Source organism: Cricetulus griseus, chromosome 3 (genome assembly GCF_003668045.3).
Source record: "Cricetulus griseus strain 17A/GY chromosome 3, alternate assembly CriGri-PICRH-1.0, whole genome shotgun sequence".
NCBI lineage: Eukaryota > Metazoa > Chordata > Mammalia > Rodentia > Cricetidae > Cricetulus > Cricetulus griseus.
Genome location: NC_048596.1, coordinates 8,145,954 through 8,282,165, shown reverse-complemented (window position 1 = coordinate 8,282,165; position 136,212 = coordinate 8,145,954). Strand labels below are relative to the sequence as shown.

At 45.7% G+C, this 136,212-nt stretch overlaps 2 protein-coding genes and 1 long non-coding RNA gene across 6 annotated transcripts; 1 reads left to right on the top strand and 2 right to left on the bottom strand.

Moving 5' to 3' along the window:
* Positions 1-25,978: 25,978 nt before the first annotated feature.
* On the top strand, positions 25,979-90,155 carry Mxi1 (MAX interactor 1, dimerization protein). 3 transcript variants are annotated; one of them, XM_027407027.2, is made up of 6 exons: positions 25,979-26,441; positions 46,670-46,802; positions 63,034-63,063; positions 84,579-84,693; positions 85,327-85,498; positions 88,416-90,155. In XM_027407027.2, the coding sequence occupies exons 1-6, from the start codon at positions 26,168-26,170 to the stop codon at positions 88,577-88,579; spliced, it is 888 nt and encodes a 295-aa protein (XP_027262828.1). In that variant the 5' UTR covers positions 25,979-26,167; the 3' UTR covers positions 88,580-90,155. The 3 variants fall into 3 exon arrangements, with proteins under 3 accessions (XP_027262828.1, XP_027262829.1, XP_027262830.1); XM_027407028.2 differs by lacking the exon at positions 25,979-26,441 and adding an exon at positions 44,859-45,063; XM_027407029.2 differs by lacking the exon at positions 25,979-26,441 and adding an exon at positions 45,864-46,030.
* Positions 35,587-43,078, bottom strand: LOC113831032. The gene is made up of 2 exons (XR_003483644.2): positions 41,049-43,078; positions 35,587-36,844 (listed from the first exon to the last, which is right to left on the bottom strand). It is a non-coding gene; the product is annotated as an uncharacterized LOC113831032 (long non-coding RNA).
* A 6,461-nt stretch (positions 90,156-96,616) lies between the features above and the next one.
* Smndc1 (survival motor neuron domain containing 1) lies at positions 96,617-107,690 on the bottom strand. 2 transcript variants are annotated; one of them, XM_027407025.2, is made up of 6 exons: positions 107,495-107,690; positions 106,457-106,576; positions 101,566-101,708; positions 100,825-100,986; positions 98,769-98,922; positions 96,617-97,914 (listed from the first exon to the last, which is right to left on the bottom strand). In XM_027407025.2, exons 2-6 carry the CDS (start codon positions 106,574-106,576, stop codon positions 97,777-97,779), a joined length of 717 nt encoding a protein of 238 aa, XP_027262826.1. In that variant the 5' UTR covers positions 107,495-107,690; the 3' UTR covers positions 96,617-97,776. The 2 variants fall into 2 exon arrangements, with proteins under 2 accessions (XP_027262826.1, XP_027262827.1); XM_027407026.2 differs by lacking the exon at positions 107,495-107,690 and adding an exon at positions 103,505-103,692.
* Positions 107,691-136,212: the final 28,522 nt, after the last annotated feature.

The following is a 136,212-nucleotide window of genomic DNA, read 5'->3' as shown; positions in this document are numbered from 1 at the left end:
GATACCACATCTAAAGTGCCAGTTTCCATGGCAAAGGCCATCTGCCTAAGCCATCTCCTTGGTCACCAGAAACTGTCTGTCAGCACCTTGAAGACTGGAACAATGCCCACATGATGGAGACAGCGTGTGTATTGGGGTGTGTGAATAGGTTGGGAAATGGACACATCCCTACCCAGCTGCTGGGAACGAATAAACTGTAGGACAACTGAACAACCGCTGTCTAAAGATGGGCACCAGGCTATTCCCGCCTAGGAGTGTAAACTAAGGAAAGAACTGAGAATGTGGACAAAGATTTTACCACAGGAGTTTTACTGTGACATTGTTTACAACAGACATTTACATTGTTTGTAGCAAGAAAAGCTATTTGGGAGCATTTAGGTGTTTCTTCTTGAGCGGTAGGTTGAATGAGTTGTGCTGCAACAACACAATGGCAAATTATCCAGCCACTAGAGTATTGTGAAGGAACACTCATTGACCCGGAAGGATGCTCAGGATTGCTGTGGGGTGGTAGATAAGGTTGCACAGTATGATACATTTTAATTTAAAAAAAAAATCCCCTGCTTGCTTCTGCAGCACATATACTTAAAAAAAAAAATTCTTCACATTCAGGTATACCGTGGGCCAGGGAAGGCGTTCTTTGCAGCTGAACTCTGGTAGCGGATCTGTCAGGCTAACGCCCTGTTTGTGCGTTATGACAATAAGGTTTTTTTAGATTTTATTTTTATTTATGTATATATTCATGTCTGTGTGTGCGCGTCATGCATGCATAGGTGCCTGCTGAGGCCAGGAGAGGATGCATAAGAGCGACCGCAGCTGGAGTTCAGGCGGTCACGGGACATGAGTGCCAGGAACAGATATCAGGTCCTGTGGAAGAGAAGCCAGTGCTCTTTCCTCTAAGCCCTCACTAGCCCTGGCAGTGAGGTTTTGTTTTTTGTTTTGACATGTTTTAACTTTATCCTGAAAAAGTTAGGAAAATACAACTTAGGTGGGAAAAGAGCTGTGTTTTTTTGTGTTGTATCAACCAAAACTGGAACCAGTACTAATTGGACTGTGGGTGACAGAATCTTGCTGTGTAGCCCAGGCTGCCCTTGTGCTTGCCGTCTTGTTAGCTCCAGCCCCCAGGTACTAGGATCAACGTGTGTGTCACCATATCAGGCTTGGGTAATTTTCATTATGTCATTTTATTTTTTCATCTCTGTGTTTATATGATGATTACTTTGACAGTTTTTAAATTTATTGTTTTTGTTGTTGCGGTTTTCTGTTTGTTTTATTTTTGAGGACTATTGGCAAATCAAATTGGAAGCCACACAATTCTGAGACCTGGAAGGAGGAGGGGAGTGAGAGGGCTCCAAACTCCAAATGCTTCTGAAAGCTGGTGGCAGTCTCTCAGGGGCCACGGCCTCAGCAAAGTCCCTGAGCTTCCCGGCCCACTTCTTGGAGCACATGCCAAGCTGCCACAAATTGCCAAGTCCTCTTTCCTGTGGTCATATCTCCTTGGAGGGCGGTGGACATGGTCTACATTACATTACTGGGCAGACTTTGGCTCTGACACATGGCTACCTCATGTTTTGATGAGACTATGAGAGAGAGGAGGGGGGAGGAGGAGGAGGAGGAGGAGGAGGAGGAGGAGGAGGAGGAGGAAGAAGAAGAAGAAGAAGAAGAAGAAGAAGAAGAAGAAGAAGAAGAAGAAGAAGAAGAAGAAGAAGAAGAAGAAACAACCCAGGTTATTACTGCTCCAGAGAACCATAAGTGGGAAGCAGAGTTGCTGCTACTGATCCCAGGATGCAATGTGCATGTCTGTCTAGTCTGTTTCTAACAATGACTCAATTTACAATTTCTAAGCTCTATCATGGTAGAAAATTGATGCACATTCAGAAGAAACTGTCCTTCAGATTGTAAATTCTTCTCTTTTCCCAGGCTAGCAACATGCAGCAAGTCACCATGGTGGGCTGTGGCAAGAGCTGTAGGCCACAGCCACACTCTGACAGCCCACACACCAGTCCTCATGAACTGCATTGTAAACTGTTGAGGCTAGCTGTATTAGGCGTACAAACACAATTTAATGTATAATAATTTCAATTACAAAGGAGATTGTTAGGGTATAACCCCACTGTAACTCAAGCAAGCTGTGCACACACACACACTATGTAATAAAAATTAAACAAAATGCAGCTGCTTCTTTGGTGGCTGACCCTGGTGAAGAAAGAACTTTACAGAACTGCCTCCAACTGACTTCTGGGCGTGTCTGTGGGGCATTTTCTTAACTGTGGTTGGTAGAAGTGCCATCCCTGAGCAGGTATTCCTATGAAAGCTGACTGAATAGGAGCCCGAGCAAGACAGTAAGACTGTCAGCAGGACTCCTCCATAGTCCTGCCTTGCCTACCTGTCCACGCTCCATGGATATCATAACCTGTAAACTGAAATAAATAAAATAAACCTTTTCCTCCTTGGGGTGTTTTGAGTTGGTGGATTTTTTTTTTTTAAATCACAGCAACAAAAAGCAAACGAGCACACTTTTCCATAGTCAATTTTAGAAAAAAAGATTATTTATTGGTACATTTAAAAATCTTTCTAGGGCCATTGCTAGAACATTAAATGTATATCAGTGTGGGAGAGTTAGTGTGTGGGAGAGTTGGTGTGTAGGAGAGTCAGTCGTTGTGTGGGAGAGTCAGTCAGTGTGTGGGAGAGTCAGTGTGTGGGGGAGAGTTGGTGTGTGGGAGAGTTGGTCAGTGTGTGGGAGAGTCAGTGTGTGGGAGAGTTGGTGTGTGGGAGAGTTGGTCAGTGTGTGGGAGAGTCAGTGTGTGGGAGAGTCAGTGTGTGGGAGAGTTGGTCAGTGTGTGGGAGAGTTGGTGTGTGGGAGAGTCAGTCGGTGTGTGGGAGAGTCAGTGTGTGGGAGAGTCAGTCGGTGTGTGGGAGAGTCAGTGTGTGGGAGAGTCGGTGTGTGGGAGAGTCGGTGTGTGGGAGAGTTGGTCAGTGTGTGGGAGAGTTGGTGTGTGGGAGAGTCAGTCGGTGTGTGGGAGAGTCAGTGTGTGGGAGAGTCAGTCGGTGTGTGGGAGAGTCAGTGTGTGGGAGAGTCGGTGTGTGGGAGAGTCGGTGTGAGGGAGAGTCAGTCAGTGTGTGGGAGAGTTGGTGTGTGGGAGAGTTGGTGTGTGGGAGAGTGGGTCGGTGTGTGGGAGAGTGGGTCGGTGTGATCTCTACGTCCAGGCTTCCGGTCTATGGATGTGGATCTGTCACCTCTTACTTCATTTGTCACTGTCCTCTCTGATTTCTTCCATCAGTGTCTCACAAACACTGCACACGATGGCCGCAGTAGGCCGCAGTAGGTCTTTCACTGGGAACACGTTTTGCATCGTTGTAAATGGTTTTACGTTTTCCTTTTGGTGTTCCTGTATTCGTTGCTGGTGTATAGGACCATAATACAGGTCCCACGCCTCCATCTCATGCCCTGTGTCACCACTGGGCACACCTATTCATTCTGTGTTCTGTTGCTATTTTTTTTTAATGATTTCTTTTTTTTAAGATTTTATTTATTTATTATGTATACAACATTCTGCTTCCATGTATATCTGCACACCAGAAGAGAGCACCAGATCTCATGACAGATGGTTGTGAGCCACCATGTGGTTGCTGGGAATTGAACTCAGGACCTCTGGAAGAGCAGCCAGTGCTCTTAACCCCTGAGCCATCTCTCCAGCCCCTTTTGTTATTTTCTTTTCTTTTTTCTTTTTCAGTCAGTTCCTTGGGACTGTTTATATAAACAACTATGTAATCATGTTATGCGGAGATTGGCTTAAATTTATCTTGTCCTTTCTAGATATGCCCCTGTTGCTTCCTCTTCTTGCTTTCTTACTGCATCAGTGAGAACATCTAGCACAGCCTCAACCCAGTAGCGCGATGCTGGCTGTGTGTGGATTCTGGGAGATGCAGTTTGTCATCCGGTTGATGCAGTTCCTATTTTTCCAGGAGCTTTGTTTTGTTCTCGTCGCAAATGGGTACTGCATTTTACCAAATGTTTTTTTCCAAACGAGTTGATAGGACCATGTGGTCTTTTACTTAGCTTATTAGCATTGTGTATCACGAGTTTTCTAAGACCAAATTAGCATTGCATCTCTGGATAAACCGCTTGGTTAAGGTGTATGACTCACTTGACAGTGCTGAATTTTACTAACACTTCATAGAGGGCACTTGCATGTATGTTCATGACAGATATTGGGGTGCAGATTTCTTTTTATGTGCTGCCTTTCATTCGGGGGCCAGTACCACCTTCATAAATGACTTAAGAAGCATCCCTCTTCTGTTTCCTGGGATTGTTTTGAAATAGTGTTAATTCATGTATATATCTAATGAGTATGGGTATTTTGCTTTAGTGTCTGAGTGTGTATCATATGCATGCCTGGTATCATCAGAGCCAGAAGTGGGTATTTGATCCCCTAAACCTACAGATGGTTGAGAGCCTGTGTTGGGGGTGGGGGAGGGGTCCTCTGGAATAGTAGTCAGTATTCTTACTTATTGAGCCAACTCTCCAGCCCTGGTCTGCTTTATAAGTTTTGTTGAATTTTACAGCAAAACTTTATTTCTTAGAAATGATTTAATTAATTCATTTCACAATTCAATTTGCTTAATAGTTGATGGGATATTTAAATTATTGCATACTAAGTGGCTTGTGGTTCTTGTATAAATGTCACACAGTCCCTTTATCTTGTTGATGTCTTCAGGGCCTCAGTAATATTCTCCGTTTCATTCCTGATATTGATAATATGTGAGTCTCTTGCTTTTTTCATCTGTCAACGTTGCTGGAGATTTGTCAGTTTTATTGACCTCTTTGAAGAAACAGCTCTCTATTTCATTAAGTTTTTCTCTATATTTTTTGTTTTATGTTTTGTTGGTTTCTGGCTTCACCTTCCCCTCTTCTTGCTCTGAGTTTGTTTTGCCCTGCCTTTCCCAGGTTCTTGAAGAGTACACTTAGATTGCTGACTTAAGTTTTCTAAGTTTTTCATGAAATCTGCACAATCCATTCGCTGTTTCTTTAGCTCTTCTCCACAGATTTTGACACATTATATTTTAATTTAATTCAGCTCAATGCATTCTTAATTTTCCTTGTGGCTTCCTTCTTTAATCCTGGATTACCTGGGAGTGTGTTATTATTTAGTTTGTGAAGATATTTATTGTGTTTCTATTATTGACTTCTAGCTAGATTCTGTGATAGCTGAAGAATAGACTTTAAGATTTCAATAGTTTTATATTTGCTGAGGCCCTCAAAGAGACCTCAAAGAGACCACAATCTATATTGATATATTCCGTGACCACTTGAAAACAAAGAGCATTCTACTGTAGATGTTGGATTAATGTCAGTTAGATCATGTTGGTTGGTGGTGGGATTCATTATTCTCTATCCTGGTGATTTACTGTCTAGTTGTTCAGTCAGTTATTGAGGCCCGGTCATCAAAAACTTCAAAGTCTCCCAACTACAATTAAGGGTTTATGTATTTCTCTTCCCAGTTGGCTTCACACATTTTTCAGGTCTGCTGTTCAGAAAAATTCATTTAGAAACACTACATCTTCATCGTATTGGTCTTTTTATCATTGTATTACTTTACTTTTTCTCCAGTGGTTTCTTTTTATTGTTTGGATTTGGGATTTTTTTAAAAAATAGCTTATTGAGCACATTGGAAGGTGGCAGCTGTCTGGGTAATAGCTTTAAAACAGTCTAAAGGCCAGTCATGTTTTTAATCTACTTTAGCAATCTCAGTTAAAAGATTGATGAATTAGACCAAATATTGATACATCAGACCTAAGTCTCCTGTTTTAAGCTTTTGTCTAAGTTAGGGTTTCTAATGCTGTAAAGGGACACCATGACCACGGCAACTCTTAGAAATGAAGCATTTAATTGGTGCTGGCTGACACCTTCAAAGGTTCAGTTCATTCTCATCGTGGCAGGGCCCATGGCGGCATGCAGGGAGACATGGTGCCAGCTACATCTTGCTCAGAAGGCAATGGGAAAATGGACTGTCATACTAGGTGGTCTCTTGAGCGAAAGAGACCTCAAAGCCAGCCCCCACAATGACACACTTCCTCCAACAAGGTCACACCGACTTCAACGAGGCCACGCCTCCTGATAGTGCTGCTACCTATGGGATTATGGGGGCCAATTACACTCAAACTACCACAGCTTTGCTTTCTGTTTTTCCCTTTTTCCTCCTTCCCCATGGGTTACTTTACGGCTGTACTTTTTAGAACTATATTTCAATTTCTCTATATTATTTATATTATGAATATTTATTTATTGACTTTTTATTGGGAGCACATGTGCCATGGCGTGACTTGTAGGAGTTGATTCTTCTTCCACCATGGAGTGGGGTGGGTGGCTTCCAGGCACTCCAACTCTGGTCACCAGGCGTGGCAGCCAGCACTCACACTGACTGACAGCTGTCTTGCTAACCTGCCTCTGGTATTTTGATGGTATGTCTGTACAGATTCTTACAAGGTTTTAGGATTATTATATAAACATAACAGTCTACTGATATGATTTTATCAGTTTCTACATCAATGCTCTCACTCTTTCTTCCCTCTCTCTCTCTCTCTCTCATTCATAATTATCTCAGTCATTTATTTCTTCCTTTGTTTAGAGCCATGCCAGGTTGTTCACTGATACTTACTTTCACTGTGAAACATAATTTAGAAAGTTCTGGAAGAGACTTGTGTATCTACGTTATTGTTGCTCGCTGTGTTCTTTCTTCCTTTCTGAAGCTTCAAGTTTCCTTTGAAGTTTTTTTCCCCCTTTTCACATTTAGCAAACTATTAAAGCCATTCTTTGGGCGTGGCTGCTGGTGACAAAGTCTCTGAGTTTTCTTTATCTGGGAATATTTTGATGCCTTTCCTGAAGGATGTTTTCATGGGGATTAGAGTCTGGGGAAAACTTTCAGCACTTGAAGAAGTTTGTGTCCTTTCTTTCTGGCCTCCAGTGGGTTCGGGTGACAAGCAGATTGTCATTCAATTTGTTTTTGCATAGAGATGAAGCACCATTGCTTTCTGGCTGCTTTCTAGATATTTTTCTTTGAATTTAATCTTCAGAATGTTAATTCTGGTCAATGTTGGCACAGATCTCTTTGGATGAAGGCTGTGTGACTTTGCACTTGTTGCTATTCTCATCCCTGTGACTATCACCAGCACAGGGCAGGTTTTCAAGAGGAGAGCTCAATTTGGGCTGATGGTTTGAGTGACAGACCTCAGTGGTGCCCGGAAGGCACAGCGGTGGGCACCACTGTAGTGGTGGGAGTGTGTGGAGCGCACACCTCAGTGCACCAGGAAGGCCTTCCCCAAAGAGACCTACGTCTTCCAGTCAGGCCTCACCCCACAAAGTTGCATTACTTCCTAAAACAGCACACTAGCTGGAGACCAAATACTTAAACACATTATCTCGTGGGGGACATTTTACATTCAAAGTAGAGCGGGGTCCGCTGCTGCCACCGCCTCCTTTGCCTCTTCTTCTTCATATTAATTAATTAATTTTTTTTTTCCGAGACAGGGTTTCTCTGTGGCTTTGGAGGCTGTTCTGGAACTAGCTCTTGTAAACCAGGCTGCTTCTTCATATTTATTTTATCTTTTTAATTATGTGTGCCTGTGTGTGAGTGTGTGCACACTAATACAGACAGCCACAGAGTACAAAAGAAGGTGTCAGATGCCCGGGAGCTGGGGTTACAGACGGTTGTGAGCCCCCTGATGTGAAGGCTGGGAACTGAACTCAGGTCCTCTGGAGGAGCAACCAGCGTTCTAAACCACTGAGTCATCTTTCCAGCCACTTCCATCTTATTTTTTGATACTGGGTCTTTCACCAAACTTAAAGCTCACTGATTTGACAGGATTAGCAAACCCCCGGGATCCTCCTGTTTCTGTCTCCCGAGTGCAGCAGCTGGCAAACACTTCATCATTCAGGCCAACCCCTCCCCTCTTGTCCTTGTCTCTTCATCAGTTTTTAAGCCCCCCCCCCTTCTCTGTTACTGTGTCTATAAAGCTCTGATGATGTTTTTTCAGCCGTTTTCTCCCCCATTGTCCAGTTTAGGTGATTTTTCTTATTTCTATTCTCTGCTCACTGGTTCCTTCTCTGTACCTCTACCCCACTGTGCTTTTAGACCCATCCACAAAACTTTTTCTTTTAACTATTGTACTTTTTATTTAAAAAGTTTCCATTTGGCTCTTTGTATTGTCTACTTCTTTACTATTTTTTCATGTGTTTCCAACAGCGAAACACCTTTTTTTTTTGTGGCTATTGCCTTTTATCTGGGTACTGGCATCTGTTTTTTAAACTGACAAATAAAGATGCATGTACAGTGATAGGTTGAAACATGTATATTCTGCTAAATGACTAAATTAAGTGAAATGATACATGCGCCACTCATATACTTTTCTCCCGCAAACTCTCCTCTCAACAACTTTCAAATACACATTCCATTGTAATTCACTATAATTACTGTATTGTACAATAGATGTCTTGAATTCCTCCATTTTCGGTAAAATTTTGATTATTTGACCGACATCTTCCCTAATTCTCCCTTTCTCCACATGTATTGTCCATTGCCTCCTTACATCAAGACTTTCCTGGTTCTTGGGGTAATGAATGATTTACCCCAAGTACCCTGGTACTTGGGCATTTCCCTGTTATACTCTAAAGGCTTCATTCTTATTTAACACTCCTGTTTCAAATGGCTTTTTCTGATATCATTATGGCAGAGAATGGGGAAGAAATGTTACTACAAAAAGATCAGAGGTCAAGTTCCCTTCCTGGCTCTGTTGACATCTGGAGAAGACACTTGGTTCAACTGCAAAAGGACAGGAGGGCAGCCCCTGTGTGGGAGAGCAACCCCTGTGTGGGAGAGAGGACCCCTGTGTGAGAGAAAGGACCCCCTGTGTGAGATGACCCCCTGTGTGTGAGAGGACACCGTGTGAGAGAGAGGACTCCCTGTGTGACAGAGCACCCCCTGTGTGGGAGAGCACCCCCTGTGTGGGAGAGCACCCCCTGTGTGTGAGAGAGGACCCCTGTGTGAGAGAGGACCCCCTGTGTGGGAGAGCACCCCCTGTGTGTGAGAGAGGACCCCCTGTGTGAGAGAAGACCCCCTGTGTGAGAGAGGACCCCCTGTGTGAGAGAGGACCCCCTGTGTGAGAGAGCACCCCCTGTGTGGGAGAGAGGACCCCCTTGTGTGTGAGAGAGGACCCCCTGTGTGAGAGAGCACCCCCTGTGTGAGAGAGGACCCCTGTGTATGAGAGGACCCCCTGTGTGAGAGAAGACCCCCTGTGTGAGAGAGCACCCCCTGTGTGGGAGAGAGGACCCCTGTGTGGGAGAGAGGACCCCCTTGTGTGGGAGAGAAGACCCCCTGTGTGAGAGAGGACCCCCTGTGTGAGAGAAGACCCCCTGTGTGAGAGAGGACCCCCTGTGTGAGAGAGGACCCCTGTGTGGGAGAGGACCCCCTGTGTGAGAGAGGACCCCTGTGTGAGAGAGGACCCCCTGTGTGAGATGACCCCCTGTGTGTGAGAGAGGACCCCTATGTGTGAGAGAGGACCCCTGTGTGAGATGACCCCCTGTGTGTGAGAGGACCCCTGTGTGGGAGAGGACCCCCTTGTGTGTGAGAGAGGACCCCTATGTGTGAGAGAGGACCCCCTGTGTGAGAGAGCACCCCCTGTGTGAGAGAGGACCCCTGTGTGGGAGAGCACCCCCTGTGTGAGAGAGGACCCCTGTGTGAGAGAGCACCCCCTGTGTGAGAGAGAGGACCCCTGTGTGAGAGAGCACCCCCTGTGTGAGAGAGAGGACCCCTGTGTGAGAGAGGACCCCCTGTGTGGGAGAGAGCACCCCCTGTGTGAGATGACCACCTGTGTGTGAGAGGACCCCTGTGTGGGAGAGGACCCCCTTGTGTGTGAGAGAGAGGACACCATGTGAGAGAGAGGACTCCCTGTGTGACAGAGGACCCCTGTGTGGGAGAGCACCCCCTGTGTGTGAGAGAGGACCCCTGTGTGGGAGAGGACCCCCTATGTGACAGAGGACCCCTGTGTGTGAGAGAGGACCCCCTGTGTGAGAGAAGACCCCCTGTGTGAGAGAGCACCCCCTGTGTGGGAGAGAGGACCCCCTTGTGTGTGAGAGAGGACCCCTGTGTGTGAGAGAGGACCCCCTGTGTGAGAGAGGACCCCTGTGTATGAGAGGACCCCCTGTGTGAGAGAAGACCCCCTGTGTGAGAGAGCACCCCCTGTGTGGGAGAGAGGACCCCTGTGTGGGAGAGAGGACCCCCTTGTGTGTGAGAGAGGACCCCCTGTGTGAGAGAGGACCCCTGTGTATGAGAGGACCCCCTGTGTGAGAGAAGACCCCCTGTGTGAGAGAGCACCCCCTGTGTGGGAGAGAGGACCCCTGTGTGGGAGAGAGGACCCCCTTGTGTGTGAGAGAGGACCCCCTGTGTGAGAGAGGACCCCCTGTGTGAGAGAAGACCCCCTGTGTGAGAGAGCACCCCCTGTGTGGGAGAGAGGACCCCTGTGTGGGAGAGAGGACCCCCTTGTGTGTGAGAGAGGACCCCCTGTGTGAGAGAGGACCCCCTGTATGAGAGAGCACCCCCTGTGTGGGAGAGAGGACCCCTGTGTGGGAGAGAGGACCCCCTTGTGTGTGAGAGAGGACCCCCTGTGTGAGAGAGGACCCCTGTGTGGGAGAGGGCCCCCTGTGTGAGAGAGGACCCCTGTGTATGAGAGGACCCCCTGTGTGAGAGAGGACCCCCTGTGTGAGAGAGGACCCCCTGTGTGAGAGAGAGGACCCCTGTGTGAGAGAGGACCCCTGTGTGAGAGAGGACCCCTGTGTGAGAGAGGACCCCTGTGTGAGAGAGCACCCCCTGTGTGAGATGACCCCCTGTGTGTGAGAGGACCCCCTGTGTGAGAGAGGACCCCTGTGTGAGAGAGCACCCCCTGTGTGAGATGACTCCCTGTGTGTGAGAGAGGACCCCTATGTGTGAGAGAGGACCCCTGTGTGAGAGAGCACCCCCTGTGTGAGAGAGGACCCCTGTGTGAGAGAGCACCCCCTGTGTGAGAGAGAGGACCCCTGTGTGAGAGAGGACCCCCTGTGTGGGAGAGAGCACCCCCTGTGTGAGATGACCACCTGTGTGTGAGAGGACCCCTGTGTGGGAGAGGACCCCCTTGTGTGTGAGAGAGGACCCCTATGTGTGAGAGAGGACCCCCTGTGTGGGAGAGAGGACCCCTGTGTGAAGAGGACCCCTGTGTGAGAGACCACCTCCTGTGTGGGAGAGGACCCCCTTGTGTGTGAGAGAGGACCCCTATGTGTGAGAGAGGACCCCCTGTGTGGGAGAGAGCACCCCCTGTGTGAGATGACCCCCTGTGTGGGAGAGAGGACCCCTGTGTGGGAGAGGACCCCTGTGTGAGATGACCCCCTGTGTGAGAGAGCATCCCCTTATGTGAGAGAGGACCCCCTGTGTAAGAGAGGACCCCTGTGTGGGGAAAGGACCCCCTGTGTGAGAGAGCACCCCCTGTGTGGGAGAGGATCCCCATGACTTCTGGGAAAGGAAGTTCATTACTTAGGTTTGAAATGTCCTGTCTTGAAGGACAGTGGTGACACACACCTTTAATCCTAGCACCCAGGAGGCAGAAGCAGGCAGATCTATGAGTTTGAATTCAGCCTGGTCTAAGAGCGAGTTCCAGGACTGTCTTGAAAAACCAAATGGGGGAGGGGAGTCTTATCTCACTAGTGTGTGTGTGTGTGTGTGTGTGTGTGTGTGTGTGTGTGTGTGTATTCATTATGTGTGTGTGCATTTATGTGTGTGTGTATTCATGTATGTGAGTGTGTGTGTGCATTCATGTGTGTGAGTATGTGTGGGTATTCATGTATGTGTGTGCATTCATGTGTGTGTGTATTCATGTATGTGTGTGTGAATTCATATGTGTGAGTGTGTGTGAATTCATTTGTGTGAGTGTGTGTATTCATGTATGAGTGTGTGTGAATTCATAAGTGTGAGTGTGTATATTCATGTATGTGTGTGTGAATTCATGTGTGAGTGTGTGAATTCATGTGTGTGAGTGTGTGTGTATTCATGTGTGTGTGTGTGAATTCATGTGTAAGTGTGTGTGAGTTCATGTGTGTGAGTGTGTGTGTATTCATGTATGTGTGTGTGAATTCATGTGTAAGTGTGTGTGAGTTCATGTGTGTGAGTGTGTGTGTATTCATGTATGTGTGTGTGAATTCATGTGTGAGTGTGTGTGAATTCATGTGTGTGAGTGTGTGTGAGTTCATGTGTGTGAGTGTGTGTGTATTCATGTGTGTGTGTGTGAATTCATGTATGTGTGTGTGTATTCATGTATGTGTGTGTGAATTCATGTGTGAGTGTGTGAATTCATGTGTGTGAGTGTGTGTGTATTCATGTATGTGTGTGTGAATTCATGTGTGAGTGTGTGTGAATTCATGTGTGTGAGTGTGTGTATATTCATGTATGTGTGTGTGTGTGAATTAATGTGTGAGTGTGTGTGAGTTCATGTGTGTGAGTATGTGTGAATTCATGTATGTGTGTGTGAGTTCATGTGTGTGAGTGTGTGTGTATTCATGTATGTGTGTGTGTGAATTCATGTGTGAGTGTGTGTGAGTTCATGTGTGTGAGTGTGTGTATATTCATGTATGTGTGTGTGTGAATTCATGTGTGAGTGTGTGTGAGTTCATGTGTGTGAGTATGTGTGAATTCATGTATGTGTGTGTGAGTTCATGTGTGTGAGTGTGTGTGTGTATTCATGTGAGTGTGTGTGAGTTCATGTGTGTGAGTGTGTGTGAGTTCATGTGTGTGAGTGTGTGTGTATTCATGTATGTGTGTGTGTATTCATGTGTGTGTGTGTGAATTCATGTGTGAGTGTGTGTGAGTTCATGTGTGTGAGTGTGTGTGTATTCATGTATGTGTGTGTGAATTCATGTGTGTGAGTGTGTGTGTATTCATGTGTGAGTGTGTGTGAGTTCATGTGTGTGAGTGTGTGTATATTCATGAATGTGTGTGTATTCATGTGTGAGTGTGTGTGAGTTCATGTGTGTGTGTGTGTATTCATGTATGTGTGTGTGTATTCACGTGTGAGTGTGTGAATCCATGTGTGTGAGTGTGTGTGTTTTCATGTATGTGTGTGTGAATTCATGTGTGAGTGTGTGTGAGTTCATGTGTGTGAGTGTGTGTGTATTCATGTATGTGTGTGTGTATTCATGTATGTGTGTGTGAATTCATGTGTGAGTGTGTGTGAGTTCATGTGTGTGAGTGTGTGTGTGTTCATGTGTGTGTGTGTGTGTGTGTGTATTCATGTGTGAGTGTGTGTGAGTTCATGTGTGTGAGTGTGTGTGTGTTCATGTGTGTGTGTGTGTATTCATGTGTGAATGCAGGAATGTATGTGGAGTTCCCATCACAACCTCAGATACTGGCTCTTGATGGTCACTTTTGTTGGTTTTCATTGTGCATGCAGCCTAGCTGGCTCTAATGGGTCCTGGGGTCCTTCTGCTTCCATCTCTCTGTCCAGCTTTAGGAGGATTCTGGGGATTTGAACTTAGATCCCTACACTTGAACAGCAAATGCTTTACCCACGGAGCCGTCTCCCCAGCCCAAGCTTGAAGGTCCTGGCTCCGTTCTGTCTTCTTTGACATCGCTCTGGCGTAGGTGTTGTTAGCAGTCAGCGTTCTAAGTGGAGAATGGGTGGGATCACAGGTTTTTTGTGGTGTTTGGCTGGAGGAGAGTGGTCATTACAAAAAAGCTGTTTTGGTAGGCTGCTCCTGGTCATTTGGCCTTTTTTTTTTTTTTTTTTTTTTTTTTGTCTATAATTCTTGCTATGTCTGGGATGCTAGCTTCTTTAGACCCATGACTAGAACAGAGAAGGCAAAAAATAAACTCAGTGCTATAGTTCCCTCCTGAGCTCCCTGGCCAGCGCGCCCCATCCTCCCCTTTCTAGGACGTCTTACGTGTGTTTTGTATGTGGTGTCCACACAGGAAGTTTACCTTGTATTCCTCTCCATTCGTTTGCCTTTTAGCCATAGCACAGTCGCAATGGAATGTCAGCTTTTCCAGTTCTCAGTCTAAGTCACCAACATCTCTAAGTTCTAGAAGTCTCTTGCTAAGAGAATGTTTTCAGGAGATTATTTTGAGTCTGTCTTCCCAGGGAGATAATGAGGCCTAAATAGTTTGAGCACCCTTCTGGGTAAATCTGTTACCATTGTAAAATAAACCCCATGAAATGGTGTTATGTCTTGAAAGCTCACAGGGAGAAGACAGCCTCAAAAACTCCACCATGACCAGCTGCTGGGTCTTGCCAAACCCGTAACCAGTGCCTGATAATGTTCCCCAAATTAATTATCTCCAGCCCCCACTTCATGTTCTAGGTTTGATCTTCTGGAGATACAGCCTAAATTCCTACCGGATTTGTTTTACCAGAGTTCAATCAGAAATATTATCAATATAACCTGAATATTATAAATGAAGGAGGGGTGTCCTTGGTGTCCCTGGAACCACACTCTCTCAGAGATATCCTGTATAATACACTTCCAAGGGAACATAGAACCACTCCGGCTGGTTTTGTCTCCAGCCCTGATGGAGACAGGCTTTCTCTCAGAATAGCCATTAGGAAAGGTGTTAGCACATGTCTTCTTGTTAAGACAACAATAACATAACCCATCCATCCTAATAAAATGGTCTTCTTCAGCAGTGAGAAGCAGCTGTTTCTCTGGCTCTGAACTCTGTCGTTGGCGGGGACAGCGAACGTAGTGAGGGCTTTTCCGTTGGTTCCTAGTTTGTCCTTAAGTTCATCCTCATGTTGAACAAACATGGGCAAAATGTTGCCTGTTTCGATCAGACAAAATATGGTCTTTTATTGCACTATTGTTTCAGTCACTTGGGGATTTGGAGGAGGGTTGGGGGGGGGGCGGTTAATGGAGACAGATGGCCAATGCAATTATCACCAGAAAAACAGGTTTGTCCTTCAAAAATGACAGCAGCAGTGGACTCTCAATGGCAGGTGAAATTTGAAAAAGGATTAGGAAAGGATCACTAACAAAAAAGGACAGGTGCATCCAGGGTGCTGTGGTGATGGGGGAGGGGCTTCCACGTTTGAATGACACCTTCAAAGTGGCCCTTTCACACCTCAGTTCCCTTTGCACCCAGGGGATCTGACATTGGTCAGTACTGGTGGGCTTTGGGTCACAGTAAAAAATTAGGGGGGATGGAGGATGAGGATGAAAGTTTCTCCTCCATCCTTTGAATAGAAGAGGTAACCCTGAAGATGGTGTGCCAGCTGTGTTTAGTAAAACAGATGTCCTTATGTGTCTGAAGAGAAGGCAGGAAACCCACAACCCTCAAAGTGCTGGCCCTGTGTGAGCCCTGCTGTTCCATTTCAGAACCCTGGGATAGGTAGTAAAAAACACCTTAACTCTCTAGGGATGGCAGTGAAGGCGAGGCCAGAATTCCCACAGGTGAGTTGATTGCAGAATTGTGAATGGAATTGATTATCTGGCCCAACCTGGAGAGGTGCAATGACCCTCCCTAAGTCACAACCAGTTACTGCTAAGCTCACAGCTCATGCAGTTGGATCCAGCTGGGTCCCTTTGATTTGTGCCAGCCCTTTCCTTTATTCTGTTTTAACAGCTGGGGCCCATGATTTGGGCTTCTCCTCAAAGCCCTAAAGGTACGACCTAAGTCCTGTGTTCAGCAAAGGGACTTCCTAACAGGGTGTAGGCTGTGGCCACACTCAGAGGGAACTACAGCCCTGCTCTCCTTTTGCTACCGAGCCTGTAAGGGGCTTCGAGGAGTTAGGGATGAAATAGTAACAACTACTTACTAAACGCCTCATGTACAGTGAGCATTGTGCTAAGCACTTTACAGACGTAATCACATTTGATGAATCTGGGTCTAGACATGTTTTGGAGCTGCCTAGATGGTTCAGTGGATAAGTCACTTGCCATGCAAGCCCAAGGACCCCAGTTCAGATCCCCAGCACTCGAGGAAAACCAAGCAGATAGGCACTCAGCTGTGATCCTAGCACTTCTAGTGAAAAGGAAAATGGAGACAGGAGGATCCCCAAAAGCTTTGTGGTCTTCTCCTAACTTGGTATACATGGCATCAAACAAGAGACCCTCTCTCAATCAATATGGAAGGTGCAGATTGACACCTGAGGTTGTCCTCTGATTCCCAAGTGCATGCCATGGTATGTGCACATCTACACACACACACACACACACACACACACACACACACACACACACCTATACACACACCTACATACCTACACAAACACACAGACACACATCTACACACACACACCTACACACACAGACACACCCACACAGACACACATCTACACACACACACACACACACACACACACCTACATATCTACACAAACACACAGACACACATCTACACACACCTATACACACTCACCAACATACACACATACACACACACATCCCAACACATACCTACACACACACATCTATATGCACACCTACACATACATCTACACATACACCTACACACACACACACACACACACACACACACACACGTACAGAGACACAAAGATATTTTTTAAAAGAAAATGAAATCTATATTTATTCAATATCCATTTCTTCATCTATAGGAGTAATATTTATAACTCATGAAACAATTTTAAGAGCGAAACAAACTGTGCATGAGAATAGGGCCTGGAATAGCTTAAGCATTACATGAAAATCACCTTTTATAAGTATGGGTCTCCCCTTCTCAAGCCCCAGGCTTCACATATGCTAGACAGCTACACCACCACTAGCCTGAATTACAGCATCTTTAGGTCCAGAGTGGTGGTGTAGGCCTGTACTAGGTAATCCCAGTACTAGGAAGGCAGGAGGATTAAGAATTTGATACCAGTCTGAGATACATAGTGAGAACCTATTTCAAAAACAAAACAGTGTAAGACCACATGGCATGCATTTATTCTGCACTCAAAGGTGTTCGAGCACAAAAGATGTTGTGGAATATTATTTTCAGGTGTGTTACATTTGTTTATGCTGTAGAACATTTGTTTTAATGATGCAAAGATGTGCTGCATTCTTTTATGTTGTATTTGTTTAACTCTGTGAAGCGGTGTTACTTTGCCTGTCTAAAACACCCGATTGGTCTCATAAAGAGCTGAACAGCCAATAGTGAGTCAGGAGAAAGGATAGGGGCTGACAGCCAGAGAGAATAAATAGAAGGAGAAATTTGGGAGAGGGAAGAGAAAAGGAGGGGAGAGGACATCAGGGGCCAGTCACCCAGCTACACAGCAAGCTACAGAATAAGAAGTAAAGGAAGGTATACAGAATAGAGAAAGATACAAAGCCCAGAGGCAAAAGGTAGACAGGATAATTTAAATTAAGAAAAGTTGGCTGGAAATAAGCCAAGCTAAGGCCAGGCATTCATAAGAAAGAATAAGCCTCCGTGTATTTATTTGGGAGCTGGGTATCGGGCCCTCCAAAGAGCCAAAGAGTTAAAAACAAAAAACAACCAGCTACAGACATTTTTCTTTCATCAGTTCAACACAATGTCTAATACAGCTTAGGTCTCGAAGGACATTGAAGAGGGACCTGGTACATGAGGAAGACGTCAACCCTAGCCTCTCCCTTTGAAGCTTTCTCCTTAGTTTGTCTGTGGTAACGATGAGGTTAAATGTCACAGACTGGAGCGGGCTCCTGCATCTGTGTGCTAACATGCTATTGTCATGTGCCTGCCTGTCTGGGGTGTTTTTAGAGTGTATTATATGGAAACAGCCTCTGATTATGCTCCTGGCTTTTGCAGGCACGTTATAATTTCTGGCAGTTGTTTTGACGTGACTCTTGGGCACTTGGGCCTTTGTGCATTGGGTGAATCATGACTTTCCTTAATTTATTCTGAGGCTGGGGGTGTGGCTCAGCAGTACAGGACTTTCTTACCGTGCGTGAGACCCTGAGTTCAATCACCAACTCAGGGAAAAAAAAAAAAACAAAAACAAAAAAAAAACTGTTTTTTTTTTCTTTTCTTTTCTTTTTTTTTTTTTAGCTTCTCTGACATATCATGTATTATGTCTTTGTAATGCGGAGGTAAACGTGATACATAATGTAACATGCCTTGCTACAATGGAGGTATTCAAATGGCCAGTTAAAAACAAGAAGAGGAATCGGGAAAATGTGGAGAAACCCTTCCCCATTCTCTTTTGTGACTGACTATTCCTGTGATATGTGAGAGAATGCGGTAGCCAGTCTGTGTAAATCCTACTTTAGACCCCCACTTGGAGTTTTTATGTCAGTTGTCTGAGGGACACAGGCAACAAGGGACCTGTCTTTAGTGTCTCGTGTGTCATGTATGTACTCCGTGTGTGTGGCTGAGGAATGAGTCCTGTGGGGGCAGGAGATCTCCTCTGCTCACTGTGTGTCCCTATTCCCAAACTGAGCCTGGCCCACAGCAGACTCACACTGTCTGATGGCATGAATTAACATGTGTGCAGAATGTACGCTGATGAATCTGGTTTCCTAGATAAACACGCTGACTTTAGAACTCACTGGTTTTGTTACCCATGAGCACTGTGGCTTTGGGTCAGGAAAGGGAGGCCCAGAACAATTTGTAAAACTTCAGGGCCTTAGGAAAAAGAAACCAGAGGAAGGGGGCGGGGAGGAGAGGGAGAAAAGGGGAGAGGATGGGGAGAAGGAGGTAGCTATGACTTCTTACACAGGAACATGGTGGCTAATGCCTGTAGTCCCAGCATTTGGGAAGCTGAGACAGGAGGATTATGACAAGGCCAGACTGGGCTGTATAGTGAGTTCCAAGCCATTCTGGACTACAAATTAAGACCCTGTTTAAAAACCATATAATAATGTAAGCTGAGTGGTGGCGCACACCTTTATCCCAGTGCTCAGAGTCGGAGGCAGGTGGATCTCTGCGAGTTTGAGGCCAGCCTGGTCTCCAGTGAGTCCCCACGCCTGTGGTTCATGGCCTCAGGTCCTGAGCGTCCACATCTGGAAGGCTTCTTCTCCCACTGTTCTGTCTTTCAGAAAACAACCAATGATCCGGGCCTGTAACTCAGCTATTCTGGAGAACATGACAGGACGCTCACAAGTCCAGTACGAGGCTGTACAGTGAGCGTGAGGCCAGCCTGGGCAGCTCACAGAGAGCCTCTCAGATGAAAAAGTAAAATGGAGAGAGCATTTTCTTAGCATGCATGACTCTCTAGGTCCAGTTCCCTGGACAGAACCAAACAAAAGCAAGTGAGAGACAGGCTTTTCCAGAGATAAGGCAGACTAGAGCTAAGATGCCAGTCTCTTGTGCTCTGTCTAGAACTTTACCAGTTTTGTGTGGTGGTGCTGTTCTGCTCACGCTGGTCCAAGGCCTGTTGGGCAGTGGCATTCCAAGCTGTAATTACCCGACGTGGGGAATGTGGGGCGTGGAGGAGGACGTTGTCTAATGAAACCCTGCTACCTCAAGTGAGGACAGTGAGACCCCAGGGGGCAGCATTGTCCGAAACCACACCTGGTGCCCTGGAGGAAATGGCTCCCTGCCCTGGCCCCCCTGCTCCCATCTTTCCATCACTTTTGTTTATGTTTTCCCTAAAACCCTTCTAGGGCTCTCAGCCTGATACTATCCTGACACGTCAGCTTCCAAGCTCCCCTTTTACAAGGCAAGCATGGTTCTTCCCATTTTATAGATGGACACACAGAGGCTCCAGAAGTTAGATGACTTATGCAAGGTCACATAGCTGGTGACTAGGAAGAAGACCCCATCCTACTCGACAGCTTCCACTCCTGTCACCTACGGGTACATATCATTAGATCTTTGCTATCTCGGTGTGCAGCATAGGCCATCTTTTATCACAAGTATCTATAGAAAGAACCACGTTTAAGCTATGTCAATTGTTGATACCTCACCGAAGAAACATAGACCCCTTGGCTGAATTCATTTTTTACGTGCATGTCTGTGCGTGTCCAAGCATGTGCAGATGCATGTATGGTACATGTAAGAGCATGTGTGCAGGCCGGAAGACAAACTTGCGTGTCATCTTCAGGAGTGCCATCCACCTTCTTGGAAACAGATCCCTGTTAGCTTGGAGCTCACCAGCGAGGTTGGACAAGCTGGCAAGAGAGGGTTTACTCTCCTCTCCACCTCCCCACGCAGATGACAAGTGCACACACCACAGCTGGCACCTGTGTGTGCAGGCTGCGGCTCACACTCAGGCTCTCATGCTTCCAAAGCAAGCTCTTTACTAACTAAGCTATGTTCCTCAATCTTTAGTTCATCTCCCCGCCAGCCCACTGTGTCTATGTGAGTGTTGGGTGGATGTGTGGGCATGTGTGTATAGGCACGTGTGTTGATCTCAGGAACCATACTCAGTCTTCTACAGTATTCGGTATTCGTTAAGGTGGAGACTCTCAAACAAGCCCAGAGCTTGCTATTAGGGCTAGTCTCACTAGCCAGTTTGCTCTGGGAATCCTTTGCCCCTGCCTGGAATTGCCCATGGGCCATCATACCCATCTGACATGTCACATGGGTTCTAGGGATCTGAACTCCTGTCACTGAGCCCCTTCTCCAGGCCCTGAATATGGAAATATTAATAGCCAGGCATGGTAGCACATACCTTTAATCCCAGCACTCAGGAGGATCTCTGAGAGTTCAAGGCCAACACGGTCTACACAGCAGGGTCTCTAGAGAGCCCCTGTCTCAAATGGTCCCCAACATATAAGTGTTAAAGAATTTGAGAGACCATCCAGAACATGTCCATGGAGAAAGGCTCCATGGGTTTCCCGGTTTTGCCCTAGGCCTCATCTTGATTGCCTGGTAATTAGAAGAAAACAAACAAACAAACAAACAAAAACAAAAACCAACCTTCTACACCAGGCATCTTATTACAGAGGAATCCCATCTCGTCCCCAGATCTGTTATATAGCAGTCAAGACAAAGGACAGCAGAGCCTCTGCATTTTTTGGTAAGGGAACCTCAACCATCTGGCTTCAATGGGTTTCTGGCTTCTCCACAAAGACAACATTTAAGTATTTAAACTTTAATGTGAGTGGTACAGACTGTCAAATGCCTCTTCTTGCCACACTGGAGCTGCAAACCCACTCTGGCCAGGCGGGAAAGCACATCCATCTCTTTGAGTACCGTGACCAAGCAAGGCCCTGCTTTGTGTCATTCATGCTCTGTAATTAAGGGCAGGGGCCAGAGGACAAAGTGCACTTCTTGCCCTTTGGTGAGCTCATGCCCAATGATTCCTGTAAGTGTTGGGCATTGGGTAGAAGGAGCTTGGAGCTTGGCTGAGCCAGGTCGGAAGACAGAGAACAGATGTAACCCTAGGAGCAGGGACACCCAGTGAGCTTTCATATAGGCTACACCCAGGTCTTGACTGGGTGAGTGTGTCTGTGTGCTGGGGTTGAGGGGTGAGCATGGGGAACATGCTACAGGAGAGACCAGTTGGAGATGGCCAGTTACCCCATCTAAGCCAGTAGAGGGTGCAGAGACTCCTGGTTGTTCTTGTTCCTATCATTTTGCAAGAGTATCAGGGTCCCTAGCCCTCTATTCCACAGACTCCTCCTGACAGTCAAAGGCAAGATTAAGACTGCCAAGGAGGAGAAGCTCGCTCAGTTCACTGCCAGGTGGTTAATTTTCAAAGGCAGATATACTCTGAGTATGAAAAGCATGGCTAGGGAAGTTCTTTGGATTATGACTCAGGTAACAGAGCAAGGGGCAGAAGATCTCTTGACAGTGTTTATGAAGAATGGGTACAAAGACCACAGGGCAAAGAGCAGGGAGGGACCTGACTGAGACATTCTGTCCAGGTACAAGGAAAAGCCAGGGGCTAGAGTGACAGCCTTAGGCAGAAAGGGCTAGGGAGGGGAGAAAGCATGAGGGAGGAAAAACAGGGTCAAAGAGTCCAGGAGAGTCCAAGTGGTCCACGAGGTAGAGCATCCCTCTAGTGCAAGATGGGGAGTCTGAGTGGCATCTCTCCCATTGCCTTCTCAGTAGCTTACCAGCCTCTGTGTACGTGAAGGCATAATTACAGGCAAAACAGCTCCTTTGAAGTAAGCGTGTAGAATGTCTGGGGGAAGAGGGATAAATAGAGAACAATCTCGCTTTAATATGTAAACGAGCTTGATTAAAAAAAATACTGCTAAACAAATAAATAAGCCCAATGAACAGGAGGTTGGGAAAACAAGAGCCAGGCTGAGTAGGCAGCCCACCATCCTGGGCCAACCAGAGTGTGCTAGCTGCCTTCCTCAGGCGTTGCTGCCTTTCTTCCCCAGCTCACACACCTTCCTTTCAGGGTGGCTGCACCCACAAACCCTACCTGTTCTCTGCAGATATTCATGGTAGCAAGTTTCCAAAGAGGCCTGTTTACTTCTGGAATCAAAGCCCCAGAGAGAGGAGGGGTTCCAAAGGGCCTGAATGGTTCCTCCTGGGAAGCAAAGCTAATCGGGAATGGAGCTGAGCTTGCAACCCCGAATTCTGGATGCCTGTCCTGTGATATAACCCCTGAAATACCACTCTTTCTGCAGGGGCCAAACTTTATTAGAGAATCTGTTAATTGGGGGGTAGCAGGGGGATGAGAGTGAGAGAGAGCAAGGCGATGCTAATATGATTTAACACTTGATGGGCTCTGAAAAAAAAATAAGGAAGGGGCTTCAGGCTTTAGCTTGGCACATTCATTGTTCCACACACATGCCACCAAAAAGAATATATGCAACTAAACTTTATGCAAGACTCTGGGGGCACAATTGCAGAAAGACTTTGTGAAACAAAGAGGCATTTCTCCTGCCTCCACTGTGTCTCTTGTGTGGCATTGCCTGCTGCTAAGAACTCACATAATAACAAAAAACAATGCCCTCCGACGGGGGAAAACCTGATTTGGCACCAGCAGTGGTGTTTTCCATGGGAATGACGTTGGGGGCTGTGGCTGACTGTGGGAATAGTGCAAATCAGCACTTTTTTGTAGATTTTCTTCAAGCCATTGTTTATTTTGGCTTTGGTCAGATCCCTAGCCCAGCTTGAAGATTCCCACTGGGTTTTCTAAAGCCCACGGACCTGTAAGAGATGGAATAGGAATAAATAATTACAAAACACCCTTCCCCGCCCCCAGCACTCATGTGTGGGGTGTGTCTGTCGCAGTGGGTGTATACTTACACACATGTGGTTTGCAGTACCATATATATGCAACCCGTTCCACCACCAAGGAATTAAAGAGAAACTCTGGATTAGCTGGTTCATTGTCTCACCGTCATCTTTCATCTGGGGCAAAGAAGACCAGAGCTGTCTTTAAAAAGTAACAGATTTTGCAAAATGGCATTGAATAAAACTTGTTCGAAATTGCACCTGTACAAGGCTCTCCTAAAGTTCCTAGATGCTGGTGGCCGTTTAGACGTGGACAGTTCAGAATCAGAAGATTCTTTGAGAAGCCAGAGTTAGTGATTGAGCTGGTGATGGAATATGAACAGTTAGCTCACAAGGGTACAGAATTCAACCATGCAAAATCTGTCAGGAGATGAAATTCTCATAAAGAATACATGGACAAGTGCTCTATTATGATACAAAAGGTGAATGCATTTATTTCTAAATGCCAGATACTGCCTGTTCCTGACATAGAAGCAGGTTGGTGCATATTTAAGTCTTTATTTTTTAAAGTGTGTGTATGTGTGTGTGTATGTATATTTTAAATTTATTTCATTTTATGTGTGTGTGAATGTGTACATGAATGTATATGTGCACCACATGTTGCAGATACCCGAGGAAGCCATGTTGGATCGCTTGGCACTGGAGTACCAAGGAATTGCCAGATGCCAGATGAGGGTGCTGGGAACTGAACTTGGGTAGCTGCTGAGCTCTCTCTCCAGCCCCTGGCCTATATTTCAAAAATTCATTCACTAAATTTTTTCTGTATATGCTTGGGTGTTTTGCCCGCATGCATGTCTGTGTACCACATGCATGCCTGGTGTCTGCAGAGGCCAGAAGAGGATCCCCTGGAACGTAAGTTACAGATGGTTGTGAGCCACCATGTGGGTGCTGAGAATCAAACCTGGGCCTTCTGAAAGAGCAACTAGTGCTCTTAACTGCTGAACTACCTCTTCCTGATTTATTTATTTATTTGTTTATTTATTTATTTATTTATTTATTTTTGAGACAGGGTTTCTCTGTGTAGCTTTGGAGGCTGTCCTGGAACTCACTCTGTAGACCAGGCTGGCCTCAAACTCACAGAGATCCACCTTTGTCTTTGCCTCCCAAGTGCTGGGATTAAAGGCATGCGCCACCACCACCCAGCTATTTATTTATTTTTAATATGTGTATCTGTTCCTGGGGTTGAAACCCAGGGCTTTGTGCAAAACTAGGTAGTTAAGTTGCTTTAACACTGAGTTATATCTACAGCCCAGTTTATAACATTTTTTAGAGTACACAAAGACCTTCTTGCAGGCTGTGTGTGAGGGATGTATATACAGCCTCTGTAAAGTTAAAGAATTTTTTACAAAAAAAATCTTTATTTACAAAGTTACCATTTTCAGTCTTTGTGACAAATGTATACGGAAGTGTTTGGGACAGGTGATGACAAGACACAACTCCAGGGGGCAGCATTCTCTGTGTGGGTGACTCCCTTTAGAGAACAAGACCAGGTCCTCTTAGGAGGTGAAAGTCTTTGGATGGATTTGTTTTGAGATGTTTTCCAGTGAAGTGCAGAAAAGTCTTGTTTACCTGACTTAGATTCAAGTTACATCAGCAAAGGGGACCTAGGATCCAGCTGAAAAGGGTCTCACAAAGGGGCCCCCTTGTAGCCCAGCGTGAGAACACTTGCCCAGCATGCACAGGGCTTTGATCTTAAGCTACAAAACAAAACAAAACAAACTTCTTAATGTGACCTAGGATGTGCCAGGTGTAGTTTTAACTTAGTCCACCCAAGCATCTTATCGCAGGTTGCAGGGATGTGGAAATTTGGCCCAAGATGGCTTAGAGGATTTGCCCAGTCTGCATGTAACAAACCTAGAACTCTACTGCTTCTTTACCCGGCTCCAGAATACTCCTCAGCTCTCCCGGTGTCTCCCACACACCTGTCAGGCCTGGCGGCTCACACAGCCTTGAAACGGGGTAGGGATAAGGGTACAGGGGTGTGGGAGTGGAGGTGTGTCCGGCTGCTCTGAGGTGGTTCCCAGCCGACCACTTCTGTCTTCGGGCCACTCTGTCACATAAAAGGGAGCCAGCTGTGGAGATACCCTGCTGTGAGCTTTGCACAGCTGGACGGAGGAGTGTGGCGAGGCGCTCACGTCTCCTCCCCCTTCCTGGAAAATAACTTTGCATTTGAAGGGGTTGCAAAGGAGTGGGTAATCTGTAACCGGGAAAGGGCAGATTTCATCGGGCTGTGCGAAGGTATACACAGGTGTGCGAGCGTGTGTGGGTGCGCGCGCGTGTGTGTGTGTGCGCGCGCGCGGGCGCGCGTTCGTGTGTGACATGTTTGTGTTGGGAGGAGTTTCTAGTTACAGGTGCTGTTTCGATTCTCCCACTCAGAACTGGGCTTTTATTGTTTGATTTTGAAACAAAGTGTTAATATTCAGCTCAGGCTAGCCTTGATCTTCCTGTCTCAACCTATCGAGAATTGAGCTTTTATTTAATAATGGTAATTTTTTTAAAAAAAAGCCCTAGCAGCTGTCCTTTACTGGGGACCTCCGATGTGCCAAGCATTGTGCCGAATTATTTTCCTGTGAAGAAAATTGTTTTTGTGCGGGTGCACCCAGAGACACCCGTGTTTTTTTTTTTTTTTCTCCATCCGTGTTAAAAGTGCGGTGCTCTCCACGCTGCTAGGATTTGGGGAGAGGCCGGGCAGGGTGCTGGGCTCGGCAGGGGGCGGGCCCTGCCTCCCTAGACGCCTCTATTTATTTTGACCGGTCAGATGGCGACAGACTCGCGCTAGGACCCAGGCGGCACAGCGCCTCCGTCTGTCCTGTAGGTTCATTCAATCTCCCATACACACAGACCCACACGGCGAGAGCGACACACACTCACACACACAACTGCACGCAGCGAGGCTCGCCTTTGAGTCAGGCCCGCTCCCTGCCTGCCCAGGCGCTTCCTCGCCTCGGCTCCAGCAGGCCGGCTCTCCCCGGGGGCCCGCAGCTCGGCCGGCCGAGCCGCCCCGGACCAGGACCAGCTCGCCGGACCCCCGCGCCTCCATGGGCAAACGCGGGCGGCCGCGCAAGGAGCCGCGCTGCGAGGGCTCGGGGCTGGTCCCCGTCGCGCCCCCGGCCATGCCCCCGGCCGCGGCCGCGCCCCAGCCCCCGGCGCAGCCCGAGGAGCCGGCGGGGGCCAAGCCCCGGTGCCCCTTCTCGGACATTTTCAACACGAGCGAGAACTCGATGGAGAAGCACATCAACACTTTTCTGCAGAACGTGCAGATTCTGCTCGAGGCAGCCAGCTACCTGGAGCAGATCGAGAAAGAAAACAAAAGTAAGTTTGGGGGCCCCCGGCTGCTCGCCGGAGCCCAGCTCTTTCTTTCTCGCCCCCCCCCCGGGCGACCCCTGTCGCCTGCTCGGCTCGCCCCCCCCAACACACACGCGCACACACACACGCGCGCGCGCGCACACACACACACACACACACACACACACACACACACACACTCACACACGAACCCTCGGCAGTAAAGCCGATGACACCGGAGAAAGGACACGCACGCACGCACAAAGCTGCTAAAGATGTAACAAAGACAGCGAGGGGGAGAGGGGGCCTGCCGGCCGGTGCCTGGGTCTGCGGGTCTCGAGCAGGCCCGGAGGACGGCCTGGCCGAGGAGTGGGGAGTGTTGTTGTTTGCTGACAACTGAGCTGCCAGGCTGCGAGCTTGTCTCTCAGAGGTCGCCTTTCTTCCCTTTTTTTTTTTTTTTTTTCCTTTTTCTTTCCGGAGCCTTCTCGTGCAGACAAGTGTGTGTGTGGTTTTTTTTGTTGTTGTTATTGTTGTTGTTTTTTTCGCTCGTTTCCAGGGTTGGGTGGGATTAGCAGCTGAAAGTTGGAAACGGTAAGCAGAGCTCGGGGCTTCCAGAAAGAAAACACAGACACACATCACAACAATAACAACCACCACCACCACACAGCTCTCCGCGCCGTGGGCCCTGGCTCCGGCTCTTCCTCCTGCCTACTCCCGTTTTTCCTTCCTTCCCGCAGCAGGACTGGGCTCTGGCCGTCGTGTCTAGGGACACAGTTCCCCTGTGCCTCTTTGGCCCTGGGATGCCACGGCCTCTGGTCCCCTCAGAGACACAGGCCGGTGGAACCCGGCAGCGCCGGCGGCTCTGCCTGGACCTGCGGTCCAGAGCGCGCTGGGTGTGGGGGAGACTTGGCGAGGGGGATGTGCCTAAAAGCAAACTTTAGGATGCCACAGAAACAATAGTTGGGGAAGGAGGTGTAGGCTGTTGTGTGCGTTTTCTTTATTTTCTGAGAGACGCACAGGGCGAGCAAGGCAAACGCCTTATTGGGTACCGTGCCCCCCCCCCCAGGTGGAGACCGATGCTCGGAACCCCACCCGGGCCCGGGCTTCCTTTCTGTATTTGTTTCATTTTTGTCCCTGCCAGTCGGGGCCCCAGCTCTCGCCAGGCATTCGACTTAGCACCCTAAGGGGGGCACGCGTGTGCTGTGCTGCGTCTCCAGCACCGTCCTCAGAATAATAGCTGTGAGAAGGAAGACCGGGCCGAGGGGGGGAAAGACTCACAGAGAGGAGAAAACCGAGATGTGTAATCTGCCAGAACAAGTAGGAAGATCAATGAAAAAGCGAGAGAGCTGATTGCAACGTGTCAGATCTTGCAAGACCCCACCACCACCACCACCACAACCACCATCAAAACACAAAAACACCTTCGCCAAATACACCGGGGCCTTTAAGGTTAAAGCAACCGAGTGCTGGCAGCGCAAACGTGGGGACTGGGTACGACCAAAACCAGGATCTGTGTCGGGAGGTCGGTGGTGCGATCTTTTCTTTCTCTTGTCGCCTCTTTGCTCCGAGTGCCTGCCTGGTTTGCGAGAGGCACATCGCAGGCAGGCTGTGTAGCCGAGTCGCTGAGCGATTATTCATTGGGGTGTGTGTGTCGGGGGGGGGGGTTGCATTCGTCTGGAGAATAGTTTCTGAAAAGCCCTGGCTAGTGGGGAGCTGGGTGAAGAGGTGGTTTTGTTTGGTGTGTTTGCTTTTGTTGCAGGGGGAGGGGCGAGATTTCTTTAGTCGTCCCCCTCCCGGATCCCCTTCCTCTGGAGTCTGTCCCGTGGCGCCGACTCCAGCTGGGGGAGTGCCCCCAAAGAGGGCACCTTGGCAATGCTCAGCGAACCTCGTCGTTCCCCCCCTCCCCGAGCGCAATGAGATCTATCAGGGGGTGGCCAGAGATTCCCCAGCGTCTCGTGCCCCCCCATTTCATACCCGCAAACAATCGGAGACCTACCCCCCCCTGCGCGCCCTGGCCGCCTCCACCCCCTTGTTTACCCCGTGTCGGGGCTCCGGCGTGGCCACCAGTCACGTAAGCAGAGAGCCGGGCGCGCCCGGCTGGGCTGCCCCGCGCGGGGCGGGCCCGTGGTGGCCGAGCCAGGGCTCCAGAGGCTGGCACAGTGGAGGGGCTTCCTCCCCGCCCCTCTCCCGGGGTGTCCGCTCTGCGAGCCCAGCGGCCCTGGAGAGGGTCTTCAGAGCCTCTGCACTCCAGTCAAAGTCAACTTCGTGTGCGTAATCAGGCCCTCGGCCCGCAGGCAGCCCCCCTCCTCCGGCCGGCTCCCCGCGGGAGTATTTTTAGCACTCTCGCGTCTTTTCGCCGCTGCTGTTTGGCTCGAAATGACGTGATGCCAACAGCCCCCAGATTTCCCCGAGAGCGTGGGGCGCTGCGCCGTGCCTGGCTCGGCCGCAGGGATTGGGCTCCAGGCCCTCGCTCCCTTCCGCGACAGCTCTCGTAGGCGGGGGTGGGTGACCCTCCCGCAAACTCGCGGGGACCACCCGTGGGACCCCCAGGCCCTTGCCACAGGAACGGCCCACTCTGCCCACTCGCCTCCTCCTCCGCCTCCCCCGCGCGGCCAGGGTCCCCCCAGCACGGCCACCGCCGGGCCCTGCATCTGCCTCGCTTTATTGGGGGCGCTTCTTGGCGCAGCCGGCGCTCGCCGTTGTTTTCTGCTCGCTGCACACAATGCCCGCGCGTCACGGCGGTCCGCGTGTGCACAGCAATAACGCGAGTCGGGGGGCGGGTCGTGCGTGCGCCGGGCTCGGGCACTGCGGGTCGCTCCGCGCGCGCGGGGCTTGTTTTGCTCCCGAGCTCCGCTTTCCGAAACGCTTACATCATTCGGTTGTTGGGGGGGTGGGGGGGGAGGAGAATCTGGGCGTTCCGATAGGATTCCAGCATTTCCCTGGCCCCTGGGCTTTTAGAGGAAGTACAGACCCTCCCCACCTGTGCTTTGCAGTTATTATGATGGGGGTGGCTGCCCAGATTTTGTTTGTTGTGAGTCCTCTTTTTCTTTTTTCTTTTTCTTTCTCTTTTTTTTTTTTAGGTCACTACTGCAAAGGGCATGGCTGGCGGGTTCAGGTGCACAACCTCCCCGCCTTCATTTCAGCGAGTTCCCCTGTAATCACTTGATCTCAGTTTCTCCGCCTCCTCCTCCTCCCCCTCCCAGCACTAGACACATGGTTTCCACATGGAGACAAACTTCTTTCCTCCGACTGGACTTGACCTAGCTGCTTCGCCCAGCCAATCGGCGGCGTTCTCTTCTCGTGACGTCACGCGTTGCTGAGGCCGGAGGCTGCGGGGCGGGGCCAGGACGTGAGCCAGGAAATCACTAGGTGCTGTAGTGCAGCCAGCTGGTCCAGTCTTTTCTTGAAGGGACTCTTTTCTCAGAGATTAGCCGGCCCTTTTGACTCCATTTCGGGCTCCCTGAGCTCTTCTTGAGATGCGCCGATAGCGTCTGATTACGCATTCGCACGTTTGGTTTTCAGTGTTTGCAAAGTCCTCCTTTGGCTTATTTTCCACTGTAGCCAGAACTACTTTTTATTGCCTTTTTGAGGTTTCCGCACTGGGAGTGTTCACCAAGTTTTGGCAGCAGTGATGAATTATTTCCATTCGATGGGGTGATTTTCTTGAGGGAGGAGTTCAGAGAGTTACTTAGCGTTGACCATGCACTATGTTCAAGGGAAGCGGTTCCCTAGCAGGTACCGTCTCCTGAAATGTCACTTGCTATGAATCTGAATCTCAAAAGCTTCCAGAAATATATTTCATGTAGGCAGTGACCCTATTATCACAGACACAGAAAGAGCCTGTGGCATCATCACTTACACACCTGTGGGATCCCTTGGAAGGGTAGCGACTACTTACAAAAAGGTTTATCTCTACTTACAAAATAATTGTTATCTGAATAAAAACTGAAAGTTGGGGCTGGAGAGTTGGCTCAGCAGTTGAGTGCGGACTGCTCTTGCAGAGGACCTAAGTTGTGTCCTCTGTACCCATGTTGGGCATCTCACGGCCCAACTGTGTGTAACTCCAGTTCCAACTCCAAAGAGATCCAACACCTCTGGCCTTCATGGGCTTTTCCACAGACGTACACATACATATGCATACAAATCCTAAAAACAAGAAAACACCTGTAAGCCAGAGAAAGGTTATGGTGGTAGCTAAGGCCTGGAGGAGAAAGAATGACAGCTTCCAGTATCTGGGGCAAGTGCTTCGGAGTGCATGAGACAGGGGAGTGTGGCTAGATGAGAACACAAGCCTAGTGTGCTCTCTGGCATGGACTGCTTGGGTTTGAGGTCGGGTGTGTTCCTAGGGGCATGGACAGGCCCTGAAGCAGCTTCCTTCTATTGGTGTAGGAAGCTTCTGCTGGAAGTTGCTGCTGTGTGGTGTTATTTGGCCCCACCCTGCCTTCCTGACTTAATCTCCTTTGCCTGGCCATGAAACCTCAACTCCTGTCCAGCAGGTCCACCAGCAATCAGGCTTTACAGTCATGCCCCTGTGCTGGACTCAGTGAGTGACAACCTTACTCTACTCCCTAGGGTTTCTGTGCCCTGCCCTTCTCTCCTGACTTAGGCTGATTCCTGCCTCCTCCTGGAAGCCTGTGGGCTGTTCCAGCTCACTGGGTGTTAATTCTCAAGTCATATTAGTTGAGAGTCTGAAATGCTGTGCACTCAGAAAGAGCAGAGGTCCAAATTCCTACTCTGTTGTTTGGACACGAGTTACTTAGACTCTCGGAGGCTGCATTTCGTAAGTAGGGCATTCGAACATAATGATACCAGGCTCCTTACATCATCGAAGAGCAACTGAATCACCGGTTCTAAGCATTTCAAGCACTCCAGGTACAGTGCATGCTCACTAAATAGTAGCTTATGGGGCTGGAGAGATGGCTCAGCAGTTATAAGGGCTCGTTGCTCTTGCAGAGGATCTGAGTTCTGTTTCTAGCACACATCACAGCTGCCTTGACTCCAGCTCCTGGGGATACAAAGCCCTCTTTTGGCCTCCTTGGGCACCTACCTGAACTTGGTACACACACACACACACACACACACACACACACACACACACACACCATTTTTAATAACTTACCTGAGCTTGACAATCTTCTATTTGTTTCTTGTGTGTTAGCTTTATCTTTGCAGGGAGAATAACAGCACCTTATACAGTATGAATGTAGTATGTGCATACATTCAGTTGGATATTGGATGTGTGTGTGTGTGTGTGTGTTTGTTTCTTTCATGTATGCACTGTACAGGCCAGAGGTATTTTTTGAGACAGTCCCTTAATGAACTTGGAGCTCACCTATTGTCTAGAATGGCTGTCCAGTGAACTCCTGGTATTTGCCTGTCTGCCTGCCCCCAGCACTGGGGTCACCGATACCTGGCTTGTACATGGGTGTTGGGGATCCAAACTCAGGTTCTCATGCTTGAGTGGCAAATGCTTTACTCACTGAGCCACCTCCCAAGCCCATTTATTAAGGTCTTACAGGATCAGACTGGCTACAGTATTTCCCTATATGTCATCTGTACGGTAGGCACTTGGTGTAGATTTCATGATGGGTTGCATTTGCCATTTCTTGGCTATGGCATATGATCAGATTTGGAGGTCAGAGGCGAGACCAAACCTGGGAAATTCTGAGTCCTGATTGTTTGCAGGCAGTAAGTCCAGGACCTGCAAGGAGATGATGGGTCAGGCCTGGACAGCTGAAGCTAGGTTCTGTCAACAGCAGTATTCGAAGGACGAATAAGTCCTTGCTTAGAAAGTAGGGGACCAGAGTGACTTGTGCTAAAATGGAGGGCACTGATGTTCAAACCAGTCCTATCTCTGCAGAGGACGCATCTTGGATGGATCCATTGATTCCATAATAAGCACCGAGTGTCTACTCTGTGAGATAGCCTTTCTTCCCTGCAACACTGTGGGCTGTTGATTCACAGTGGGGTAAAGCGGTAGGGGGTTTGTTTTCAGAAGAGTTGTGTGAAGATCACTGCTAAACCAGGCCCCCTTTCCTCCACACTTTAGACTGTGTTCTGGGATTTGATGTAGGTTTAAACTGTGGTGGATGCCAGAGGTAGTCTGTTGAGATACCATTATGGCTTTCTGAACTCCACAACTTCCAAGTACTGGGTACCCTGTGAAGGGACCCAGGAGATGAAGACCGGACTGTAGGAAGTTAGAGAAGTTGAATGGAGCTGTTGCTGCTATGAAGGGTTTCGGGAGGAGTGAAGTAGTAATGGCTCAAACATCTCAGGCTTTAGCGCAAACATTCGCTCACTGGCACACCCAGGTATGGGGTCGTCCTTTGGAGATGGCTGAGCCAAAGTCTAGAGGTGAAACAGGGAAATAGAGGGTGCCAGCCAGCACACAGCAGCTGTGGCAGCTAATCGCATTGCATATGTGCTGACTACCATTTATGGGGTACTGAAAGTGGCTAGCATGAGACTAGCCTGCTCTTATCTTTTCCAGTCCACAACCACCTTACCTACAGCACGCACACTTTTATTACCTCTACTTTGCAGTGGGGGTTGAGGGACTGAGGAGCAGGGATGCTGGGTAACTTCCCCAAAGGTCATGTGGCTAGTAGGTGACAGAGCTGAACGTGCCATCCAGGCCTCCAGCTCCGGATCCCATATACCTTGCCCATATACACGTGTACTCGTTTTACAGCCAAGGAATGAAGTCCAGACAGGTGACATGACTTGCCTAAGGTCGCCCAACAACACAAAGTGGAGCTGGCATCTGGAATAGCCTGTTGGTTTTCCAAAGTCTTCCTGTACACACCTTGTTTAGAAAAGAGAGACTTGAAGCTGAGGAGCCAATCAGAGAGGGTTTTTGTTTTTTGTTTTTTTCTTCCTCCAATTCTTAGTTATTTAACTATCCTGGCCTTACCTCAAGTTCAGGGCTCCTAGGAAACACTACCCCCTCCTGCTGCCTGTCCCAAGTCTGTCCTCTGGGCATATTAGAGGACTTAGGGCTGTTGCTATGGTACTGAGGCCGACTGCAGGTTCATCAAATGCTAAATCTTTTGCCCCCCCCCAAAAAAATTAAAAATTAAAAAAGGGGGGAGGAGCAGCCCCTAAAGAAGCAAATTGGCCACAAAGATTAAGATTTGCATCAGTCATTGTGGCTTTTTTTGTTTTGTTTTAGACCCCACTCCCTATTCCTACCACCACCACTTTCTATAAATACAGTTGGATAAATATTGATTTAAACTGGGTTTCTGGACGAGAAACACATGCTTGTCTTGGCTTGGTCTTCACTTAGATTCCTCCCAGCGCTGCGGGCCTGACCCACCTAGCCCCACATAGCCCTGGCTTCCAAGTGACCCGTTTTTTTTTGGGGGGGTGAGTTGTGGTTTTGTGGCCTTTCAGTTTCTTTTTCTTTAAGGGAGACTGAGTAAGAAATGAGACATTCTGTGGAGCGAGAACGAAGCAAGTAGGTTTCAGGGGGCAGGAATCCCACTCTTTCTTCTCCTCCATTTTCCAGAGGTTTTGTGTTTAAAGGAGGCAGGTGGTAAAAGAGCCTCTTGGTCACCCCAGCAGCCACAGAACACTCAAAACAAGGAGGCAGAGGCCCAGAGAGGGACAGCGATTGCCCACAGTGACGCAGCAGAGGCAGAGCGAAACTTTCTGTGCCATGATCTTGTCTGTGTGATAGGAGAATGGGTCATAGATAGAGCCCCAAACAACTTTTGTTTTACAGGTCAGGCGCTTGTAAAACCAGCACTTCTCAGGCCTGGCTTGCTGAGCCCAGGGCGTGTCTGGTTATTGCAAAGGTCATTGCAACATTCTCAGTAGTCTTTCAAAATGAAGCTAATTTGACTTTGCTGTACTAAGAAAAATATTTTCCCTCGGAGATGGAGGGTGGGGAAGGAGACAAGAGGGTGGTGACAGTGATGGCCATCTTCCCGAGGGGAATGGGGGGGGTGGGGGGAGAGAAAGAAGTGAGGAAGAGAGAAGAGAGACATGGCTCAGACCACCGGGGGCACCTGCCACTGCCATCCTGAGTGACAGGCTGCCTTTGCTTCCTCATCATGGCAGGATGCTGAGATGGGCCCCTCATTTGTGAAATATTTTGAAAGTTCAGGTGACTCTTTCTTTAAGTAACCAGTCTCCAGGAAACACATACAAACAGAATCTCTTCCCAAATACTTCAGGCCAGAAGAAATTGCCTCTTAAAGGGTTTCATTTTATTTGTACTCACTCTGTAGGCCAGGCTGGCCTCGATCTCACAGATCTACCTGCCTCTCCCTCCAGAGTGCTGGGATTAAAGGATGGTGCCACCACTGCTTCAAGGCTTTTGGAATAAGACACTGAGTTACACGGTGGACCAGGCATCTCCCTAAATCAGTTATGTGCATTAGTTCATTTGCTTGTTAAACTGTTACTTGGTGCTAGGTTATCAGTGCAGTTGTTACCTTCACGTAGTATGTGCTCTACTTCTGATAAGCATGTACCACCATGTCTGGTGTAATGGGTGCTGGGGTTCAAACACAGGCTTCGTGCATGGTAGACAAGCACTCCACCAACTGAGCCACATATCTGTTCAGAAATCCAGCTGTCTCAGAGTGAATCCCAGCAGTGGGTACAGTATCTGATTTGATAGTTGTGCATTTGGTCCTATTCCCCTTTATGGACAGAATAAAAACTCATCCTGAGTTTCTAAAGGTGTCTCAGCCAGGTGTGGTGGCATACAACTTTTATCCCAGCATTTGGGAGGCAGAAGCAATCGGATCTCTGAGTTTGAGGGTAGCCTGGTTTACAGAGAGAGTTCCAGGACAGCCAGGGCTGTTACACAGAGAAACCCTGTCAAGAGGTGGGGGGGGGTTCCTTCCTACCTGCTGCCCACCCCTCCACACAGCTGCACCCTAGCCCCCAATTTAACATTTAAAAAGCTTTATGTATTTGTGTTTATACTTCTAACTTCAACAGATCTAATGGGCACCTCTGCACTTGGAGGATGGCTTTCACCAGGTCACAACACCCAGCCCACTGCCCAGATAACATGCCCTTGGCCACACAGCTCCCAGTGTCTCCCAAGGAACTAAAGCACAGCAAAATTAAGAAGATAAACACAGTGTCCTGAGGGAGGGCACGATTAGGAGAGTCTAATTGAAACCACAGCGGAGAGATCTGGACTATCGAGTATTTGAAATGTTTTACTTTGTATATTTATTGTCGTTACAGGGTCACAGGAATGAAGATGGCTTGGGAGTTCTAATAGACAGGCTATTGTATTGAAGTAGAGGGCAGGCCCAGGCTATGTAACTTCCAGCCATGGGTGGCAAACAGGAGCCAGTGTTGTCCTTGGTTTTATCTCTACAGGGGCCAGAGCTACAGAATGGCTCCCACAGCAGCCTGATCGTCCCTTCCATGTTTCCTAGTCCCTTAAGTTCTGAGTGCCTTGGATACAACTTTCCTTCATCCTTTTGGACAGCCATGAAATTTAGCATCATGCAGAAAGAAATACATAAGGTGGCCAGGAGCCAAACTCTGTGTTTGATGCTCTGATCTCTAGGTCAGGTGCATATTCCAGTTCAAATATCAGCCAAATAGAAACCAATACCCAATTCTAGTCTGTCTCCTGGGAGTCTGATACCCAGTCCCCAAGAGAGCTGTTGACAAGTGTGGTCTCCTCCCTGTTCTCTGGAGGAATGGTGGTAATGCCTCCCTTTACTGGCGTTTACTGTGTGCCAGCACAATGCTAGGCACTCTGTAGTAAATCCCCGAAAACCTCCAGTGAGCGGGCACTGTAATTACCTTCATTTTTGTAGTTCCAGCTCTTCCAAGCCCACATGCTAACAGTAGTGGGTCTGGCACTTAAACCCACTGTTCTTCCTTAGGGGTTTGTGAGGAACCTCAGGGAGCTCGGAGTTAACAAGTGTCAAGAAATGGAGTCTGGAATGTTTGCAGTACAGGTTGAAGGCTCCGGGAAGAGATTTCCCTTGAGTGACTTCCTTTTCTCCCCATTCATCCTAGAATGGAGAGAAGCAGCCAGAAGCTTCCAGGTTTTTTCCCAGCATTGACACAGAAGCCATTCCCTGGAGACTCACAGTCTGGGGTAGTTTTGCTTGCTTGCTTATGCCACCTTGCTGGCACCCTCTGAGAAACTCACCCGACCAGTAGGGCACCTGTGGTGCTACAGGCTGCTGTCAGGGATGTGCATCCACACCCTGTCAGACTCCAAGACTTCCTGGGACGTCCCAGCTTGTAAGACAACTGGGCTGGCTGGTGCTAGGCGCCAAGGCTTGCTCTTCTCCACAGAGAAGGCGAAGGAGAAAGGCAGGGTGAATTTCTGAGATGAGCTTCAAGTCCCAGTTGCCTCCGGACAGTGGGACAGTGAGGGCCACCTGGTTCCTGTCGGACATGGTAGGCCCAACCTCCTACTGTCCCGAGTAGAGCTCCTGAAACAGGAGTGGTGTTAAATGTAACTGGGTTCATGTCACTCACTTGTTGAAAGTCCTTCCACAGTTTACTTCCTGCCTTACTTAGGATAAACTCCAAACTCCTTGTGGAAAGTTTCATCCTTGCTTTTCTGAGTATAGTGATCTCCAGGACAGGTGGTCTTGCCTCCTACACGGCTTAGCTTCCCAGGCTCCATCCCATCTGCTAAGTCAGAATCTGCCTTTTCCATGGTTCTTTGTCGTCTAATCCTTAACCCACTTACCGTGATTTACAGTTTTACCTGCTTATTCTCAGTCTGTATGGCTAGACTGTACACACCCTGAGGAGACTGAGCAAGCTTCCTTTTGCTCATCAGTGCTTAGCATGCAGTGGCTATCCAGGGCATATTTGATGAATGAATGATGAATTTTCTGAGCTGGCTTTGAACAAGAACATTATTGCATCAGCTGCTATAATCCCAGCACTGGGGAGGCTGAGACAGGAGAATTTTAGATTTAAGGATAGCCTGGGATACATAGCAACTTTTAGGGTAGCCTTGGCCATAGAGTGAGACCTTGTCTCAAGAAAAAGCCACAAAACAAACCAAAAGCAAAAACTGAGAACTATTGTTTAGACAGAAGTGCAGAATAGTCTAGAATACTGCAGGATTTAGCATCCTTGGTTCCCGCCACTAAATACCATGGAAATCCCATTCTGACACATCCCCAATGCTACCTAGAGGAATAAATTGAGACCTAATTCAACTTCCTTAGGTTGAGACCATAGACCTAGCCAATTTTGCCTGGCCAAATGTGTGTGTGTGTGTGTGTGTGTGTGTGTGTGTGTGTGTGTGTGTGTGTTGGGGTTGGGGGGCTGGTCCAGGAGATCCAGCCACAGGAATCTCAGAGATGTGCTGAGGGTTAAATGAGCTGACTGGAGAAGCGCCGTGGTGTATGCACTTTGTGATGGTGGGATGAAAATGGCCCCCACCGGCTCTTAGACAGTGCAATTATTTGAAAAGATTAGGACATTTGGCTTTGTTGGAGGAAGTCTGTCACTGGGGGTGGGCTTTGAGGTTTCAAATGGTCAAGCCAAGCCCCGTGTCCCTGACTCTTCCTGCTGCCTTAGGATGTAGCTGTAGAACTCTGGCCTACCTCTTCAGCATCATATCTGCTCACACACAGCCATGCGTCTTGCCATGACGATAATGGACTAAACCTCTGAAACAATGCTAACTCCCATCAAATGCTTTCCTATATAAGAGTTGCCGTGGTCTCCACACATCAGTAAACAGTGACTAAGACACAGTTACATGGCAGCAAGTTGGTAAATGGATTCATTTTGTTCTAGGCTCTATCGAGACTCCTAACATTCTAGAATCAAGGTTGGAGCTTAAAGTGGGGTGAGGTGATGTCATCCATATCTTCAGATGAGCAAGAGCCTGTTTTTTTATTTTATTTTATTTATTTATTATGTGTACAACATTCTGCTTCCATGTATATCTGCACACCAGAAGAGGGCACCAGATCTCATAAAGGATGGTTGTGAGCCACCATGTGGTTGCTGGGAATGGAACTCAGGACCTCTGGAAGAGCAGTCAGTGCTCTTAACCTCTAAGCCATCTCTCCAGCCTGAGCCTGTGGTTTTTTTTTTTGTTTTTTGTAAACGCTGCACCTGAGGTTGAGCCTAAAGTCCTGAAGCAGAAGGGGTAGCCGTGTGCCTTAGTGCCCAGGGCCTGCTGGGAATTGTTAGGTCTCTTCACCAGTCTGTGCCATCGGGAAGGGGTGGTGCTGCCACCAGAGGGCAGGGGGAAGGGCCACTCCAGGCTAGCCTCCTTAAAGAGAAAAGCAGGATGACTGGACCTGGGGCCATGGCAAGAACTCAAGACCCAGTTTTAGCAGTGGGGTTGGCCTCTGGCAGATTTTCAGTGTTTAGTTTTAGTTAGTTTGTTTGTTTTTGTTTGAGACAGGGCCTCACTACATAGTCCTCCTGGCCTGGAACTGCTATGTAGACCAGGCTGGCTTCAGGTTCATAGAGATATGCCTGCTTCTGCCTTCCGGAATTAATTGTGGAATTGAAAGTGTGTCCCAAGATAGTCAGCTCTTTTTATTGTTTTACTTCATTTATTTATTGTTTTTAGAGGCTTTTTAAAATCAAGTGCTTCTAATTGGGGTAGGTATAGTCAGTAGGTAAGGCCTGCTGCAGAAGCTTAGAACCAGGGTTCCTTGGGATCCCCAACACTCATGAAGAGTCTACATGGTTGTAACTCCAGCACGGGGCAACTCCAGGAAGAGACAGGAGGACTGCTGGTTTTGTTGGCCATTCAGCTTGGCTGAAAAACAGCAAGCTCCAGGTTCTCATCTCAAGAAGAGACAGCAGAGAGTGACAGGGCAGGGCATGCAAAGTCCTCATCTGACCTCTAAATGGTCGTGCATCCACATGCATGTGAGTGGGCACACACACACACACACCACACCACGCACGCACGCACCACACCACACACACACACACACACACACACACACACACACACACACACACCACATACATAAATTAGTAGGAAGTTAAATTTAAAAAACAAATGGGGGAAAAATGGTCTTTGTACTAGCAAAACCTGAAAAATGAGTTAGCCTGGTATGGTGGCACATGCCTGCAGTCCCAGAATTTGGGGAGGTGGCGGCAGGAGCATCAAGGAGTTCAAGGTCACCCTTGGATACATAACGAGTTTGAGGCTAATCTGGACTATATTAGACCCTGTCTTAAAACAAAACAAAAAACCCCACTATTAATTAATTAATTTATTTATTTATTTTCCTGGTGTTGGGGATTGACACAGGATCTTGACAAGGCTAGGTTAGCTTTCATCACTGAGCCACACCCCAGCCTTTTCTAGTTTATTCCTGTTCTTGTATATAAATGAAACATTCTAAATAAAACATAAATTACAGGTTTGAGCAAGGCTCTGAAAAGAAATAACATCCCATGGGTTGACCAGGTCATTTGCACAGGCATCGGTGACATCATGAGATCCACCAGCCTAAATGACTACAAAAACAAATTACAGTAGGTTATGTGGCACTGGCAACAAAGATGAGCTTCTGAGGAAAGGACTCGGGAGGCATTGCAAAGGAAGCCAGCTGCATCACGCAGCAGGGACCTGGGGGTAGGAACTGCATTGTTAGAGTGGGACCCTGAGGTTGGGGCTGAAGCTTGACTGTCATCACCATCATCACTGGTGAGAAGCACCTGAGGGGAGGCCTTTCTTCAGGGAAAAATGAACCCTGAGCAGAAAGACAATGCAGATTTGGGATGCTTCCGGATCCTTTAAGAATGTAACTTAATCGTGACATCTAAAGGTTGAGGCTTCACAGGGCTAAAAGATATGAAAACAGAGAGAGAGAGAGAGAGAGAGAGAGAGAGAGAGAGAGAGAGAGAGAGAGAGAGAGAGAATCCCTTTTCCTTTCCTTGAAACATGAGTCAATCAGAAAAGAAAATTCTAGAGATGAGAAGGGAGCACACAGCTTAAGGTCTAGGTCTCAACTCTTTCTCCATCAGTATGTCAGCTGTGTGGCTTTTGGCATGTTGGCATACTTCTCTGAGCCTGGATGTGTTGAACTGAAAAAATGGACCCTTGGGCTGAGAAGTCAGTTTAGTGACAGAAGCTTCCAGGACACAAACTATGAAACATTTTGCAGGGATATTCACTTGGCATCAATCTACCAAAACCCTTTTGAATTCCTTAGCACCGCCCCCATGGTGGCCCCCACTAGGGTCCTGTTTCAGGTGTGTTCTCTGGTTGAACAAACTTAGAGGTGCTCATTAACTGAATCCTGCAATGCAGACTTCTTGAATCCAAGTTCATGCGGGGAGGGGGGGAGAGGGAGGGGGAGAGGAGAGAGAGAGAGAGAGAGAGAGAGAGAGAGAGAGAGAGAGAGAGAGAGAGAGAGATTTGAGAGACTAGTGCACCGTTATAATCACCGACCTAGGCAGCCGTAATAAGGGCCGTTTAAGAAAATGCAAAAAGCCCCTTTCTAAGGCAAGAGAAGGGTCAGGGTGGAAGTCAAGTGCAGCTGTTTGAGCCTTTGCCAGTGAGTGGTCTGATCTCACCAGAAAAACTGGAGTTAAAAACAACAAACTTCCAGATTCAGCGATCTGGGATTAACCACCACCTCCTCTGCCACCACCCGCCTCCCCGTCCTCTCCCTTTCTCCCCAGCCTGGGCACCTGGGTCGCCTGGTGCGTTTCCATGTGGTTGGGAAGTCAGCCGGCAGCCCTGGCGACTGGAGCCCTGGGAGACGGCAGCCACCTCTCGGGTTTAGCATTACGTCATTCCTCCAGACCCAAATTTATCTCTGCTGCACACAGCCCCGCTGCTCCGAGCTGTCGAGCTGTCGCTGACTCGAGAGCTTACGCACCACCGAGTTAGACAAGGCTGACTCACTGGGCAGAGCCAAGGTTTTCTGTAGCTCTTCACGTTTCTGGAGCCCCGAGGAAGAGGAGGCTGCTGCTGCCTTCGTGTGTTTGTGTGTGGGGAAAGGGGTAACTGTTAATGCAGTCGATTTCCAGGACCTCGGAAATCATGCTCCCCTGTCCAGACCTTGGTTATTGCTGAAAACTGTGCCTACACAAGTAAGCATTTTACATATTTGGAACCGAACCCCAGTGTCCCCAGCAACAATGACGACGGACTTGTAACTGAACTCCATGGACTTTTCCTCCGTTCTCCATCTCACCTGTCTGCAGAGACTATGCTAATCAGCCTCCATGTATGAGTTTGCATGTATCACTTGGGAATTGGCATCTACTAAACTGTACTGGGGGTGAGGAGGGGCAGGAAAGAGCCTAAAAGTGGAGAGCTTGGCCTGCTCCTTCAGAGGCAGATTGGCCCCCATCCATCCTTCTGTGTGGGTGATCTGGGAGACTTTGGCTGTCTGCAAATGGAGAGGGAGGGCAAGAGAAAGAGACAGAGAGAGGGGAGGAAAAACAAAGACGGACAGACTGGCTTTCTTTAGTAAAAGAGTGAACATCTCAGTTCTTGTGTCTGTAGACATGGAACCCTCCCTTTCCTGTTTCCCCAACTGTATTTGTAGTGCAAATTGGCTTCCTCTGAGGGAAGGCAGAGCCATGGCTGTCCAGGGCTCCCCTGGCTAACACGGAGCTGAGGGTGAGGAGGAATGGGGGCTTGGATAGCAGCCTCTCTAATTGCAAATGGCAAAGGCTAGAGGTTTCTGTACACGAGTCAGCCCACTGTGGCCATTGCCTGTGTTCCTCCACATGTGCGGGTGGCCTTTGGTGACTCTTGTGTGGCTTTCCATCTCTTCATCAGCCTCTTGGCCAGCACTCTAGGCTAGTTCATGTGGGGTCAACGGTGACAGCCATCCAGCCTATTTTCACTAACCTTCCCTTGGCTTTATAATTTAATACACGGAATCCAAGCCTTTCTCCGCTTATGGATATTTTCAGGGTTCACCGCATTCTTGACTGCATGCTTCCCGGGCTCACCTGTCACTGGGTACAGTAGACCACTACTTAATTTGGAGTTGAAACTTTAAGGGTAAAACTTTAAGTTGAAAACTACAAGTGGTAAAAGTGAACTTTTAAACTCGTAATCTTTCTTTTCTCTACCTCCACCCCAGAGAGGCTCTCACGGTATAACCCTGGTTGACCTGGAACTCACGAACTCACTGTGTAGATCAGGCTAGTCTTAACCCATCTGCCTCTGCCGCCCTAGAGGCTGGAGCTACAGGCTTCAGGCTTGCACCACTTCACCTGCTCATTAGCCTTATGTTTTTTTTTTTTTTTTTCAACCGACAGGTGTTCTGAGTGAACGACATCTGTTTGTTTTTGAGGCAGGTTCTCTCTGTGTAATCCTGGCTGCCTGGAACTTACTCTGGAGACTAGGCTGGCCTCCGACTCATAGAAATCTGCCTGCCTCTGCCTCCTGAGTGCTGGGATTAAAAAGTGTGTGCTGCCCCATCTGGCAGAGTGAATTTCTTCCTAGTGTATCCAGGAATGTCCTTGGCTGGGGATGAAGGACGGTTGTTACCAGTATGCAATGGGAAAATCTGTATGACTTATCCGACAGCTGAAAAAGCACAGGCCCTTCTTTAAAGTCTAGAAAAGTCCCTCTGCCCCACTGTGGCTTCTGAACGCTTTTGGGCCTCCCTGAATTTGATGAACATCTATTTCTTAAATGTTGTGCCAAGCGTAATATTTAAAAGGGCCTGTGGCCTCACTGGAAATACTGCTCATGAAGAAGAAAGGGGGGGGAGGAGGAGGAGGAGGAGGAGGAGGAGGAGGAGGAGGGAGGAGAAGGCATTAAAACACAGCACAAAACCCACAATGTTTTTGAGCGGGCACGTGATCCATCCCAAGACGTATTTTTTGAAGTAGCTATAACATGACCACAAGGAAAGGGACAGTGTCTCCCCAGGAGAGGAGCAGGTGAACCTAACTAGAGGGAGACAGGTTATGACTGGTTTCCACAGCTCTCCGAGTGCTCCTGGAGCACGCAGCACTTCCGCCATCTTGTCCTTCTTTCCTTTCCCCAGAGAGTTCTCAGCTGGCATGGTTCTGTGTCTCGGGGGACTGTAGCAATATCGGGAGGCATTTTTGGTTGTCATGCCCGAGGAGTGCTGGTGTGCTGGCCTCTAGTGGGTAAGGGCTAGGGACGCTGCTGGGTATCCAGCAAAGCACAGAGCACACCTGGGCTCCCAGGAGGAACCATCAGGTCCAAAGTGTCAGTGATGCCAAGGAGAAACGTCCCTTAGACGAGGGACTTGGAAAAGAGCCTGGTGGCTAAGAGCAGCGAGTGGCTGCTTTTCAGGGTGATTCCCTGCTTTTTATTCTTTTTCTTTTTGGGTTTTTAGAGACAGGGTTTCTCTGTGCATCCCTGGCTGTTCTGAAGCTAGCTCTGTAGAGCAGGCTGGCCTCCTGAGTGCTGGGATTAAAGTTGCGCACCACCACCGCCCACCCGGCTCTCCTGCTTTTTAAAGTCCCTGTTGTCAGTTACCTTTCAAGAGAGGAGAGCATGGGAGGAGCAATCCTCATCACAGCTTCCATCCACTGAGCGCCTAGAATGCACCGCATGATGGAACTGTTCCATGTAGACTTACTTCCACCACGAAGCTCACTAAGTGTGCATGTTTCCTGGGAACAAACTCCATGTCTGTTTCTCTCAGGACCGTGTACATAAACTCTGGTTCAGTGCCTGGCACGCTTTTTGGCCTCAATGCCGTGCATAAATGGACGAATTAAACCCATTTTATATAGGAGGAAAAGGAAGCTTGGAGCGTCCACACAGCCAGAGCTCCGATCAGAGCTGAGATCGGTATGATTCCAACACCACATCTTTATGTCCTTTCTTTGCAGCATCAGAGCAGGTTTTTCTGTCTAAAAACACTAATGAGACGCTGAGGAGGAATGGAATCCAAAAAGAAAAGAGGTTAGAGAACCTTTTTGTCCGTGTCGCAGCTGAGCGCATGGACGTTCCCTCTAGCTCTCATGAAATGACCTCATGTTTTTGCTTCTCATGTGCATCTGTGACGCAGGCCTTTCAGACACGCCACTTTCCTCTCCGTGGGTGAGGAGACCGGGGCACTGGAGTTGCACGGGAAAGCAGTAGATAGAGGACAGATTTAGTTCAATAATGAAAGCTCTAGGCCCCGAGCACCAGCTAAGAAATGAGCCTCCTTGGGAGCGGACCCAAAGCTCAACCAACTCTTTTCCTCAGAAGCAAAGTCACGTTAAGTTCTTAGTCTTTTCCATCCTGGAACGAGAAAACGAAAGCCAGAGAGGGACTACATCTCCCAGAGGCCATCGCGGAGCCCTCCATGCGCAGGCGCACTGAGGCGACCCGTGTCCCTAGACTCCTGACGTGCGGTGGCCGGGGCTGGACTACATTTCCCAGGGGGCATCGGAAGGGGCGGGCGGGGGCGGGCCTCGCCGCCGCTCGGGTCCCTCCCCCGTGCTCGCGCGGAGAAGTAAACAAACCGCGCGCGGGCTGCAGGCTGCGCGGCGGGCGCGGCGGGCACGGCTGGGGCGGCGGAGAGCGCGCCGAGCCGGGGCCGAGCTGGCCCGCCCGCCCGCCGCACATGTCCCGGGGCGTCGTGGGACTGTAGCCGTCTGTTGCGCCTCCTGTCGGCCGGGGGCGGGAGCGCGGAGCCCATGGAGCGGGTGCGGATGATCAACGTGCAGCGCCTGCTGGAGGCCGCCGAGTTTTTGGAGCGCAGGGAGCGAGGTAACGGCTGGGCGCCGCCGCTTCGACAGCCGCCTCGGGCCCCGCGCGGGGAGTGCTGCGCGGCTGGGGAGGGCAGATGCGCGCGTGTGTGGAAGTGCGTGCGTGCGTGCACCGGTGAGAGGGGCACGCGCGTGCGGGAAGAAGTGTGCGTGTGTGTGTGTGCGTGTGTGTGTGTGTGTGTGTGTGTGTGTGGTGCGCGCGTGCGCGCGCGTGGAAGTCCGCGCGGGCGGGTGGAGAGGTGGGCGCGCCGGGAAGGAGGTTCGCTCAGGAGTGCAGGTGAGTTCCCGAGTGGAGGCGTGTGGGAAGCGGGCGGGCGGGCGGGCGAGCGAGGGCCAGCAGGTGTGCATGCATGCGTGCGTGCATGTGTGTGTATGAGTGCGTGCATGCTTGTGTGCGTGTGTGAGTGCGTGCATGAGTGCGTACACGTGTGTACACGAGTATGTATATGTGTGTGTGCATGCGTGCATGAGTGTGTACACGAGTGCGCGCATGAGTGCGCACATGTGTGTGCGTGCATGAGTGTGTCCTGGAGCTTGGGCAGAGGAGAGGGGGCTTTAGGGGAGGACCTGCGACTCTGGGCTGAGGGAAGGACCCGAGAGCTGCGCTGGGGCGGCGGCTGAGCGGACCCGAGCATAGGGTGGAGGGCGCTGGACGAGAGCTCTTGCAACTTGAGACCAGTGGGTGGGAGCTGGGGAGGTGTGGGTGCAGGAGGCGGGGCCTGTGCCAGCCCCGGGCGGAAAATGTCCCCTGAAGAGAGAGCATCGGGAGGGACGGGAGGGACCGGCGTTCGGCGTGCTGTGAGATGGGATTGCGTTGGAGGTGGAGATCGGAGGAGACATGGAGAGCCTGGGGTATTGGGGTGTGGAGAGCAGCAATTGGGGTGTCAAGAGACGGGGTGTTCTTCCCAAGACTTTGTGATCGAAAGAGTTGAGGCACACAGTGCGGGGCCTACAGAGGCTCTGAAGAGGTGAGAGTCATAAGGAGGGTGTTTTTGTTGTTGTTATAAGGCAAGTGAAATCTTTTAGGGTTTTTAAGAATCCCTGGTGCTGGAGAGATGGCTCAGTTGCTGAGAATCCTTGTTGTTGCACTGGGAATCCAGCTTCGGTTCCCAGCACCCAGGTTGGGCCACTCTCAGCTGCCTGTCGCTCCAGTTCCAGGAGGCCCTTCCTTTCTTTGGGTTTCCGAGAAAACATGCATACATATGGTGCACATACATAGACTCCTACACACTTAGGTACACATAAAATTTAGATCTTTTCTTTTTAAAAGAATTCTTGGCTAAAAGGGTTTGGGAGAGGAGGGGGATTTGATTTAGAAGCCGGATTGCTTTGTTTCTTGGCTGTGGGTTGGAATGGGATGCTTACACAAGACCCTACCCTCGGCCTTGGACGAAGGATCTTCCTGTGTCAGCCACCTGGGACTAAAGGGGTGTACCGACCTTGGCTAAACACTGGGATTTATCTTCTAATCAGAAAGAGTAGAAACATTTTACTTTTCCTGCTTTCAAAAAAAAAAATGTGTTATCACAGGACCTTGGATTTGCAGATCCATGGATTTGGCTGTCTGTATTCTTCTTAGACTTTTTTTTTTTTTTTTATGTTTTTAGAGTGTGAACATGGCTACGCCTCATCGTTCCCCTCCATGCCGAGCCCCCGGCTACAGCATTCAAAGCCCCCACGGAGGTTGAGCCGGACTCAGAAACACAGCAGTGGGAGCAGCACTACGAGCACTGCCAACAGGTAGCGATTTGGGGAGGTCAGGGAATCAGACTGAAGGAGTACAGACTCAGAGCTAGTACTGTTGACCTGTTTTCCCCTAATGCCAACTCCAGAGCACCACTGCTCTGGGGGTTTTCTCTTTAAAAATGAAATACAGAAACCATACCCTGGCTTTGTGTGTGTGTGTGGGGCGGGGTAGGAGGAGAGTATTAAAAGAGGCAATTAAAATGCTCCTGCAGGTATTGTTACAGTGTCCTATCTTCAACCTAGAGGACAGTAAATTGAGATTTGGTAGGCTGTGCCCCTGCTTGTAGCCACATGCTAAGAGTAATCTTGGACCAGCTTTCATTTTTCTCTCCAAGTTTATGGTAGCCCAAGAATAGTTTGTAAAAAATCAGAAGCAGCCTTTAACAGGCTTTGTTAAAGAAGTAAAAATATCTAGATATGTTAATGTACCTAGTCCATTTGTTAAGGGGGGGGACACCAAGTGGTAGAACATTTGAATCTTATTAAATGGAAACTGGTTGGTTTAAAGCAAAAACAAGGAAGATTTCTGCCCTCTCAGACGGATTACTTTTCCAGAGCATGCTTGCCTAGAGGTGCCGAGACATAATTGACTTCCCCTTTTGGTTAGCGTCTGGCTGACTCTTCAGTATTTTGCTTCCAGAAAGCCAGTAAATCCCAAGGATTTATGTGGATAGCAGTTTTCAAGAAACCTTTCTTTAGAGAAGGGTATTTTTCCATTGATAGGAGGAAGTTAAATGAGACCTTTCTTTCTTATCCTGTAAACATTGTCTAGCGTATAAAAAGAATGATTCATTTGGCTGGCTAACTACAGATCCCTGAAGGCTGTGGGGAGCTCCAGCCAGGTGGCTCTGGTTGAGGTGGTTGACAGAGTAGCATCCAAGCTGTCAACACAGAAAACCCTAGGTTCCTAGGTTCCTGTAGCTAACAGTCGCAAGTCACGAGGTTGAATCTTTCCATTTCTACATTTCGACATCCTCAAGACAAAGTTGAATTTATTTTCCTCCCTTAATCATACCCTTAGAGCTTGGTATTTTCTCAAGGCTGATAGTTTTTAAAATTAATTTTTTAATTAAATTAACCTTATGTCTAATATGCTATATTTATTTGTGAATCTGTGTGATCTCTTATGGTATGATATGTGCATGTGTGTGTATATCTACATTTAAATATACATTGAGAACACATATTTGCTTGTCGTTGTAATTTTTCTGGTTACATTGTTAGGAATTGAGATGCATCCAGGAATTTATCTTTTAATCCATACGTAGATTTGTCATAATTACTTTTCTATTCCTGTGCCAAATGCCACAGCCAAGACAATTTGCAGAAGAGTTGATTGGGGGCTTCCTTACTGTTTGAGCGGGTGAGCCCATGAGCCTCATGGTAGGGAACAGAGTAGCAGGCAGGCAGACATGGCTCTGGAACAATAACTGAGAGCTTACATCTAATCCATAAGTACAAGGTAGGGAGAGAGAGCGAGTGAGAGAGAGAGAGAGAGAGAGACAGAGACAGAGACAGAGACAGACAGCCCCTAATTGGGATGGTATGGTCTTTTGAAACCTTCAGGTCTACCCCCAGTGACACACCACCTCCAATAAAGCCACACCTCCTAATCCTTCCCAAATAGTTCCACCAACTGGGACCAAGTATTCAAATGTCTATGTTTATGGGGGTCATTCTCATTCAGACCACCACAGGATTTAAATAAAACAGTAAAAGGATTTTTGGATTTTTTTCTTTCTTTTTTTAACATTATGGGAAGAGTGCTGTTTCAGAAACTGAATCTGGGTTCTGTCATATTATAAGTGTTTGGATCCTCGTCTTCCAGAAATCACATCTATGAGCTCATTACCCTTCTTTCCCTTCCTGGTTTCATAAAATAAGGTGTTTTAGATACTCACCAGGTTCTCCCTTCCCCCCAGGTGCTGATTGACAGTTTCAGACCTTAGGTAATTACATGTATCACCTCATCATTACACATGGGGCATTTTACTAACAGCTCATGGGCAGCAGAGACATTCATAAGACATGCACTTTTAGATTTTACTAATTACACTTCATTAATTTGAAGGTTTTGGTGCCTTGGTTATTATTATTTTTTTTTTACACATAGCACTGGGCTAACTTGGGGTTTTGACTAAGATTTTGATTCATGCTACTGTTTCTAGGATTCTTTTTTATTATATGGAGCCACTGTGTTAATTGTTGTGTCTGAACATAACATGTCAGATACATTGCAAAACTATAAGCATTTTAGGGTTCTGATAATATCCAAGGAAAAAATGTATGTACCCTGGACCACTTAAAACTGAAAAAGGTTTTGTTTTGTTTGGTTTCTCTTTTGGTTTTTCAAGACAGAATTTCTCTGTGTGTCCCTGGCTGTCCTGGAACTCACTTTGTAGACCAGGCTGGTTTCAAATTCACAAGAGATCTGCCTGCCTCTGCCTCCCGAGGGCTGGGATTAAATTAACAAGCAAACAAGAAAAAGAAATTGATTTTACAGTATATTATCCTAATGTAGGCCTAAGCAGGTTAGGTGGAGGCCTGTGATGGATAAGTAGTTTATTAAAGCAAAACACTAGAAATTATTTCTTCTTAGTTATTTATATAAATTTTCTGCTCCATGGAAATAAGGGAACTGAATATAAAAGTCTAATACCAGGTATTTTGGACATGGTCCGTTTGTCAGGGGCTACTGTACTCTTCCTATCATCTTCAAGCTTACCATTAGATTGAATAGATTTTTTTATTCACACTGGTTAAATAAAACAGAAAGATGACGTGTAGAGATTTCAGTTTATTTGTCACCTCAAATGAGAGAACAGAGCATGTATGAAACTCTTTCCTGTTCAGTTGTCTGTGTAGAAGTTGTTCCTTTTTATATCTTAAACATTGATGAGCTTTTGTTTTTTTTTTTATCGTGTGTTTGGCATTGGGGATCAAACCCATCACTTCGTGCATGCTGGCTAGGTACCCTGCCCCTGAGCTGTACCCCCAGCCCAGCACTGATGTTTTTATGTTACCATACTATATATCAGTATTGTTTTCTGATATTGTAGTATGTTAAAGATACAGTGGCTGCCTTTCCCCCTAATAGTCTCAGGTATACTGTGATATTTCTGATACAAAATGTTACTTTGTAAATTTATGTTTGGAGTTATTTGACTCATAATATAAATTCCCTCTTCCCCCTGAGTCTTAAAATCTTATTTTTACAGAATTACAAAGGAAAGAAAATGAATGATATAATGTAATATTATAAATATGTACCTTGCAAATGCTAGTAATTTTATCTGGCAGTTGGGAGGTAGGACCTATAATATATAATTATTTTTTAAATACATGCTTGATTTTACTGTAATCTTGGCCATACCTTTTTGGCACAGGTCCTAAAGTTGAGCTTGCTAAGATGTTACTGACTGCCGTTAGAGAAACTTGTTGCAATAGATGTCTGTCTCCTTGGGAACAGCAAAGCTCGGCATCTCAGCATTGCTGTTTTGTGTCACAACTGAGAAAAATCTTCAAGATTTGTATCTTTAAAACTCTACTAAATGAGCCACGGCTTTAGTGTCTTGATGATTTATTCCTAAGTATTTCTACAATATGTCTACTTTTCTCTTGACTTCACTAGAAGTCTCCTAGTCTCAGCCATAGTCCCAACTGAACAGGTATGACAACCTCCTCCCCGGTGGACTTGCAACTCTGATCCTCATGAATTACGTTGTCTGGCTTTCTTTCAGTGCCTTTTACATACCTTCTACTCCAAGGTCTTGTATAAGCTCTGTTCCCTGTGGGCAATCATTTTCCTTCCCTCCTTGACAGATTATCTCTGTCCACTAACAGTTTTCCTTCAGTGTAGTCATAATTCCCCCAGGGAAGCTGTTCTTCACCTGCTATAATAGATCAGGTCTCTTTGAGACAGGGTTTCCTGTTATGTCAGCTGGCACCAAACTTGCTTTGAGACCAAGGCTGTCCTCCGGGTCTCCCCGAGTGCTGAGATTGCAGGCATGGGCCAGCATGCTCAGCAGGAGATCAGATCTCTATATATTCCATAGCACCCTGTTTTCTTTTATAATACCCACTGTACTTATAGAAATAGCGTCATCTAATGGTTTCTAATATTTGTGGCCCATTTGTTGGGCTAAAACATTCCATAAGGACAAGGTCCGAGTGTTCTCTGCTGTTTTCTTTTTTCCTCTTACGTGAAATAGGTCTCATGTAACCCAAGATGGCCTCAGTTTTCTGATATTCCTGCCTGCACCTCCCACGTGCTGCTGAGATTATAATGTGCACTATTTGCCTGACTTTTGCTGTAATATTTATCTCTACTGTGTATCAACAGTGTTCTGCACATAGTAGGTGATACTCAAAGTATGGAAGATTGTTAAACTCCAGGTGGACACAGCTTATAAGGAAACTGAGTGTTTGGGGGCCGAGTATCATATTAGACTGGAAGGAAAAACAATTTTAGAGTGTGTGACTCCTGCTTTGGCAAATTCTTTTATGATTGTGTTGTCAGAAATGTTCAGGGTACTCCATTTAGAAAGGTAAATGGTATGTAGGATGTGAGGATGAAAAGTCTTCACATTTGACACAGGTGTGTTGTTGCTCTAAACAAGTGTGTTATTGTAGACCACAGAGTGTTAACATTTAATTTTAAAGAGCACTCACTCATTGTCATCCTGTGTCATGAAAATGCTACCAGAAGAACTGTCAGTATTGGCAGAAACGTTGGCGTGACCTGTGATGCATGCGTGGTCATTGCCTTGTCACTGTTTTGGGGTGAGTTGGAAAGAAGTGATTAGCCAGTTCCTGCTTGAACTTCAAGTTGATGTATGATCTCTCTATTATTGTGTGGATATTCGAGAATGCCAAGACACCAGTAGTATTCCAGCTGCAATTACTAAAATAAAGGTTTTCTTGTGCTCATAAGGTTTGGCTTAGTATTCTTGAAACACAAACATTTTTTAATCTTAGTTTAGAAGGAATGATTGTATTTCCTATTTTCAGGATTATCTCCCTTGTGATTGATTGTCTTCAAGAGTTTGTAGTGGTGTATTTTTTTTTATTTGTCTTGTTTGTTTGTTTTTTTGAGACAGAGTTTCTGTGTGTGACAGCCCTAGCTGTCCTGAAACTCACTCTGTAGGCCAGGCTGGCCTTGAACTCACAGCGATCCTCCTGCATCTGCCTCCTGAGTGCTGGGATTAAAGGTGTGTGCCATTATGCCCAGTACTTTTTTTTAAAAGATTATTTTAATGTGTATTTTTTTTAAGTGCAGGTGTTTTGCCTGCTTGTAAGTCTGCACCACATGTGTGCAGTGTCTGTGGAGGCCAGATGAAGATGTCAGATCATCTGGAACTGGATTAAAAACAGAGTGAGCCACCACATGGGCCAGAACTTATTTTAACGGACTGTTATAGAGGATTTTTGTCAGTGGTAGTAACTTGAGTGTTTTATCTTTAAGAATGTTTCTGATGTTTGGAGAATTGCATGGAGACTTATTTTATGAAAATTCTTTTCTAGTTTTTAAATTTTTCATATTAAAAATAGTTTCTGGGTCTTTGTGCTGTAGAAAACTCACAAAGTTTTAGGACAAAAATGCAGATTATTAGCAGTTAAATTCTTAGTGATATTAACCATTGTCTTCAGTACTTTCTGCACGTTGAATAACAAACAGACTCTGAAATATGTTTTGTGATTCTGTCTTCCATCAAAACAGACTTAAATGAAAGATTCTCAAGAATTGTATATCTTACACTAAATGAACTTAGGGTTTCCATTGAGTGCTTCACTTAAGCCCAAGTTTGCTCTTAGGTTTCGAAGACTTGAAAGATTCCTTGTAGGTCAGTAGACAACTGCTTCTCCCTATTTCAAGAGATAACTTCTTTTTGTCCAAATAGGACATGGAAGATCACATCTTAAAAAGGTAACTCCAGGTTTTATCTAATCCAGTTCTCTGCTTTAAATCCATGTGGCCAAGACATGCTGTGGGTGACTTCCTTAGGACTCAGTGATGGCCCAGGCAGTGATTCATGTTAATAATGGGAACAGTGACTTCTTTCTGGAGTTGCTGTTCAGTGAGGTTCATAGATCCCCAGGATTGCAAGCTGTTGCCATCACTCTTGGTTTCCCTTCAGAACTTGAAGGTTAGACCTGACTGCTGAAGACACCACAAACTTGAGATGTAGGACATGGAGAAATCAGGCAGGGACTGACCTAACAGCTCCTTCTCTGCTGGCTACAGGGTCCAACAAATGCTACCAGAGAAGAGTGACCAGCAGTCTGACCCGGCTGCGAATCTTGAGAGCTATAGTAATGGCTGGCCTAGTACAATACACCCACCACGGGTAGTAGTGGCACAGATGTTATGGAAGTAACCAACCCCTTTTCCATGGAGAGTAAAGCCCACTCCACAAGAGAGCATGCCTGTACTGTGTCTGGGTATGTCATAGACCACAGGAGAGAGCCGAGTGCTGCTATTCTGCTAAATAGTAAACTGCACTCTAAGATTAATTCATCTTTCAACCATCATCAGAGATGCTTCTTTTTGTAGTAGATGGCAATTAATATAGAGACCCACAGCTGGCTAATTAATATACAGAGATTAAAGAGATTGGAGTTCTCAGCTGTATGACATCTCTTCCTCTGAGGCTCAGGAGCTATCACAGAAGGGTGGGAACAGAGATCTTTTTTTCTTTTTTCTTTTTTTTTTTTTTGCAGATTTTTTTTATTTGAATTAGAAACAAGATTGTTTTACATGTCAATCCCAGTTCCCTCTCCCCCCCCTCCTCCCCTGCCACCCCTCTCCCCCAACTAAACCCTACCTATCCCATACCCTTTCTGCTCCCCCTGGATGGTGAGGCCTTCCATAGGGTGTCATCAGAATCTGCCCTATCCTTTGGGATAGGGCCTAGGCCCACCCCCCTGTGTCTTGACTCAGGGAGTATCCCTCTATGTAGAATGGGCTCCCGAAGTCCACACCTGTGCTAAGGATAAGGACTGAAATACTACAGCAGGTCCCATAGATTTCTGAGGTCTCCTCATTGAAACTCATGTTCCTGGGGTCTGGATCAGTCCCATGCTGGTGTCCCAGCTATCAGTCTGGGGAGCCAGAGGTAGCAGATGCCTGCAGGGAAATAGCATGTGAATCCACACGGGCTGGGGCTGCATACATAGGGCCAGCACAGGATCAAGCCGGCGAAATCCCAGCCTGGATTGAAGAGGGGATGGGGAAGTCATCCCACCCTTCCTCTTGAGGAGGTGTTGACAACTGATGCCTGCTCGTCGAGAAAGTCAGTTTTCTTCAGGGAGTCTGGCTCTGAGGGACCACCGATATGCTAGTAGAGGGACCCATACCTGTGCACATACTCTGTAGCAATAGATGGATTTAGCGGTCATGCAGTTTAAAAGGTAAAAGCACGGAGAGTTGTGAGGGGATGGGGTGAAATTGGAGAGGAGGCGATAGAGAACATACCATATGCATGCAGCAATATGAAAACTCTTTAATAGCAAGCTGGGTTTCAAGACGCATCCACCATTGTAACCTAGTAGAGTAGACTGTGATCTGAAGAAAGCTTTTCTCACCTTGTTTCTTCTTAGAAATGAGGCAGCATTGTCACCTTCATTTATGGCACACTTCTTTGTCATTTTTATCTGACAAGGATAATTTTCCAAATACTAATCTAACCAAAGAGATTTGAGAGTATGGCTGACAAACTGTATTTCCAGATTGTTATGAGCTCATGTAATTTAAGCATGCGTTACAGAATGTCTCTCTCCTCTATCTTATTTTTTATTTTGATTTCCTATTGCCGTAGTTGGCTTTCTGTTACTGTAATAAAACACCATGACCAAAAGCAACATGGAAACTTAGAAGTTATAGTCCATGATCAGGAGAAGTCAAGACAGGAACCTGGGTGCAGGAACTGAAGCAGAGACCATGGAGGATGCTGCTGACTGGCTTGCTCAGTTCCCTTTCGTATACAGCCCTGGATGACCTGCCCAGGGTTGGCACTAGTTACAGTGGGCTGGGCACGTCCACATCAATCGTGTTGCCCACAGGCCAGTCTGATGGAGGCATTGTCTCAACCGAAGTACCCTCTTCCCACATGACCCCAGTCTATGTCACCTTGGGGGAAAAAATACTAACCAGCACATCTAAAAAATGTTGGCACAGGGCCAGGCAGTGGTGGCACATGCCTTTAATCTCAGCACTCTGGAGGCAGAGGCAGAGGACCTCTGTGAGTTCGAGACCAGCCTGGTCTAAAGAGCTAGTTCCAGGACAGCCTCCAAAGCTACAGAGAAACCCTATCTCGAAAAACCAAAAAACAAACAAAAAAACAAACCAAAAACAAAAAAGTGTTGGCACATCCTTCCTATCCTTCCAAGGCATATGTAAGTGTATTTGTGTATTTACATAGACACTGTATTTCTGTTCTCATGAAACTTAGTATCTGATGAAAGAAATACTCATGTGAGAATATATTATTTCAAAGTATGATGAGCTTCATCTAGGAAGTGCAGCATCCAGAGAGGCACACAACAGAGGGCCTGGTTGCCTGATTCCTGAGGGAGAGCTTCATGGCACTGAAACTGTTATAATAACCTTGCTCTTGCTTATCCCAAGTATAAAAAACTTTTACTCTTCTTAAAGTGTCATTCAAGGGTATGGTGTGTGTCGAGTTCCTTCCCCTGTTTCTTCCCACTCTCCCTTTGCTCCTCCACCCTTAGTACCCTTTGTTTTCCCAGATAGCCTCACCTTGTGCTCATGTCATACGTAATGATTTTATATGTATATATGTGTGGACATACACACAGTGGCTAGCAACCACACAAAGGAAAACATGCTTGTTTTTCTGAAACTAATCAATTAATATGATATCTAGTGTTGCATCCATTTTCCCTGTAAGACTTTTTTTCGTGGCTGGAAAAGTCCTATTGTTTAAACTTTTTATTTCGTGTTTATGTATCTGTGACATCATAAGTTGTCATAGGTTCTACTTTGTGCTTAGGAGTTTATTAAGCCCCTTGTCTTTTGATGACATTCTGATAATCTGAGGTAGTTTTTTTTTTTTGTTGTTTGTTTGTTTGTTTTTTTTTGTCATTCTAAGAAGGGCTGAATTGTGCTGAACCTTTGTTTTTTGTAAACATGGAGATTTAGACTTGCGTGTCAAAGGCTGCACTCCTGTAGGCACAGAGGTGCATGTCTGTATTCCCAGCACCTGGAGGTTTGAGGCAGGAGGATTCTGAATTTTAGATCAGCTTTGGCAATATTGCAAGACCCCCATCTCAGAAAGAAAAAGAAAAAAAAGGAGGCTCCATCTTCTAAAACTAGTAATACCTTATCACTTGCCTGTGATATGCTGGTTGTGTGTTTGTAAAGTCCATAACATACATTATCATTTCATTTTGATGTCAGAAAATTGTATGCAATTTGTATGGAATTACTTCTTCTGGATTTTTTTTGATAAGGATTATATTTGGATTGTATTTCAGGCAACATCCTAGGTGGAACTGGAGTACGAGTTAAAGACCTAGGCTGGTTTCTCTAGGTTTTGCAAAGACTTTTTATTTAACAATTTACTTGGAAAGTAAGACTCAAGCCTAGACTTTATGTGCCACTGTTTGCCTTTCTATCAGATGGCCAAATCATGTATGACCCCTTTGTAGTTTCTCTTTCTCATTAACTATTGAAGCTGCTAAATTTGATAAAGCCATGGATTATTCTGAATTTAATCAACCAATGTAGTAAATTTCTGGCTAATAAATGAAAGAAAATACAAGATAGTACACAATACTACTATTGCCTTGCTAGTAAGAAGAAATGTGAATTTCCAGGTGTTTGGGTCTGACCCCCTCCATAGTTCTGCCATCACATAGAATGAAGTGATCTCTGCCCTTTACAGAAACTGACCAATGTGTGCTCATCATACTGAATGTGCTAATCTCAGTTTCTGTGTTTGATCTTACTGGGTGGCCCAGGCTGTTCTTGAACCTTGAAGTGATTGCCCAGCTCCATTGTCCCACAGGCTGGGATGACAGGCACACGTCACCACACCTGGAAGCAGTATCGTGTCTTTAATGTCTGCATATTTCCCTGTTAGTTGTCCTCTGAAGGCAGTGACTTAGTTTTGTTTTTGTTCTGTGATGAAATGCTTGGGAGACAAGGTTTAGCCTGGCTCATGGTTCCGAGTTACGGTCTGTCAGTGCGTGAAAGGGACTGCAGGGGCTTCAGACAGCTGAACCCATTGTGCCTGTTGTCAAGAAGTAGTGCAGAATGACCGCATGCCTGTACCCTAGTGCATAGGTCTCCATTCTTACACAGTTCAGAATCACCTTCCTAGGGAACGATGCCTTCCACTTTGGGGATGGGACTCCCCCCTGCCTCAGTGTTCTTAACCACCCAGCTGTGTCTCCAGACCTCACGACTGGTCCCTTTTCCTTTCCTCCTCTTGCCTTTCCCTTTTCTCTTTTTCCCCCTGAGACGGGCTGTGGTTGGTTTCATAGTGAGTCCTGCCTTATTTGCTGTTTAGCAGAGGTTAGTGTGAAGTCTGATAGGAGCACTCCATTATTTTAGAGTACTTATATTCCCAGGGTAGACACTCAGTAAACATGAGATGGCTGTACGCAGGAGCAAGCTCATGGAAATTGGAATTTCTTGAGAGATGTTGTACGTCTTTGAAGACTTCTGGAGGATCTTAGGCTGGTTGACTGCTTTAAGTGAAAGAAATCTAGAAGTGTCTAAAAATATTCATTCTAATTTTTGTTTTATTTTTAGTATATATACTCATTGGTGATAATTTTTTGTTTTGTTTTGTTTTCCTTTTTTAAACATTTGATATCTGAGGCAGAGGCAGGAGGATTTTTGGGCCTTGCTGGCAAACCAGTATGGCCAAATCACCAAGGTCCATGTTCAGTGAGAGACCTTATCTCAAAAAGAAGTTGACGAGTGATTGTGACAGCTACCTCTGGTCTCCATATGCATATGTACACAAATGTCCCCGTTCCCTCTCAGGCACGCACTCGTACACGCACGCGCACACGCACGCACGCGTGCGCGCGCGCGCACACACACGCGCACACACACACACACACACACACACACACACACACACACACACACACACACACACACACACACACACAGAAAACCCCAACCACACAGATTGGTAACATACTTTCAGGATGTGTCCGTGTCAATAACCTAGTCTAGGTAACCCCTCATAGACATGCCTGGGGATTTATCCTCAAGGTGATTCTAGATCCTGTGAAGTTGACAGTAGACATAAACCATCACATTAACATGCTAGCTTGACTCTTTCAACAAAACATTGACCTACTAAAAAGTACCAGTATGTGTCTCATATTGTTGGCCATTTGCACACATAAAACTTAATGATCACGTGTAAGAAGAAGAAAGCACAGGCAATAAAGATGAAGATCTCTTCACTGAGAGTAGTTCTGTGTGTTGTTCAGAGTCACCAAAGAGTTGTAAGCAGTTGGTATGTCCACCAGCCAATGGCTGGGCCAGTGTGGGGTCATCACACAGTGAGCAGTTGGTATATCCACCAGCTAATGGGTACAGGGGTCATCACACCTTGTGGGTTAATTACTGTGCTGGTTCTGGGTTTTCTTACTAAGGAAAAACATTATGGGATCTTTCCCCCCAAATGTTTACAAAATTTTCCATCTTTAATGGCTTTTACTGCCTTTTTCTAAAAAATAAATAAATACATAAAATAAAGTAGATACATCTTTAGTGGAAACATGGACAAAAATACTCTTTTTAAAAAAGTAAAAACTGGGTGTGGTACATTAAAAAATAAGTAGTACTAATATAATAACTATACTTTGGAGTTTTGCTCCACTTATTCCCATCCTTTTCTTGTCAACCCTTTTTGGATGTAGACTTCAGAGACCGCCTTCACCCTGCTATAGCTGCAGTTTTCTGGTTTTCGAATATGTAAATATGGGTTACTGACTTTTAAGTTATGAGAAGATACTCATTTAGCTTCATAGATGATGTTTACTTCATTGCCTGAGAGCTACATTCATTAGGTACTGGAAAGTTTCAAAAGCAAATGAAACAAAAAAAGTGAAAGATTGAAGGTTGGCTCATTCATTAACCAGGATGTGTCTTCTCTGGTAACGGAGGGTTTTGTTTTCCTTGCTTAGCAGTGGTACTCTTGAGTCAATTGTGAGCATTTTATGTAGGTTCAGTTCTCTCCTCAGTCCTTTAACTGCACCCCAGACACTGAAAAGTTTACGTGTTCAAGTGTTGTCAGAGACAACACGAGGACCTACTGGAGGTGACGGTGCCTATTCAGATACGGGCTACACAGAATGTCTCCCTTAAAGTGATGTTCTCGATAAACATCACTTGTTTACCTGTGACTTGGCGCTACATCAAAGATGTTTTGCTGTCCTTGGAAGTTTGTTAAGCGGTGTTTGCTCCCAGCTGCATCTTATTGCAAGGAGAACACCATCTGACCAGGCGGCTTTTCAGAACACCTGAACCTTGTGGAGAACTTGTAGTTGAATGTTTCATGGTGACGTTGGAAGGGCTTGGTTGAACACATAAGTTGTCAAAGAAGAAAAAGGGTTGTTTGGAGGTGTGTTGCTTTGCAGCGAATTAATTTGCTCATTTGTCACTAGCATCATCTGAGCTGCTGTTTCCTGTGTGTACGTAATCAGGCATCTTTCTCTGCCTCATACTGTGAACCTTGTGTCATCCACCTGGTTGGCTAAACAACCAAGTGGCTTTAATCACTTGTCATTCAGTTTCTCTTTCCCTTGTTAGGATTATATATTTATCTCCAGGAAGATTTCATGGGTCACTGAACACCCGCCAATTTGTCTTATGCAGTCTTTTTAGCAGTGTTTAGATTATTATGGTTTTTTTTACTTTTTTTATTAGTTCAAATTAGGAACAAGCTTGTTTCACATATCAATCCCTTCTCCCTCTCCCTCTCCCTCCCCCTCCTCCCCCACCCCCGACCTACCCCCCACCCCATCCACCCTCCACTCCCCAGGCAGGGTAGGGCCCTCAACGGGGGGCTCTGCAAAGTCCACCAAATCTTCCTGGGCCGGCCTTAGTCCCTTCTCCATGTGTCCAGGCCAAGAGTGCATCCCTTCACGTGGTATGGGATCTCAAAGTCCCTTCTTACACCAGGGAAAAATACTAATCCACTACCAGGGGCCCCCTAGAGTGCAGACAGAGGCCTCCTCATTGACATCCATGTTCAGGGGTCTGGATCAGTCCTGTACTGGCCTCCCAGACAGCATCTGGGGTCAATGTGCTCCCCTTTGTTCAGGCCAGCTGTTTCTGTGGGCTTCACCAGCCTGGTACCGACCCCTTCGATCTTCATTTTTCCCTCTCTGCAACTGGTTCCAGAGTTCAGTTCAGTGTGTATCTGTGAATGTCTGCCTCTGCTTCCATCAGCCACTGGATGACGGCTCTGAGGCTCGGGCACCCGTTGCAGGACCTAGATTAATGTTTTTAGTTTTGTTAAAAAATAAAATTACTGGGGCTGAGAAGTGGTTCAGGGGTTCAGAGTGTCAGCTGTTTTTCCAGGGCACCAGGGCTGGAGTTGAAGTACCCATGTGGTGGTTTACAACTGTTTGTAACTTTAGTTCCTGAGGATCTAATGCCATTTTCTGGCCTCAGAGGGCACCAGTCACATGGGTGGTACACAGGCATACATGTAGGCAGAACACTCATACACATATTTTTTTTTTTTTTTTTTTTTTTTATACCTAGACAGGGTGGTATGGCCTGTAATTGTAGCATTTAGGGAGTGCTGAGGCAGGCGGAGTTTCAGGTCAGGCCAGGCTACATTGTGAGATCATGCCTCAAAACAATGAGGAGCTAATATTTCCTGAATACTTAACTATGTTCCAGATGTTTTTTACATGTTCTTTTTTTTTTTTTTCTTTTCTCTAGTTGTCACTATAACCTAGCCATAACCTAGCCGAGGCGTGATGATATTTGAGTTTTACAAATTAGGAAATTGAGCCAAGTTAAGTAATCTTTCCCAAGATTACACAGCTAGCGAGTGACCGTTAATTAATACTAAGTGCAAGGCTTTTGTTGTCTGACAGTGTGGATCTATGTAACTTAAGCACGTTACTGTCCCTGGTGTCGCTTTGGACTTCCGCACTCTGCTTGTTTTCCTATTCTTTCTAGTTGAAATAACCTCAAGTAGGTTCCAAACCTTACTGATAACAAATACACCCAGCATTTAAGCCCCAAACCAAATGCCTCCTTCCCCCAGGTTTTCTCAGTAGCCGCATGTGGAAGTCACCTGGCTGTCTTTGCACTCCTGTGACAGTTTTATCTTTCTTTGTGAACTTATTTTACCTTTAGATACAGTGACTCCTGCACACGTGTGTGTGGATTTGCCAGCCAGAAACTTTTCATTCTTTGTTGTCTAAGTCAGTGTTGAACACTGAAAGCAAATCAGCATTTGCTGACTTAATATTATATGTAAAAGCTAAACAAAACGGAGGTAAACATTGGAAGAACAAGGTGGTATGGAAGTCATGAGTGTGTTTGTGATCTTGTTCTGTTTCTTGTTATTTGGAATCAGGTTAAATTCTGTGGTGGTATAGCTAGATGTGTCATGGGTTTCCTACTTCAGTGAAAAGGTTCAGATTCTTAGCGTGCTTTTTTTTTTTTTTTAATAAGACAAATAATAAGGCTGTTGAGGAGAGGCAGAAGGGACCTGCTGTTTTAATTTTGTTCACAGCAGGGGGTCCGATTATGCTCTTTTGGTCCTAGCTTTTTATAATAGGCTCAATATAGTGTTGAGTTCCACCACTGGTTATCATGGAATGTATTCTCCTTTGCGTTCATGGCTATCAGTAGGATTGCCAGATGGTTTAGAGTAAGTTTATAGTAAACTGGCATCTACTTTTCCATAAATATAACATGGCTGTTGATGGTATACTACAGAATTTTATAGAGTTATCTCTTATTCTTGTTTTACTTGTTATCAGTTTTATTTTTAGAGAAAAGCAGCTAAACTCAGACTTTCCTTGCCAAGAGGGCACAGGAAGTCTCACCATTGATTTTGAAGGATTTTTAAAAAGTTAAATTTCTAAAAGATGCCTTTGGGGTATTGCTGAGATGGCTTTTGCTATACAAGTCCACCAACCTGAGTTCTGTTCCTGGAACCCACGTAAAGGTGGACGGAGAAAACTTACTCCACAAAGTTGTTCTCGGACTTCCATGTTTACCATGGCACACACATATACACATGTAGAGTAGTTATAGTGGGTAAATAATTGTATACGCCACTTTTCTTTTTAAAGTAAATAGTGGTAGAAGCTTTGTTGTAATTTACTGAGCTATAAGCTCTGAGTTGCTTAGGTACAAGTTATATGCTTTTATAGTTTGTTCTGCCTGAATTGTACATGTATTTGCTGCTGCTCATTTGACTGAGATATCCTAAGATTCCCCCCCCCCTTTTTTTTGAGGGAGAAGTGCTTTTATTAAGATAATGTCTTTGAAATGAGTGTTTTATCTTTTTCATCTTGTGGAACTTTATGAAATTGACAATAAAGCCAAAAGTAGACAGACAGACAGACAGTAACTCAGTCCTCTGGCTGATGAACTCAAAACAGTAGGTAAAGTCTCACAAATTGTGAGGCTCACAAATAGTTATTTGTTAAGATGTATGAATCTAGCATTAACTATCCCTAGGGGAGGGGGGATAAAATTAAAGTACTCAGTAATGTAATATTTTGAAAGCATTTGACATTAACAAGGGTATGTAAAATGATAGGGTCTTTGTATAATGGTACATGCTTGTAATCCCAGCACTTGGGAGGTTCTCTGTTACACGGTGAGAGGTCCTGGACTGTATGAAACACACGCATGCAACTCACACAATGTAAAGTGATCAAAGTTTTAGTTCTAATAATAAAAACTTGGATTCTCCTTTATGAAAATTCTGGATTATTACAATAGTAGCATACCTACTTAAGGGAACTGATGTAACATAATTCTGATACTTGCTAACATTTAGTATAGATGTGTGTTAGCCCTTGTAACAGTCATTTGAGGCAGTGTAACCAGTCATGTCAGGCGAGTAGCAGTTGTAGAATTCTGTATGTTGTATTGTTAAACTGACTGCTTGTGACATACTACTGATAAAGCTGAGGTGCCTTTCTGTAGCCTTATTCACAAGCCTGGCTAATGCTCTCTGTTTTTTTCTTCTTTTAGATCCACACACAATGAGTTGGAAAAGAACCGGTAAGTCAGTGATGAGGTACAGCTTTCATTTGTTTGAAAGTAAACTTACTGTTTTACCTGATAAATTAAAGTGATTGATAGTGTGTATATGGCTGCTACTTTATTTTTAAGATGTGTAGATTATTGGTTGTGATGCATTGTGTTTTCTGGAAAAATTAACAAGCAAACATGTTAATAAGCTCATTTGAATTCAAGTTTATGGGATGGCTTCCTTTCTGTCTTTGAGAACAGGTTAACTGTGATAGATTCATGGCTTTTAAAACATGGTCTTGCTAAAGGATTAGGTAATAAATGTGACAGACTCGAGTGTATTGAATCTTTGTATTTTACTCGTTTCTTCGTTCATATTCATTCATTCATTCATTCATTCATTCAACAAATGCCCATCAGTCATGAACTATAGCACCTCACTGTCAAGACACACCGAGTAACTTGCATAGAAAGTGGACTGCTTAAGGTCAGTTTTTGTTCTTAAGGAACTCAGGTTTTGTGGGTGAGAGAGAAAGTATTAGGTATGGTAATAGAGAAACAGAGGGTACTTACCAAAAGATCGTTTTGGAAGGTCACTTCATTCTCATGTAGAGAGAGTCTTAGAAGGCTCTACATGAGATAGTGAGTGAGCCCTGAACAGTTGGAAAGCTGCAAGAGGTTGATGTGAGCGTGAGATTGTAGCCTGCCTGAGGCACTGGGGTCTACCAGCAGCACTGCAGTAAAACGAAATAATAAAAACTTAAGAGTACAGTGTACCAGGCACAGTGGGTTACATCAGGAAATCCCAGTGTTTGGGAATCCAGAGCATAGGAGGATCTTGAGTTCAAGGTTAACCTGGGCTACATAATAAATTCAAGACCAACCTGACCTATTTCAAAGCAAGATCCTGTCTCAAAAACAAAATGGGATTGGACAGATGGCTCAGCAGTTAAGAGTATTTGCTATCCTTTTTTTTTTCTATTTATTTGTTTGTTTTTATTTATTGATTTGTGTTTTTTTAAGGCAGGGTTTCCTCTATGTAGCTTTGGAGCCTTTCCTAGCACTCACTCTCTAGACCAGGTTGCCCTCGAACTCACAGAGGCCTTTGCCATCCCAGTTCTGGAATTAAAGGTGTGTGCCCCCACTGCCCAGGGAGTACTAGCTATTCTTACAGAGGGTCTAGGTTCCGTTCCCAGCATCCACACAGTGACTCACAACCACCTGTCACTCCAGTTTCAGGGGGTCTGATGCCCTCTTCTGACCTACCTGGGTTCCAGATACATACATAATGCCCATGTATACATGCAGGCAAACACTCAAACATAAACACAAAACAAAATGATACAAAAACAACAAAACAATAAGAACTTAGAGTATATCTTGGGTCACATGGGTTAAATACTGATGATAAACAAGTGGATTTGGTCATGTTTTTTTTTTTTTTTTTTTTTTTTTTTTTTTTTGTCATTATGAATGTGGCTCTCCCATGTTAGGCCTCCATCAGAAACCTGGGAAACAAGCTTTTAACAGGAGTAAAGAGAGTCTTTAGTAACTGTGTGGGTAAGAACTTTCAGAGTCTTGGGTAAATTTAATCTATGGTTGTGTGCCATCGCTGACTTCATCACAGCATGTGACTGTGAAGACGCTGTTGAGCCCTTGCCGTGCTGCTTGGCTACGCCCTGTGAGGTGTTGGATCCGGCGTCCTGCTGTGCCTCGGCTGTGGCATTGCAAAAGCCTCATGCTCGGACCTTCCTTACGGCAGGCAGGCGTGCTCCACGGTCTTCTGCTGATGGTCTCGCAGGAGCTCACAGACAGCCTTTGTCTCTTTCTTCTCTGATTACTTTTCCCCTTTCACGTTGTCTGCTTGTTGTATTCTCTTCCCCCATTTCCTGGGGCACCACTGAAAGGTGCACAATCTTAAAGGGTTCTGACCATTAGAAATGAAATTGTAATTTAGCAGCATGTATAAGAGGGCCAGTGTCAAGAGAAAAACCAAATTTAATAACTTAGGCCCTACTTCTGGAAAGCTGTGGCCAAGCTCAGGACATGGGAAGACCGAGGGGATGAGGGATGTTTTCCAGGGATGTAACACGTGAACATTTAAAAGTTCAGCCTGCATTTTGCTAGGTTTTCACCCCTCTACTAAGTATTATTTAATAGTTGTTATTTCCAAGACACAGTTCTTATTTACACTGTTAATTTAAAATCATGGTCAACCTGGGTTTTGAGTCTTTGGAGGTAAGTAAATTCTGGCTTGTCGTCATCCTTGGAGGGTGCTCCTCAACAAGGAAAGTGACTCAGAGTCAGAGCAGCAGGTGGGCTTGTGTTCATCCTGAGAAGGCAGTCATTCTTGGAATGATTTGTATTCCTGAAATTTTGCACGCATGCACGCGCGCGCGCACGCATGCACGCGCGCGCGCACACACATACACACACACACACATACATACATATTTTATGTCAGAAAAAAATGTTTCCTTTTTAGTTCATTCTAAAATCTTGACATAAAGCTCCTTGAGTTGGTGGCTTTTTTTTTTTTTTTTTTTTTTTAACTGAAGCCAGTGCAGGGAGAGTAATAGTAGGTGGTGTATGGTAGAGACATTTCAGATGGTTTTCTTAAAGCCCTGAGATTGCTGAAGCCTGGGTTCTGGCCTTGAAGAGATAATAGCTAATAAATGTTGAGGGTCTCGAGTCCAGATCTCAAAGCCTAACAGCGGAGACTTGGTGCCAGCGACACCCATAGTACTTGGTTCAAATCTACCATTGCCCGATGCCTGGAGCTGGTTTTCTCCCAGCATCCCCTTGGATGTGCTGAGCTGGTGCAGAGCGCATGACTTGTCATAGGCTCCACACAGGCCCTACCTGACAGGTCCAGCAAGGGCACACTCAGTGGCTCTGTGTTCCTCGGGAACCTGTGTGAATTATCTCATGGTATACTTCATGAGTCTTCCAGCCCCAGGTGTTAGGATTTCCATTGTCCGTTGGCTTATCTTAATGAGTTTGGTCCTTTGGCAGAGAAGAAACTCTTCAGTGCAAATTCAGATGCCATGTCATTGTTTTCTCATTTTCTTAATTCAGACTACTGGTGATGTTTTCAACAGAGCCAACGGATTTAGCAGGCCTTTAATGGTCACGAACCTTAGTGCTGACTGCAGGGGAGGCCATTCAACCTTAGGAGCTGCCACTCAACTGAAACACAAGGCTCACCCTCATTACAGCTTTGGCAAAGCTGGGATGCCAAATGAGGACACTGGACTAAGAATTCTTTGCTAGGCAGACAGGGAATGGCTGTGATAAAAGAGGATTAAGTCCAATGGGTGGTGATAGGTTTCCTCCATACATAAAGAAGTTTCCTGCGGGAAGGGTGATGTAAAAATGTATGGAGTGCCTGCTGTATTTCCCATCACACAAGGCTGTTTTGTGATTCCAGAAGCTGGGAAAACAGAAACTGGGCCATAGTGTCATTGAAAACTGGCCATGCTGGCCACCACGATTATAATTTGAAACAAGACGGATGTGATCATAAAGCAATCCTGACCATGACTCTGTGTAATCATAAACATGATGGCTATGTTTATTACTAATTTTTTCTTTAGCGATGATTAATAAATACTTGGCACCATGATACATAAAATGAAGACTATGATTCAGGCTTTCTCCTATATCCTTAAGGTTAAAGTCATCATGGCTTAGTATTCACAGTTTTATCTTCTGATGATGTGGTCTAGTGTAGGGACCAGTTAATGTCTGGAAAAGTGCACTGACAGGTGTTTTCTAACTGAAAACTGAAACCCATTAGTAGCGTGTGGTTTAGTGAGCCACAGTAAAGAGAAGATAGAGTGGAAAAGCCCAGAGTACATTTCATTAAATAAATGTAGAATTGTAAAACCCGTTTAGACTCAGTCATGATGTTAAAATGCTGTATGTTGTAATAAAAGATACTGCTGGATCACCAAGTAGAAGGTGTATTGACCTGTGAAGCCTTAGGAAAATGGTCAGTGTGAACAGACCCACAGGAGCAGGACGCTGGCATGATAAGCTATGTCCGTAGGACAGTGAGATGGCTCAGTGGGTACAAGGGCCTCCCACAAACAAATCTGGCAGTGTGTACTCCAACCCGGGATCCCACTGTGGAAGGACAGAACTTTCTCTCACAGACCACCCTCTGACCTTCACATGTGTGCTATGAGACATGTGCCCATGCCTCTCTCACACACACACATCATATACACAGATGTACCCCATAAAAGTTATGTCCAGAAAAGAACAGACCACAATGAGTGGTGTAATAGCAGAGTCTATCGCATCAGTAATGGGAGCTAAGACTAGAAAGGCAGTTGAGGATTTCCCTGTGGAATGGTATTTGTACTTCATTTTGTTGGCAGTGATATTTGAGGCTTTTGTTTGTTTTTTGTAGTGTTGGGAATTGAACCCCAGGGCCCCAGGCTAGGTAAGTGTGCCACTGACATAATTACCCAACCAACAGGATTTGAGGTTTTGTAGGAAAGATGAAGGTGTGATTAGAGCAGTGGCAGAGAGGAGGGGCCCTTGCGGCTGGTGTAGCGGGCCTGAAATACCTGCACACTGAAGGTAGATCAGGATGGGAAGGCCAGCCTTGGGTGCACGAGACCGGTTAGGAATAAATGGTGAAATAAAATGTAGCGGTAGAAAATGGGAGACAGGTTTGGGTGCTTTTGAGGTAGTTCACGAAGTAAAAGGAAGAAAGAGCCAGCATTCGGTGGTCTGGGGACAGAAGGCGACAGGCTGAGAAATACTTAGGGAGAGAAGTCTTCTTTTCCTTCGCAGAGCGAGCGTGAGTGTCGTCTTCCCGAGGATACCGAGATCGTGGTGGGGCCTGCTCTGTGTCCCACCGCTCTGTGTGCCCCATGGTAGAGTTCCCATCTGCCGTGCTCCGCCTGCACCCCACCCCACAAAAGCGCCGTGCTTGCCTCTGTCCAGCACGGTGTGTTTGTTGTTTCTTCTGTGGTGAAGCTTTCCCCTCTAGTTCTTAATCATGACATAGTTCAAGCCTTAGGTCATCATCTCAGTGGTGGATGTTTATATGTCACCTGTGAAGAAGCTGTGGGTTCAAACACACAGGTGCACTCTGTCTATCTACCTAGTCACGATGTCAAATAATAGTTATTAATGAGAACTGAGGAATGTACAAAATACTCCTGAGATCTCATCAGGAGTAGTAATTTCATAGAGGAGAATGGAAAATTGGATGAATTCTTGAAATGCATACAAATTATATGATCTAAGTTTGTAAGTGGGAACATTTTAAGGGATTTTTACCTGGCAAGGAAATAAGTCACTTGTTTTTAGGTCCTTGGTGCCTCTTTTTGTGCACTGTGGTATTGTGGACTACACAAATAAGTACCAAGTATAAATGAAAGGAACCAATGTCCTTGATAAAGTTTAGACTTTGCGAGATCTTACTCATTTTTTATTCTATTTGTAAATGGTTAAGTATTTATATGGAGAAAACTTGCAAATGTATATTAAAAGGATTAAAAATCCCAGAAATAATTTCAACTTTTATCTTAAAATTTTGTTTTTTATTTTTATCTTTTTTGAGATGGTCTCACTCTGTACTCCTGGCTGGCCTGGAACTTGGAGATCCACTTGCCTCTACCTCCCAATGTTAAGATTTTTGATCTGTTCTGTCTATCACAAATGTTTGGTCATGATAATAAGTAAGTTTTTTTTTCTGGACTCATGTCCCATGGAAATTTTGATAAACTTGATTTTTCTGTTGGCATTGGCCCTCTTTCTGCATGCTGCTAAATTAGAATTTTCTTTCTAGAGCCCATGGATACAGACATTTCGACAAAGTGATTGTTTTGGTCTGCCTTCATCATCTGACTGTTGAGGATTCCTTGGTGGGAACAGCATTTCTTAATTGGTTTTAGCTACAGGTTCTGTGCGTTTTTGTGACATTTGTTTAAGGGGAAAAAAAGACTGTACACTTTTATGCACAGCAAACACATTCTGGAAAAATGAGCACTTGTTTTATTAGGAGGAAACCCAAAAACTGGCTAGGCAGAACTTTCAGTAATGCCTCAACTAACAGTATTTAAAGCAAAATTAAAGAGGGTGCCTCACAAAGCAAAATTATGTATTTGTATGCATTTGTGTATTTAAATGTCTGAGGAAGGTACAAAAAAAGATATTTGTCTTATTGGAACTCCTGTTAATGGAAAATATCATGTTGACTTTATTTTCGGTTGGAGTCCTTGCAGCAAGGGTACCCTTAGTTGTAAACATGCGTGCGTGTGTGTGTGTGTGTGTGTGTGTGTGTGTGTGTGTGTGTGTTTATGTTTTTTTTTTTTTTTAAAGGCATCAGTAGTGCACCCATCCATACATCTCCATGATCATCAAGCTGAAAGGGGTGTTAGAAAACCATCTGACTTGGCCTAGTCCTCAAAGCCTTATTCCCCCTCTTGACCGTGTGCCCCACCAAGCTGGTGAGCGACAAAGCTAGAGTTGGAGCCTGAATTTCCTAATCCCCAAGCTAGAGTTTACTCATGCTGCCTTCCAGGCATACATGAAAATGCATATTTTCCAGAAAGCTTTTCCTGATGATACATAGGGGCCTCTGAACTCTTGAAAGTCACCCGTTGTGTCAGTTCTTTGACTCCTAATCTGCACTATTTATCTCCTAGAGACCACATATCTCCCTTCTAGACTGGGCACACCCCAGGTGATCGAGCACAGGCTTCTGTAACAACACACAGTACCTTGCACATGGGGCCTTGACAACAGGTACCCAGTGAATTAGTAACTGTAGCAGGTTGCATCTTTTGTTAGGCTAAGAGGAAGAAGTTAAATGTCAAGTCAAATTTAACTGTGCCTCCTCCTCCTCCTCTTCCTCTTCCTTTTCTTGGTCCTCCTCTTTGTGAATGCTGACACTTCAAGCAGAAAATATTTTAGAAAGACACAAAGCAAGATATTTCCAACCCTGCAAACATCTTCCCCTTCCAAAAAAGAAAAAAAATAGTTTTGTTCTCCACTCCTGTTTCCAAGAGAACATTTTGTCCCCATAGGATATTCTAGGTAATGTGACCCACTTAGGGAATACGTGGTGCCTGTGTTTCATAATGGGACCTCCACTGAAGCCGATGTATCATGGGACAGTGCCTCTTGAGTGGGATGGTTTTACAGATGCCATGGTACATTTCTTTCCTGTTTCAATTGGTAGAGCTGACCAAGTACTCACTTAGAATTCGACTTTTACTATAAGTGGCATAAAAACCAAGACCCACCCTTTTTTGCTATGAAAAAAATACACATATGCATTTATTCACATTATTTTTTTTTGAGCTGAGTCCAGTTATATAGCATAGGTTTGCCTTAAAGTCCTTATTTAGCCTAACAGCAGTTAAGTGTTTGGTGCATTTTAAGAACTGATTAGTTTGTTTAAGATGAATTGATGGGTTGGGGAGATGGCTTAGTGGTTAAGATTGTGTGCTGCTCTTCCAGAGGACCTGAGTTCTGTTCCGAGCACACAGATAGGTGACTCAGAATTGCCTGTGACTCCAGCTTTAGAGGGATCAGGTGCTCCTGGTCTCTTTGGGCGCCAGCACTCATGTGCACATATAGTCCCACAATGCATAATTAGAATATTTTTAAATGAATTGGCATTTACGTTTCATTTTAAAATTTTTAATTGGACACTGGAGGATGGCTCTGTATGGGATCACGTGGCAGGAGTTCAATCCCCGGGATCCACATGGCGGAGAAAGAGTCCACTCCCCAAGTTGTCCTCTGACCTCCACATGCACGGCACACGTGTGCCACACACACTCACAAATCAGTGCAACAAAATCCATTTTAATCGGTCTTAGAATTAAACACAATGAAATAGTGAGATCCCTTTTGTTTAAAAGTTGTAAGTGGGGTAGCAAAATGGCTAAGCAGCTAACAGCACTTGCTGGTGTCTGTCTAAACTGAGGTCTTCATGGTTATGCAACAGGAGCTCTTAAGCTGAGTAGTGTGCACGTGTGCCGTGAGCTTCAGGTATCCTCGTCTCTGCCCACCTTTTTAGCAAGGCTGCAGTTAGGCGTCTGCCACTGTGCCCAACTCTTACGTGGGTTCTGGGGATCTGCATTCAGTGCCTTGTGCTCAAGCATCCGGCATTGAAGCTAAGCCATCTCCCAGCCACCCCGAAGCATAGAGTGTTCTTGTTATTGTGTGTGTGCCTGCATGTCACGGTGGACGTGTGGAGAACAACTTTCAGGAGTTGGTTCTCTTCTTCCACCATGGACTTTGGAGGTGAGACTCGGTCATCAAAGGAATGAGGCAGAAGATGATAGAGAACACCTGGTACCTCCCTGGCCTCCACATGTGCACAGGCATGTGCACACACAGCAGTATTGCATTCCATCGCATTTGAGGGAAATAGACATTTTTTTTAAAGATTTTATTTATTTATTAAGTATACAATATTCTGCCTCCATGCCAGAAGAGGGCACCAGATCTCATTACAGATGGTTGTGAGCCACCATGTGGTTGCTGGGAATTGAACTCAGGACCTCTGGAAGAACAGCCAGTGCTCTTAACCTCTGAGCCATCTCTCCAGCCCGAAATAGACATGTTTTTAAACACGGGCTTGAGAACAGAGCCCCTTAGCATTTTAGTTTTAAAATACTGTTTTCCAGAGGACAGCTTTTTAATTGAAGAAACTTCTGGAAGTGGTGTAAAGAACTATATTCTACTTCTGTCTAGGATTTTTTTAGTTTAAATTTGGGAAACCTGGATGGCAAACATGTCTGGATTTTGCTTTGCAAAAGTAAACCCATTGTTTCTTGTGAAGTGAAGCTGACTCCCCATGTTTTCTCCGCACTCTTGATGCAGTTGGGGTACAGAGGGGCTGGGTGTTACTGCAGGTCCAGCAGTGGGGAGCAGGGAAACAGCGACTCTTCTAGTCCCGGTATAATACAGTTGGCCTCTGTACCCCATTCCTTCCGCCTTCACATTCACAGGTGAAATAAGTAGAAAATACTCAACGCAGGTTTAAGACTTTTCTCAAACTTCTTGGGTTTGTTTTGAACTCCCTTTGAACATTTAATCTGTGACAACTAATAATAGGTAGCTGTCAGATATCTGTGCAAGTGTCTCCTGTATACCATTAACCTGAAGATGGTGTTTTCTGATTGGAAATCTTTGGTGGAAAGAGGATTTCATTTGAAGTGGCTTGGTTCCCGGCACTGACAGACTCCTCAAGGTAATTACAAATCAGCCGACAAGCACTTATTAGGCATTGGACTCTGCTAGTTACTAGAGAGAGTAAAACTAGAAATCCTGGGTCCTCCTCTTGATTATAACCTAACTGGGTGGAAGACGGATATTATTACAAAGCCCCTATAAAGAATATAATTAAGTGCTGGGTTGTGTGTGTGGCAGATGGGATTTAAGGTAAAGTCATTGTGGGGGGCTATTGTGGGCTAAAGCTGATGTGAACAGCCTGGTCATGCACACTTATTTCTGTTATCTGCACAGTATTCTTGTAGTTTGCCAAAACTGGTCTTATGTTTTCAGTATGTTTGTTTGAATTTAAGTGTTGTTGTCGCTTGCTCTGAGGTAAAGTCAAACCATTCAGCACAGATAAGACAGACAGGTGCCTGAGTATTTTCCAGGGAAATAGGAAATAGCCTTCTTATTCATTTGGTTGATAGTTTCTTCCTGCTGTGTCTGTGGCAGCTAAAATATAGTCTTCTGTTTTTCTGAGACAGAGTCTTACTGTATAGCCAGCAGTGGCCTTGAACTTGTCATCTTCAGGCCTCAGTTCTCCAAGTGCTGGGATTTTAATTTTAATTAATTTATTTTATTTTATGCACATTGTTGTTGTGCCTGCGTGTGTCTGTATGAGGATTTTGGATCCCCTGGAACAGGAGTTGCAGACGGTGGTGAGCTGCTATGTGGGTGCTGGGAATTGAACACAGGTTCTCTCGAAGAGCAGCCAGTACTCTTAACCACTGAGCCATCTCTCCAGGTCCCCAAGTGCTAGAATTAAAGATGCCATCATCACACCAAGTTTATACAATATCATTTTTTAATTGAAAATAAAGCAATTTCCATACAACGTTTTTCGGTCATGGTTTCTCCTCTCTCATCTCCTCCCAGATCTTGCCCATCCTTCCAACTCCACGTCTTCTTTCTCTTTCTGTTAAGGAAACAGACAAGTCATTTAAAAAGATAAAAAGAAAAAAGAACAGCACAGAAATTCGGCAACACATACATCAACACACATGCACACACACACTCAAAACATACACAGACACACACAAACAAAACCTATCAAAACACATACAGAATTTATCAACACACAGAAAGTTAAGTCAAGAGACCATGATATAGAGGCAAAAGAAAGTAAGGTAGGTAGGGGTGTGTGTGTGTGTGCCTGTGCACGCTCTGGTGGGGGTGAGAGGGGGTGTGCCCAGATAAAGCAATATGAGGGAAAAAAAAGGTTCAGAAATACTGTTGAGTTTGTTTTGTGCTCAGCATGGGGCCTGTCCTTAGTGTGGTTTGTATCTCTAGTAAAATTCCCTTGCAAGTGGTCACAGAGTCATTTTTGATGGTTACGGTTTCCTGTGAAGAGTTCACCCCCTTTGTAGTAGAAAGTTGATGCAGGCCCAAGTGTCTTGTGAAAATAAACAAAAACTTGAGATTGCTACACTCCACTTGAAGATTTCAGTTGTTTGGAGCTTACTGGAATAAAATTAATATTTACAACAGTACTCGGAAACAGTGATATTTAAGAGAGTGTGGAGAACCAAGGAAGAGGGTAAACGTGTAGTGGGGACTTGCTTCGGCCCCTGAGTCTCTTAAGCACCGTTCTGTTTCAGATGAGAGGTGAAGGTGTTCATTTGAGTCTCTCTAGCAAGCTCTACAAGATGCAGGCTTTGTAACTTTTTTTTTGTTTTGTTTTTTTGAGACAGGGTTTCTCTGTGTAGCTTTGGAGCCTATCCTGGCTCTCACACGAGAACAGGCTGGCCTAGAACTCACAGAGATTCGCCTGCCTCTGCCTTCTGAGTGCTGGGATTAAAGGCGTGCGACAGCAACGCCTGGCAGACTTTGTAACTTAACAACATGTCCAAACCTCTCTCTTAAGCTTGCCTAAGAACTGATGCTAGCATGAGATGTAATGTTAGACACACACACACACACACACTCTCTCTCTCTCTCTCTCTCTCTCTCTCTCTCTCTCTCTCTCTCTCACACACACACACACACACACACACACACACTACAAATACACACATACACACACACTTCACAGAATGCCCTATTTCTCAATGCTTTGATCCAGAAGTGATTAGAGCAAGTGTGGCTCATTTAAAAGATCCCAAAACTATGTGAGAAAGATTTCTTTTTTATTTTTTTAATATTCCTTTTTTTAAGATTTTATTTATTATGTATACAATGTTCTGCTTGCACATTGCCTGCACATCAGAATAGGAAAAGGGCACCAGATGTCATTACAAATGGTTGTGAGCCACCATGTGGTTGCTGGGAATTGAGCTCAGGTCCTCTGGAAGAGCAGCCATCTCTCCAGCCTCCACAACTATCCCTTTATAGAACACCTTGTAGTTTGCAAAGCTAAGGGAAAAAAATACGATCCTCTTCCAAGTAAGTTTCTTTTTTGATTAGAAATTGTACCTTTGCAGTCAAGCATAACATGGGTTATGTAGAACAAGTGGCTAATGGGTTAGGTAGAGTGAGTGACTTATAAGGAAAAGGTTCCTCCTAGAGCAGTTGGATGTTGAATTCCTATAAATCTCTTGAAAGCATTTTTTTTTTATTGCTGTATGTTGAGTCATATGAGAAGGGAACGTGGTTTTCTTGGCTTGCAATGTTAAATTCTGGTGTTTTTCTTTTTTTAAAAGAAAAAATCAAATAAATATTGAGTATTGCCTTTCACCATTTGAAAGGATTCTACACATATCTTTTGAGAATGACAGATGTTGGTGACCCTGGATGCTGCTTCATGACTTTGATCCTGCATTATTTGAAAGGAAATCCAGACAGGCTTGGGAAACATAACCTCCAGACTCTGTTGGCTTCTTTGGTTGGAACGGTAGTTTTTATTTCTTATCATAGTGCAGTGTGTAGACCCGATTGCCGTCTCATCTCCTGGGATGAATATCGAGGGCTTTCGCTGGCAGTGGTAACAGAATGGGACAGCTTTCCCTCCACTGGGCTCCCTTTTTCTTAAATCAATGGCATAACATGAATCTCTGTGCTGTTCTCCAGCCATGGTGTCGTCAGAGTGTACAACTAGAAGTTGTACCAAGCTAGAAGTAAACCAAGGAAAGTCTTACTCACAAAGCAAACCGAGTATGGAAAATTAACATTGAGCTAAGAATGAAGTAACACCGATTAACACCAGGATTCCCACCCCCACTCTCCTTTCATGTCCCTCGAGCTTTTCCACAAGAGTCAAGTGAAGATTCAGACATATGTCACTGGAAGCCCACTGTCATAACTGTGTATTCTGACTTGATTTTAGTTACATTTGACTCAAGCCTTTTAGGGAATCGTTAATTCATTGAACACCTTCCTCTTTTTAGAAAAAAGTTCTTAAAAATAGTTTTTAAAAACACATTTTTTTTTTTTGGTTGGTGGGGGATGGTGTTTTGAGACAGGGTTTCTCTGTGGCTTTGGAGGCTGTCCTGGAACTAGGTCTTGTAGACCAGGCTGGTCTCGAGCTCACAGAGATCCTCCTGCCTCTGCCTCTGCCTCTGCCTCTGCGCCTCTGCCCGCCTCTGCCCCCCTTTGCCCCCCTCTGCCCTGCCTCTGCCCCCCTCTCTGCCCCCTCTGCCCCTGCCCCCTGCGCCTCTGCGCCTCTGCCCGTCTCTGCCCCTTTGCCCCCCTCTGCCCCCCTCTGCCCCCCTGCCCCTCTGCCTCTGCCTCTGGGATTAAAGGCATGCGCCACCACTGCCCGGCTAAAAACACAATTCTTAAGACACATTCCGTTCTACTTGCTTTAGAAGGACTTGTTGGTCAGTCCCTAATACAGCTTGTCAAAGGGGTGCTCCTGATTGGTACCTGGTGTTCTGCTATGCTAGGCTGCCTCCCAAAGAAACTGTTCTTCATTTGGGCTCTCTGTTGTCAGGGGACACATGTGGGCATGTGCCTGAGTGTACATACACACACCACATGGGGTAATGAAAAACAAAACTGGGACAATTTAGAAATAAGACAATACATCAGAACATAAATTCTACGTCTTTACCAAGACTGTGGGATATCTTACATCCTATGAATTTTATTTCCTCAGAGGTTCCAAATGGCCAATTGATGCTTTAAGTTTGTGAAGCAAAACACATTGGCCAACATTTGTTGTGTTGTCCTTTTCCTGCCCCAAATTTCATCACCTCTCATCTCCCCCAAACAAAACCACAACATTTTGATTTGGGGGAAATTACGATAAAATGGGACTTAAAAAGTCCTCCCTAGCTAGCTTGGCTGCATTGGCCGATGTCCAGCAATGTCAAGCCACTTGCCATCTGCTAGGAGTGAGCGCGGTTCCCACTGTTGCACTCGCCCGGCTCTCCATCTCAGGTTACCCTTTCTCCATGCAAACGGAGCGTCCCCATTGTGGGGATGCATTAGCTCCTAGGCTTTCTCTTGACCATTTAGTAAGTCGTGTCTGTCTTCCTACATTTATGCACACCTTTAAAATGAGTTGTCACACCAACACATCTGAGAAAGTGGGGCCGTTTTAAAGGACACAGGCTTCCGTTGTCACTTCTGTCTGAACAGTTAAATTATAAAGTAGCCTTGAAGGTTGCTTGAGCTGTGTAAGGCCACCACTTCATTGAGATCTGTAGCAGAACTTCATTTCTCTGTCATCCTGAACAGTAATTTCCTTACAATAAAACAGTTGTGCCCGGCTCTATCTTGGGGTGGTGTTATGAGAGTTAGATCTAAACTTATGTTGAAGAGATTTAATTCTTGTCTGCATTCTTGTGTAAGAAAATAAGACAGTGTCTCACGGCAGCTTATCACTGTGTCTCACCGTTGATTTGCCAGCACGTAGGAAGTTTGTTTTGGTTTCCAAATGTACTTTACCCCATGGTTGCTGGCAGGGTTCAATGCTATTGACATCACTGTGTTTCAAATAGAAAATTAACAAGTAGCTACTGTTGTGATTGCAGATTGCTCTCCCAGTCCCTGTGAGAGAATGCTTTTTCCTCTGGACAGTAATACTTCTCAGCCCCTTGGTACCATTAAATCAGCCAATGGGGGCTGCCAGGAAAGGGATGAACACCCACAAAAGACCAAAGAATAGAAAACTGTTAATAAGGAGAAGTCTTTAATCTGTTTCCAAACTGATGTGAAAGATAATTAAAAAAAAAAAAAATTCTCTCCCACCCACAGCTAAGTTTTGACAGTAGTCCAGGCCCAGAACCCGATCCCTCCAGAGAGTAGTATCCTTTCCCTCCACTGAAACCCTGGAGAGCTGCCAAAAGAAAATAAGCTATTTTGTATTTAGAACAAATTGCCACTGTTTTCTCCAGCGATGTAGCCCTATTTCCCAGACCTTGAAACCTGGAATACAGAAAGTTCTTGTGTGACTGAAGAAATATGCTGAATGAATGATGAAGCTAGTTTTTGTTTTTGTTTAAAGAAAAAAAGAAGGAAAAAAAAAAAAGCAACAACCCCAAATCCTTGTAGACAGGTAGAGAGAGACTACCTGCATAGACACCAGGTTTAGCACAGAATACACACCAGCTAGCGTAGCTGCTCCTGTTGGGTCTTAGGTTCTGGAGGCTCCTGGTGGGCGGTCCAGTGAGGAGAGTTTGCTTCTAGAACGAGGTCTTCGTGATTATTTTTTTCAGATGAGGCAGGCTGTCTAAAGTGAGGTCTTGAGCCAGGCGTGATGGCTCAAGCCTGCAGACTGAGCTGGTGTGAGACAGTGGTGAAAATGGTGAGTTCCAGGCCCACCTACGTAATGAAGATCCCCAGTTTTTTATTTTTTAAAGTTAATTTTTCTTTAGAGATGAATACAGAACATTAGAAAAGAATCATTTACCTGTTCTCCCTACTAGTCTTGTAAACCCATGTCCTCTGCAAGAGCAGCCAATGCTCCTTAAGAGCTGGGCTATCTCTCCAGCCCCCGAACTTAAAATTTTAAAGTTAAAACACACTTTCTGCTTTCTAGAAAACAGAAAGTCAGAAACTTGAAATTGACCCCAAAATGGACTTGAACAAATTTTAATTTCTAAATTTCAGGTGGCATTGTTATATTAGCCTCTTACCATTGTAAATACTCTTGATAACGACATTCATGGGTGCAGTTTTAAAAATGTATGGGGGCCGAGTTAAGGGCATTCATGAACTACCCTGGGATCTGAACTCCTGATCCCATAGTAGAGCAGAAAGCCCTCCTAACTGCTGAACATCTCTCCAGCCCCTGTCAGGAGTCCTAGTCCTAAACCCTCTACTATTTATTAAGAGAGATATCAACTCTAATCAGGAGTCAGGTTGAAGATTTCAGTTCCTCATTTCTTTGGTAGGTCACACCTTTACATACATGGTGATTGTAATTGCATCAAAAATAACACGGGTGTCTAGGGTTTGGGCATTCAGAAGCAAATCTCACAAATGCTGGCCTAAAATCTAATTATACTGTTTATAGACTCTAGAATTGGTTATTAGGTCAACTTTAGTGAGATAGAGAGTTCCAGATACATGTACTAGAAATTTTATTTCTTTTCCCTTCTATATGCTCATTCTGTTTAAATGTTGGAAAAATTGGAGTAAATAAAAGTATAAATTCAATCTCAACCAGAATATAAGATTGGGGCTGGAAGGATGGCTCAGTGGTTAAGAGCACTTAATACTCTTGCAGAGGACTGGGATTTGGTTCCCAGCATCCACAGGGTCTGTATAACAATGGTCTGTAACCAGGAAATCTGTTGCTGTCTTCTGGCCTCTGGGGATTGCACAGACATGGTGGTGCACTCACAGACATTCAGCCCGAGTGTACACCACACACACACACACACACACACACACACACACACACACACCATATCTTAAAAAACCAGTGTAATATAAAACCCTAGCACTAGTTATTGAAGTCACATGTAAAAGAAAGTCCCATGAAGGAAACAGTACTTGGACTGTGGGTTGAAAATGGTAGCAGATGGCTGGGTGTGGCGGCAGTTTCTTTTTGAAAAGTATGAAGAGGGTCCCACCCAGCTCTTCCGTTTTTATTTCTGTTGCCATTGAGCCCCATGGCTACCATAGTCAAGCCTCACACTGGAGAGAGGCCACTTGCCAGGTTACTACCTGGGTGTGAGCAGAGCTGTGAGCTGTAGGCGGAGCATAGTCACCAGATACTGGTTTATGGGAGCAGCTTGTCGAGCATCCTTGTTTCATAAACAGAATAAGGTGAACAGAATATGATCATATATGTTTTCATAAATAAAATTCATGAGCGGAAAGCAGTATGCTTGATTTATCTGGATCCATTTTTAATGCTGTTTTTTTTTTAAATAAGCAGACAGATTTTTGTCTATCCTTAGAGATCCTCAATTCATTAAATTGTAGAGAAACTTTGAATATAGAACGTGTAGGATAGCAGCTAACTGCTGCTGCATGCAGGAGTGTGTGTAGAGTGAGAACCTGGCCCCTAGCCAGTGCAGCTTGAAGAAAGTGGCTCACGGGAGGACTCCCAGCCCATTGCATAACGTTCAGCAGAGAGGAAAATACAAGCGCAGGCCCTGTCACTTCACTTGTTTTCCATTTTGATGTAGTCACTGGGCAAAGTCTTGGCATCCTTTCCCCGTAGTGGAAGAATGAAGGACTGTGCCTCCCAGGGCACCGACCAGTGCTGTTTGTGGGGCCAGGCAGGATTAGGTTTCTCATTGTAGGGCAGGAGGATTAGACGTTCCAGAGAGGACTCAGAAAACTCCAGAATCGAAGAACAATACAGTGTGACGTTTGGGGTTTTTGGTGGTTTTGTTTTTGTTTTTGTTTTTTTCTGAGAGGGGATTTTTTTTGCCCCAACTGTATGTGTTGCTTTTAGCCGATGCACTACCCTTTAAAGAGCCCTGCTTTGTAGAAAGTCTCATCCATGTTTTGTGATAGATACCCTGTTCAACACTGATATTTATGCAAGGCTTGAAATAAAGAAAAAAAAACCTTTAGTTCCTTTGGGGGAAAAATAATCACACCCGACCAAAATAAAGACAGATAGATGACAACTGGTATTTTGTTATTGTTGTTGGTTTTGGTTTTTTCCTGTAGGGGCTTGTCCATTTGAAGGATGTGGGCAATTTTGATAGGAATTGCTACTTGAAAAAATCTCACTTTAAGACAGACTTCAAAGGGTCTTTGAGAATAAGAGCACATTTGTATTTCTCTGTTCTTCAGTCCTCTTCCTCTTAGCAAGCAGACTGGATTTCCCTGGAACTCAGCCCCTTGTTGCAGGGTTCATCTCTGTCACCTGTGCTCACTTACAAGACATTTTAAGTGTTATAGTTTGGGGCTAACTATGTGTTAACAGAATTTCCACGTGTTAAATAAAAGTTAAGTGAATGCTAACCAGGAAGTTTACCAAAAAAAAAAAAAAACAAAAAAACAAAACCAACCAAACAAACAACCCCCCAAAAACAACCTAACAAAAAACAAAACATTGTCTATCAAGTCTAATTCTATCGGTTTTATAATGTGACGCGTAGGACCACCCCTTTTATAAAACCTTATTCTGGATATCAGTTCTTCTGAGACACTTTGAAAAACATCAGTAGTATATATTTGGTTTCCTCAGTGATTGTAAATTTTCAAATCAAACCAGACCTCCTGTGTCTCCTGTGGCCCACGATTTGGCAACCCCTAACAGGAGGTTTCTGAGCCACCACCAGTCACATGGGAATGGAGGCAAAAAGAAAGAAAGAAAGAAAAAAGACCAGATGGCATCAAAAGATAGGCTTGTCTGGGTCATTGGTGGCTAAGCTTATGGTCTGGTTACCGACAGACACGGGATAAAGGGGACAGAGAGGCAGCGTGGTGAGCAGAAGGACTGGCCATGAGGTGGTGGTTCTTGGAATTTGCTGTACAGAGAAAACTCACACAGCAAAGCAGGGGTGACTCACCTTCCATTTCTCATCAGGGTACCCACCACTCTTAGATAGCATTTAACACGTGCAATTCTGAAAAGCAGGGCTCCTGCCCGCTTTGCTCAGCTGCTGGCCCTCAGCTGCCACTAAACCTTCCTTCCTTCCTTTCCAAAGACCTGTTTGACTTTTAAGTACAGAAACTGGAGGAGGTGATACTTAGCTCCCACAGATACGCCTCTTCCCTTAGGAATGAGCGTGACTCACTGATCTCGCTTTGGAGAACTGTGTTCACCAGGTGTGGAGAGTGGCATCCCTGGCCTGTGGACATGGCACCTCTGGGTAGGCTGGGAATTCGCCTGCTGACCTTGGAGTGTATTTATGATGACTTGACTGAAGAAATGATGGCTATGAAAAAACCTTCTTCAGGATGGAATTTTGCCTTCCCTGTTCATTTTGGGCATCAAAGTTTGACTTGTTTTTTGTTTTTTGTTTTTCTTGATAAATTTAAGGAATTTGTTAAGACTCCGAGATTATTGAACATAGTTGGCCCTTTCTTATAGAACGCCACCTCAGCTGTTTTCTCTTGTGCAGGTTTTTTGTTGCTGTTTAGCTGTTTTCTGCCCTGGGGATTGGACCAGGGTCTGGAGCATAGTTGGTGGTCATCTTATCAGACTCTTGTCTCCAGCCTGTAATCTTAGCCTGCACATACTCAGGTCCTTTTTTCACTTAATTACCTGGAAAATCCTTGCTTCTTCAATATCCTTAAAGTTCCAAAGCCAAGTGTCAACTTCTTTTATAGGTCTACCACGTCCTCCAGTAAATTCAGATTGTTTGCTTGGTATTTGTGTAACTCTTTCGGTATGAGCTAAGTGGAACACTCTGGAGTCAGGACTGAAAGCCCTTCAATGTTTTCATTTCATTTTAAATTATCATTTATGATTCTTGTTATTTTGCTTTCCTCTACTAAAGAAATGTCTGAAGTGGTGCCGAGTACACAAGAGTAACACTGTAAATAAACTATTGAATAAATTCTAAAAAGAGGCAAAGATGGAAGTGCCTTTAAACTCTTCATTTCAGTATGTTAATATTAGCCCTTTTCCTAGTTTCCCCCTTCAAATTTTGATGTTCTGGGACTGACACAGGCCCTTGCTAGTTAAGCACTCCACTGCCGAGTTACACCCTCAGTTTTGTTATTTTCAATGTAGGTCTTAGCAAGACAAAACAGGAATGTGACTTGCCCTTTTTTATTCAGTATAAAACTAGCTTTAAAAGCTAAAATGTTAAAAGATAATTGACTGCATGCACAGATTGCTGGAGTTGAGTACTTTGAACAAAGCCAGCAGAGCTGTCCCCTGACATGTTCCCTTCATTTCACCAGTTGCTTCGTTTACTTTTGTAAAAGGCTGAATTTAGAGCAAGCCTCTAATTATGAAAGCCACCATCGCACCTTGAGCCAGGTCATATGAAGATACTGCTAGGAGTCCACCACAGCCATCCTAGTGACCTGTTTAAAGGCACTTTCGCCTTGTGTGTATTTTTGATCTAGATTTTAGTCTGTTTAGTAAGACAAGTCTGATCATGTACAGTTCCACACCTGAGAGACTTAGGTAGTTAGCGCAGTGGGGCAGCTTTAAAATAGTTAAACACAGGAATATAGATGTTCCTTTATCTACAGTGAGCATATCCAGTTGCAGCCTAGAGTCAAGTAGTAGACTTCCCAGGGTGAGTCCAGGAAAAGGATTTGGAATTCTGTTCAGATTGTTGGGTAATTGCAGCTGGGTCTATGGGTGCTGAGACCATCCTGGCAGTTCCTCAGTCCAGCCTCGGACCTCACAACCCTCAATCTTCCTGCTCTCAGGGACACCATGGCCACCCATCACTTTTTCCTACCCCTCTTTCTAATTGCTGCATTTGAAATTGTCACTTGACATTATTTCTTGTGTATTAAGACCCCGTGAACTAATGGAACTATTTTAGTCCCCTTTGAGAGGAAAATGGAGGGCTCATCTTATTCCCGGTATGGAGACTGTTGCAGAAGGTTCAGTTCCAGCCTCCCAGCCTCCTCCAGAGGAGTCCACACCCTGAACACTGCCGCACCACTGTTAGGCTTGCTAGAGCACAGACTTAGACATGGAGGACAGCAGCCTTTTAACATCTCCGTTAAGTACATGCTCTAGTTCCAGAAGGCAAATCCATGAGGCTCTCTGGTGGCATTTCCAGGAAAAATTGCCTCGTGATTTTCCCAGAGAATGCTTTTTCAGAAAATTCAGGACTTCATAAACAATTTTGCCGCCTCTTTTCCTTGTGTAGAAAACTTAGGGTAAGTCCTGAGAATGGAAGAGAAAGAAAGTTCGACTGTTGGAGTCCACTGAAAAGATGGGAAGCGGAGGACTCCAGTGTGGGCGTGGGAAGCCCATTCACCCCATCCTACCTCTTCACACGATTTTGTTGTCTCAGTTATGCCGAATCATATGACATTACCGTTTTTTAGAAGTATTGAAATGTTTGATGATCAGCAAGTGTTCATGTGGCTCTGCCTACTACATGAACTTCAACCCCATAGGATGGCGGCAATTACTGAGGTGTGTGTGTGTGTGTGTGTGTGTGTGTGTGTGTGTGTGTGTGTCTGTGTGTCTGTGTGTCTGTGTGTCTGTGTGTGTGTGTGTGCATGTGTGTGTGTCTGTGTGTGCATGTGTGTGTGTGTGCATGTGTGTGTGTGTGCATGTGTCTCTGTGTGTGTGTCTGTGTGTGCATGTGTGTGTATCTGTGTGTGTGCATGTGTGTGTGTGTCTGTGTGACACTGTCTATGTGTGTGTGTCTGTGTGTGCATGTGTGCATGTGCGTCTGTGTGCATGTGTCTCTCTGTGTGTCTGTGTGACACTGTGTGTCTGTGTGTGTGTGTGTGTGCATGTGTGTGTGTCTTGTGTGTGTGTGTGCATGTGTGTGTGTCTGTCTGTGTGTGTGCATGTGTGTGTGTGTCTGTGTGACACTGTCTATGTGTGTGTGTGTGTGTCTGTGTATGCATGTGTGTGTATGTCTGTGTGACACTGTGTGTGCATGTGTGTGTGTGTGTGTGTGTGTGTGTAATTAAAAGGGGGAAGGAAATGGAAACCTGGGTACGTTTTATATCTCCTTGAGGTACCAGAGCTGGAACCCCCACTCCAGCCTGTGCTTTGAGGCATTCAGACACCAAGTTCAACCGCTTCACTCGCCTTTTTCGCTGTAACAGCACAGTAAGGAGTTTAGGGGTAGACTAGAGAAGAAACTTCCTAGGGAGTGATGATGTAAAGTAGCGGTGTCCGCAGAGGCCGAAGTGGCAGCGATGGACTCAGGCACCCTGCTCGTGCAGACACTTTGAATAATGAGGAGTGAGATGGGGTTGCTGGATGCATAGCTGAGAATGACTGTCTTTAGACTGAGTGTCTGCTGGAGTACCAGGCTGTGCTAATTTGATGATGTCTTTCTTAGACGAGCTCACCTGCGCCTGTGTTTAGAACGCTTGAAAGTTCTGATCCCGCTGGGCCCAGACTGCACCAGGCACACAACACTCGGTTTGCTCAACAAAGCCAAAGCACACATCAAGGTGAGAATCCCCACTTCCAGCCCTGTGCCAGACTCCGGGTCCTGGGTTAATTATTGGCAGCAATTCCCGTTCGTGCTGTGCTCCGCTTCCTAGACCGTCCTCTTTGCTCATTGACCTCCAGGGACACTTTCATAAATGTCTTATCAGCTGACGCGATGGAGCAGCGTAACATGATTAAATTAAGTTACTTTTTTTTTTTTTTTTTGACAGTGTGGCCATTTAGACCTGAGAACGCCAGAGCAATGATAATTACCTTTCTGATGCCCAGAAGGAAGGCCGTTGTGCCCTCTTGTGGGGATGACGTTATTTGGCTGTATCCCTCAGTATTTTTCCATCAAGTACCACACTGCGGGAGGCTTCTCTTTTGTGGAGATTACCTCATAGACTTTTATAGGTCCATCTTGTTCAAGAAGTGTATGCAGCATCCATACACACAAAAGACAACATTTTGTGTTTAAAAAATACAAGTGCTTATCCATATTTATGTATACAAGGGCACATAAATAGCCATATATATGTGTGTGTGTGTATAGCATTCATATTTTCTCTGCCAAAGAAAAATGTTAAGCAGAAATCAGTTGTAATTGCTTTAAACTGGACTATATACAAATAAATAAAATATCATCATTTTAGAAACTTGAAGAAGCCGAAAGGAAAAGCCAGCACCAGCTTGAGAACTTGGAACGAGAACAGAGATTTCTAAAGCGGCGTCTGGAGCAGCTGCAAGGTCCTCAGGAGATGGAGCGGATACGGATGGACAGCATTGGGTCAACTATCTCTTCAGACCGCTCTGATTCAGAGCGAGGTAGGCAGTGTCTCTTCCCTAAGGACTGGAGAAGCAGGGAGGAGGACCAGCCGGCGCTGTGCACGCTGTCCTGTCCACCAGCACCATCATGTTCTAGCTTTCGCTGTTTTGGTGCTGGAGACCGGTGACCGACACCGGCGTGTAGCATGTGTGAGGTCGGTAGGCGTGGACTCTACCATAGCAACACTGCTGACTCCAGACTGTAGGATTATGCACCAGACACTGTCTGCTGCAGATTCGGCCTGCGTATATATCTGCACTGCCTTCTTAAAGAGAATTCTAGACTTAAAGAAAATGCAGAGTTCTTATCTACCCTTCATTCGGTTCCCCTTATATCACAGTCACTGAAACCAAGATGTTAACATTGATAAAATGCTAGCCTTTTTCAGATTTTATTAGTTTTGCCACCAGTGTCTTTAGAAGTATTTTAAATACTGGCCAGTCACTTTATAGCATTTTTCAATTTGAATTTTTTTTGGGGGGGGTTGTTTCATTTTTTATGTGCATCTGTGTTTTGCCAGGGATGTTGGGTCCCCTGGAACTGGAGACAATTGTGAGCTGCCATGTGGGTGCTGGGAATTGAACCTGGGTCCTCTGGAAGAGCAGTCAGGGTTTCTCTGTGACTTTGGAGGCTGTCCTGGCACTCACTCTGTAGACCAGGCTGGTCTCGAACTCACAGAGATTTGACTGCCTCTGCCTCCCAAGTGCTGGGATTAAAGGCGTGTGCCACCACCACCCTGCAGTCAGTGGTCTTAACCACTGAGCCATCTCTCCAGCCCCTGAAATTGTTTTTAACATTTTCAAATTATTACATTCAGGGCAGGAAGCATCACCGAAATGACACTGTGCCCTTTAATTATTGTCAGGAAGAGACATCAGTGTTCTATTGTCCGTGATGCTAACTTCTATCTGTATATTCTAGAGTATCACACCATTTCTTTCCCTGTGAATTCTAGAATATTTGTCTTTGACAAAACTAAGAGCAGAAATCACCCAAAAAAGGTTTGAATTTTAGTGATCTACTTATACCTTCAGCCACCTCAGCCCTATATCACTGATGATTTGTTTTGTTTTTTGAGACAGGGTTTCTCTGTGTAACTTTCCTGGCTGTCCTAAAACTTTCTCTATAGACCAGACTGGCCTTGAATAAGGAGATGCTCCTGTCTCTGCCTCCTGGGTGCAGGGATTAAAGGGGTGTGCCACCACTGCCCAGTTCGATACTGACAATTTTTAACCTAACATTTGGGAAAGTAGAGCTCATGAGATCTTGAGAACTTTTAAATATTAGATAGGTAAATTTTTTAAAGGTTGATTGTTTTTCTCTTTTTAATGGGAACCTCCACACATACTCAGGATAGACAATGGTCAGCTCCATCGAGTGTACCCATTCGCTGATGGTAATAGACGCCAGCACTCTGCGTTCTTGTTCTGTGACTGAATGGGAAACATCAGGGGTTGAGAAATAGAAATGTGTACTGCTGTATATTATCATGAGCATGGTCAGGTCATGCTCCATGTGTTTCAGGTTGTAGTTGAGGGCTATGCACTTGATTGTCTTGAGGCATTTGATTCAGCTCCAAGCATCACACAGAGACACACAGACATATACATGCCACACAAAGACAGACAGATAGACACACACAGAGACACACAGACATATACATGCCACACAAAGACAGACAGACAGACACACACAGAGACACACAGACATATACATGCCACACAAAGACAGACAGACAGACAGACACACACAGAGACACACAGACATATACATGCCACACAAAGACAGACAGACACACACACAGAGACACACAGACATATACATGCCACACAAAGACAGACAGACACACACACAGAGACACACAGACATATACATGCCACACAAAGACAGACAGACACACACACAGAGACACACAGACATACATACCACACAAAGACAGACAGACAGACACAGAGACACACAGACATATACATACCACACAAAGACAGACAGACAGACAGACACACACACACAGAGAGACACACAGACATATACATGCCACACAAAGACAGACAGACAGACAGACATACACACACACAGACACACAGACATACATACCACACAAAGACAGACAGACAGATACACACACAGAGACACAAGACATATACATACCACACAAAGACAGACAGACAGACAGACAGACAGACACAGAGACACACAGACATATACATACCACACAAAGACAGACAGACAGACACACACAGAGCCATACATATACACACCACATAAACACACACATCACACAAAGACACAGAGAGACAGACAGACACACACACACACACACACACACACATACAGAAGGAAATGCTTGAAGCTATATTTGATGCAAGAAAATCAGTAGCAAATCTCTCAAACTTAATGGTTGGCTTATTTTAGTTACCAAATATATAAATTCCTCATGATGGATTGTGGAAATCTACAGATCATCTGTAGATACCACCAAAACTTTGGATGCATAAGCATAAATTTTCCATCTTTAATTTTATTTCTCCCCACCCCAGCTCCCTCTTTAAGGCAACCCTGATTAATAAACAACACTGTGAATTAGTTCTTGGTTTAATGCAAAACAGATGTTGTTAAACCACTTGGGTTGGGATCTTTTAATATTAAGTACTAATTCTCAAATAGGCCAAGTGCTTTCAGTGGGAGGTCCAGACGGACTGGCGTCAAAGGGTTTTAGTAAACTTGCTGCCTAAATTAGGACCACCTCTGTATACTAACTTCCCATTGCAGAGGAGCCAATTGCCAGAGAGCTCTGATAACCTCACTCAACAACCCTTTAACTTTGGAAGTGCACATACAAGACTATTGATGTTCCCCCCCCCCCCGTTCCCCCTCCCTCTTTCCCTCCCCCCTCCCTCCTCTCTCTCTCTACAGAGGAGATTGAAGTGGATGTGGAAAGCACAGAGTTCTCCCATGGAGACGTGGACACTATCAGCACCACCAGCATCAGTGACATCGATGACCACAGCAGCCTGCAGAGTATTGGGAGTGACGAAGGTTACTCCAGTGCCAGTGTCAAACTTCCCTTCACTTCCTAGAGCCCAGCATGACCACAGTGCAGGGCGAAACACCCACTGGGCCAATTCAGTACCGTCTCTTCAATGGGGTTCATGATGCAGTCTCCTTCAAAACTAAACAAAACTATACTTGAACAAAAGGGTCAGAAGACCTGTATTTAAGCAAATACTTAACAAAAAGTGGGGTAGAGCCTCCCCAGTAGAACAAATACTCATACAGTGGCAAGAGTACAGTTTCTCGCAGCAGCTGAAAACTTGTGGGAATTAATCTTGAGTTGACTTAGTTGACTTAAAGAGGACAATGGAGATTCCTTTCTCCTTTTCTAGTTTGCTCATGCTATGTTGAGTAGACATTTTAAGGGTGGGGTTATAAACCCTTCCTGAGCTTCTTGGCCGTAGAAACAAAATCAGACTTAGAGTAAGGAAAAGACAGGATAATCAGGCATTAATCTTGGATAGCTAAAGAGCTATTAAAACTCAGCCTCAGTTTATCATGAAGCCTGTGGATGATCAATTCTTTTAAAAAATGAATTTTTAAAAAGCTCATTTCGTGCTCTACAGAAGGAGAGATTCCCATGAAGCCTTTCGAAAGAGGTCATCACGCAGCTCAGCTTTCTGTTGGATTCCATGCTAAGCCAGCTAACCTTACCTGCATTGTTAGCACCAGGGCACCTGACCGCCCGCTCACTTGCAGCCCTTCGGCAACATAGGGGCAGCCCATGCATGTCAGCCTGTATCACAGAAGGAAAAGCGCCAGGTGCCTGTGTCTGCGCCGATCTGAAGAGCTGTGCATGCAGTATAGCAGGCCAAGGTCTGAGCCACAGCAGCATTTTTATTTGAGATTTTGATAACTGTTTATATGTGTTGAAAACCAAAATGACATCTTTTTAAAGCTTGTCCATAAGTAAACATAGATGTCTTTTATAGTGGAAAAAACACGTGGGGAAAAAAATCATCTATTTTGATGCAGCGTTTGATAAATGATAAAACACCCGACACCTCACTCTTTATACTGCACAGAATGAATGAGGAGGTCTGGGCTGGGGAGACGAAGGTCAATGCTGTTTTTGTTTTCTTTTAGGATCATTCCCTTTTACCAGCTTTTAACCGTCTGATACCCATAGCAGGCAAACTCTCCTAGTTAACATAGTTAAGTTCAGCACTTGTCTCGTTTAATGTCAAGGTTTGCATTTTCTACGGGCAGTCTCCTTCCTCACAAACCCACTGTGCAGGTGCTATTGTTGCTCTTAGAAATATTTTCAGAAATGTTATCTTCTAAGTGAAATTTCTAGCCTGCACTTTGATGTCATGTGTTCCCCTTGTCTTTCAAACTCTGAGGTTTCCCTCTGGGCCTCTGCTTTGCCCTGGGAAGCCTTTCTGGAGACCTCCCCCTCCCAATGCCCCCAGCTGTTTGGACTTTGTATTCTTTAAATAATTTAACTACCCTTAATTACTTTTAAAAAAAAAAGCTTTATGATTTTCATAACTTATTGCTGATTTTAATGGGTTGTTAATTTCAGTCCTGTAGTTTTATTTTATGTTTAGATAGGGCTGGGCAAGGAAAAAGAAAATAAAAACAACCATATTTAGCAGCGCAGTGGAGTTGTGTGTTAATGTCAGGGCTACCCTCTCATGAATAGCATGTTTCCATACACGAAGTGCACCATCTTGGTCTCTTAAGGCCTCAGCATCCACAGTACTTGTACTTTCTGTGCCTCCAAAAGTACTTCTCCTGGGTTGTGCTGTCGGGTGAAATGCCGCACGCCCCTAGATACTCTGCATGAAACTTGCTGCATTTCGGTGCGAAGGTTCCCTTACAGGCAATCCCAGCCTGTGGATTTGCCACCTTTGGATTTTCTCGTAGTTGAAGTTTGTCCTTACCATGGAAAGTAAGTGGAAGCCATTGAGTAGCTTCATTTTAATTTTATTTTGGTTTTTGAGACAGGATTTCTCTGTGTAGCTCTGTCTGTCTTGGAACTTGCTGTGTAGACCAGGCTGGCCTTGAACTGGCAGAGAGGCACAAGTGCTGGGATTAAAGGTGTGCACCCTCACACCCAGCTATAGCTTCATCCTTCTGTTCCCATGGTGATGACTGACATCATCTTGGCCCAGGACTAGAATTTGGAACATCCCTCAGGCAAACTTTATGGGCTGCCATTTTGTGTCTATAGAGGACAGTGGGCTGTGTAGCCTTTGTTACCAACCTGGTACACGCACATCAACTGGATGTCCAGCACTGCTCCTTCCCCAGGGTTGCTCTTGTTGGGGAGGGAGGGTGCAGCCAGATTGTGTGGTTAAATAATAATTTTTTAAAAGACAAAGTTATGCAAGAAATAAATAATGAGTACAGGAATTAGTTTTGTTAATGCCCTTCTCTGTGAAGGCAAAATGACTGGAGTGCTCACATCTTTAGGTGATGCATTTTGGTTTTATATCGGGAATTGAGAGGCAATAGCAGTATGTATTACAACTCCTGTTCCTGTTGTGGTTTAACAAGCGTCTCTCCCTGGCTGGCTGCAGTACTTCCCTGGTGTGGTAAGAGCTTCCAAGCATCACAAAGATGTCCTCTGGAGAAAGAATCTCTTTGGCTGCCATATTTAACTGAAGCCTACCAGATCTCCCTGCCTCAGCAACCTTATTCAGGGTATTCTAATGCCTGTAAATTTTTATTTTTTTGAGACTGGCTGGCATCAGAGAAATGTCTGCCTCTGCCTGTGTTCTTATATGAAGAGGTGCAGGTAATTCCCATACATGTTACTATACCAAAAGAGCCTGACAAAATACTTTTGACTCATTTTCTGGTTAGCAGAGATAAAGGAACTCCACGGGGGAAAAGATCGTCTTTTCTCAAGGTCTTCATGACAATTGTGCCATCACCACCCAGCTAGAATTACAAGGATTTTTAAAAGCTAAGAATCGAGGCAGATCCATGTTTCCTGGTTTAAATATCCTGAAGAATGGTTTAGCCTAAAATACTCCAATAGTTTTGTTTCTCTCACTTAAAGCCACTGCTTTCCCTTTACAGTACCACCTAAAAAATCCCAGGACAAAACCAAAGAAATACTCCTACATACCTACCAAAAACCAGCCTAACATGAAAAGTGTTTTACATTTTACTCTCAGTTCCAACATGTGATGACTTATTTCTCCATGGAGCCCATTTCCTGCTACATAGTAATTTACTGTTTTGGTCTTGAAATGCCGGCATTTAAACCAATACATGTAAGTTACTTCCATCCCCTTTAGAAGCTGTAGTGCTGAAAGGGAACCGAGATGATCATGTACATATGTGTGTGAGTATGTGTAGCTTGTGCATGAGCAAACAACTTGGGACATCACTCTTTAGGCACCACACACCTTTATTTGCTGAGACTCTGCTGGTCACTGGCTTCAAACTTAACAGAAAAGACTAGCTAGGTAGGAAGCCCCAGGGTCTAGTCTCTGACTCGTGGTGCCTGGATTACTAACACCCCCATGCATGCATTTTTTTTTAAATCTGTGTTTCCTTGCATGTATTTCTGTACATGTGTATCTGGTATCCACAAGGGCCAGAAAAGGGCATCAGATGATTGGGAACCACTATGTGGATGCTGAGAATTGAACTCCAGTCCTCTGAAAGAACATCCAAGTACCCTTAACAGCTGAGCCATTGTCTCCAGCCTACTGGCTTTTTTGGGGGGGTGGGGAGGAGGGTGTCGAGAGAGGGTTTCTTTGTGTAACAGTTCTGGCTGTCCTGGAACTCGCTTCATAGACCAGGCTGGCCTGGAACTCAGGGATCCACCTGCCTCTGCCTCCCAAGTGGTGGGATTAAATGTGTGTGTGTTACCACCTCTGCCCGGCCTAATTGGCTTTTTAAAATTTTTAATAAAATTGTTTTTGAGACAGGGTCTCATTATTGGTTGTCCTGGAACTTGCTTTGTAAACCAGGCTGGTCCAGAATGCAGAGATCTGCCTGCCTCCACTTCCCAGAGTACCGGGATTAAAGATGTGTGCCACCATGTCTGTCTCCCTGGCTTTTTGAAATATATGGGATTTAGGGCCTGAACTTTAGTCCTGGTGCTTCAAGGGAAATAGTTGACCAACTGAGCTATCTTGAATGCAACCTCTATTTTCTCCATTCCTAATAGCGAATTTTAGTTGTTTTGACTTGTTTTCTAGAAAAAAAATCCCATTTCTTGGGTTCATACACATAAAACTTGAACTTGTATTAGTTCTAACGATCCACCTCAACCTCCCCAAGTATATATGACTAAAACTATACCCCACCTAACTTATTTTTTCATCTTAAATACTTTTTAAGAAAGGCTATGTAAGATAAAATTACCACATTTTAGTGGTAATTTTTTTTTTTCAAAACCCAACCCAAGGTGACTGAATCTACTTTACACTGATAATGACCACTGCATAACTGAATGTTTTCTTGGCCTTTGCACTAGAGATCTAACAGTAAACTGCTTTTCTGTCTTAAGATGCTAGGGGTTGAACCTGGGGCTTTAACATATACTACATAAATGGTCTTCCACTGAATACACTGTAGTTACACCGTTCCAAGGATATTTACTACCAGACAATTGTACCTGGTTGTTTATTCCCCCAAACCCCCCCCCCCCAAGATTTATCGTAAACAATAGCACAAGTGAAACACTATACTTTTATAAACACTGCCAACTGGACTGGTAAAGTGCTTACCTAGTATATACAGTCTGCTGGGCTTGGTCCCCAGCCTCCCATAAACCGGGTGGAGGATGCTGACCTGTAATCCCAGCATGAGAGGAGATGGCAGGATAAGCAAGTTTAGTCGTTTTCTGTGATAAAGTGCATTTGAGACCAGCCTGGGCTACATAGTACTGTCTCAATAAAGCAATTGGCAGACAGACTTAATTTTAGAGTCTCTTCTGTTTCTTTACCATGGAAAATACTTAGAAATCCCACTGCTAAGGCAGTAATTAGGATACTTTTGGTGTTCACAACTGGCACAAAAAAGCAGCATTGTTTTAGAAATGTTGCGTAAGCCATAAGGGGTTTCTAAGAGATTAAAAGATGACTGAGTAGTGGCTGGTTTGTAAGGAACAGACAAGCGTCTCACACTTGGATCAAACAAACCTGACTGCTTCTGGAGGAGCAAGTAACAGGCAGAACCAAAGGGAACTCTGCTCCTCCTGCCACTTGTGACTGACGAGAACCTGGACAGTTACCACCTATTAAAGACTAGCCTAGCTACAGAGTTCAGGATTTAACTCCTGATTTCCAGGATATAGGAGTGAGTCACATCTTTTCTCCGCCCAAATCCTTGTTCTTGGGTCAGAAATCAACTGTGTCTTAGGCTGGGCATGGTGGTGCAGGGCCCTAACCCCAGCACTGGGAGGCAGAGGCAGGCAGATCCTGAGGCTAGCCTGGTCTACAGAGTGAGTTCCTAGAGCACCAGAGAACAGACTACAGAGAGACCTTGTCTCAAACAAAACAAAAACCTGCTTAAAGTAAATACAGGTTTAGAAGAAAGTGAGGTGACAAGCACTCAGTCCCACCAAGAAAGGGGACGTCAACCAGCAAAGTGGCATGACTTTGGGCCCCAAGCTGGAAAAGCCAACCTTTCTAATGAGTTTAACCACAATTCATTTAGTTATGTTCTTGGGCATTCCAGTGTGTTCATCAAATGAACTGTTAAGTGAACAGTAGAAGCTAGCTTCCGGTGTTTACTGTGGGAACTAAATGACTAAGGTCCAAGATTTGGTTTTGTTAGCCATTGTAAGTTGTCAACTGTACTTGGCCACACGAGAGCAACCTTTGGGTAAGCTGAGAAGCAACTGCAAAACCTCACAGAAGTGAAACCTTGTCTTTATTGAACACTATGGCTAGACAAGTATTTAAAATGTCCCATCTGCAGTTTTGTTTCAGAACCACTTTCATCTATACCTACACACGTGTATTTGACAAGGAACAAGGTTACTATGTTTCTTGTTTGTTAAAACTACTAAATTGTCTGTTATGCTCTCCCTCTCCACCCAAGTAAAAATTTGCAACTCAAAAACCCTAGATATAATGCTGGGCGTTGGTGGCACAAGCCTTTGATCTCAGCACTAGGGAGGTAAAGGCAGGTGGATCTCTGTGAGTTCCAGGACAGGCTCCAAAGCAATACAAAGAAACACTGTCTCGAAAAAAACCAACCAACCAACCAACCAAAATCCCTAGTTTTAATGTTTAAACTTACTGTTATGGAGCTGACAGCTCCATAGTACAAATAATACAATTGGGCAGACACTTGCTGAACCTCTGTAAGGATTTTAAACAAATACAAAACCTTGTTGGTTTAAATATCTTTTTAATATTTCAGTTATCATCCACACTAGGCAAAAAGCCAAATCAAACTCTGAATAAATCTTTGGCTGATTTACAACATATTATTAGCCTCTGAAAGGTCTGGTTGTAAATTATAAAATCCTAATCCAAGTCACAATAAAGTCATCTGTCCTGTTACTTAGAGGTATCCCTTGGTATTTTCAAGGGAAATAAACCCAGCACTCAACATTACCACCATACTACACTGGATGGACACACACCCTTCACTACAAGTACCTAAAAATTTGAGTTAGAATAATTTGATGCCTTTTTGTTTGGTGCCTAGACTTCATAATTAGACTAATAAAGATGCCATAAAGTTATTATATATTAAGGATGCACACCAGGATCACCTAGTGTTTGTAAAGTCTTGAGCATGGGTATGTCTGGGATAGTACCCAGGCAGGAATTCTTCAGTTTTTGTTATAAACGTCACCCCCTTCCCCTGAGTATGATCTAGTGTGAAAATAAGTCAGGATCTACTTCATATTTCAGTAGCAGTATTATGCACTACTGCTTAAGTAAAGGAAACCAGACTCTCATTCCACAGTAAATGGCAAACATCCTAATAGTGTCTGCCACATGTATGTCAGAGACTGTCCCTCTTATATGTTATAGTAATGTTGATTCTTGAAAATGAGAAGTTACAGACAACTAAAGTGCTGAGTCGGGATTTTAACAACAGTCTGGTTCTGGAGACTTTGCTCTACTAGTGTGCTCTACAGTCTTGCTACATGTCAATTACAACAGCATTTGTGAATTGTGATCACTGTTAAATTTTTGGTTACTAATGTTTGGACTTTTAGGTCAACTTCAAAAGTCAATCAAGCTTTGAGAAGATACTTCTCCTACTTAAGAGTTACAAATTAGTATTGAATTTCAGATTGTCGGTTTCAGCTTTAAATACATTAAATTTTGTAACTAAACATGGCATACCCAGGGTTCCTACGTAATTTTAGAATATAGAGAGCTTAACCACTTTCATTTGGAAAATTGCCTTAGTCTTATCTTTCCAACTTTAGCACTTAACGGTCAGGTCCTCATCAATGCAACATTAGGATATACCAAAGGGCCACATTTGATCTCTTGACACAGGCGCTGTTGATTTTATACTGTACATCTATTACAAACTACAATCACTTCTATTCCTTTTCTAAGACAAAGCCCTTAAGGAAAAAAAATACACAGATTTTTGTTTCAGGCAGAATGGTCCCGTTACAACAAAACTGCCAATGTAAGCACCAAGTACTATTCTAACATACCAAGGCAGTATCAAACCATTTTGGGGCCACACAATCATACCATGTGACTTACTACTGTGTCTTCAAGGGATTTCCTTGCAAATGTTATGACACCATTGAAGATTAATTTAGTTTTTTATTTAGGAATCCTCAGGCTTTAATACCCTCTTCCCAGCAAGGCCCTAAAGAAAATCCTGACCTTCTTGGTTGGGGAGGAAAAGAATTCTACTTTACCAGTTAACTGTCCTACAAATTTCAATTTACCAAGACAAAATTCGTGAAATCATTTAATTTACAAGTAGTCTCATACACACCCATTAGTCCTTTAGGATTCAATTTCTTATACCCAATGAAGGAATTCTTAAGGATTTATGAACCATTTCTCAGACTCAGCATTCTCTATGGTAGTTCTATGTACAAGTCTAAGGCTTACTACACCAAGACTGGCAGCTACAGACTCCACCCCTTTGTTAACACACTGGAGAGTTTAAAAACACTTTATTTATTAAAGTTAAACATACAAAACTGAAATTAGCACACACCCAAAAAGTGTCTTCTTCCAATAACAGGAAGACCCTTTTTCTATCCATGTTTTTGGCTTAAACTCAACTTGGAATAACTGTGGTGCTCACTTAGGCCAACAAATGCTGGCAACTTGATCTAGTTAATAAAAATTACAAACTCAGCTACATGAACATAATATACAGGGAAATTATGGGCAGATTAATGCACAAGAAATACAGAAAAAATTTAATTGTGAAACATTTAGTACTCTTGTTCATTAATTTAGCCTTGGGTTTGTTTTGTTTTGGTTTTTTGTTTTTTACAAAAATAGTATCTACACTGTATACAGGGCTATACATCAGCTTTTTGTTTTCCCATATAAACATCACACATCCCAAAAATGGTACCACTGCCACAAGTGAAAAATCAACAAAGGGAAAAAAACAATACAAAACACCAAATAAACACCAGAGAAGGGGAGCACATCCTAAACATGGTTTGCTTGTTTTTTAATATAAAATTCAAACTCAATGACAAAAAAAATACAAAGTGAGTCAATTGTAGAGGTGACCTAACAGGCCCGAGAAACAAGTAATTCAAGGAGAAACCTCAAACCAAACTTTGCTGTTTATAAATTAACCCATACTCGGGCTTGTCTGCACAATGGCCAGGTTATCAAACTGAAGATGTCTTTAGCAGGCTGGCATTTTGCGGTGATGTTCCAATGAACTGTTGGGATACGTCAAGTGCAAAGCACCTGAAAACTCCAAATTAGGACTTATAAAATGTCTACTCAACATTAGTTAAGTGGGGGCCAGAAGTCCAGTAATCATCTAAGTGCTGACTTAAGCAGCATCTACCTAGAAAAGTTGCCTTGTTCAACAAACTCGAGGGATCTGTCATAAGTAGTAATGAAAAGTTAAATGATAGCAGTTATCAAATGTCTTCAAGTTTCATTCTACCAAAGCCAAACAATGACAACAATTTATCTTCCTTACTCATCTAGCAAATAATTTACCTTTAGAAAAATATAAGGATAAAAAGGTAAATGTAAAGCCCTGCAGAGATGAACTCCAACAGTCTCTCTGATTACTGCGGCACCAGGTGCCTGACACTGTATTTAGATGTGTCTTGAGATTACTGCGGCATCAGGTGCCTGACATTGTATTTAGATGTGTCTTGATACTGGGTCATAGGCTTGTCAGCAATCCCACAGGTTCCTACTCCAACTTTGCCCGTCACACTTTCCGGCGAAGCAAAAATACTCCTCTTTACCTGGGAACAAAAGCAGAACCATTTCTAATCAGTGAGAACAAATCTCAGCCTTTAATGTTAAAATATATTCAGGTTCCAGTATTTACAAAACGCATGGCTTTTAAAGAAAATATTACTACATACTAATATAAAGCTTATCTGTCTCAAAATGTTATGTTCCATTGTCAAATTCCTATTTAAAGTATGAGTATCTATTTTGGTACGAAGTTCATGGTAAGAACCATGAAGTTCACTGCCCTCTGTCCCACTATTCTTCAGAAACCACACAGTGGAGCAGCTGTTCTCTTAACAGCAATGAAAAGCCAAACTATGGATGAACACTCTTATTTTGAATATCAGAATTACAGTTATTTTCTACCCAGCAAAGCTTCTTAAACAGAATCTCAAAATAAAAGTATGTTAAAAAAGCAGAGCTCCGGGGGCTGGAGAGATGGCTCAGAGGTTAAGAGCACTGACTGCTCTTCCAGAAGTCCTGAGTTCAATTCCCAGCAACCACATGGTGGCTCACAACCATCCTTTATGAGATCTGATGCCCTCTTTTGGTGTGCAGATATACATGGAAGCAGAATGTTGTATACATAATAAATAAGATCTTTATATATAAAAAAAAAAAAAGCAGAGCTCCATGTATTTTTGAGAGTACTGAGGGCATCAAACAGTCTGATAATTCCTGGTATATAAATTTGTTTTTAACTGCAGAAAGTGGCTCATGACTACTGATAATAATTATAAATCAAAAATTGGTTAAAATGTGTCCTTTGGGAAATCTGTGCCCCCTGTCTTCATTGTGAAATGATTTTAATGACAGCTGCATTGGCAGACCACGGTGATGGAGGGCACATGCACACACTGACCTGGCCCTTCTTGTTCTTGGAGTACGCCCTGTTGTTGAATTGCTGCCACTTCACCTTCTGGTCCTCCCTTTCCTGCTCTAGCTCTTTTATTCTTTGTGCTTTCTTCAGAGCTTTCTTCTTTTTATATTCACGCTGCTGGGCAATCATTTCTTTTCTGTGTGGAAAACCCAGACATAAATGTGAATAATTAACATTTAAAATATGACTTCCTGTTTAACAGTTCAAAAGCAAAACTTACATGCTAATTTATTAATGAAAGCAAAATGTGTCATTAAAAATCAATGCCGAAATCTGAGTGTGGTGGCATGCCTGTAACCCTAGGTGGAGACTGGTGAGCTGCAAGTCAGCGTGGGGTACACCAGACCCCTCCCTGTCTTAAAGAAGATGGGACTAAAGAGAGATGGCTCAGCAGGTCAAGGCATCTGCCACCCAGCTAAGCTTCATGAGCTGACCTGAGTGTGACCCTGAGCCACAGGGCAGAAGGAAAATCAACTCCTTGAAGTTGTCCTCTGGCCTCCACTCATGTTGTAGTGCACACATGAACCCACACAATAAATAAATGGTAAACAAACGCCACTCACTGAGGACTATCCAGACATTTTTTTCTTAAATAAAAGGTAGACACAGGCCATTGGCAGAGCCCTTGCTGAGCATGCCCACAAATGACAACAAAACAGCTGCGCACTACATTTAACTCTACCACAACGGAAAGCAAATTTTTCAACAAAGACTTTTTATTTTTATACAGCCTTTGCCAGTTGTGCTTCAGGACTATTACTATTCAGTACATGTGACAGCACACACCTGCAACCCTACTGCTTAGAGGAGATGGAGGCAGGGAGACCACGAGTTTACGTTGTGCCTCTGCTACACAGAGCTCAAGGCCAGCATAGGCTACATGAAACCCAGTCTTAACAAACAAACAAAAAACAACATCAATGGCTGGCTAAATCTGTACCAATCCCTAAAAATACAGTTAGTATGATGTCCTCAATACTCGGGAAACTGTATGAAGTGACTTACTGCAGATAAACAACTTTCATCAATATTGAAGGGAGACAGCAACCCAAACTGGAAAAGTGGCACAACTAGCATTCTCTGTGGTGACCAAGAGCAGCTTTCAAGTGTTAGCCCTGTCTTCTGTTATCTAACTAATTACTGTCTGGTCCCAGTTTTAACCACAAAATTTTGTTGCTTCTTTACATTAAAAAAAAAAAAAAAATCAGAAGTAGAAGTGCCCTCCAGGCACTTCTACTTCTAAAAACCCCCCAGGGTTTTTAGAGGAGACTTACAAGAACCGTCACACGCCATTTCATAGCTGAGGCAGATGTTAGTTTGTTGAACATCAACTAGAGAGAGGGGTCAGGCAAAAATAGGCATCTATCCAGCGTCACAGCGCTGTCACTGTTTACTCTGCCGACCCCGGTTTCAGTTATTAGTTTAGATGTTATTTTCCTTAGGAAAATAACTATAGTCCTTTTGTTTTCTGTTCCCTGAAACTACTGCTATATAGTTCCTTCACACTTTTTACACTTGACTGTTTATGCGCCCCCTCCCAAGCCCTTCTCTGGTACTAGGTACAATTATAATGGTTAGGCAAAGGCTCTACACCTAAGCTACATCCCCTGATGGTGTACTCTTTCCTGAATACAGACTCAACAGGCTCGGGACGGTCTCCACTGTGGTCTAGCCTTAGGACCTAACTTACAAAATACAGCAGATGCTCTAGTGTAGCATCCTCTTTAATGAACACCTTAGTACAGTCTCCACTTTACCTAGGCACACACACTGATGGGATGTTGCAAATCTTCAAAACAAGGTTAAACAGTGTTACAACTGCCATCCAATATAGCCTGCATGGAGATTATTTCAAGTACTCAAACGGGAACCCCTAACATGCCATCTTTGCAGATTATTTCAAGTACTCAAACGGGAACCCCTAACATGCCAATTACAGTCAGTCACCTTTGCCAGATATAGTGCCTGCTTATAACCTAAGTACTAAGCCTGGGCCTTACCGGGAGCCTGCCTGTTTTGGAGAAAACGAGTCACTTACTTGGACATGGGTTTGTTGCCACTGTCCTCTTTTGCCTTCCTTCCTTCTTCTACGGGTTTGAGGTTCAACAATGGAGTCACTTCAGCATTGCCATAACCAGCAAAGGTGATTGCAGCCGTGCCATTGTCTTCATCTATCTCCTCAATCTCCGCTTCGTAACACCTGTAAAGATACCATGGCTGTAAGCAGGTGAGTAAAGATCCAGCACTCAGCCTACTAGTCTACACTGCAGCCACTCACACTCATCATGTCTCTAGATAAAGGTCTACAATCAAATGACCCTTTGGCAAAATAATACCAGAGCTCTAAAGTGAGGCACCTGGTACCAAGCCCTAATTAATATTTTTGTCAGAAAAATCTCTTACACATTTACTCACTGTAAATTTCATCTCTTTGAGAAAAGCTAATATTTAAATGACTAATTTCAATGGATGCACTGGAGTGCAGTGAGATTACCAGCCATTCACTTTTTTAATTTGAGAAAACACCTGGGAACATTTTAGAAAACAGCAATTCATCTTTCCTCCCTTTAGGATCCAAACTACTCTTCTCCCCAGAAATTAAACTAACCCTAAAAATAAGCTGTTTTAATGGCAACAACCCAAGAATTACACTAGTTTTTACAAATCACCTCACCTACATGGATTATTCAAACAGGGCAGTCCAAACTGAATGAAAGCATCTTACCATTGTATCTTATTAATTCAGGGATAGTTAGAGGGTTGGGTTTTCTACACTTACTGTCCGTCTTCACTCCAGATGGCCATACATTTGTCCCCTACTTTCCAGGAGTGGCTAGGCTGAGTAGAAGCAAAACTGTCTGAACTTGCAAGGGTTTCCGAAGGCTGAGTTGACAGAAGGTCTTTGGTCAATTCTATAACTTCCTAAAAAGAAAACAAGAGCTGTAACACTTGTAATTGGACACCGACAACGGCTTTCTTGTTTCACAGTATTAGCGCTCATGCCACAAAGCAGGTATGCATGCTACATGTGCAGTTCATAGTGCTACTAACAACACTGCTTTTATGCCCATATAAAGACGGAGGAATAGCACTATGGACTAGTCAGTAGTGAAACTGTGATTTAAGCCTATACAGGCATCTTCAACTTAACTATAAAAACTTTCAGAAGTAAAAGTAGACAAGTTTCAACCATGTCTGACTTCCAAATGCTTTTTGTGACTGAAAAGATTTCTCCACAGAGAAATAGAGAACAAATTTGATTCAAGGTCACTTTTACAACTGCCATGTGTCTTTCATGCAACTACAGTTTTATAGGGCATAAACTATATAGCCACCATACCTCCTCTATGAAGTCCCCAAAACACTGGAAACAGTCTCATTAGCACACAAACAATGTTTCTACTTATACCAATTTCTACTATAATATTGTAAAGCATAAATAAAAAAACCCAGTAATTTAAGTACTAATCAAGTCAGATTTAAACAGCATACACCTACTTATCAAGCACAGTAGGTAGCACTGCTTCATTTTAAGGAAAATATGTAAATAACTCACACAGGCAGGCAGTGCCTCTCCATGTGGCAGATACTTTTCTAATTCAGGCTTCTGTGTATTAGTTTTGAGTGTGTTAAGGCTAAAAACTTGCCAAAAATATACACAGAAGTGTACTTAACTACTTATCTGCTACATTCTTACCCTAATGTAGACATACAGAGTTTATATATGATTTTCAAAAACCTGCTTACTGGTTTCCCACACTGTTGCATTTAAGACATATTTTATGTTTGGGGACAAATACAGCAAAATTAAACTTAGTTTCTTCAGGCATCCTATAAGGTTTAACAGTAGGTGTTTTGGTTTAGTAGCCAAGAAAAGTTACCTCTCCGAAAGATTCTAAATATTCCTGGCTACTTCAAAAAAAAAAAAACAACAACAACAAAAAAAAACCAACCTAGTATTTTTACAAAAAAAAAAAAAAGAGAAAGGTCAGTCTTGTGAATTAAAAAAAAATTCTAGTAAGACTCAGATTTGAGTTGAGAACTCAATACAAAGCCATCTCTAAGGTTTGCCAAGTAGACATCTTTTTTTTTTTTTTTACTTTTCTAAGTCACGGGAGGTGATGCATGGCTTTATATTCATTAGTTCTGCAACACTAGAGACTGAACCCTAGGGTATTGTGCAAACCAGGCACATGCCCTCAAGTATTTTTTTAATAAAACAATTCCATGTAAATAAAGTGGGAGAGTTTCCAATAATATAGTCATACAAAAAAGAATAAATCATCCAAGTTTGTTCTCAGAGACCTCCAGAGTCAGCCAGGAATATAACCCAGTAGGCCTGGCTCAGAGCCCATCAAGTCTTCATCAGTCAGTACTTGCATCTCCTTCCAGGGTTCATGTACTTAAAGCACAAACTTGTATTCTGTCTGTCAGTAGTCTCAGACTGACAGAACATCTCCCCACCACTTCCAAAAGAAAATAAATTCAAACAAAAGTCCTGAAAAGCTGTGTGTTAATTCTCAAAACCCTGTGCCAAGATGGCTCTTCTTATAAACAAAATGCAGAGCATTTACTTCTAATGCCCTGTAACTCTTGTCATTTTAAATGTCTCCCAGTAATTTATGAAGAACCTCTCAATTTCTGTCTTCACATGTGGGTATGGACCAAAATATCAGAAAAACTATTTTATGTATGAGGGGGTTCTTGAAGGTACATACCATTAATTACTTTTCCTCCCCCAAGTGTGAGTTCTGAAACTGCTCCTTCATTGACAGATGGGCAGCAGTTACAGTAACGGCAATCCCAGGAGGCATCAGGTGTTGTGATCTACTATCAGCAGGTCAAAGGGGGTGCACTCAAGCACTCTGCTTACTGAAGGAAGGCGTTTCGGGGATGCAGAGAGCCACTGTAATATATGAGACAAGTGACTTGACCCCTGCCTCCTTTGAACCAGTTTATTCAGCAATACAGCTTAATAAATTGTCTATTTTTGTGATTACTATAGACTGCCTGGGGAACGAAAGAGCTAGCTAGACTGATTTTACTATATACCTACTTTTTCTTCTAAGGAAAGAAAGAAAGAAAGGAAGGAAGGAAAAGGCAGTTAGGACTTCAGAAGATTACTTTGTTGCCTGAATTTTTTATTCTACATAAAAGACAGAAACATGGAAACCTTACTGGAAAAAAACCCAAAGAATTAGAGGCCATTATGATGGCCAAAAAGAAAATGCAGAAGCCACAAGCTTAATAACCAACCTAATCAGACAAGATTTAAATAACAAGACATATATGTCCCTAAAAGGAGCAAGCTATTCCCTAGTGTCAGTGCAAACCACCAGGTTGGAAGCACATACCCAAATACTCTTCATAATTTTTTTTACCTAATCTTAAGTTTTCAGTTCAAACCATACCTCGTAACCAAAATCAAATTTCTCATAATGGAGTGGGGAGGGGAACAATACTGATGAAGACCACTCAAATTAAAGAGTTCAGTGGTGTCACTTTTGCAGCATTATTAGCACCTAAGCTTCTAAATCTGCACCATCCAGTATTTACTCAACTATAGTTATTTTAATGTCCAGTAGCTACACATGGCCAGCGACTGTGGCACTTAACAGCAGACACAGACCTTGGTCACCATCACAGAGGCAAGTTCTACCAAGACAGTGCTGTTCTAACCAGCTATACAAGAGGACACTTTTGCAGACAAATGACTTCAAAGTCATTATTGCTTTGCTTTTTTTTTTTTTTTGCTGAGACAGAGACTATGTCACCATGGCTGGCCTGAACTCTATGTAGAGCAGGCTGGCCTCAAGCACGTAGAAAACTCCCTGCCTCTGCTTGACTTGCTTTTTGTATTTTGTGGATCGCCCCCAGTGCTGGGAAATTAACCAGAGTATTGTGTATTCTAATAAGTTAGAGCCTCAGCCTCTGGACCATTATTAACTGAGCCCTAGGTAAGCCTTTCGGGTAAATATCTACCCTAACCGTTTTTTCCCTACCATACTTTCCATCATAGATTCTGTATCAAAACAGCTGACTTTAAAGATAACTTATCCTAGAAAGGTTAAAACAAACAAACAAACTAAAACAGACCTGGTAATAATGCTGTTCAAAACTTGACTCCCAACTCTCCTCTATCAGCTCTACACAGACCTCCCACTGCCCAGCAAGTGCACACTCCTGTTCTTCAAAGGCCAGAAAGGACTGCTTTAGGTCAGCAGGGGTGGATGGGCAGGTCAACCTGCTTCTGTCACTCCACCTTCAACCAATCCTCAGTGCACAGGTAACTGAATGGCACATCACTCCCTAAGCGTGGCTTTAAACTGAAGGAGAGCACTGTTCAAAGTAATATTATCCCACATTTACACTATTGTAAGTCTAGAATCTGAGTTTAAGAATGTCCAACTCATTTTAAATTAAAATAGATCTTTCAGAATCCCCCAATCTATTAAGCTCTCTCTAGTATGTTACATTTGAAATTTTGTGGGGTTTTTATTTTGAGATAGTGTCTCACCATGTAGCCTTGGATGGCCTAGAACTCAGAGCAATGCCTACTTCTGCTTCCTGCATAAGCTTCCTAAAGATGTACACATCAGGCAAAATCTAATATTAATAGCCATCAATAGTATAAAGGGAAGGACTATTTGGATGGGACATAGAATAAGCAGAAATCATCAAAACACCCTGAATTTTAAGGATGTTCTTAAGATCAAAACTTTTGTACACAATATTTACAAATTACATGTGCTATTTTTCTTAGGCTGCTGCTCTAAGAATCGACAGGTATTGAGTTTGTCCTGAAGCCCCCCGTGCATGTACTTACAAGTTTCATAATTCCTATCTCCCGTGAAAGTTATGTCTCCTTTTACACCAATTCAACTTAGACAGGCACAACTACAAAGCCAAGTCCTAAGTCCAAACACTTACAACATGGGCAGAATGGGATCTCTTTACACATCCCCGTGTAAGCACATCATGAGTGTTTTTACAAAAGGTGTACCCCATTAGTGCGGAGAACCATGGTCACAGTTTTTGGTTCAGTGAAATGGACCTTAATCCGGGTATCCTTTCCTCCTTTAACACTGTTACCTTTTGAACTAAGTTTCCTTGTCAAATCTTTAAAAATAAACGCATACTCAGTTGCAACGTTTCTTCTCATGAGCTCCTAAAAGCACACACAAGAGTTACAAAACCATGAGTGTTTCATTCATTCCAATGTACACCTAATGGAGAAAGCAACCACAGAAGCCTGGGTGCCCGCGTGTGTGAATACAAGCAGGGAGCCCCTTCTTCACCGGTGCGTACACAGCGTGCGTGCGTGCGTGCGTGCGTGCGTGCGTGCGTGCGTGCGTGCGTGCGTATGTATGTATGTATGTATGTATGTATGCATGCAAGCAGGGAGTATGTATGTATGTATGTATGTATGTATGCAAGCAAGCAGGGAGCCCCTTCTTCACCGGTGCGTACACAGCGTGCGTGCGTGCGTGCGTGCGTGCGTATGTATGTATGTATGTATGTATGTATGTATGTATGTATGTATGTATGCAAGCAGGGAGCCCCTTCTTCACGGGTGCTTTAAGTGCCTATGAATTCTGAACAACACTTCATTTGAGAAAAACAAATATTCTTTCAAGCAACATCAACTCCAACTGTCCACTTATCCTTACTTGCAAATCCTTCTTCAATTTCAAGAGGTCTTCATTTTCTCCGTTCCCAGACAAGGCAGCTTCTACTTGCTGGAGCTGAGCTTTGTAGCTAGCCAACTGTTTTGCCAGGTCCTCTGACATCTGAGGAAAAAAATGAAAAAAACCATACGAGCTGAGTCAAACGCCGAACTACAAAAATGGTCCTCCAACCGGCCTAAGTTATCACTTCTGCTCCCAGCTCGTTTTATTCCTCATCACTTGTACTTTCTTCAGATATAGCTAACCCCCAAACTTCAAAGCAATAAATCCTATGGACTACAGCATGTCAGAGAAAGCGATCTGCTTGAAGAAAGGCAGGGTCTGTCTGTGTGGCTTTGGAGGCTGTCCGGGCAGTCGCTCTGTGGGCCAGGCTGGTGTCGCACTCACAGAGCTCCCCGCGCCTGTCTCTGCGTCCCGAGTGCTGGGAGTAAAGGCGGACGCCAGCACCGCCGGGCTTCCGACAAGCTTCTCCCCGGTGGGCAGAGTGAGACCAGGCAAGCGAGGACGGGCGAGCCCTTCCAAAGCCAGACAGCGCTGCGCAAGGCGCTTCTGCGGCCCTGGCGTCGGGCGAGCGCGGCCTGCGGAGCCCCGTCCCCGCCGCGGCCGGCCGTCTCGGGGGCGCAGCTCGGGGCTGCACTGCGTGCGGGGCACACGGGCTGCAGGACCGCGTCCGGGCCGCTCCCCCTCCCCGGCCCCCGCCCCGCCACAGCTGCGCCCGCCGCTCGCAGCGGGAAGCTCGGAGCTCCGCTTCCATGGAAACGGCGGCGCCCCGCATCCACCATCCTCCCGGGCCTGTCCCCCGGCCGCCCGCCCGCCCGCCGGCTTCCCCGGGCCGGCCACGCTCGCCGCCTGGGCCCGGAAGCCTCCCCGCCGGCCCGGGCGGCCCACTCGGGGTGCGAGCGCGGCCGGCCCCACACGCTGCCCGCGCCGGGACCCCGCGGCCTCCGTCTCTACTCCAGGCCGAGGCCCGGCGAGGCCTACACCCTCCGTCCGTCCGTCCGTCCGTCCGAGGCTCGTTACCTTGGGCGGGGCTGGGGACGGGGCGGCGGGCAGGGGTCGGGGAAGCGGGCCCAGCGGCGGCGGCGGCAGCAGCGGCGGCGACGGGGGCGAAGTCCACGGCGACGAGAAGGTTCGGTCTCAAGAGGGAAAACTCCAGCGGCGGCGCGGGGGGAGGGGAGGAAAGCCGGGCTCCCGCAGGAGGAAGAGACAAGGCGACTCAGATCTCGCGAGACGCGCGGGCTCTCGCGGAGTGGCGCTGGCGTCACATGACTCCCGGCGTCCTCTCAGCGGCCGGCGTCGGCGGCCTCTGGAGGCGGGGTGGGTGTGGCCTCACTGGGGCGGAAGTGACGCGTCTGCGCTGCGCCTGGCGCAGAGTGCGGGCTCCTCTTGCGTCAGTTCCTCCCGGAGCGGCGGCGGGGGGGCGGGGCGGCGGGGGCGGGCGGGGGCGGGGCGTCCTCCCGTGGGCTGCCCCGTCTGGATGCCGGGGCGAGCGCTCGCGAGCCTTCCCGGCAGGGGTGAGGACACGAGGCAGGGGGTTAGTGCCGAGAGTGGCGGGGCCTAAGGGCGCCTGCGGCCCCGCCCCGGGGAGGCGGGGGCAGAGAGGCGGGGGCAGGGGCAGAGAGGCGGGGGCAGGGGCAGAGAGGCGGGGGCAAGGGCAGAGAGGCGGGGGTAGAGAGACGGGGGCAGGGGCAGAGAGGCAGGGGCAGAGAGGGCGGGGGCAGGGGCAAGAGAGACGGGGGAGGCAGAGAGGCGGGGGCGGGGGCAGAGAGACGGGGATAGAGAGACGGGGGCAGGGGTAGAGAGGCAGAGGCAGGGGCAGAGAGGCGGGGGCAGGGGCAGAGAGGCGTGGGTAGGGGCAGAGAGGCGGGGGCGGGGGCAGGGGCAGAGAGACGAGGATACAGAGACGGGGGCAGGGGTAGAGAGGCAGAGAGGCTGGGGCAGGGGCAGAGAGACGGGGGTAGGGGCAGAGAGGCGGGGGCAGGGGCAGAGAGACGGGGGTAGAGAGGCGGGGCAGGGGCAGAGAGGCAGAGGTAGGGGCAGAGAGACGTGGTGGGGGTAGAGAGACGGGGGCAGGGGTAGAGAGGCAGGGGCAGAGAGGCGGGGGCAGGGGCAGAGAGGCGGGGACAGGGGTAGGGAGGCAGAGGCAGGGGCAGAGAGACGGGGACAGAGAGACGGGGGCAGGGGTAGAGAGGTGGGCGCAGGGGCAGAGAGACGGGGGCAGAGACACGGGGGGCAGGGGTAAGAGGCAGAGGCAGGGGCAGAAGAGGCGGGGCAGGGGCAGAGAGACGGGGCAGGGGTAGAGAGGTGGGTGGCAGGGGCAGAGAGACGGGGGCAGAGACACGGGGGCAGGGGTAGAGAGGTGGGCGCAGGGGCAGAGAGACGGGGACAGAGAGACGGGGGCAGGGGTAGAGAGGCAGAGGCAGGGGCAGAGAGGCCGGGGCAGGGGTAGAGAGACGGGGGCAGGGGTAGAGAGGGCAGGGCAGAGAGGCAGGGGCAGAGAGGCAGGGGTAGGGGCAGAGAGGCAGGGGCAGAGAGGCGGGGGGCAGGGGCAGAGAGGCGGGGGTAGGGCAGAGAGGTGGGGGCAGGGGCAGAGAGGCGGGGCAGGGGGCAGAGAGGTGGGGCAGGGGCAGAGAGGTGGGGGCAGGGGTAGGGAGGCAGAGGCAGGGTCAGACTGGCGGGGGGCAGGGTAGGGGCAGAGAGGCGGGGGCCGGCAGATCCGACTCTGAGGCAGGCCTGCTCTGTGTAGCGAGTTTCGGCTCTGGAAGTTCTGTGTGGTTCTTTACGGAACGTCAACGCGGCCAGTAAAGGTCGACACGGGCGTGACAGGGTGTGGGCGGTGGCCGCTCCCACAGACGCTGAGGGCCAGAGGAAGGGAGGTCGTTACAGAGTCAGGGTCACGCCCGCCCGAGTATGCGGCATCGTGTCCCACAGAAGGCTCCTCATGATGGTGAGGAAGTTTGGCCCTCGCCTGCTAACCAGTGGTCAACATCAGCACCACTAGTCGTGAGACGACCAGACTTTATGCACCCCTGACAGGCACAACACGAGTGACTGTCAACAGTGGTCAACATCAGCACCAATAACCATGAGACGACCAGACTTCATTCACCCCCTGACAGGTACAACACGAGTGACTGTCACCCATTAAGGAAATTAATGAAGCCTTCCGGTTTCAAGGGAATGGAAGCATAAATGGCTAAGAGGAGAGAATCACAAATCCAGAATGTCGATGTTCTGTTACTGACTTCAGTTATTCAAGAGTAACGTGGTTTTAATGAGAAGTATTTCCCTGTCTCAGTGCTGTCTGGGTGGTTTGGAGGTACTTTCTGGCTGGAGAAGTGTGCCGCTGAGAGTTCAAAGACTTCCATGCCACTTCTAGTTTCAACTCTCTACAAACTGCTCCAGCCACCACGCTGGCCTGTTACCTCACACTCCAGAACCATAAGCCAAAAGATAAGCTTCCTTATGTCGCCTTGGTAATGCTGTTTTATCACAGCAACAGGAAATGAAGTCAAGTTATTAAGGGGAATGAGGACTTTTAGATTGGGAGATTAGAATAGATGAGCATGGTGGTATATATGTATGCTCTCAGTACACCAGGCGCAGAGGTAGGAGAACCAACAGAAGTTTGAAGACTGCTGGGACTGGTTGGTGTGTTCCAGGTCTGCCAGGGCTCCATAGCAAGAGCCTAGCTGAAGAACTAGCCAACAAGAGAAATAACAGTGAGGTATGGCTGGGCATTGGTGGCGCATGTCTTTGGTCCCAGCACTCATGAGGCAGAGGCAGGCAGATCTCTGTAAGCTCCAGGCCAGCCTGGTCTACAGAGTGAGTTCTAGGACAGGCTCCAAAACAATACAGAGAAACCCTGTCTCGAAAAAAACAAAAACACAAAAAACCAATGAGGTATGTAAGTGTTGACTGGACAGGCCAGGCTAGTGTTAACAGAGGTGATGTGTTCACTGACAGCACTGTGGCACCCCCCCCCACACACACACACAAAACCCTGTGGGTGGAAATTTGAACATAGACGATAGTAGATGATGCTTGGATTTTCTATTATGTGATGCTAAATTGCTGGTTTTATTAGGTGTGAAATTTATACTTAGGGGGAAAGGCCCAGGTTTAGGTGTTTAGGGATGCCTCCAAGTAGTATAACCAAAATACTGTGTTACATACCTGGATGTGGAGGCAACTTGCCTATAATTCCAGTACCTGGGGAGTGGAGTTACGAGGGTAAGGAAATATCACAGCCAGACTCAGCTCTGTAGTGAGTTCAGAGTCAGCCTAGGCTATGTGAGACTCTCTCAAAGAACAAAAATTATGTAAAATATTTTATACTATTCTTATATATGAACAATTGCTTATATATGTATGTATGTGTTCACATGAAATATAAAAAGCAAACTGTTAGCAGTTACTGAAGTTAATGGAGAATGTGCCACAGTTCCTGGTACTAACCTCTCAACTTTCCTGTATATTTGACAGTTTTCAAAATAAAAACATGGGGGAGAGTATTCATAGCCTTGTAATACAAATAATAAAAACCTATATACAGATATTGAGATTCATTCTGAAGGTCAGAGAAGCAAAGCAGCCAGCCACTAGAGAGTTCCTACCTCTACCAAGCCTGGGGCACTGTTGTATCCAGGAATCCTCAATGTGGCTGGAGATTGAATATTGAATATGAAAATGAGACCCTGAGCTTCTGTCTTATAAACCTCTCTAGTGCTGGGATTAAAAGTGTTTTATCACAAGTGTTTTGATCAAAGAGCTCTGTTTCTGTTTTAGACTGATTTATTCTCAGGTAGCCCTGGATAGCCTTGAACTCACAGAGAGATCCATCTGCCTCCATCTCCCAAGTGCTGGTATTAAAGGTGTGGCTATCACTGCCTGGCTTCTATGGCTGAGGGTAGCTTTACATACTGATCTTCAGACAAGCTTTATTAGATCATAAACACCTGGCTAGAGTAGATTTTGAATGTCTATTTGTGTGTGTGTGTGTGTGTGTGTGTGTGTGTGTGTGATGGAAGGAGAATGGTGGAAAATTCTGGGTGATAGCCATTGCTTATTAAGTGGAGATATAACGTGAAATTACAAACCCACATGTGGTCCTCAGAAACAAAAGACAACAGAAAGTGTTAATCCTGTTGGTGGAGAATAAAACTACTACTGAAATATAAAGCCGAATTTGAAGCAAGCTTTAAATAAATAATGACCAGGTGGACGGGATCAGGCCAGGTCCTTACCCAGGTTCCTGGGAAATGGCCCCAAATTAAGTTTTGCAAGGGCTTAAGAAGGAAACCCATAATTCATTGCATTTCCCATCAGGTCCAATTGGGCAAACATACATGCTGATATATCTTCTGCCCACGTGTGATAAAGGATATCCAGTGCAGATGGGACAAACACACTTGCTTAGGGGAATGAAAACATGTAACTTGTTATGTCCCATGAACAACAGCCTCCAGCATTTCAAGGTCGGAGGCATTTTTTGTTTCATGATCTCTTTTTTTTTTGGTTTTTCGAGACAGGGTTTCTCTGTGGCTTTGGAGGCTGTCCTGGAACTAGCTCTTGTAGACCAGTCTGGTCTCGAACTCACAGAGATCCACCTGCCTCTGCCTCCCAAGTGCTGGGATTAAAGGCGTGCGCCACCAACGCCCGGCCTGTTTCATGATCTCTTAAGCTGTAGTAATTAAACCTTAAACTGTGACTTTGGCGCTCACAAAAGAATGGGCCGGACATAGCAGGAAAGATTCGAGGGCTAGGAAGAAAAGCGTGAGTAAGTTGGTGAAGGCGGTACATAGCCATGAACTCAGAACTCAGGCAGGAGAGTCAGGCGTGAAAGTCAAATGCTCACTTGCCCTCTGCTGCGTGATGAGGCTCTGTGTGACTTTCTGCTATAGCTGTGGCAGTAGTCTTAAAAATAGTCTTTGGGTTTTTGTTTTGTTTTGTTTGTTTGTTTGTTTAATGTGTACGGGTGTTCGGCCTGCATTCAGTGCTCAGGGATGCCAGAGAGGGCGTTGGATCCCCTGGGACTTGAGTTACAGATGGTTGTAAGATGTCTTGTGGGTCATCTGGAAGAGTAACTAGTGCTGTTAACTATGGAGCCGTCTCTCCAGCTCCGTAAGCTGGCATTTGAAAGTGGAGTTCCTCTATTCCTCCACACTACAGCTCCTGAGTGTAGCTAGTGTTTGAGCATGAACGTTTGGGTGGGAAGGAGGCACACAGAGCATAGCTTACATGTGGAGATCATAAGGGCCTCAGGCGTTAGTCCTGGGAGCCCACTAAGCTTGAGACGGCCTTTTGTTCACTGTAGCAAGCACAGTTTTCCTGGCTGACTTGATAACTTCTGAGATTTTCCTGTCCTGGTCTCCCATTTTGCTAGACAAGAATTGGGATTGCAGATTTGCTGGCCATGCCCAACTTCCATGGAGATTCTAGGAATTTGAATTCTGGCCATCATATTTTCATGGCAAAGGCAGTGGCTATCAACCTTTGGGTCACATATAAGATGTTTACAATTCAGAGCAGTAGCAAAATTAGTTATAAAGTAGTAATGAAAATAATTTTGTGGTTGGGGTCTCCACATGAGGAACAAGGGTCACAGCATAGGAAAGTTGAGAACCACTGCACTAAGCAATATCCCCAAACCATAGAAACTGATTTTTACAAAAACCAAAATGAGCTCCAGAGTCTCACCCTTTGGAGAGCAGTAGCCCATAATTTGATGTGGCCATATTTAGGTATTTTGCTGAAAGTAAAACAATTACTGTATACATTAATACTCAAAAATTCCACTAGATGGCAGTCAGGATCCAGACATGGTCTGATACAGGGTTTTTGTTTGTTTTGTTTTTAATTTTTAGCAGCTATGGGGTTATGTGTAGGAAAATCTCAGAAGTTATCAAGTCAGCCAGGACATTGCCAAAGGGAAGTTTGGGGAACGATGAGGAAAGAAACATAAGCATATGCCTGGCGGTGGTGGCGCACGCCTTTAATCCCAGCACTCGGGAGGCAGAGGCAGGCGGATCTCTGTGAGTTCAAGACCACCCAGGTCTCCAGAGCGAGTGCCAGGATATGCTCCAAAGCTACACAGAGAAACTCTGTCTCAAACCCCCCCCAAAAAAAATAAGAAAGAAAAAGAAAAAGAAAGGTAAGCATACTAGCTATGGCCTAAGAGTAACAATAATAATAATAAATGATGGATGACTACACACCATCTGCACTCAGCTTTTATTGCAGTGCAATACACAGGTTTTCATATATGCTTGTTGTGTGTTGTTTTTTGTGAATTCCTCCATGAAACAATTTCAGACCACCATTTATGGTTCCATACCTTTGTGTTGTTAAAATATAAATAGGAGCCAGGCAGTGGTGGTGCCCACCTTCAATCCCAGTGCTTGGGATGCAGAGGCAGGTGGATCTCGGTGAGTTCAAGGTCAGTCTGGTCTGCAGAGTGAGTTACAGGACAGCTAGGATGACACAGAGAAACGCTTTCATGAAAAACATGTATGTAGCTCACTTTGTTTGAGACCCTAATACATCTAGTACATTTAACACGTACTTTTATCCTGCCACCTTGTCTCTGTAACCACTGTTCCTGAGGCACTCTCTGTGGTCTGCAAAAACCAACCAGGGTTTTGCAGATGACTCAGATCTCTGTGCAAGGTCATTGGAGAATAAGTTGGGGGGCTGGGGGAAATTGCTCTGGGAGCCCTAGGCAATCTCATGGGGTAGACCCCAGTCCTTCAACCAGTTAATCAACTGCCCCTGTGATGAACTGCTGCCACGAAACCCAAGTCACTTACTGAAGGAGAGTTTGGGCAATAGACCATGGTGTACACCACGGTAGGCAAGAAAGCCATTCTTGGGTTTGGTGTCTCATATACATTTTGTCACAGAAGCTACCCACATTAGAGATGGTGAAATCTGGAACTAGAGGGATGGTCCCACAGTCAAGAATCATGTCTCTTGGAGAGGACCTGAGTTCAATTCCCCTGCACCCATAGTGGGCAGCTCACAACCATCTATAAATCTCTGGTGCCCTCTACCCGCTTACTCTGGTACCTGCACTTATGTGCACATGCCCCCATTCATTAATTAAAGAAATTGTGAAAGACATCTTTCTTTTGTCGTGTTTTCCTTGAGCTAAAGCTAATGGGAGTAGTTGCGCACTTCCTGCAGATGCTGCTCTTTGGTTCTCAGTGGTCTCTGGTCTCTGGCTGTGCCTGAGAGGAGCTTGCTTACCCATAAGCACCTCAGCTACGAAAATTAAGCGTTTCCTCTGCCAAAGAATTTTCTTGTTTTTAAACATAATTGGTGATTACCAATTTTGCTTTGTTTTGTTCTTTTGAGGTGGGGCCTTAATGTGTAGCCCTGGCTGGCCTGGAATTCACTATATAGACCAAGTTGCCTTTGAACTCCAGAGATCCACCTGCCTCTGCCTCCTGACCGAGTGCTGGGATTAAAGGCGTGCACCATCACACCCAGTCTCTGACTGGTGATTATTTACTCCAGCATACCAAAAGCTGTGTGAGAGAATTTTATGTTTTTTTTTTTTTTTTTTTTTTGTGTGTGTGTGTGTGTGTTGTTGTTGTTGTTGTTGTTGTGGTTGTCGTCCCCCCCCCCAGGGTTTCTTTGTGGCTTTGGAACCTGTCCTGGCACCTGCTCTTGTAGATCAGGCTGGTCTAGAACTCACAGAGATCCTCCTGCCTCTACCTCCCGAGTGCTGGGATTAAAGGCGTGTGTCACCACCCGGCTGAGTTTTATGTTTTAAAGGGGACGGGAGCGACAAACATCTTGTGCAAGCACCGGTTTGCAGGTAGTAAACCTATGATTGACCATCTGTTTAAAAGACTTGAAAGCTTCTGTTTCTTTTACCCTGTCACCGCCAATACTTCTCCTGATTTTTTCCCCATTTCAGCTGAAGGGACTGTCCCCCACAACCCTAGTGACCCCTAAAAGTCTCCTGCATGCACTCCTTTTCCTGTGCTACACTCTAGGCCGTCAGCACCTCCCCCTTGGCCTGATGCTGTAATGTAAGAATGGAAACCCTTCCCCAACATGTGTCCTCCCCATTTTGGCTGTCAGATTGACCTTCTGGAAACACTAGTTCTAGACATGCTTGCAGCTGTTATGATCGCAGCTTGTGAGCCCAGCACATAGGCCATCAGTGATGTGGCCACAGGTTTCACACACGCAGACTGTATGCTCCATGTGCAAGCCTGCCCTGCCCTGTGTCTTACTGCCTTTGCCTCTGTTGTATATTTTGCCACCCCTGCCTGGAAGAATGTCTTGGATCAGATGGGCAAGGAAGCCAGTGCACTGAGCCCCAAAGCTTGGGTTCCCACTTTGGCTTGAGTGGGGGGAGGGGGCGTGGGGTTCCATCTATTACTAGCACAGTCCGTTATTGGCATTAGAAGCAGACCCCTCTAGGCCTTATCCAAGTGGCAATAATCACACTCCATTCTTTCAACCCCTGGCAAGGTGTGCTGGTGGTAGTGAGTACTGTGTAACCTATCTGGTTGGATTGAGAACTATTCTCCTTGAGAACACGAAGGAGCAAATTTTCAATGTCAGCAATTATATTGAACATTGTCGAATATCTAAAGATCCTAGAACAGATGAGATCTGTAGTAAGATAGAAAGAGGTAATGTTTTAGGCATGTTCCTAACAGAGAATGTGTGATTGAGCCTCATTACAGCTTGTTCCCTGCAGGCAGTCGGAAGAGGGTGTTGTGTGTGCTGCATACAGTCTTGTGTACACTGGGGAGCAACTTGATCATGAGTAATTTAGTCAGCCTATCTCTGGTTTACTTTTTCAGGGTTAATCATTATATGCCCAAGCTTGACACTTTCTCCATAGGCAGAAGGAAGTAGAACCAGTTAACCTGCCACTCACTAGGACAAAAGCCATTCAACTGGGACAGGAAGGGCTCTTGATAAAGTGTAAGCACCCTGTTGTCTTTGGCTCCTTAGGAAGCCATGCTCATTTGCTGTCTTTTGTTGTGACTTGTAAAGTGACCAGAGTCAAGTCACTTTGCTTCTTTATGTCCCATTTGAGAGAAAAATAGGAAAATGACACATTTCACTGTACTCATAAGAGAAGCTGATGTAAATATGGTAACTGCTAGTAGTCTATAAGCCCAGATTCAATGGCCATTGGCTTTTGTTATTGCTGTTTTTATTGTTATAAGATACCTATATTGTTATTTTTAAGTATTGCATATCATTTGCAATATATAGTAATATTTTAAGACATATGTTATATAATATTACAAATTATTTATAGTAACATTTTAAAGACAGTCATATTATGTAGCCCAAGCCAGTCTTGAATTTTGTTTTGTTATTGTCTGTGTGTGTGTTTCTCTCTCTTTCTGTCTTTCTTATTCTTGATTTTTGATCCTCAGTCTCCCAAGTGCTAGGCTTATATGCATGGGCCACCACAGATGACCACCCAAATCTCTATTTTATGATCAAAGAAGCACATGTTACCATTGCCAGCTAATACAGAAGAGCACACTGATAGAGTCTTCTGTCCTAGCATGGATTCCTCCTCTCTCTAGCTCCAAGAACTTCAGCAGAGAAACTGTAGTTTCAGTAATGTTCCTTGCTGCCACGCCTAAGGCCGTGATTCTTACGTTTATAGGAAGGCTTTTTTTTTTTGTCTTCCCTGATGGATCCAGTCCATAGAGAATACTCATTCCTACCCCTTCTCTTTCTTCTGACTTTCTAGGCCAGCACAACAGGCCTGGCTTTTGTTATTCGTCTGCTAGTAAATTCTGGTAAGACAGAATTCCACAGGTGAAATCCTATCTCATTCCTCCCCCACTGAGCCCATCTGCTCCCAAGTGTAGGCATCTGGTGTGGACTCTGAAGGAGGGTGCTCCACACATTGCCCTGAGTTCTTGCTTTGCAGGGACAAGCATGGTCACTGGGCAGTTTCTGTAGATGCTCTTCCTCCTCCAGTACCCATCTGAAATGACGTTGATTCATCCTTCAAATGTTGAAAAAGTATGACTGGTGTGGTTTGAATGCCCCCACCAAACAATGACTAAGGATGAGACCCGAGTAAGAATTATGAGCCAAGTGGCTGCTGGTGACAGGCCAGTCTGTGCAGGAAGGGTCAACCAGTGCAAAGCTGGCTTCTGATACATCAAGTATGAAAGGCCTGTGCTCAAATGGAAATGACAAGGCACACAGGGAAGATGATGGATGGGTGGATGGATGGATGGATGGATGGATGGATAGATAGATGATAGATGGCAGATGGATAGATGGATGGATGGATAGATAGACAGATGGGTAGATGGATAGATGGATAGATGGATGGATGGATGGATGGATAGACAGATGATAGATGGGTAGATGGATGGATGGATGGATGGATGGATAGTTATAGACATAGAAAGATACTTAAGGAAGAGCAGGTGTGCTGGAAGAGGGGATAGGTGAGAGACAACCCAACGTTAACTTAATCCTGGCCAGATCAAGTGTGTGGTAGCTACTAGAGGTCAATTAGAAATATAAAGTGGGTACTTGAATTTATTCAACCAATATTTATTGGGAACCTGGAATCCTATGTTTGTTAACAACAGAGTGGCCCATACTGGTTTAACTTTTCTGCAGATAACAACAATGAACTCTGGAGGAGAAATAGTCTAAAGTTGTTGAAGAGTAAATAGGGAACAGTGAGTTGACACTTGAGATGAAAGGCCAAACCAGGTCTTGAGCAGGAGATGACTGGTGAGGTTCAGACAGGCAAACAGATGCATGGGCAATCAGTTGAGTAGTCCACAGAAACAGCAGAGACTGAGCTAAACCAAAGGTTCAGAAGCAGCCAGGGAGTCCTTGGCCCTTGATACACACTTAGGCATATCAGGTGGTAGGTTGGTGTGGAATTTGCTGTTGCAGGGTTAGGTGTCTGTCACTTTTTGGGGTCCAGGTGACAGAGTTACTAAGACTTTGATGGTGTTATGTCCAGTAAGTTTCACATTATGATTTTAATAAACTCATGGTGTGCCTACAATCTCAATCCATATGGTGGCTCCCAGGAATGAGTCACTTATCACTCTGTGCCTGCTTGGTGGCACATGACAGATGGTGCAGTTTCTGGTTCCATCTAGGGCTTCAGTCACCCTTCTCACTCAAAGTGGAGTCAAAAGATTCTTGTAAAATTGAGCCTCTTGGGGCAGGCACAGCCTGAAAAACCACTATGTGTATAATGTAGAGTAACTCAGGGTCAGGCATCACTTGAACCCAACACTAACAGAACGTAACGGAAACCACAGTCTGTGTATTAGTCATGATGTGGAGATCACAATCCTGCATCACAGACAACCAGAGAAAGAAACCTGTGACACAGTTATAGCCAAGAGAAAAGGAAACCAATCGAGATTTCACGGCTGTTGTGTTGAGACGGGGTTTCTCTTTGTAGCTCTGGCTGTCCTAGAACTGACTCTGTAAATCAACTCTGAGATCCACCTGCCTCTGTCTCCAGAGTGCTGGGATTAAAGGCGTGTGCCACCACCACCTGGTTTAAAACTATTTTAAAACAGCTACAGTAAACCAGGTGGTGGAGACACATTTAATCACAGCATTTGGGGGGCAGAGGCCAGAGGATCTCCATGAGTTTGAGTCTGGCCTGGCTATAGAGTGAGTTCCAGGACAGTCAAGACTACACAGAGAAACCCTGTCTTGAAAAACCAAATAAATAAGTAAATAAATAAAATAGCTACAGTAACTCTGCTCAAAACCATAAACAGAACTGTGTTCATCATAACTGAACAAGGTAACCACAGCAGAAGACCATAACTTTAAAAAAAGAAAAGAAATTTGAGAAGAAGAAATAAACCTAAAAATAAAAAAGTTTCAGCAGTTCAGAGTGCCATGGAAGGCCCTTTCAGCTCAGAGACCTGCCAATATTCCCAGCCTCGCTGCTGGGGCTCTGAAGCATCACTCTCTGTGGCTTTGCTAGTATTGATCAGCGTTTCCTCCGATCTTGTTTTTCTGACTAATTTGTACCCATCCCTCAACCCTCAGCTCGAGAATCATGTCATTTTGGAAAATACCCCTGAGGTGTCACCCTGGGACTTCATGTCCTCCCTGCTGGTCCTCGGTGAGGCTGTGGTAGCCTGTGCTTGCTGTGTCTGTTGTTCTGTGGTCCTCTCTCCGTGGCTTTCCTTTAGGTCATATTCATCTGTAGTTCTTCCAAACATGCCAAATAGAAGGAGATGGAGCTTGTTGAATGTGTGAACACCTGAGGCAAACTGAGCAGGAACCGGCTGCCTATAAGGGACCTATCCATTTGTTAGCCACTAAGTTCTGCTACCATAATCCTTTCCAGATAAAAATATCCAGGTGAGAAAACCAGACAGGAACCTGGGCCTGAAACCTAAAGAGGGGAGCCTTGCGCAGGTGCTTAGGGATTTTGTCTGGTCCTTTCTCTCCCTCTGTCCTCCCAGATGGCATCTATCCCCTGCAGAGGCTATGTTAGAGCCTGACTCACAAGATCCACACATGGTTTCTTCTTGTTTCAGAAGCCAATGATCACTCTGGCACTCTGCAGTCTTCTTTTGACTAGCTCAGACTTCTTACTTCATAAATAATGCAAGCAAGGGTCTTGAAGTGTGGGACTCTCCATAGTGGAGAGACACTATGCCTCTACGTCAGTGCTTCTCAACTTTCCTAATGCTGCGACCCTTCAATATAGTTCCTCAATCACAGAATTATTCTAGTAGTAACTTTTCAGTTTTGGATAGTAATGTCAATATCTGATATGCAAACGCTCTTAGGTGACCCCTGTGGAAAGATCACTGAACGACTCCACAGGGGTCGAGAACCACTGCTCTAGAGAGTCCAGCCCTTGCCTCACATGGAGTGCCTATTGTCAACTCTTGTCTTTTTTAGCTGTAGGGAGATCCCTTTGTGGTTCACTAACATGCAATTTATTATCCGAGGCGGTGGCACTGACACAGCTAAGCCAAGGAAGCAAGTCAGCTGCCAAGAACAGTGAGTAATGGTGGAACTCTGAGGATCAATATCTGTCCCCATATTTCTATGAGTGGGTTGCATCCATCAAAATGAGTGGGTGACATTTGTCCCAGCCTGGCTGACTGGGCCAGGGCTGGATGAATCACTTTCTGTGTTATTCGCAAAGCCGGTCCCTGCCTGGTGGTTGGCAGGTTCACTCACTGAAGTGACCCCCACTCGGATCTCTGATCGAGTCTGAACTAACTGAATCCTAGAATGAAATCCAGTCACTAACCCATGTACCAGCAACCCACACACTCGGCTGTTCCCAGCATCCTTCCTAATCACTTTTGTAACCCTCTAGTTTTGTTTATCTTTGTTGGCTTTGAGGAAGAATGGTCATACCTTCTTGTCTGAGAAGTGACTGGGCAGTATGCAGAGGTAACCTCACAGGGTTTTTCCACTCAGTGGATGGGATTTTAGAAACCTGAGTGTGTGAAAGCCCCCGTGTTGCCTTTTAAAATCCCCTTGCTCTCAAAGAGGAAGCTTGGTGGACAGTTTCAGCAAAGCATCGGGAATCTCAGAGCATGCTGACTCACTGGGCTCTGGAAATGAACCTCAGTTTCTCTAGTTGTTGGTTCAAGATGAGCAAACTTCCCCTTCCCATGAACTAATATGCCAACGAGCTGGAGATCAGCTTGTCCTCTGACAATTGAATGTGACAAATGTCCCATCTCTTCCCTCCTGGCTCGTGCTGTGTCCTGGCTGCACACTCCCCCTGGTTGTCTTCTAAAGTCTTCCTCACCTCCAAGGTCTCGCTATCTCCCAAGCTCCTTCTTCTGCATTTGCCCAATGGGAGCTTTTCCTCTGAATTCCTCGGACATCTGTCAAAAGCTCTTCACTGACATTTGCTGTAGATGTTTCAGGGACTGTGCTGGTTCCATGTGCACACCCATTGGATGGTGCTGCTTAGCTGGAAGCTAGGTATGCAGTGCTGGCCAGGCAGTGGAACCTCAGTGTGGCTCTTCAAAACCACAGATGTCCAGGCCTTGTCACTCTGGAGAACCACTGGTGATTTCCGGGACCTAAATGGTGGCATGAGCAAAAACCTGAGCTGTCTAAATTTGGCTGTCATTTTATAGGTGCTAATGTCTGGCTGATGGTTAGTTCTGTTACTTGTAGCCAAAATGTCTTCCTGGCTACCTTTTCTCTCATCCCTCTCATTTCAGGTGTCATCTGAAAGTGTTCTGCTCAAGAAAGACATGCATGGATGGATGAATGGGTGGGGTGGGTGGGTGGGTATGTGGGGTGGGAGGTGGGTGGGTGGATGAGTGGGTGGGGGGTGGGTGGGTGGATGGATGGTTCCATCAGTGAGTGTGTCAGGATGCTGAGGACTGAGGATATAATATAGACTATACAAGGTCCCTGTCCTTATAGAGTCTTTGTCCTTGTGGGAATAAGACTTCACTTGCAGGTCAGATTAGCAACTTCTCTAGATGAACAAGCTTTATATTTCTATAATGGCCAAGTAGGTTCCACCAACAGGAGAGGTTAGAATAGAAACCCTTGGGCCACAAGCTCACTGTTTAGGAATTCACCTGACTGTCAGGATAGCTTTCAGTAGCTATAGAAAAAGGAAATGACAACTGAGATCTTGACGAAAACTTTGTCTCCCGAGTTTGTGACTCAGGAAAAGCTGTAGTGCTCCTGATCCGACATCTCTGTCCCCAGACATAAGACGGGGAACTGTGGGACACGTTGGGGGCCACAATGTGAAGCAGCTAGAAAAACTTAGTTTCTTTTTATCTTAATGTTCTGAGACAGGATCATGTGGATGAGGTTGGCCTTTAACTCACCATGTAGCCAAGGCTGGTCTTGAGCTCCTGTTTTTCCTGCTTCTGTACTGGGATTACAGGCTTCTGTTACTATTGCACCTGGCTCTGGAAAATCTCAGAGTGAGTAAATGAGAGGTGTTGGGAGCAAAGGAAACTCACGGCCTACGCAGTGTTGCTGCTTGAGTCCAGGTGAAGCTATGAGGAGTGGCAGGCCCAGGCTTCCGTCTGCATGAAAGCGGCCAGCAAGAAGATGCCTTCTAGTTAAAGACTATCCAGTGCCCCCTTATAGAGAACTTCACTTGGGACTCTCTTTTTATTTTTTAATTACTTATTTTTATTTTGTGTGCATTGGTATTTACCATAGGTGTAGGTCCCCTGAAACAGGAGTTACAGACAGTTGTGAGCTGCCATGTGGGTGCTGGGAATTGAACCAGGGTTTTCTGGGAGAGCAGTCTTAACCACTCTTAACCACTGAGCCGTCTCTCCAGCTCCTACTTGTGACTCTTATTTAATGTCACTCTACCACTCTACCACATACTGTTTGCATAAAGGATGGGATGGCCCCACCTGTCCCATTTCCAGGGAACAGCAGCTAGGATCAGTGTTCACCACTGGGATGAGGGAAGACTCACCAGGAAGGTGAATGGATGAAGTGAAAGCAGGTTTCCTGACCAGAGAGCAGATTCCAAGGAGCGGGGCAGGAAGGAGCCATAACAGTGGTGCAAAGCACTGGCTGGGCCTCTGATCTGTGGAAGGTTCAACTGTGAAGCCTAGGCGCTGGGGAGGCCAAGAAAAGGCCTTTGACCTGGTCCTGATAGCTGGCTCTTGTCATAAACTCAGCATCAGCTGACAAAGGAGCCTGATAAAGGCGGCCTCTACAGGAGTAGGCGTCTGATAAGGCTGGTGTAACACACCACACAGATGTTTTCCATCTTCTCATGAGTTGTTGAAGTCCAGCTCATCAACTTTACAGTGCTTTCTGCTACAAGATGGTGGCCTGGGCATGGAATAGCGAGCATGAAGGACGGTCTTTGCTCTAAAGGAGCTTACATTTCAGCAGGAGAAGGCTGTCATTCACAAGCCAGCAGCAAATGCACAGGGAAGATTTAGATCTGAGAATGAGCTATCAAGATTGGTGAGGAAGCGCTGGAGAGACGGTTCAGTGTTTCAGAGTCCTGGCTACTCTTCCAGAGGACCCAGGTTCAATTCCCAGCACCCACATGGCAGCTCACAGCCATCTGTAACTAGTTCCAGGAGATCTGGCCTCCAGGGACATACACATAGTACACAGAAATATATCCAGGCAAAAACAGTCATATACATAGAATAAAAATAAATACATCTTAAAAAAAAAAAAAAAAGATTGACCAGGAGATGCCTGTCAAAGCAGGGAGATTTTCTCTATGGAGGTGAGTTTAAGTGGGGCCATAGCCATGTGACAAGAAGAGGCAGAGCACCCCAGGCAGGAGGAAGACTCCAAGGCAGGAACAAGAGCAGACTGAGTAAGCCACAGAGAGAAGGCACTGTGAGGACAGCATTGTGAATGAGGAGACAAGGAAAGAGACCAGGCGGAGGGGTTCACAGAGGAGGTCGCCTGAGATCCCGTGAGCGCTTAGTGCTTACCCTGAATGCAGTGGGCACTCACAATGTGTCGCTGAGACCTGACCTCTCCCTGGAAACACAAGTCTGGCTAAAGGGTGAGGGGTACACCGAAAGACGGGGACAGAGGAGTAGGAGAGTGCTTGGGAGAGGATGTCAGACACGGTGGGCCAGAGTTGGGACAGCAGAGATGATGTGGAGAAAGTAGGGTACTGGGGACTCACTGGAGCAGAGGAAACAGCAGGTACTGTGGGTCAGAAGTGGGGTGTGAGGACGGAGATGATTCAAACATGACTCAGTTTTAGCCCGAGCAGTTCAATGAATGCCAGTGTCATTTACAAAAGTGAGAAGGCCCTCACTGGCCTTCATATTATCTGTCTCAGCTGTATGAGACATCCACGAAGAGATGACAAATGGCCTCAGAGCATGCCTGGAGTACAGGGGTGGTGTTTAGTCTAGAGCTTCTTATTTGGAAGGTGTAGACATAGAGATAGAGACAGATGGAATGAGGTCACCCAGTTAAAGGGCAGAGGGGACATAGTTACAGAGCCCTGAGTACTGCCCATCCTAAAGAGAAGAGAAGGGAGGGGAGGGGAGGGAGAGGAAGGGAAGGGAGGGGAGGGGAAGGGAAGGGAAGGAAAAGGAAGGGAAGGGAAGGGAAGGAAAAGGAAGGGAAGGGAAGGAAGAGAGTGAGGAAGGAAGAGAGTGAGGAAGGAAGCAAAGTGGACCACTGTGTGTCACAGAAGCACAGACTCGAGTCTCCGCATCTCCAGAACAAGGAAGTAGTTGCCCGGAGGGGATATTGCTCACTGGTTGGCTAAGATGAGGACAGAGACCTAACCATGAACTTTGGCAAGATACCCTTGACAGGCTACTGCTGGGTGAAGGGTTGAGGATGACAGCTTCCTGGCCGGGCCCTGAGGAGTCCATAAAGTCTGGGGTGTATTCATGGCTCCTGGCAGAGATAAGCCATCATTTTCCAAGAGTGGGATATTCTTAGTTTTCTTAGTTTAAATTTACAAACAATGAAACACATGTTGTAAGTGAAGAAGTTTTCTTTGGATTGAAATGAAATTTACCCAACACAGAATTAATCATTTAGAACATCTTATGGGATCCAGTACATTCTCAGTGTGGTGGGGTCACCACCTCTAGCTCTCTATCCCAAAGCATTTTTGTCTTCCTGGAGGAGATCCTTCCTCCTTAGGAAGGGACCTTCTTTGAGGACATGCTTTTGTGTGACTTTAGTTACTGACTTTATTTTGTATTCAGGTGCTGGAGAATGTATCCAGCGTCACACTGTAAATAAATGCCATACCCCTGAGCCCTGTCCAACATGCTCTCTTAGTGCCGGCTTTAATAAGTTCCGTGACATACCAAATTCGTTTCATGCTATAGCTCCTCTGTAGAGGGCGAGGCCCAGCCCTTCCCTCAGCAGTGCCTCCCACGTGTGCTGCTGAACCACACGCAGCTGAGACATCCCTGACCTTGGCAGAGTCAGAGTCCAACCTCTTTCCTGTCCCTCCTCTCAGAAACTAACGGTTGCAACTGACATCTCTGTGGTCCCACTGTCACCAACAAGGCAGCTGTGGAGTTAATGACAGGGCAAACAAAAAGCTGGCGATAATTGGGTGCTTGGATGTTCAAGCATAATTGTTATTCTGGGGGAAAAAATCAATTAACTGAATAAGAATGTGCCATTGAGACAAACATTTGTTTTTCTTCTGGCATGGCTCCAGCGAGGTGGGTCAGGTCCAGAAGGTATAAAGGTATGTCTGGTGTTATAGAAATTAAAGTATACTTTGAGATGTCTGAGAGAAGATGGGGTTGTTGGGGAGTTTGTGTTTCTGTGGGAATGCTGGGGATACAGCTCAGTTGGTGGATTGCTTGCCTGGCAAGAATGAAGCCCTAGCTTCCATCTCCAGGGGTTATAAATCAAGCAAGGGTACACAAACCCTATAATCCCAGCTTTTGAGAGATGGAAGTGCAAGGTCAGAAGTCTGAGACCATTCTTAGCTATATAAGGAGTTTGAGGGCAAGCCAGTGCTACAGACACCACTTTTGTTTTGCTGGGAGGAGGGTGTGGGGCAGGGTTTCTCTGTGTAGTCCTGGCTGTCCTGGAACTCACTCTGTAGACCAGGATGGCCTCCAACTTATAGATCCACCTACCTCTGCCTACTGAGTGATGGGATTAAAGATGTGTGCTACCGCCACCCAGCACAGACCCTATTTTAAGAACAAACCATCAAAATAAAAACAAGTTTCTGTGTATGTGCATGGGGGTGCATTCGTCTATTTGTATATATGTGGAGGTCAGAGGTTTTATATTGGGATGGCGTCTTCAGTAACTTCCCCCTTTATTTTTTGATCCAGGGTCCTCATTAATGCTGGAACTTTGCTGTTTTGGTTAAACTGGCTTGCTGGCCAGCCCCCAGGGATTCACCTGTCTCTTCCCTCCCACTCCCCCAGCACCCAAGTTATAGAAGTGCCCAGCTTTTATGTGGGAGCCCCGGGATTCAAACTCAGGGCCTCATGCTAGCAGCAAACACTTTACAGTGGGCCTTTGGGGTCTCCTGCAGCTGACGACTCTGGGCCATTCTGTTCTGGCTCCCTGAGACTCTCAGCAGGGCCTTTTAGCCTTCTCTGTGTTTATGGGTTTTCTACCCTCGCTTGGGCTCTTAGAATCACAAATAGCCTCAGCGGAAGGAGTCAGATGCTCTGAGTCTCCCTGTGCTAATGGACAGTCACCACACCCCCTGCCACCATAGCTCATGACAAGGCCTTCAGCATAATGGAAGGCATTTGAGGATCTATTTTTCTCTCCAGCAGAGCATTACTCACCTACTCCCGAGTGTCACAGGGAAGGGGAGCAGAAAACACAATAAACCGCCAAGGATGAGTCAAGTTTCAACAGAGGCTGGGCTCCAAGACAGGAGGCAGGCTGTTTCTTCTGTATTCCGGAGATTCAAATGGCAAGGAGTCCTGAACTCTCTGCTCCCTTCTCCCCAGGAAGGGAGGCAAATGGAACTGTGCTCCATGGTGCTATTTCCAGGTTAGGTTATAGAAAGAAGGGAAAGTGATGCTCTGAGAGCCGATCCCTCAAGGCCCCAGGGCTGAAAAGGCAGCATGAGGATTCCCACAGGCAGAAGGTGCCAAGAAGCAATTTTATGACCATTTGGTGTTAGTTTTACATTTTCACATAATTGCTTAATTCAGTAGAAAGATCAGAAGAGAGAGAGGCAGTTGGATCTCTGTGAGTTCCAGACCAGCCTGAGCAACATAGCAAGCCACAGTCCAGCCAGGGCTATATAGTGAGACCCTGTTCCAACAATAACAGTAACAACCACCCAATCCAGAAAGATCTAAAGGAGGCTGGGGTTAAGATGGATGTAGGATAGAGACTAATAGCGTACGCCGTTGAGGAATTGCCCAGCTTCTGTCTTACATGAGTTATTTTGAGTGTTTTCACAGGCCACGTGGACAAACCCTGTAGAAAATACACATTTTGACATGGTTGGCATACCAGAGGCCAGTAGTCCCCAAATTTGGCTGACATGACCGTCACAGAGCTGGTAGTAATACAAGCTCTTGCTGTGTTGTAAGGCATTCTGGGCTCCTGAGCCTTGTGTGGAAATCTCTATTTAGAAATCTCCCTAAGTTTGGGAACTGTGGCAGAGGGCCACATTTTGAAAGGAAGAGATCACATGTCAGCTACTGGGCCACTCACTTATTTTCATTTATTTTTTGAAAATTGGTTATTTGAGAGCCTGCCTCTCTCTCTCACACACACACACACACACACACACACACACACAAAAAAAGTTGCTAACTTCTCACACACACACACACACACACACACACACACACAAAAAAAAAAAAAAAGTTGCTAACTTCAGGGTCTAGAGACTCCTTGGTCAAGTATGAGCTATTCTTGCAGAGGACCTCTAGCTCACAATGGCCTCTAACTTAGCTCCAAGGGCCCTGATGACTGATTCTAGCTTCTGTGGGCACCTGAATACATGGCATACAAAAAGAGAGAGAGAGAGGTTAAAATCAGTCTTCAAAAATTAGAAAATTGCCGGACGGTGGTGGTGCACAGTTTTAATCCCAGCATTCAGGAGGCAGAGGCAGGAGGATCTCTGAGTTTGAGGCCAGCCTGGTCTACAGAGACAGGACAGCCAGGTCTACACAGGAAAACCTTGTCTTGGGAGAAAAATGAGAAACTTTATCACATTTTCTTTTTATTTTTTTTTGCATATAGAGAGGGTGGTGACATGCAAGCCATGACTCTATGGAGGTCAGAGGGAAATTGGTGGGAGTTGGTTAACTCCCTCCACCCTGTGGATCCCAGGGATTGAACTCAAGTTTGGTAGCAAGAGCCTTTATCAGCTGAGTGATGTCAATGGACCCTAATCGGTTTTAATCTTAACTTAAAAGTGGGTGAGGTGGGCTTTGTGCATCAATGAAGATAGTAGTTGTGAGAGCAGCCCTGATGGCCTTTGCTTTTACTGGTTAGTAAAAAGAGGTCTTTCAATTCAGTAATGGCCAGTCTTTTTTGTCTCATTTGGACTAACTGCAAACCAAACACAAGAAACCATTCTCTAGAGGAAGCCCTTGGATTCTAGAAACATTTTTGACCTATGGTGAGCGATTTAATCCCTTTGTGCTTGGCACACATATTTCTACCATGAGTGTATTAGTAGGCACACTTTCTACAGATCCACACAGCAGTGCACACACACACACACACACACACACACACACACACACACACACACACTATACACACTCACACCCATTTAACACACAATCAAAACACAATCAATGCATAGCCCCAAGAGTTAGATGGACTCAGTCCCCCCACCCATCCACCACACACAGTCACCCACACCCAGCACACACTACTCAACAGATACACGAGTGCAATAGACATGTTCCCCATATAGTCTGCTCAACATACTGCATTCTTGCAGATAGTCACATTGTCTTAGTATCTGTGACGCTGGGATTTCTTTCCCAGCAGGAAGGATTATCGCCGCTTATGCTATTGATGTTGTTTGTGTCTTATCTGCCCAGTGAATAATGGGAAGGATATAGGACTAGTAACAGTTCCTGTGCATGAGGGTGGAGCCTGCTCTTCTTGAAACTATCCCTTTTACCTCCATCTTTCACTATGGGAAACTTGGCCCACCTGGGTCAACATAAAGTTAACAAGGACTGCGGCTTTTCAAGGAGAAATGGGCTGTTCTGCGTTATCTTCCACAGAGCTGAACAGTTTAGAGACTATTCCAGAAGCCGCTTGACCCTTTGGACAGATTAATTGACGTCAGCTGTTATAAATCCAAAACTTCAGGGAAGAATTCCATTAGCAAGTGGAATCGATGATGTTGTCATATCTAAAATTAATTTGCTTTTGTATCCTAGCTCTGACGTTAACAACATTCTGCAAAAAAGAAAAAATTTAAAGGCCCAGAGAATTCTGGGTGATGGCATGTAAATGAAGGAGATGGCAGTGTTCAGTGTTTGCTCCTGGCTGGCACGAGGTTCTGAGTTCATCTCCTATGGTGAGAACAGTGCTGGCTAGGATGCACCCTCTTCGCCGACTGTCGTCAGAGTCTGCTGGCAGGGACTTGTCTTTACCACTTTGCTCTTCACCATGCCGCCAGCTTGATCTCTTCTCTCTCAGCTGCATTTTCAGCATCCCAGGCCTGCGGATAGTCTAACCCTCTCATTTCCAGACTCTAAGCATCTGTTGAGTACGCAAACCTGTCTGGGGCAGAGGTGCCACACTTCAAGAAAACCCAAGAAAATCACATGATTTCCATGACGACTTAGTAATTTTTGTTGCTTTTAGTCTTTATATTTATTTCAATTTTTTTAAAAAAATTTGAGACAGAGTTTCTTTGTGTAGCTTTGTAGACCAGGCTGATCTCAAACTCACAGAGATCCGCCTGCCTCCTGAATGCTGGGATTAAAGGTGTGTGCCATCACCACCTGGCATTATTTCAACATGTTACAACATACCAGTCTGCCACTATGGAAATTAAAACAATAAACAACCAGATCCATCACTTGATGTAGTTTGAAAAGCAATAAAACAGACATTAAAAATGTAAAAATTCTTTCTATGAAAAGACACAGAAAAGATGAGGAAGACCATAAAATGATGAGCTGGCATTTGTGATACATGAATTGTCCCCAGAGGAGGGGGGAAGTAGAAGGGGGCGGGGAGAAAAGCGATTCAAACAAAAATGGATAAAAACCGGGAACAGACGTTCTGCAGAAGTCCTAATGCCTGGTGACCCTCACTATTCCCAAGAAAATGATTATCAGAACTACAAAGGCTGGGACACAGCTCAGTAGTGGAGTGCTTGTGTAGCATGGTCAGGGCCTGGAGTCAGTCCAAGCCCCTCCAAACCAAGCCACCCACAATTGTATCTATCGTTTGGGGATAGAGAAGGCGTGAAGCCAGCCAGGGTCCTGGGCAGCACTGCCTGTGTAGGGATGATGCACAGTGCAGTTCATTCATTAAACCCAGCTCCTTTCCTCGACTCAACTTCCCACAACCGTCTCCGTCTCCGTCTCGGTCTTGCAGGTCTCTCGGTATCTTTTGTTCCTTCTCCCTGGGTCTTAAGTATCCACCACATTCGGGGCAGAAGTCTCCCAGCCCCCAGGAGCCCTTTGTCTTTAATCTCCTGGTGTTAGAGCTCTCTGGTGGAGCCCCCCCCCCCTTTTTTTTGAAACCCTGACTTCATAGCACTGATATTTAGTTGGATAGGAAGAAAGGCTTTCCAGGGTAAGTTTTCCTGAGCTTTTGTGCTTTTACTATTTTTTTTTTTTTTTTGAGGTTTACATGGATTCATTTATTTCTCTGACCTACTCAGGAACATTGCTATTTTTAAACAAAAGTGAGATGTACCGAGTAAAAGCAATCGGAAACCATCTCCACTGGTGAAAGTGACCTCCAGGACAGGCTGGTTTCTAGGGCTCTGACACAGTGGTTGGAGGGACTCCACTCTGTGTATAGGAGGTCTGGGCCTGGGGTTACTCTGATGCCAGCCTCTGACATAACATCACTGTCACTGCCTCTGTACCTTTCCTATTCTGTGAGCTGCTCACCACTGATTCATGTGATGGGAGTTGCCTTGTTTCTCTGCAACAAAGCCCCGGAAATGTCCAGAGCATGGGTCACCATGTGGTAGCCTCTGTGTTTGCCCTTATCTCTATCTGAGATGGTCAGCAGTCCTAACTAGGGAGCATGCACCCAGAGTCTGATGGAAATAGGAAAGAGGCAGAGAGGCAGCTGTTTGTGCTCTGTGAGGGCTCAATATGAGCTCTTCATTCGGTTCTACCCACTAGGCCGGATGCTCAGGACAGGCCTAAGAGCTGGGGCGGGCGAGCTCTCTGTATTTAAGTCACTGCCTCTTGGTCCCTCGGCTGTTCCACACTCCAACTCCTGTCACAGATGACTAGAACACTTGAGGATAGTCAAATGTGATCTTTCTTTCTTCCTCGAACCCTACCAGGGCAGCAGTCCTATGGGGACACAGCTGGCCAGTCATTAGCTATCCTCCAACCTCTGGGATCACACACCACAGTAAAACAGGAGAAATTCCTGCAAGAGTCACAGGTTCGGGGACACTCAGAAAATTAATAATATGCCAGATGAATGTGTCCTGGGGACAAACTAGGATCCATTCACCACGACCCCTAGAAAACAATGACAATTACCCAGGGGAGCTCAGAGCTTTCTGGGGGCTCTGTGTTAGGCATAAGGAGAATCAGGGGTGGAACATGAGACTGTGTGCAGGGCTCCAAATGGCAAGTCAAAGACATGTGTTTTCAAAACTACCTTATAAGACAAAACATTCTAAACCCATTTTGAAGATGGGTAAACTAGGGCCCCAGACCCCAGACTTGACTCTCCCCTTTTTTTTTTCTTTTTGTGAGAAAAAACAAATCTCATTTAATTCCAGGCTAAATGAAGATGGCTTTCAATGTCAGCTCCTCCTTCCTCCATCTACCCAGCCCTGGGATATGAGTCACTGTGGCCCATTCTATGTGATGCTAGCTGGTGACAAAACCCAGGGCCTCAGACATGCTAAGCTGCCACTCTACCAACTGAGCTACCTCCCCAGCCTGACCAGACGTCTCAAGTTCTTTGCTCAAAGTCACATAGCAGCCCTAGACCTTGAACTTGGAGTTTTGCCATCTCACTAAGATCAGTGATGTGAAGACTCAGGGGTGGCAGGGATCTTGGCAGGCTCCTCAGGAGGGGTAGTGTGGATGCAGCTCTGGGGATTAGGGTTTGCAGGAAATACCACGCTAGCAGCAAAGATGGACCAAGAGAAAAGGCCAAACTTAGAAGAAAGACTTAAACTTCCAGGAGAAAGTTGGTTTCTGTGCACATATCTATCTCCTAGCGTCTGTTTTATCTTTTCTGTGTTGTATCACTGCTAAGGGCAAGTGGAGACAGACTAAGAATTTCTTCCCAGTTTGAACCCCCAGATTCTCACTTCTGTATGTATTGTGTCATTTTCTCTTAGAGGAGGCAAACACTCAGACCCATAGGCAAGCTGTTTGGCAGATGAGTGAAGGACAAAAAACAATGCTTGTACAACCAGGGGTTGGCAAATTGTGGCTTGCTGGATAAACCTGACCTGCTTTCTTTTTCAAAAATAAAGTTTTATTAGAACACAACTTCGTTTCCATACCATCTGTGGCCACTTCCACACTCCAACAGGAATGCTGGGTAGTTGGGATGGAAACTGAGACCTGTAAAATCTGAAATGCTTGGTGTTTGACTTGCTACCGTCTCCACTAGATGGCTCCACTGGGATCCGAGGCGTGAATGTCTACAAGGGAAGGACGGATGGCTCAGTGGTTAAAGCACATTCTGCTCTTTGTAGCCCTGAGTTCAGGTCCCAGTACTCATGTCAGGCAGCTTACAACTGCCTGGAACTCCAGCTCCAGGGAAGCTCAATGTCTCTGGTCTCCACAGGCATACACACGTGTGTATGTGCACACACGTGTGTATGTCCACATACCCCCACATACATACACATCATTAAAAAGAATAAAAGTAAGTGCTGGACAGATGGCTCCGTTACTATGAGCGCTTGCTGGTCCTCCAGAGGCTCTGAGTTCAGTTCCCAGCACTTACACGATACCTCATAACTGCCTGCAACGTTAATCCCAGGAGATCTGAGTGCCTCTTCTGACTTCCTTGGGCATCACACACACACACACACTTATTCACATAAATAAATCTTGGGGTTTTTTGTTTGTTTTTCTTTTTAAAGTCGAGGTTTCTCTGTATAGCCCTGCCTGTCCTGGAACTCACTATGTAGACCAGGCTGGCCTTGAACTCAGATTGGCCTGCTGCTGCCTCCCAAGTGCTGGGATTAAAGGTATGCGCCCAGCCACATAAATAAATCTTTAAAAAAGAAAAACTCTTTTGGGAAAAAAAAAAAAAAGAAGAGTCACACTCCTAGTTACCAGTAGTGAGGAACTCTTGAGAGTGGCTGCTTAAAGTTCACAACAACAAATCGCACACAGTACTCACCGAGTGCCGGGCAACACTTGAAATGTTTTACACACAAGAATTTATTATTATGACCACCCCATGTTATTCATGAGGAAGCTAGGGATTCCACGAGACCAAGTAGCAGAGTTCACACAACTAGTGTGACGCATTGCAGACAGGCAGGATTTGTCACTGGGCTGCATAAGGCACGGAGTGCCTCTGTGTCGGTCACCCTTAGGAATCCTAGGCACTCAATACTTCCCTCCACAAGAAGGCGTGGGGCCATGCTGGATGGAGCCCAGAGTGCGATGCTGTAACAAAGAACCAACTGTTTCTTTCGAGATCGGCACTTTCATTGCAGCAACCAACACACATGGTATGTGCAACGCCTGCCACTCACCTAGGAGCACAACTATTTACAGGGTGCTGACTCTTTTGATGCATTGGCCTCGGGAGGAGGAGACCTATGACAGAGCAAAGCCTCTTCCGGAACAGAGACAAAGTGCTCAGGCCACGGCGCTGTGATCTAAGACATAGTCACCAGCTGAGTAAGGTGGGGAGGGACATTGCGGGTCGCTATCCCGACGCTCAGGAACGAGTCAACCAGGCCTTGAGCATGGCTCACGTCTACCCAGGCGGTAGGACGACTCTGCTAAAAGCCTCTAGTGATTTACAGGAGGGTAAGACACGGGCAGTGCACGCCCCCACCAGCACCAATCAGGTGTCTTCAGTCGCCTGGACACCCAATCACAGCTAATTTCTCATCCTCCTGCAAAGCTGATTGGTGCAAGAAAATCAAAGACTTGGCGTCTGACAAGAGGGGGAAAAAAAAAAATCCGTGCTGATCATTTCACCTGCAGTGGGCGGGAGGAGCTGCTGCTGTGCTGGCGCTTCCAGAAGAGGAACCAGGTCGTGCCTAGGAGCAGACACCTACCTACCGAACTAAATTCACTCGCCCCCTGCACTTGCTGTTCCCAGCTCTCCGTGGTCAGACTCCACCTCCTGCTGCTGGGAGAGGAGAGAAGCTGACAGCTAAGAGGAGGCTGGCCCCAGCAGTTGGTATCATCGCTCTCCACCCACACGCCCCCTCCCCAGGCAGGAGCCTGAAAGAAGAAAACAGGCTGTACCTCAGTGCTTTCTTTATGGCATAAATCTCGCGCCTCCCCACTCCCACCATCTCAATACAGAGACAAATAAGAGGGAGGATAAGGAATATTTGGTCAGGGTTCCCTTGCTCGTGAGAGATAGTTATACATAGCAGCTGTCGTGGAGTTGCGGGTGTCAGGTTAAAAAAGAAAGAATACACTCCACCCCAAACTAAATGGGGGGGGTCATGTGTGAATGACTCTGCACAGCTCTCTGCACAGCTCCACTATCTGGAGGCGAGCCCAGAAGGCAGAAGGACATGTTTCTGAGTTCCTTACTCATGCTTTAGTGCCTGCAGCCCTAGGGGAGACCTGTGCTTATACCCTTGGCTAACAGTCCCCAGCCCAGCAGCTAGTGGGTAGGCTATCTGGAGATGGGGTGGGGCAAGGTGCTGTCACAGTTCCAATGGCTGTTTAAAAAGAGCAGAAGACCCAGGACTCCAGAGAGTCCAGTTTGGAGGTGTGTCTTACTGGGCGGAGCCTCTGCTCTGAGCAAGCACCCAGCTGCATTCAGGCCTACCGAAGATTTCAGAAATGAGGAGTGGAGGGCATTCATTCCAGGAGCCAAAGTCCCAACCACACATCATAGTTAGCTTTAACTGTCGCCTTGACACAGCCTAGAGTCACCCAAGGAGGGAGTTTCAGCTGAGAGATTGCCCAAATAGCATTGGCTGGTAGTCATGTCTCTGAGGGATTGTCGTCATTGTTAACTGGTAAAGAAGGGTCCAGTCTGTTGAGGGCAGCATCGTTCGCTGTGCAGGTGGGGCTTGGGCCAAATAAGAAAGCTTAGTTAAGAATGAGCCAGTGAGCACACTTCCTCTATGGTTTCAAGCTCCTGCTTGAGTTCCGGCTCTGACTTCCCTCCATGATGGCCCTGGGAGTGTAAGCCAAGTAAACCCTTCCCTCCACTAAGTTGCTTTTGGGCAGAGTGTTTTATCACAGCAACAGTAAGGAAACTAGAACGCTACTCCATACCATCATTAGTGGGTGACTGTGGAGAGCACCACATGCCAGGCCAAAGACACCAAGGAGCCAGGCCCAGCTCACACAGAGCTTCACATCCAACGGGGGCACATGGACCTGAAAGCAACATATACAAACTGAAAATGACTTTGCTGTGACAGAAGAGGAGCAGGTGCCAAGGGCTAGGTACCAGAAGAGCTTGGCTGGTAGCTTAGAGGAAATAGGCAGCTCTGAGGGAGGGGAGGGAGGACTGGAGGGTGGGGAGAAGGCCTCAGCCCAACTGCAGAGCACACTGCACCCACTCCACCCGCCCACGCCCACGCACACTTCCGAGGACAGGGGGGAGCACAGCACTCAGTCAGATACAACTCTCCCGGGACTTCCCCAGGGCTAAGTTCTCTCTCTGCAGACTTGTTTGTTGTTACCCTCCCCCCATGCACTCTCATTTCTTGTAGGTTCAGAGACACAGGGGCATTCCTGTTTCCTGTCTGTGTGCTTCCATGCCATCACTTCTGCTCTCAGCATTACACTGAGCAAAGCTACAAGAAGAGAACAGAAGATACCAGAAAGACCTGAGGGGAGAGGGTCAAAGTGAGATCTCCTTCCTCAGAGACTCCACTCTACTGGTTGCTAAAGGCGGGGCAGAGAGGATGGAGCCAGGGTTCAATACCATCTTGACGATTGTATCCAAGCCCC

Coding starts and splice junctions, on each gene's coding strand:
- Mxi1 (XM_027407027.2), top strand. CDS start 26,168: ATGGGCAAACGCGGGCGGCCGCGCAAGGAGCCGCGCTGCGAGGGCTCG. Junction 84,694..85,326: donor AAGCCAAAGCACACATCAAG/GTGAGAATCCCC, acceptor TCATCATTTTAG/AAACTTGAAGAAGCCGAAAG. Junction 85,499..88,415: donor CCGCTCTGATTCAGAGCGAG/GTAGGCAGTGTC, acceptor CTCTCTCTACAG/AGGAGATTGAAGTGGATGTG.
- Smndc1 (XM_027407025.2), bottom strand. CDS start 106,576: ATGTCAGAGGACCTGGCAAAACAGTTGGCTAGCTACAAAGCTCAGCTC. Junction 100,987..101,565: donor ATCTGGAGTGAAGACGGACA/GTAAGTGTAGAA, acceptor GTATCTTTACAG/GTGTTACGAAGCGGAGATTG. Junction 97,915..98,768: donor CCAAGAACAAGAAGGGCCAG/GTCAGTGTGTGC, acceptor TTTTGTTCCCAG/GTAAAGAGGAGTATTTTTGC.